We start from the raw sequence: 128,766 nt of genomic DNA, 5'->3' as shown, positions 1-128,766 counted from the left end.
CAATGCCTTCACTGTGGTTTTGTAACTGTGAGGCCCTCAATAGGAACACGTGGAATACAATGGACGCGTTGGATAGAAAATATAACCATTATGCTAATCACTAAGTCACTAAATACTAGACCAATAAACTGAATAAGAGCCAATGACGATAGATTCCTTACAACATTGTAGTTTCCCCAGCCACATTCAAGTGTACTACAAATATAACTTCAGTGTTGAATAATGATTCTCAATAGATTTCATTTTTGATATTGTGAGTAGCTAATAGAAGTTTTAGGACTCTGTATTTGGGTCAAAGTGTCTCAACACTTGATAAGAATGGTGGACTTTTACCTGGCTGATTACAGTGTTTGTGAGAACATTCAGAAGACCTGTGTGTGTGTGTGTGTGTGTGTCTGTGTGTGTGTGTGTGTGTGTGTGTGTGTCTCTGTGTGTGTGTGTCTGTGTGTGTGCGTTGCATGTATGCATATGCAGCTGAAAGAGGGCCATGGACATGCCCTTGAAACCCACATACACTATCTGGTGTGTGACATGTACCAACACATGTCAGTGTGATATGTTAACCAGAGTCTGGGGTAGTAGGACTTAGGTTATGTGGGGTGGTGTAAATAACTTTATTATTTATTATTATTTATTTTATTAATTAATTATTTTATTCATCGTCATCATCATATTGTAGCGTATGGCGGGAAGTGAACCTGATCGCTGGAGTGAAAGGCAAACACCCTAGCTTCATAGAGGATCAGTCTGTTTGAACTGTGAACACACTGGGTTCATTCATTCCTCTACTGCCTTGATCTTCACTGCAAATGCACTACATGTCCTCTTTGTCCCACCTCACCTCACCTCTCTCTGTAATGAGATGAAATATCTGTTGGATATGTAAGATAACCTTTCTCCCCTCACCCCAGGTTCCTGGGAGATAAGGAAACAGGTTAACCTTTCTCCCCTCACCCCAGGTTCCTGGGAGATAAGGAAACAGGTTAACCTTTCTCCCCTCACCCCAGGTTCCTGGGAGATAAGGAAACAGGTTAACCTTTCTCCCCTCACCCCAGGTTCCTGGTAGATAAGGAAACAGGTTAACCTTTCTCCTCTCATCCCAGGCTCCTAGGAGATAAGGAAACAGGTTAAACTTTCTCACCTCATCCCAGGTTCCTGTGAGATAGGGAAAAAGGTTAGAGTAGAGAGAACCTTTCTCCCTCATCCCAGGCTCTTAGGAGATAGGGAAACAGGTTTGAGTAGAGAGAACATGTAGGTCTTTAGTCTGTAGTACACTCTTTGAAAAAAAGGTGCTATCTAGAACCTAAAAGCGTTGTTTGGCTGTCCCCATAGGAGAACCCTTTAAATAGCCCTTTTTTTGTTCTAGGTAGAACCCTTTTGGTTCCAGGTAGAACCATGTTGAATTTCATGTAAAACCCTTTCCACACAGTTCCCCTATGGGGACAGCCGAAGAACCCTTTTGGAACCCTTTTTTCCAAGAGTGTACTCTTCAGAGGAAGGATATTAATTCATAGACTTTTAGCAGACGTTTTTTATTCTTCAAGCAACTTACAGTAGCGTGTGCATAAGCCTGTCACAAAGTCATCAGGATGTCAGTTTAGCCTGGATCAAACCAGCCATCAGCATTAAGAGGTAGAGTGATGCAACTGGGGTGTTACAATGACGAGGGCTTGTGACTCAGACACTTGTGACTTTACAGTTACAATAGATTGCATCGTAAAAGCTGGCAAGGCCAATGGTGATAAGATAACTAATTTAGTGAAACTCTTTCCATTGATGGTACTTAGCATTTCCACAAGAACACAGAGACATCTAACATAAACAACCAGAGAAGGTGATTTTAGGGATGATGACACAGCAGTCTCTATTATTGTGCCATAGAAAACACATTTCCCCTTCACCCTATGACCTTATAAATTATGAATAGTGCCTCATAGACAATTCACCGTGCAGTATGATGTTCAACTGTAATCTCTACAGACAGATCAGCAGTTGTTGAGATTAAAAATGTCATATGTATGTATGCATGAGTATGCATGCATTCCAAATGGAACCATATTCCCTATGTAGTGCACTACTCTTCACCAGGGTCCTTAGGGAATAGGGTGCCAGTAGTCTACTATGTAGGGAATAGAGTGCCAGTAGTGTACTATGTAGGGAATAGGGTGCCAGTAGTGCACTATGTAGGGAATAGCGTGCCAGTAGTGTACTATGTAGGGAATAGGGTGCCAGTAGTGTACTATGTAGGGAATAGGGTGCCAGTAGTGTACTATGTAGGGAATAGGGTGCCAGTAGTGAACTATTTAAAAATATATATTTATTTAACCTTTATTTAACTTGGCAAGTAAGCTAAGAACAAATTCCTATTTACAATGACGGCTTACCAAAAGGCCTTCTGCGGGGACGGGGGCTGCGATTTAAAATGTAAATTAAATAAATAAAAATATAGGACAAAAAACACACATCACGACAAGGGAGACAACACAACACTACATAAAGAGAGACCTAAAACAACAACATAGCATGGCAGCAACACATGACAACACAGCATGGTAGCAACACAACATGGCAGCAGCATAACATGGTAGCAGCCCAAAACAGGGTACAAACATTATTGGGCACAGACAACAGCACAAAGGGCAAGAAGGTAGAGACAACAATACATCACGCAAAGCAGATGAGTGTCCATGATTGAATCTTTGAATGAAGAGATTGAGATAAAACTGTCCAGTTTAAGTGTTTGTTGTAGCTAGTTCCAGTCGCCAGCTGCAGCGATCTGACCCTGATGTTTAATGGGGTTCAAATTTAAGAATCTCCTTTAGCACCTCAGAACCAGTGACCGCCTGCAAGGAGAAACTTTGTAGAGGGGCAGAGGAAAAGAGGGAGGAGCTGTGGGGTTAGTAGCATTAGAAGGGGTGGGAGATGAGGAAATGTTGGACGGGCAAGGAGGCATGGCTGAGTCAAATACGAATACTGACTGAATGAAGTGGTGATTAAAGAGCTCAGCCATGTGCTTCTTGTCAGTAACAACCACATCATCAACATTAAGAGACATGGGCAGCCGTGAGGAGGAGGGTTTATTCTCCAGGTCTTTAACCGTTTTCCAGAACTTCTTGTTAGACCCACAGAGAGAGAACTGCTCCTTAAAGTAACTAACTTTGGCCTTCCCGATAGCCTGAGTGCACTTATTTCTCATTTGCCTGAACGAGAGCCAGTCAGCCTGAATATGTGTGTGCCGAGCCTTTCACCAAATGCAATTCTTGAGGTGGAGTAACTCTGCAAGGTCACAGTCGAACCAGGAGCTGAACCTGTTTTTAGTTATTTATGGGGGTGTGTTGGTTAACAATATCACTGAATATATTAAAAGAGAAGGTCCAAGTGTTTTTGACAGAGGGGATCAAGCTGATTCTGTACCAGGTCATGAAGGAAGGCTTGCTCATTAAAGTTTTTTAGCAAGCGTCTATGAAAAATCAGGACAGGTCGTTTCACTGAGCAGCCATTACGAACACAGGCTGTAAAACAGTGATCACTAAGGTCATTACAGAAAACACCAGACTGATACCTATCAGGATTATTTGTGAGGATAACATTGAGGAGAGTAGCCTGTTCTAGGTGTTTGGAGTCATACCTTGTGGGATTGGTAATAATCTGAGAAAGATTTAGGGAGTCCCATAGCTTTAGGACTTGGTCAGGTGGTTTAAGCATGTCCCAGTTTAGGTCACCAAGGACAAATTCAAACTTAGTGTAAAGGGGCCAGGAGAGAGCTTAGGGCAGGTAGGGTACAGGCCGGTGCTGATGGAGGACGATAACACCCAGCAACAGTCAACGAAGAGCTAATTGAAAGTTTAATGTTTAAAACCAGCAAATCAAATTGTTTGGGGACAGACTTGTTGGTGACAACCGAGCACTGAAGGTGATCCTTGGTAAAGATTGCCACTCCCCCAACTTTGGAGGATCTGTCTTGCCGAAAAAGGTTATAACCAGAAAGGTTAACATCAGTATTCAAAACACTCTTCCTTAACCACGTCTTAGTAATGACCTATACATCTGGATTAGAACTGTGAACCCACACTTTCAGTTGATCCATTTGAGGTAATAAGCTTCTAGTGTTAACATGCAGAAAATCCAGGCTTCAGAAATCAGTGAATCAGATATCAGAGCACAAGTGAGAATTGGGGCTAGCAACAGTAGATGGGCCAGGGTGTACATGCAAATTTCCAGATATTATCAACAGTAATACAATCAAGGCACGGCAGAGGACAGGGAGAGCTCTGCAGTGTTGATTTATGACATTTGAATGTGCATTAGATGGCAACAATATCATATCATACAACAATTTCATCAGGTAACAAAAGCCAGCAAGAGGTGGTTAGAATAGGATGGGAGGCCAAAAGTCTGTGTAACCAATAGCGAGTCAGAGTCCCAAGTGTGGGAACAAACAGTCTGTCCCACGGTTGGGTAAACAAGAAAGTTCATAGTCAACAAAGCACGCAGGAGGCATGAGGCAAATAGCAAAATGCACAATAAAAAAAAAATATATATATTTCAAATATATATAACGACTTGGGGCTAGCCATTGTAAGTTCAGAGTCACTCGCCCCAACAGTGCCTGTGTGCCTGGAGGCGAGTGAAAGCTGGTGAGAGAGGGGGGGGCGTGTGGTGGAGGTACCTGTACCAGACAGGGAGACAACCAGGGCAGACGGTGAACAGATCGCCAGGTGGAATTTAAGTAAGCAGGCAACAGGAGTAGGTGTCATACCCACTTGGAAGAAACTTTTATTTCTGAAGGCAGAACTATGTAGGGAATAGGGTGCCAGTAGTGCACTGTGTAGGGAATACGGTGCCAGTAGTGTACTATGTAGGGAATAGGGTGCCAGTAGTGCATTATGTAGGGAATAGGGTGCCAGTAGTGCACTATGTAGGGAAAGGGTGCCAGTAGTGCACTATGTAGGAAATAGGGTGCCAGTAGTGCACTATGTAGGGAATAGTGTGCCAGTAGTGCACTATGTAGGGAATAGGGTGCCAGTAGTGCACTATGTAGAGAATAGGGTGCCAGTAGTGTACTATGTAGGGAATAGGGTGCCAGTAGTGCACTATGTAGGGAATAGGGTGCCAGTAGTGTACTATGTAGGGAATAGGGTGCCAGTAGTGCACTATGTAGGGAATAGGGTGCCAGTAGGTAAGCAAACAGATTATGCAATAGATTTGGCCAGATGTAGGTCACATCTAACTAGTGTTGTAAATGATGTACCAGGCAAAGCGTGGCCAAAACCATGTCCTTTTGTCAAAGATCAGGACGTGTGAATCATGTATTGAGGGAAGTCTGAAATAACCTTTTGATTTGCGCAATATAGCCTAATCATTTCACTATAACCGTCCTACTGATTTGTGAACAACTATGAGCAGGACATGACCTGTGTGTGCGGGTGTAAACCAAACTAAATATATGAGGTAAATAGGTTGTCAGTGGTGGTCTAGATGGCTATTACACACATACCTAGACCACAGGAGGCTGGTGAGGGGAGGACAGCTCCTAATAATGGCTGGAATGGAGTAAATGAAATGGTACCAAACACATGGAAACCATGTATTTGATGAGTTCGATACCGTTCCACTTATATCTTTCCAGCCATTATTATTAGCCTATCCTCGCCAATTAAGGTGCCACCAGCCTCCTGTGACCTGGACGGATCTGAATTTGACATTGATTTCTTGAATAAAGCTCTAGCTATGATTAAAAGGATAACGCTAGCTAGGCTAGAAGCCAATTCCCTATTTTCTTTTAGATTTATTCTCGTAAGTTACTGAATGGCTAACCTTGCTTGTTATTTTCAATCATGTACGACTGTAGTATCATTAAACCGTATCAAACTTTAAAGACAATGTTTATCTAGATAGGGGTATCGTGTGTCAAAGAACTAAAACACACACACACACACACCGCCTGCTGAAATGTATGTCTTGTTTAGTTGAGCATTGTCACCTCTTGTGTATCCTCTTTAACAGTGTGTTAACATGCAGAGGTCTGAGTAATTACATCACATTTGAGATTAGATTTTCAGTTATCAATAAGACCTATTGTGAGATTCCGGTTTTGTGCCCAAGCACTGGTGTGTCAGCATCGGATGCATCCCAAATGGAAACCTATTGTTCCTTATATAGTGCACTAAATGGGCCCTTGTCAAAAGTAGTGCACTAAATAGGCAATAGAGTGCTATTTGGGACACATTATCACATTTCTAGATCAAAAATGCCAGTCTAGTGACATTCTGCAGCAAGTAGGACTGATGACTCAGTATGGTCAGAACAGTCCACCAACAAAGGCCCTTTCGTTTTCACCCAACAGAATCAGATCAATATGTTGGTATGAAACAGAGTTAGAACACATGGTCAAAAAGAAAAGAAACTAAAATGGAATAATATCCAGGATTTTATGGCTGGTTTCCCAGACTTGAATTAGGCTAGATTAAGCATATATCTGGGGGGGGGGGGGGGGGGGGGGCATGCTCAATTTAGACTCTCCACTGAAATATAATGTATTTTTTCAAGACTAATCTGGGTCCGGGAAACTGTCCATAAGGGGGTTCAGCTACGCTGGACTGTGCTAGTCTAGGATGGGCTGGGCAGAGCTATACTGGACTATGCTAGTCTAGGATGGGCTGAGCAGAGCTATCCTATGCTGTGCTGGACTGTGCTAGTCTAGGATGGGCTGGGTAGATCTATGCTATGCTGGACTGTGCTAGTCTAGGATGGGCAGAGCTATGCTATGCTGTGCAGGACTGTGCTAGTCTAGGATGGGCTGGGCAGAGCTACGCTATGCTGTGCTGGACTGTGCTAGTCTTTGATGGGCTGGACAGAGCTTGCTGGACTGTGCTAGTCTAGGATTGGCAGAGCTATGCTTTGTTGTGCTGGACTGTGCTAGTCTAGGATGGGCAGAGCTATGCTATGCTATGCTGTGCTGGACTGTGCTAGTCTAGGATGGGCTGGACAGAGCTTGCTGGACTGTGCTAGTCTAGGATTGGCAGAGCTATGCTATGCTATGCTGTGCTGGACTGTGCTAGTCTAGGATGTGCACAGCTATGCTGTGTTTAGGGCCCTCCCTGTCCTGTTTCAATTAAAGGGACAGGACCCATGTAAATCACAGAGGATAGACTAAGATAATAGGCCCCGCTGAGCCATGGGGTGGGATTCTGTTTTCTTCTCATCGCTCAAACTGGAAAATGACTATTGATCTGGGAAAAATACTTGATATATTAACACTGGCTACAGCTGGGCACAGTTCTCTTTAGTGGTCAGCACGAATGAGCGGGACTGGCCGAAATACCAGTCCCCCTGAAGACAGAGGGACACTGAGGGGGACAGATGGAGGGGATTGGGGGGGGGGACAAACCAGGGACAGGGAGAGAGTGAATACAAGAGGACTGAACACAAGCCCCCCCCCTAAAACAAATATAACAACAACAACAAAAGAGAAAAAAAGAAAGGGGGCCCCTAAAGAATGAGAGGGTCATGCCATCTAAACTGAAGACGGGGGTCGAGAGTACAGTAGGATGTTTTGCTAAACTGAAGCTGTAACCTGAGAGTCAAAGGTCAAATTAGGTGAATTTATTTAACTAGGCAAGTCAGTTAAGAACTCATTATTATTTTCAATGATAGCCTACCGTGGCCAAACCCTCCCCTAACCCAGACGATGCTGAGCCAATTGTGCGCCGCCCTATGGGACTCCCGATCACGGCCGGTTGTGATACAGCCCTGTATCGAACCAGGGTCTGTAGCGACGCCTACTAGCACTAACATGCAGTGCCTTAGACGGCTGTGCCATTCGGGAGCCATAAATGTGAATTAGATAACGACTCATTAATAGCCATCAATTCTGATACTGAGCAATATAACATTACATTACACAAAACAATGGTAACCTATTTTAATCTGGGAGATTCACTACTGCAGCCCTCGAGGACAAGAGAGTATATTGGTTTTCACTACAGCCCTTAAATCCTTGAAAATAACATTTTTTTTTTCCATCTTTGATACACTCCATGTTATTCAGTAGATATGGATACAGACAGCCTTAACTAGTTTGTGACGGTGTTAATGATTATAATTTGGGGAGGAGTCGGTGGACACTTGGGCATTTGACCTAGATATTAGAAGAGACCTGTTAATGATTTTATTAACCTATCCTAACCTCACAGTCATGCGATGCTTTGAGGTGTTTTTCACTCTTCTGCACACACACACAAGTACACAAAACATGGTGACATGTATCACTGTGTTATAAACAAGTTGTAAATGTAAATACTATTGATAGAAGCCAATGGCTTCTCATCTCAAAATGTGACCATGTGACTTCCTTTAGACCTGCAGACACAACATGATGTTACCTAGTTCATGTTGTTGGAAGCAATTAGTGTCAAAGTCCAAACAAAAAGCCAATTCAAGTCAACAGAATTGTAATTGTGCTCCTCATCTTTCAGCACTGAATATATTATTACCACGTCTCTAAGCAGCATTGGGCATTGACAAGTGTGAGCAACACATTGGCCTACATTCGGTTTATGAAAACATACAGTATAGGTAGCATAAGCAGAAGACAGAGTGCAGTAATTATAAGATTGTGATCATCACTGTTGGACTCTCTTCACCGCTTTTACGATGTTTCCTTTTATGGCCCGTGCAAATGCGCACGGCAGTGGGACAAGTTATAATCGATCTTGGAACAGATACGTGACATCTTTGTAACTCGCTCTCTTATTACACTGGGAAGCAACTGCGAGTGATTCAGAATGAGGCGTTGTCCCGACGTGAAAGACGTGCGCAACGTGACTGCCTTCTGTGCAATACTATTATTGGGCGGGTCGCAAAGAAAGCGCGTGTTTGGTGTTTATTATCCTGTGGCGCAACTCGAGGCAGTCGAATAGTACTTGCCCAGGTAATGGGTTTGGTTAATGTGTAATGTGTAATGTGCAATGTGTTGTATCAAATGTAACTCCTACATTCATAAGAAATGGATTAAAGGCAACCATTGAGATCATACCTTCAGCAGCCAATTGATCATACTATATGGGCATCTTTCACAGGAACAGGAAGTTGAGAACTATTGTGTTATCACATCATGATAAAATGTTCATGCTTTCAAGAGTTTAATTATAATATTATTGAGTTGAATTAATCAATCAGATTTATTTTATTAGGACCTTTTTACACCTTGATTGATCTCAATAATAACAATTATAATATTATTATATAGGCTACCCAGTATGGTAATAAACCTAATCCAGAGCCATCCAGTGTTGTCCTATTACAGTGTCATCCCATCATTCCAGTGTCATTCCAAGCAGCAGTATTGTTCCATAGCCTACTTATGTAGCCTATGTGTTGCTTGGTTTGACCCAGTAGCCTCTCCATTTGATGTTAACAAACTGAACCACAACAGCTGTCTTCAGATAACCCAGAGTGGAACACAGACATGGGTCAGAGACACAAGCCAAAGCCATGGGTCTGGCCAGTCACAACCAGGTAATCAACTGACCAGTCATATAACAGATCACCATAGGCCCAGGCGTCAGGAACGTAACACAGCACAGAGCCATTCATCTCTCTCTCTCTCTCTCTCTCTCTCTCTCTCTCTCTCTCTCTCTCTGTCCTCGCTCTGTGAATCTGTCATTTTCTCTCACCCTCTCTCTCTCTCTCTCTCAGTTCTTGCTCTGTAAATCTGTCATTTTCTCTAACCCTCTCTCTCTCTCTCTCTCTCTCTCTCTCTCTCAGTCCTCGCTCTGTAAATCTGTCATTCTCTCTCACCCTCTCTCTTTCTCAGTCCTCGCTCTGTAAATCTGTCATTCTCTCTCACCCTCGGTCTCTCTCTGAGTTCAGTTTAGAGGCTGGCATTAACTGCTCAGTATAAAGTGCAGGCCAGGGAAACAGATTAATGGCTGAACCAGTTTACAGACAAACCTGTAACAGGCCCTATCATCCCTGAAGGAACAATAGGGGGAAGTGTTTCCATTTACTGTGATTGTTCAATTACAGTTAATACGTTGGAATAACCATGGCTATTTTCCAATTGAATTCATCTGGATTGCTAAAACAAAGAGCTCAGAGGGCGAGACCCATCTGGAGAGAAACAAATCTCATTAATACGGTACAATGTCCAGTATCACATCAGCAAGACCATGGAACCAGGGTCAAAAGTAGTGCACTATATGGGGAATAGGGTGCCAGATCAGAACATGAACGCATTATAAGGTGAGAGCACAAATGGTTTTAACCAGGCTTTTTGAATAGGTAGGGGATATACTGTAATAATAGCGTGTGAAAAATACAGACCCAATAAAAATGTTGTGAGAGAGTGACAAAAGGGGGAGGGGGGGTGTAAGCGGAGAGAGGAAAGTAACAGAGCGCTAGAGGGGGGGGGGCAGGAGGGAGGAAGGCAGAAGGGCAGGGTGAAGAAGTTGGCGGTGTCAATCTAGGTCTGCCATCAGTAATCTCATAGAATCTCATAGAATGGAAGTATACCGTGGGCACAGAGTGCTGACTGACCGCACCACTGCAGTACCGTGACTAGCTCCCTCCACAGTCACACATTCACATGAAGCAGCTAAAACTATCAATAGTCTAATGTTATGCCCACAGATCTCTGTTCATTATAGGGACTGGTGTGTGGGAAGTCTTTCTTTTTAACTCACCCTTTCCCAGTCCCCTCCCACTCACAAGGCAGGCAATACGCTGACCTCATCTTTACTAGAGTCTGTTCGCCTACTAGTCTCACTGTAAGCCCCCCTCCGGGTCTGTGATCACCAGGGGTTGGAACCCGTTCAGAGAACAGAACCGAAAACCAGAATATAACAAAAATGTTCTAGGAACAGGAACTGAACCGGGAACAAAAGTGACCCATACTGTCCCGGAAAATAACCAGTATTTTAAAAGCATGGAAACTGGTTAATAACGTTAGTCTACATTCCCGGAATTGTTTTTCTAGTCCAACAAAAAAATGCTACAAACCGCCTATGCAAAGCCCTCACTCAGAAACGTATTCCAGCATCTGCCTGAAGCTGAAAATCCTTGCCAGAGTGTGCTACTGTACTGACGTTACCATAGGCTACTGTACTGACGTTACAACATCCGTAGAGAATGACCATACTTGGCACTTGTCATCTCACGTCTGCACTACTGCAACTCGTTGTTGGCTGGGTGCCATCAAACTCCTACAACTTGTCCAACTTGTTCAACCTTCCCAAGTTCTCCCATGTCACCTCGCTCATCCTCACACTCCACTGGATTCCAGTCAAAGCTCGCATCCACTACAAGACCATGGTGCTTGCCTACGGAGCAGCAAGAGGAACTGCCCTGCCCTACCTTCAGGCTCTGCTCAAACCCTACACCCCAATCCGAGCACTCCGTTCTGCAGCTCCGGCTTAGCCCAGTCCAGCTCTTCTCTGTTCTGGCCCCCCGCACTTGACTCTTTTTCCCCTTACTAGCTCTGACTTTGTTGATAGATACTTTATTGAGGAAAAATGTACTTACTTTGACTGTGATGTGTGGTTATCCCACCTAGCTATTTAAAGATGAATGCACTAACTGTAAGATACTCTGGATAAGAGCGTCTGCTAAATGACTAAAATGTCAATGTAAAATGTAGTCTCTTATACCAGGCTGACATCAAGGCTAATGGTGTAACAAGAAAAACATCAACAGAGATGGGATAGGTGTCATAATATAACATCTCATTCAGTGTTCGATTGTTCGTGTTTGTGGGTTCAATTCCCGCTATAGCCACCGATATGAACAGTGTATGCACGCATGACTAAGTCGCTTTGGATCAAAGTGTCTGCTAAATGACATACATAGTTTGAATGTCATTGGCTGAATTTAGTTCTTTCTGACGATATTCAAACATTTCTCGGATATTGTTGCGGAACAAGATCTCCTACATGTACTGTAAGGCAGGATCGCTGCTCTTTCGTGAGATGTATCAATCAACACAACTTTATTTAGATAACACATTACTTACAGAAAACAAAGTGCTGAACAAATAAAATGGTAAAAGGTGAGACAGATAAAAACGAAAAGGTGTGATGCATCGTGAGCTGCAGCCAACTAAGCCCCACCTGTGGACTGAGGCGAACAGCCAATGTACCAGTTAGCACAGATGCTGTTGTAATGTACACAAGGTAGCAGATACGTCTGACGCTGCTAAAGGCTTTGTCCCGTATGGCACCCTATTCCCTATATAGTGCACTACTTTTGACCAGGGTCTATGGGGCAATATTGTAAGGTGTCGTTTGAGATGCAGCCAAAGTCTCAAATAAGGTCATAAATATCAACGACATCCTTGATTGTGACTTTATAGCAGGACATCGACGGACAGGGAAACTTTATGATACATCCCACCTGTCACCTGTGAGATTACAGCTTTATCTTCTGAACAGTGGATGAGTAGGTCTACTGTACGACTGTATTATCTGAACAGTGAGTGTCAGAACAACAAATACAGTAACTGTAGGTGTATTGGCATACACTAATGGAGAAAGGCATGTTTCTACATTTGCATTGCTCGCTGTTTAGGGTTTTAGGTTTGGTTTCTGTATAAGCACGTTGTGACATCTGCTGATGTAAAAAGGGCTTTATAAATACATTTGATTGATTGATTTTGGGTTGTTTTAGGCATACATTTTAGTTCTTGACCTTCGGCCCTTGCATCTTCTGGCTGAATTAACTCTTGCATTGACCCAGCAAAGTTTGGAGTCAATTCAGGAAGTGGTTGCATAACAGACTGCAGGCATAAAAGCACAGGTACAAAGGCACACTCACACACAAGCACAATGCCCTTCTACCCTCTCCAAACTCATCTGGCCTACAGTCCATATGAGGTCAGTGGGTGCAGTGCGGCAAGTTGCTGACCATGTACACACTGCACAGACAATTCTAGATAGAACCGCAAATACAGATTTCACTCACTCCATATTTGCTAACCTTGATGGTGGTCAGGTGGTCAGTCAACTTTGAATTATAACATCCTTCAACAGGATTGATAACTGGAGCCATAAAAATAACATTTCATCAAGTAGAATGTTCAGAAATTACGTCCTAATATTCCAGGAGGTTGCTAGTCTGGTACCAGTCTGTTTAGCTATCGTTCCACTAGTCTGGTAGCAGTCTGTTTAGCTATCATTCCACTAGTCTGGTACCAGTCTGTTTAGCTATCGTTCCACTAGTCTGGTAGCAGTCTGTTTAGCTATCTTTCCACTAGTCTGCTACCACTCTGTTCAGCTATCGTTCCACTAGTCTGGTAGCAGTCTGTTTAGCTATCGTTCCACTAGTCTGGTAGCAGTCTGTTTAGCTATCGTTCCACTAGTCTGGTAGCAGTCTGTTTAGCTATCGTTCCACTAATCTGGTACCAGTCTGTTTAGCTATCGTTCCACTAGTCTGGTAGCAGTCTGTTTAGCTATCATTCCACTAGTCTGGTACCAGTCTGTTTAGCTATCGTTCCACTAGTCTGGTAGCAGTCTGTTTAGCTATCGTTCCACTAGTCTGCTACCACTCTGTTCAGCTATCGTTCCACTAGTCTGGTAGCAGTCTGTTTAGCTATCGTTCCACTAGTCTGGTAGCAGTCTGTTTAGCTATCGTTCCACTAATCTGGTACCAGTCTGTTTAGCTATCGTTCCACTAGTCTGGTAGCAGTCTGTTTAGCTATCATTCCACTAGTCTGGTACCAGTCTGTTTAGCTATCGTTCCACTAGTCTGGTAGCAGTCTGTTTAGCTATCGTTCCACTAGTCTGCTACCACTCTGTTCAGCTATCGTTCCACTAGTCTGGTAGCAGTCTGTTTAGCTATCGTTCCACTAGTCTGGTAGCAGTCTGTTTAGCTATCGTTCCACTAATCTGGTACCAGTCTGTTTAGCTATCGTTCCACTAGCCTGGTACCAGTCTGTTTAGCTATCGTTCCACTAGTCTGGTACCAGTCTGTTTAGCTATCGTTCCACTAGTCTGGTAGCAGCCTGTTTAGCTATCATTCCACTAGTCTGGTACCAGTCTGTTTAGCTATCGTTCCACTAGTCTGGTACCAGTCTGTTCAGCTATCGTTCCACTAGTCTGGTAGCAGTCTGTTTAGCTATCGTTCCACTAGTCTGGTACCAGTCTGTTTAGCTATCGTTCCACTAGTCTGGTAGCAGTCTGTTTAGCTATCATTCCACTAGTCTGGTACCAGTCTGTTTAGCTATCGTTCCACTAGTCTAGTACCAGTCTGTTTAGCTATCGTTCCACTAGTCTGGTACCAGTCTGTTTAGCTATCGTTCCACTAGTCTGGTACCAGTCTGTTTAGCTATCGTTCCACTAGTCTGGTAGCAGTCTGTTTAGCTATCGTTCCACTAGTCTGGTACCAGTCTGTTTAGCTATCGTTCCACTAGTCTGGTACCAGTCTGTTTAGCTATCGTTCCACTAGTCTGGTACCAGTCTGTTTAGCTATCGTTCCACTAGTCTGGTACCAGTCTGTTTAGCTATCGTTCCACTAGTCTGGTACCAGTCTGTTTAGCTATTGTGGAACCGTCCAAATTCATATAGGCGTACATTGTTTATTGAAAATCATGGGAATAATAATATTAGCCGAACAAGCTACTTCATCGAGTAGCTTTCATATTTTGTATTTTGTATTTTTTTATTTCACCTTTATTTAACCATGTAGGCAAGCTGAAAACAAGTTCTCATTTACAATTGCGACCTGGCCAAGATAAAGCAAAGCAGTTTGACACATACAACGACACAGAGTTACACATGGAGTAAAACAAACATACAGTCAATAATACAGTATAAACAAGTCTATATACGATGTGAGCAAATGAGGTGAGATAAGGGAGGTAAAGGCAAAAAAAGGCCATGGTGGCAAAGTAAATACAATATAGCAGGTAAAACACTGGAATGGTAGATTTGCAGTGGAAGATTGTGCAAAGTAGAAATAAAAATATTGGGGTGCAAAGAAGGAAAATAAATAAATAAAATAAATACAGTAGGGAAAGAGGTAGTTGTTTGGGCTAAATTATAGGTGGGCTATGTACAGGTGCAGTAATCTGTGAGCTGCTCTGACAGCTGGTGCTTAAAGCTAGTGAGGGAGATAAGTGTTTCCAGTTTCAGAGATTTTTGTAGTTCGTTCCAGTCATTGGCAGCGGATTGCACTGTGACAGACTGCATCCAATTTGTTGAGTAGGGTATTGGAGGCTATTTTGTAAATGACATCGCCGAAGTCGAGGATTGGGAGGATGGTCAGTTTTACAAGGGTATGTTTGGCAGCATGAGTGAAGGATGCTTTGTTGCAAAATAGGAAGCCAATTCTAGATATAACTTTGGATTGGAGATGTTTGATGTGGGTCTGGAAGGAGAGTTTACAGTCTAACCAGACACCTAGGTATTTGTAGTTGTCCACGTATTCTAAGTCAGAGCTGTCCAGAGTAGTGATGTTGGACAGGCGGGCAGGTGCAGTCAGCGATCGGTTGAAGAGCATGCATTTAGTTTTACTTGTATTTAAGAGCAATTGGAGGTCACGGAAGGAGAGTTGTATGGCATTGAAGCTTGCCTGGAGGGTTGTTAACACAGTGTCCAAAGAAGGGCCAGAAGTATACAGAATGGTGTCGTCTGTGTAGAGGTGGATCAGAGACTCACCAGCAGCAAGAGCGACATCATTGATGTATACAGAGAAGAGAGTCGGTCCAAGAATTGAACCCTGTGGCACCCCCATAGAGACTGCCAGAGGTCCGGACAGCAGACCCTCCGATTTGACACACTGAACTCTATCAGAGAAGTAGTTGGTGAACCAGGTGAGGCAATCATTTGAGAAACCAAGGCTGTCGAGTCTGCCGATGAGGATGTGGTGATTGACAGAGTCGAAAGCCTTGGCCAGATCAATGAATACGGCTGCACAGTAATGTTTCTTATCGATGGCGGTTAAGATATCGTTTAGGACCTTGAGCGTGGCTGAGGTGCACCCATGACCAGCTCTGAAACCAGATTGCATAGCAGAGAAGGTATGGTGAGATTCGAAATGGTCGGTAATCTGTTTATTGACTTGGCTTTCGAAGACCTTAGAAAGGCAGGGTAGGATAGATATAGGTCTGTAGCAGTTTGGGTCAAGAGTGTCCCCCCCTTTGAAGAGGGGGATGACCGCAGCTGCTTTCCAATCTTTGGGAATCTCAGACGACACGAAAGAGAGGTTGAACAGGCTAGTAATAGGGGTGGCAACAATTTTGACAGATAATTTTAGAAAGAAAGGGTCCAGATTGTCTAGCCCGGCTGATTTGTAGAGGTCCAGATTTTGCAGCTCTTTCAGAACATCAGCTGACTGGAATTGGGAGAAGGAGAAATGTTGAAGGCTTGGGCGAATTGCTGTGGGGGGTGCAGTGCTGTTGACCGGGGTAGGAGTAGCCAGGTGGAAAGCATGGCCAGCCGTAGAAAAATGCTTATTGAAATTCTCAATTATAGTGGATTTATCAGTGGTGACAGTCTTTCCTATCTTCAGTGCAGCTGGGAGGAGGTGTCCTTATTCTCCATGGACTTTACAGTGTCCCAGAACTTTTTTGAGTTAGTGTTGCAGGAAGCAAATTTCTGCTTGAAAAAGCTAGCCTTGGCTTTTCTAACTGCCTATGTATAATGGTTTCTAGCTTCTCTGAACAGCTGAATATCACGGGGGCTGTTCGATGCTAATGCAGAACGCCATAGGATGTTTTTGTGTTGGTTAAGGGCAGTCAGGTCTGGGGAGAACCAAGGGCTATATCTGTTCCTGGTTCTAAATTTATTGAATGGGGCATGCTTATTTAAGATGGTTAGGAAGGCATTTAAAAAAAATACGGGATGAGATCGGGATGAGATCAATATCCTTCCAGGATACCCCGGCCAGGTCGATTAGAAAGGCCTGCTCGCTGAAGTGTTTCAGGGAGCGGTTGACAGTGATGAGTGGAGGTCGTTTGACCGCTGACCCATTACGGATGCAGGCAATGAGGCAGTGATCGCTGAGATCTTGGTTGAAGACAGCAGAGGTGTATTTAGAGGGCAAGTTGGTTAGGATGATATCTATGAGGGTGCCCGTGTTTAAGGCTTTGGGGAGGTACCTGGTAGGTTCATTGATAATTTGTGTGAGATTGAGGGCATCAAGCTTAGATTGTAGGATGGCTGGGGTGTTAAGCATGTTCCAGTTTAGGTCGCCTAGCAGCACGAGCTCTGAAGATAGATGGGGGACAATCAGTTCACATATGGTGTCCAGAGCACAGCTGGGGGCAGAGGGTGGTCTATAGCAGGCGGCAACAGTGAGAGACTTGTTTTTAGAGAGGTGGATTTTTTAAAGTAGAAGTTCAAATTGTTTGGGTACAGACCTGGATAGTAGGACAGAACTCTGCAGGCTATCTGCAACACCGCCCCCTTTGGCAGTTCTATCTTGTCTGAAAATGTTGTAGTTTGGGGTGAACATTTCAGAATTTTTGGTGGTCTTCCTAAGCCAGGATTCAGACACAGCTAGAACATCCGGGTTGGCAATGCTGTTCTTTTTTTAAGCCAAAGGAGTTGCTCTATGTTATGACTGAACCAACTTAAAAAATATATAGCATACTCTGCCAGGGCTTTGTTGAAGGTTGTGGTAAAGTGTTCAAATAGGCTTACTACTGCCATCTAGTGGTTAATTATGTTACATGCAGTTACAGTTTAGGTAAATAGGCCAGGCATATTACAGATGACAAGAGAATAGGCCTACTGAAATAGTATTCTCAACCATAGAACATGTTAGCATAGGGAATTGGTGTTGGCAAACTAACTTGAACTACATTGTATAGGCCCTGTGATTGAATCAAGACTTAATCTATGGGTTGATTTTAATTTGCTCCCCTCCCCTCCTTGTTTTTGGATGCAGTTTTACAAACCGGAACCAAATCTTTCACATACAACATGCTAACTACAACAAATATCATGTTAGAATAGAAGGACATATTCAAAATACTGTATTCTCTTTCTGAAATGAAGGGGAGAGAAAACACATGATCATTTTGATACGGATAAAAAGTATTGAAAAACTGGTCCCTGGTGATGACCAACAAACTAACTCATACACAGGGAGGAGTCCAACTTTAACCAAGGAAAATACTGTCGTTATTTGGTGTTGGACAAAATTGTATTAACCAATCAAAACACAGCTATAGCAGAACCTTATACAGTGGGGCAAAAAAGTATTTAGTCAGCCACCAATTGTGCAAGTTCTCCCACTTAAAAAGATGAGAGAGGCCTGTATTTTTCATTTCATTCATACCAGAAAATCACATTGTAGGATTTTTAATGAATTTATTTGCAAATTATGGTGGAAAATAAGTATTTGGTCACCTACAAACGGTCTCGTGTAGGTATGTACGGCCGGACCAAATCGGAAAGAAAGGTCGGAGCAAGCCCATGTAATGCTTAGTAGGTTAGCAGTAAAACCTTGAAATCAGCCCTTAACAGGAAGCCAGTGTAGAGAAGCTAGCACTGGAGTAATATGATAAAATTTTTTGGTTCTAGTCAAGATTCTAGCAGCCGTGTTTAGCACTAACTGAAGTTTATTTAGTGCTTTATTCGGGTAGCCGGAAAGTAGAGCATTGCAGTAGTCTAACCTAGAAGTGACAAAAGCATGGATTAATTTTTGTGCATCATTTTTGGACAGAAAGTTTCTGATTTTTGCAATGTTACGTAGATGGAAAAGAAGCTGTCCTTGAAACAGTCTTGAGATATTTGTCAAAAGAGAGATCAGGGTCCAGAGTAACGCCGAGGTCCTTCACAGATTTATTTGATACGACTGTACAACCATCAAGATTAATTGTCAGATTCAACAGAAGATCTCTTTGTTTCTTGGGACCTACAACAAGCATGTTAAAAGTAGAAAATGTGCAGCCATCCACTTCCTTATGTATGAAACACAGGCTTCCAGCGAGGGCAATTTTCAAGTTTCATCGAAATGTACAGCTGTGTGTCATCCGCATAGAAGTGAAAGTTAACATTCATTATGTTTCCGAATGACATCACCAAGAGGTAAAATATATAGTGAAAACAATAGTGGTCCTAAAACGGAACCTTGAGGAACACCGACATTTACAGTTTAATTGTCAGAGGACAAACCATCCACAGAGACAAACTGATATCTTTTCGACAGATAAGATCTAAACTAGGCCAGAACATGTCCGTGTAGACCAATTTGGGTTTCCAATCTCTCCAAAAGAATGTGGTGATCGATGGTATCAAAAGCAGCACTAAGGTCTAGGAGCACGAGGACAGAGCCTCGGTCTGACGCCATTTAAAAAGGCAATTTACCACCTTCACAAGTGCAGTCTCAGTGATATGATGGGGTCGAAAAACAGACTGAAGCGTTTTGTATACATTGTTTGTTTTCAGGAAGGCAGCTAATTCTCAAATGTTTGAGAGGAATGGGAGATTCGATATAGGCCGATAGTTCTTTATATTTTCTGGGTCAAGGTTTGGCTTTTTCAAGAGAGGCTTTATTACTGCCACTTTTAGTGAGTTTGGTACACATCTGGTGGATAGAGAGCCATTTATTATGTTCAACATAGGAGGGCCAAGCACAGGAAGCAGCTCTTTCAGTAGTTTAGTTGGAATAGGTTCCAGTATGCAGCTTGAAGGTTTAGAGGCCATGGTTATTTTCATCATTGTGTCAAGAGATATAGTACTAAAACACTTGAGTGTCTCCCTTGATCCTAGGTCCTGGCAGAGTTGTGCAGACTCAGGACAACTGAGCTTTGGAGGAATACACAGAGTCCGTAATTTGCTTTCTAATGATCATGATATTTTCCTCAAAGAAGTTCAAGCATTTATCACTGCTGAAGTGAAAGCCATCCTCTCTTGGGGAATGCTGCATTTTAGTTAGCTTTGCGACAGTATCAAAAATACATTTTGGATTGTTCTTATTTTCCTCAATTAAGTTGGAAAAATAGGATGATTGAGCAGCAGTGAGGTGTTGTGTCTTTGGCTGTGCCGGATTAAGTGATATAACATTGTAACGATGTTCATCTGCGGAAGAAGGAGTAGACCAAAGCGCAGCGTGGTACGTGTTCATATTTCCTTTAATTAACTGAATACTAAATACAAAAGAACAAGAGAATAAATGAAAACCGAAACAGTCCCGTATGGTGCAAACACTGAAACGGAAAACAACTACCCACAACCCATAGTGGGAAAACAGGCTGCCTAAGTATGGTTCTCAATCAGAGACAACGATTGACAGCTGCCTCTGATTGGGAACCATACCAGGCCAAACACCTAGAAATATAACACACGGAACAAATCATAGAATGCCCACCCCAACTCACACCCTGACCAAACTAAAATAGAGACATAAAAAAGGAACTAAGGTCAGGACGTGACAGACATGCTATTCTATACAATCCTTTCTCTGTAATTAATATTAACTGATTGAGCTAATCATGTAAATGTAATTAACTAGAGAGTCGGGGCACCACAAAATAATATTTATAGAACTGTTATCTTCCGAATAAACTCTTAAAGACCTAGTAATATTTTACATCAATAGCAGTCAATATTAATCGTCACCTTAATTCAGTCTCATCTGAAAGTTGTAAATTCTTGGTTATCTTCACGAACCCTGGCTAACAAGTTGAATCAGCAATGCAAAATTGGGTTTAATTATGTATTTACTAAATACCTAGCTAATCACACAGAATTACATATACACAGAATTAATCATACCTCGATTACAAATGACGTGATAAAGGAAAACGTCCCTAGCGGGCGGAACAGATATGACAGCTGGTGATATGACAGCTGGTTACACAAAAGAAAAGGGGCTGGTTTTGAGTGAAAGAGCGGGAAGGCTGAGGGACAAAGGGAGAAGCTGTGCTATCGTAAATACAGTATCTTATGCATTCTAAAAGAGACGCGATCTGTCTCCTTTTCGCACTTTGGTGCGAAAAGTGCAAATCAATCCCAGAACAACAGCAAAGGACCTTGTGAAGTTGCTGGAAGAAAACAGGTAAAAAAGTATCTATATCCACAGTATAACGAGTCCTATATCGTCATAACCTGAAAGGCCGCTCAGCAAGGAAGAAGCCACTGTCCAAAACTGCCATAAAATAGCCAGGCTACGGTTTCCAACTGCACATGGGGACAAAGATTGTACTTTTTGGAGAAATGTCCTCTGGTCTGATTAAACAAAAATAGAACTGTTTGGCCGTAATGACCATTGTTACGTTTGGAGGAAAAAGGGGGAGGCTTGCAAGCCGAAGAACACCATCCCAACCGTGAAGCACGGGGGTGGCAGCAACATGTTGTGGGGGTGCTTTGCTGCAGGAGGGACTGGTGCACTTCACAAAATATATGGCATCATGAGGCAGTAAAATGATGTGGATATATTGAAGCAACATCTCAAGACATCAGTCAGGAAGTTAAAGCTTGGTTGCAAATGGGTCTTCCAAATGGACAATAACCCCAAGCATTCTTCCAAAGTTGTGGCAAAATGGCTTAAGGACAACAAAGTCAAGGTATTGGAGTGGCCATCACAAAGCATTGACCTCAATCCTATAGAAAATGTATGGGCAGAACTGAAAAAGCGTGTGCGAGCAAGGAGGCCTACAAACCTGACTCAATTACACCAGCTCTGTCAGGAGGAATGGGCCAAAATTCACCCAACTTATTGTGGGAAGCTTGTGGAAGGCTACGTGAGATGCTTGACCCAAGGTAAACAATTTAGAGGCAATGCTACCAAATACTAATTGAGTGTATGTAAACTTCTGACCGACTGGGAATGTGATGAAAGAAAGAAATGCTGAAATAAATTATTCTGTCTACTATTATTATGACATTTCACATTCTTCAAATAAATTGGTGATCCTACCTGACCTAAGACAGGGAATTTTACTAGGATTACATGTCAGGAATGATGAAAAGCTGAGTTTAAATGTATTTGGCTAAGGTGTATGTAAACTTCCAACTTCAACTGTTGCCATGTTATTTTCTACTCCCCAATATATAGCCATGTTATTTTCACTATTTACATGTTTTATTACGTTATCTTATCCTAAACTCTGCCGTGTTGGAAAAGGACGCGTATGTAAGCATTTCTATCACGTTTCAGGTAAGACCCAGATGCAGACCATGTCTAATTAACAAAAGTGTATTACTAATACAGGGGCAGGCAAAACAACAGGTCAAGGGAAGGTAGAGGTCAGTAATCCAGATAGGGTTCAAAAAGTCCAGAATGGCAGGCAGCCTCAGGGTCATGGCAGGCAGAAAGGTCAAAACTAGAAAACACTAACTAGAACAGACAGGAGCAAGGGGGAAAACGCTGGTAGGTTTCATGAAACAAAATGAACTGGCAACAGACAAACAGAGAAACAGAGAACACAGGTATCAATACATTAGGGATAATGGGGAAGATTGGCGACACCTGGAGGGGAGTGGAGACAAGCACAAAGACAGGTGAAACAGATCAGGGTGTGACACATTTCATTGATAGTCTACTACTGTAAAATGTGATTTGATTTGAAGGAAGAAACCACATGGAAGAAGTGGTAAGCAATTTAGGTTAACAAAATCAAACAAAGTCAAATTAATTTATTGTGTTAGAGGTTTCATGATGCTTGTATCTAATCCAAAGTAGATCATTTTAAGATTGTCCTATAAATCAATTGGGGTCTCTATAAGCTTTAGTTTGAGGTCCTAAAGCTAGCATAATAGTGCCTTGTACTTATCTGTGTGGGCCATTGAGCCAATGGTTGAGCAAATTGAAGTGTTTTCTTTCCAGGCAAAATACAAGGCATTATCGCTGACATATGAGGTAAGACCAGGGCCTGGCCTGTGTTAAAAGTGCTTTAAAAAGTACAAGCTTCAAGTTTTATTAGTTGCATGTACAGGATACACATGGTAAGCATCGCCCAACGAAATGCTTACTTGCAGGTTCCTTGTCGACAATGCAACAACAATATGAACTAATAAAAAATAACAATACGAACATAAAGTAACTGGCTCAGTAGAATAGAATAAAAAAGTGTTTGTTAAGTGTTAAGCCTGTATTAAAATATGAGTGATTGTGTTGATTTGTTGATTTGGGAAATAAAGATAGACATTGTTTTAAAAAGGAAGTGGTAATATTTAATTCAGTACAGAAATTGGTAGGCATGGGGTAAACTGTGCCAAGAGACCACTTTTAAAAAAGCTACGTTTTCAAAACTTTAATGTTTACATTAATTCAGATTAATGGGGGGGGGGGGGGGGGGGGGGGGGGGTGTTCCTAATGGCTGGTATCCCCATTATATTTCTCCAGTTTGTGAATGTGTGATATGCGGTTGGGAGTCATTACAAAGTAAAACTTTTATAAACAATGGGAACACTGCCATGTTTCACTGAGCCTTGCTGTTGGAAAACCACATCAGTGTCCGACTTTAGGCTGTCAGATGCACCACACTTCACTCTTCAACTTTCTTCTGCAGTCGTTTGCTTCAACCCAATGTCATGACTTTTTCTGCTTTGCTGCAAGATGTATACTCTTGGTCAGGTCATTAATGTAGAAGAGAATGGCCGTGTACGAGAGCATTAAAACAACTGCAGGCGACTGCTGACTGACTGATCTACAAATCTTCTTGTATCATAAATAACATTTAATTATTATTTGTATTGGTCAGTCTCACAATTTACCCATGATACACTGCTGTTTGATCCTCTCGAACATGACCCATGTGTTCTCAATGACTTGTCTGCTTAAATAAAGGCAAATAAATCCAGAATTTATAGAGTTATGAGATGAAGTATGCTGATGTTTAATGTCCCCTTTTTGGCATTTAGGCCTAGAAATTGATCCCAAATTAGTGTTAGTAGTGTAAAATAGTATATTTATACCAATACAGCCTCCTCGAATCCCAGGGATGATGTGATTTGGGTAGGCTATTTTCCACAAACTAAGTTGTTTGTTAATCTAGCCTGAAGGCCCTACCCACATTCCAATGATTCTCACCCCATTTATCAGTTCCATTTTTCCAGGAGAAAAAAAACAGGCATTTTCCATCATCTTTGAAATGCAAGAGAAAGTCCATGATATCACTTAAGAGTCTAGGCGCAGTTTAGATTTTGGCCACTAAATAGCAACAGTGTGTTTGCAAAGTTTTAGACAGATCCAATGAACCATTGCATCACTGCTCAAAATGCTGTATCTAGTCTGACCAAATGTGCCAAATTGGTCAATTGATACATTTAAGTTTACACTCTCCCAGGAATGATGGATAATTAGCTTCCCTACAGAAAATACACTAACCTTCACACATCTAGATGGATTAGCCCTCAGGATGACAAATCAGAGCAAGATTACTGAATGTAAGACATTATTTACCTTCAGAGGTGAATTTATCAAACCAGTTGCTGTGATAAAAGTTTTTTGTTGTGCACTCTCCTCAAACATTAGCATGGTATTTTTCCATTGTAATAGCTACTGTAAATTGGACAGTGCAGTTAGATTAATACGAATTTAAGCTTTCTGCCCATATAAGACATGTCTATGTCCTGGGGAATATTCTTTACTTAAAACGTCATGCTAATTACATTAACGCAGGTTATCTCATGGAATGTTTGTAATTCACAGCTTGGCCAAAATCTAACCCAACCAGATTAATTACCGGTTTTTCTTTAGTATTTAGGGACAATTATCGAAATAAGACGTTTGATCATACTACAAAATAAATGTAGGCTATAATATCTTAACAGCCTAATTGAAGGACAAACAGGTCGTTACGCACTTGGGCCGGGTGTATAGGTCTTATTGTAATTTTGTTTTTTATTTTGCACATGATTATCACACACAGACATTCTGTATCACTGAGGTCAGTATCCTCATAAGAAATTTGAGTTCATGAATTCAATCAGACAAAATGTCCCTATTGCACTGGGAAATTTCTGTTGCAACTGTTGAAAATGGAAGAACCAACCAGGGGGTGGGTTTGGTTCGCCTCAGTTTGCTATGTGGCTTGACTCTTTGTACTAAACTACATGTTTACCCAAAACAGTGTGCTCCGTTTTTCAACATGCTTTGAGGTACCTTTCGTCTGATCAATATGGGTGTGACCATCTGAAATCGTAAAACTCGTGCAGCACACCATATGTTAATTTCTCTAATCACAAAATGTTTTCAACTGGTGGTTCAGTACAGTATCGTTTCCGTATTAGCAGTTAGTTTAGTAAAATAAACGTACATTTTGAGAGGACAAGTACTGATCACTGAACAACATGGAAACTCATTCCCACACGACGTGCCTAGTGAAAGCCATGACAGCTGTGAATCATTGTGAATAAGATTCTACCAACTTTGCACATCTCTTATAGGGATAAATGTCTCCATTGCTTTTGTCAAAATTGCTCAAGCTCAGTACATTTGGTTGGAAATCATTGATGGACAGCAATATTCAAATCATGTATCTGATTTTCAGTCAGGACTGAGAGTGGACTGCTCAAAAACACTCAAAACCTCTTGGAACACTTATCCATAACATGACGCTGCCAGCACAATAGTTGAAAATATAGTGTTTCACTCTGTGTTGTGTTGTATTGGATTTCAACCAAGCCTGTAGTTTTTAATTAAAAAGATATCAGTCTTCTGAATACCTAACCCTGGGATAGAGAACCCAGCAGGATAAGAACACAAATGTGAATACCAAAGACATACCAGAATGGCTTTCCAATAGGTGTTGAGTGATCCTGAATATATTTAAATTTAAATCTGCTTGAGAAAAGAAAAAGCCCTCCGATAGATCTCACATTCAACTTTTAAAAAATGTCACTTTTGCAGGCCTACCCAAATTAGACTAAATGTGGGGTGGGCAGACTATAAACGGCCCCATACTCTATATTTTCATATTTGAATATGTGAATTACACTATACATTCTAATATTATTCTTTTTTTTTGGGGGGGGGGGGATTTAATCTTTATAGCTGTGTGTCTATCACCAGAGTAAGAAAAAAAAGCATTGGGATACAAAATGTTTGATAGACTTTATATATCTTGGACAGGCTTAGGAAAAGTTCATACAAAATGTAAGAACCAAGTACTTAACCTCAATTTTCTCCTAAAATGACATACTCAAATCGAATTGCCTGTAGCTCAGGCCCTGAAGCAGGGATATGCATAATCTTGGTACCATTTGAAAGGAAACATTTTGAAGTTTATGGAAAAGTTTAGGGAATGTAGCAGAATATAACGCAATAGATCTGGTAAAATATAATACAAAGAAAAAAAAAACTGTTTTTTTGTATTTTTTTGTACCATCATCTTTGAAATGCAAGAGAAAGGCCATCATCTATTATTCCAGCCCATGTGCAATTTAGATTTTGGCTACTAGATGGCATCAGTGTCTGTGCAACGTTTTAGACTGATCCAATGAACCATTGCATTTCTGTTCAAAATGTTGTATCAAGACTGCCCAAATGTACCTAATTTGTTTATTAATAATTGTTCATGTTCAAAATTGTGCGCTCTCCTCAAACAATAGCATGGTATTCATTCACTGTAATAGCTACTGTAAATTGGACAGTGCAGTTAGATTAGCACGAATTTAAGCTTTCTGTCAATATCAGATATGTCTATGTCCTGGGAAATTTTCTTGTTTTCTTGTTACTTACAACCTCATACTTATCACATTAGCCTACGTTAGCCCAACCATCCCGTGGAAGGGACATCGATCCTGAGGAAGTCTACCAAAGCATATAATGGGAAACAAATCAACCATACTAAACGCATGAACTAGTTCTGGACAATAGCTATTAACATTATGAGTTTTGAGTTAACAGGCTTGTACGTTTGTCATATAATAATGTATTTATTTAATAATTAAAATTAGAGTATAAGACTGATTAACAAAAAATAAGAAGATTCTAAAGAGAAGGACAAACTGGACATGTACCCCTCAGGGCCCTGTCCTGTTGAACACCTTCTCCCTGGTGTTGTTCCAGCAGGACATATATTGAGAGGTTTGGGACTGCATCATTCTAGATCCACAGTTCCACTGAGGAAGGTTCTGATATCAGTGCTCCGTGTGTGACTTGGTGTGAGAAGAACTCAACGAACAAGATGGAGATCATGACACAGGACATCATGGGAACTCTCCTACCTTTCCAGGCTCCATCCAACAGTGTTCAGCAAAGGTAGAACCAACGTTAGGGCAAGAAGAAGCACACTACCTATCTGGGACTGATTGCTTATGTCATTCAGGACTCTCAAGACAAGATGCTGACATTTAGTCAGGTAAAACTAATATATTTTTGCAACCACTGTATAATTTCAGTGCTGATGTAAAAATGAATATTGGTGGGTATTGATGAGTGCTAATATGGAATGTTATCATTTGCAGTTGATGGACAAGTTGGGGACATTCCTTGTAGGAGACAGAAAAGACATCAAGAACCACATTTTTTATAATTTTATTTAACCTTTATTTAACCAGGTAGGCAAGTTGAGAACAAGTTCTCATTTACAATTGTGACCTGGCCAAGATAAAGCAAAGCAACACAGAGTTACACATGGAGTAAAACAAATATACAGTCAATAATACAGTAGAAAAATAAGTCTACATATATATATGAGGTGAGATAAGGGAGGTAAAGGCCATGGTGACGAAGTAAATACAATATAGCAAGTAAAACACTGGAATGGTAGATTTACAGTGGAAGAATGTGCAAAGTAGAAATGAAAATAATGGGGTGCAAAGGAACTAAATAAATAAATAAATACCGTAGGGGAAGAGGTAGTTGTTTGGGCTAAATTACAGATGGGCTATTTACAGGTGCAGTAATCTGTGAGCTACTCTGACAGCTGGTGCTTAAAGCTAGTGAGGGAGATAAGTGTTTCCAGTTTCAGAGATTTTTGTAGTTCGTTCCAGTCATTGGCAGCAGAAAACTGGAAGGAGAGGCGGCCAAAGGAAGAAATGGTTTTGGGGGTGACCAGAGAGATATACCTGCTGGAGCGCCTGCTACAGGTAGGTGCTGCTATGGTGACCAGCGAGCTGAGATAAGCAGGGTCTTGTAGATGACCTGGAGCCGGTGGGTTTGGCGACGAGTATGAAGCGAGGGCCAGCCAATGAGGGCGTACAGGTCGCAGTGGTGGGTAGTATATGGGGCTTTGGTGACAAAACGGATAGCACTGCAATTTAGTAAATGACATCGCCGAAATCGAGGATCGGTAGGATGGTCAGTTTTACGAGGGTATGTTTGGCAGTATGAGTGAAGGAGTCTTTGTTGCGAAATAGGAAGCCTAACAAGCCTAACTGTGGATTGGAGATGTTTGATGTGAGTCTGGAAGGAGAGTTTACAGTCTAACCAGACACCTAGGTATTTGTTGTTGTCCACATATTCTAAGTCAGAACTGTCCAGAGTAGTGATGCTGGACGGGCAGGCAGTTGCAGGCAGCGATCAGTTGAAGAGCATGTATTTAGTTTTACTTGTATTAAAGAGCAGTTGGAGGCCACGGAAGGAGAGTTGTATGGCATTGAAGCTCATCTGGAGGGTTGTTAACACAGTGTCCAAAGAAGGGCCAGAAGTATACAGAATGGTGTCGTCTGCATAGAGATGGATCAGAGACTCACCAGCAGCAAGAGCAACATCATTGACTAATACAGAGAAGAGAGTCAACCCAAGAATTGGACCCTGTGGCACCTCCATAGAGACTGCCAGAGGCCCGGACAACAGGCCCTCCGATTTGACACTCTGAACTCTGTCAGAGAAGTAGTTGGTGAACCAATCATTTGAGAAACCAAGGCTATCGAGTCTGTCGATGACGATGTGGTGATTGACAGAGTCGAATGCCTTGGCCAGGTCAATGAATACGCTGCACAGTATTGTTTCTTGTCGATGGCGGTTAAGATATCGTTTAGGACCTTGAGCCTGGCTGAGGTGCACCCATGACCAGCTCTGAAACCAGATTGCATAGCAGAGAAGGTGTGGTGGGATTCGAAAGGGTCGGTAATCTGTTTGTTAACTTTGTAGCAGTTTGAGTCTAGAGTGTCCCCCCTTTTGAAGAGGGGGATGACCGCAGATGCTTTCCAATCTTTGGGAAACTCAGACTGCAAGAGAGGTTAAACAGGCTAGTAATAGGGGTTGCAACAATTTCGGCAGATCATTTTAGAAAGGGTCCACATTGTCTAGCCCGGCTGATTTGTAGGGGTCCAGATTTTGCAGCTTTTTCAGAACATCAGCTGACTGGATTTGGGAGAAGGAGAAATGGGGAAGGCTTGGGCGAGTTGCTGTGCGGAGTACAGCGCAGTTGACCGGGTTAGGGGTAGCCAGATGGAAAGCATGGCCAGCCGTAGAAAAATGCTTATTGAAATGTTCAATTATAGTGGATGGTGGGCAGCTGAGAGGAGGTGTTCTTATTCTCCATGGACTTTACAGTGTCCCAGAACTTTTTTGAGTTTGTGTTGCAGGATGCAAATTTCTGCTTGAAAAAGCTTGCCTTGGCTTTTCTAACTGCCTGTGTATATTGCTTTCTAACTTCCCTGAAAAGTTGCATATCACGGGGGCTGTTCGATGCTAATGCAGAACACCATAGGATGTTTTTGTGTTGGTTAAGGGCAGTCAGGTCTGGAGAGGACCAAGGGCTATATCTGTTCCTGGTTCTAAATTTCTTGAATGGGGCATGCTTATTTAAGATGGTGAGGAAGGCATTTAAAAAAATAACCAGGCATCCTCTACTGATGGGGTGAGGTCAATATCCTTCCAGGATACCCGGGCCAGGTAGATTAGAAAGGCCTGCTCGCTGAAGTGTTTCAGGGAGCATTTGACAGTGATGAGTGGAGGTCGCTTGACCGCTGACCCATTACGGATGCAGGCAATGAGGCAGTGATCGCTGAGATCTTGGTTGAAAACAGCAGAGGTGTATTTAGAGGGCAAGTTGTTTAGGATGATATCTATGAGGGTGCCCGTGTTAACGGCTTTGGGGTGGTACCTGGTAGGTTCATTGATAATATGTGTGAGATTGAGGGCATCAAGCTTAGATTGTAGGATGGCTGGGGTGTTAAGCATGTTCTAGTTTAGGTCACCTAGCAGCACGAGCTCTGAAGATAGATGGGGGCAATCAGTTCACATATGGTGTCCAGAGCACAGCTGGAGGCAGAGGGTGGTCTATAGCAGGTGGCAACAGTGAGAGACTTGTTTTTAGAGAGTTGGATTCTTAGAATTAGAAGTTCAAATTGTTTGGGTATAGACCTGGATAGTTGGACAGAACTCTGCAGGCTCCTTCTGCAGTAGATTGCAACACCGCCCCTTTGGCCGTTCTATCTTGTCTGAAAATGTTGTAGTTAGGGATGGAGATTTCAGAGTTTTTGGTGGTCTTCCTAAGCCAGGACTCAGACAAGGCTAGAACATCCGGGTTGGCAGAGTGTGCTAAAGCAGTGAATAAAACAAACTTAGGGAGGAGGCTTCTAATGTTAACATGCATGAAACCAAGGCTATTACGGTTACAGAAGTAATCAAAAGAGAGCGCCTGGGGAATAGGAGTGGAGCTAGGCACTGCAGGGCCTGGATTCACCTCTACATCACCAGAGGAACAGAGGAGTAGTAGGATAAGGGTACGGCTAAAAGCTATGACAATTGGTTATCTAGGACGTCCGGAACAGAGAGTAAAAGGAGGTTTCTGGGGGCGATAAAATAGCTTCAAGGTATAATGTACAGACAAAGGTATGGTAGGATGTGAATACAGTGGAGGTAAACCTAGGTATTGAGTGATGATGACAGAGATATTGTCTCTAGAAACGTCATTGAAACCAGGTGATGTCATCGCATGTGAAACATCAGGGTTTGCTTATCATCCAACGACTGTTTTGTCAAGGTACTGTATGTCCACAACAATTATTAGGCCTATATCAGACATTATTTCTAGTCTCTTTCATTAAATCACCCTGAGGTCAACATACATTAGACATGTTTATCTATTTCAGGTTCTAGTCAGTCCATATATGCCACACTCAAAGAATAACTTCTGGAAAGTAGACGAGAGTCTAATTAAAGCAAAAAAATTGCGACGCCACTTAAAGGGCATTAATGGACCAGTTCCGCAAGTTGTCCACCATTCTCCATCGAATCCATCCTGAACAGAGACATTACTTCTCTTCTGTGTCCAAAACCAACCCCGTTGTCGTTTGTGTCTAGCGCGCCACCGGATCAACTGCCATTGCGTGCGGAGAGAGGCCTTGGAACCAAGAAGAGGATGAGCTGGGACTCTCCGCCGGGGGAGATACACATTTTTCCATGTAAAGGTGTCGGTTTCCCCAGCTACGCCACAGGGGGAGCCACAGTCCATGGTCTCATTGGTGATGATGGTGGAAGACCCATCATGAAGATACGAGTGTGTGCTGGGCCCTCCTACCTGATCTACTCCAGACCCAGCGTTGCTCCTCGTTTTGCCAACCCTTCAACTATCTGTTATGTGAAGAACCCTGTGCCTACCTACATATGCTTATGATGATCACCATTTTAGATTGTAAATTGTGCACTTTTAACTTGTTAATATGTTTTCAATAAGGTTTACATAAAAAAATCATGTAGCCTAGGCCTACTGTTTTATAAGAACACAAGACGTATTTATAAATCAAATCAATTATTATTCACATTCACATATTTGGCAGATGTTATTGCCAGTGTAGCGAAATACTTGAAATATGTATTCATCCTCTCAAATTGTGTTTATTTTCTTCCATTCTAGAAAAATAACTGGAAATGTTTATCAAATGGATGATTTAATTTGGTTTGTCTGCTAATTTCCACAAAGAAAAAAAAGAGAAAAAAAGAAGTGGTGCACATTCTAACAATTTTCACCTCACTCATCTCTGCCATTGTCCCAGGTTATTTGTTATTTAGCTACAACAAGGGCTTCTTTGGCATTTGCATCCACTAAATATGTATTAGGGATTCACAGGATTATAACATTGAAATGTTGTGAAGTGCTGCCTGGCTGGCTGGACACTCATTCATACTTGAATCCCATAGTAGAAGGTCTAAATACAATTACACCAATTACAGTTTTAAAAATGCTTGGCTTCTTGCCTGGATAGTTTAGACAATCCTGACCCATATAGTCTTCTCCATTCTGACTTTTCTATTGGGTGTGACACGAGATAGAAATGTAGGAAAGGACAGGAGATGAACTAATCAGCCAAAATGAACCTAAATTCTAGACCTATACTGAGATGTTTTATAGGCTGATTGAAAGGCCAACTCTGCAGTGATGTCCAGTCTATAACTCATTAACATTATTTATTGATTCATTTTTCAAGACTATGAACATTGTGTTTTGGAAAGCTCTAGGAAAAAATGTATTGAACCGGCTTGAACCCATCACATTACTCGGCTGTATTTACAGATACAGATACTGTAAATATCCATTGTCCGCTTCGAGTCTTATGTGGCCCACATAATAGTCCACTCCAACCAGCCATTCGAATTCCAGCTCAAGCGACTTCATGCTTTTCCCATTTTCAGACATTAGTGTCATGTTGCACTCTCTACAACTACTGTGATTATTATTTCACCCTGCTTTTCATCTATGAATGTTTAAACATCTTGAAGAACAATCTGGCCTTAATGTCCATGTACTCTTATAATCTCCACCCGGCACAGCCAGAAGACTGGGCCACCCCTCAAAGCCTGGTTCCTCTCTAAGGAGTTTTTCCTAGCCACTGTGCTTCTACATCTGCATTGCTTGCTGTTTGGGGTTCTAGTCTGGGTTTCTGTACAGCACTTTGTGACATCAGCTGATGTAAGAAGAGCTTTATAAATACATTTGATTTGATTGACAGGCCATTGCCTAGGGCCACCCCAAAAAATTTTTAGGAACTAAGTCAGGTCTCAACCAATGACATACATACATATATATATACACTAGATGAATGACAGGGGGCGCTGTTTTGAAGACACCCTGCCTGCATCTTGTAGGGCTGTGCGATTAACTGAAATGTTGGTTATTTTCTTGTTTTTAAACAAGTAGTTGACCAACAAAGGGAGTTATAGATTACAACTGGCCAATATTCTACATAGTTTAGCGCAAAAAACGTGATAATTAACTACAATGATCATAATCCATTGAGCATCCACTTGTCCTGCCTGTGCTTCTTTTACACCTGTTACAGGAGAGACAGAAGAATGCGCGATGATGAGGGTATATACAGTGCCTTCGGAAAATATTCAGATCCCTTGACTTTCCACATTTTGTTAGATTACAGCCTTGTTCTTAACTTGATTCAATTGTTTTATCCCTCATCAATCTACACACAACATCCCATAATGACAAAGAAAAAACAGATTGACATTTTTTCAAATTTAGTCAAAATAAAACTGAAATATTACATTTACATAAGTATTCAGACCCTTACTCAGTACTTTGTTGAAGCACCTTTGGCAGCGATTACAGCCTCAAGTCATCTTGGGTATGACGCTACTAGCTTGGCACACCTGTATTTGGGGAGTTTCTCCCATTTCTCTCTGCAGATCCCCTTAAGCTTTGTCAGGTTGAATGGGGATCATTGCTGCACAGCCATTTTCAGGTCTCTCCAGAGATGTTCGATCAGGTTCAAGTCCGGGCTCTGGCTGGGCAACTCAAGGACTTTGAGTCTTCTCCCGAAGCCATTCCTGCATTGTTTTGGCTGTGTGCTTAGGCTCATTGTCCTGTTAGAAGATGAACCTTGCCCCAGTCTGAGGTCCTGAGCGCTCTGGAGCAGGTTTTCATCAAGGATCTCTCTGTTCTTTGCTCTGTTTATTTTTGTCTCGATCCTGACTCGTCTCCCAGTCCCTACCGCTGAAAAACATCCCCACAGCATGATGCTGCCACCACCATGCTTCACCATAGGGATGGTGCCATGTTTCTTCCAGACTTGACGCTTGGCATTCAGGCGAAAGAGTTCAATCTTGGTTTCATCAGACCAGAGAATCTTGTTTCTCATGGTCTGAGAGTCTTTAGTTGCCTTTTGGCAAACTCCAAGCGGGCTGTCGTGTGCCTTTTACTGAGGAGTGGCTTCCGTTTGGTCACTCTACCATAAAGGCCTGATTGGTGGAATACTGCAGAGATGGTTGTCCTTCTGGAAGGTTCTCCCGTTTCCATAGAGGAACTGTAGAGTTCTGTCAGAGTGACCATCCGGTTCTTGGTTACCTCCCTGACCAAGGCCCTTCTCCCCCCATGGCTCAGTTTGGCCCGGGCAGCCAGCTCTAGGAAGAGTCTTGGTGGTTCCAAACTTCTTCCATTAAAGAATGGTGGAGGCCACTGTGTTTTTGGGTACCTTCAATGCTGCAGATATCTTTTGGTACCCTTCTCCAGATCTGTGTCTCGACACAATTCTGTATCAGGACCTCATGGCTTGGTTTTTGCTCTGACATGCACTGTCAACTGTGGGACCTTATATAGACAGGTGTGTGCCTTTCCAAATCATGTCCAATCAATTGAATTTACCACAGGTGGACTCCAATCAAGTTGTAGAAAGGGTTTGAATACCTATGTACCTATAAGGTATTTCTGTTTTTTAACATATTTGCTAACATAAAAAAAAAGGGTTTCACTTTGTCATTATGGGGTATTGTGGGTAGATTGCTGAGGATTTTTATTTATTTAATACATTTTAGAATAAGGCTGTAAGGTAACAAAATGTGGAAAATGTCAAGGGGTCTGAATACTTTCTGAAGAGCAGCTGTTGCTTTGTGAGGTATGTGTACCTGAAAATACATTATCTTAGTGATTGATAGATGGTATTCAGTAGTCATAAAAGTATGCCTTATTTACTTTGAAGAACTACAAAATAGTGAATTTGTCAGACAGCATGGGCAGCAGCTCTATAGAGATGAGTTGATGACTTGGGAATGACATTTTAAAAAGTCATCAAATAATAACCACATCTGGTCCATGACCCCCCAAAACTAGGGCCGGCCCTACCCATTTGTCCCGACATCACGCTCTCAGAGTCCTGCCTGATGCACGTAGCCGGTGGGAGGAACTTCAGTGCACATGAACCCACTACTCCGTCCGCCTTGGTATTGCTAACCAATGGACCTACCGGTAGTTTCAGCCCAGATTTGATCGGCAGGAAAACGACTGGTGAGTAGACTACTAATCATAAACCCACAGCAGTACGCTAATAACTTGTTTAGACACTACTGTGAATAAAGAGTCTAATGCAGGTCAAACTGGTGCATTTAGCTCGAAATATAACGGTATGATGACAATTTCCACCAGCCATGCACTAAAGACATCGCCATGCACAGGGTGTGTCTTCCTGCTGCTTGGCCAAGCAGGGTAGCCTGGCAACAGCTGTAGCCCAGTAAGTTATTGTTGGCAAGCAAGTCTGAAATGATACAGAGTAATTAGATGGCTACTTAATTTGAGATTGTATAGCCTACTCGCACGAGCTCCAAATCACGACTTTTCGAATGCGGCTGATGCCGGACAACACCGGCATTCTAGTTCTGTCATCCAGTTTGTCGAAGTAACTATAGCAGTAGTGCGATAATGTGACATTGGAAGGGTAGTGGAATGAATGTCGAGCTACTTTGTAACCATGTATAGTGTGTAAGTATTTGATTAGGCTATATATGACATTGTTACAATCATTGTCAGTCAAGGCAAAAGCAGGGCAGTTCTTGCAGGTTATTCAGCAACAAGACTAGTAGATTCTACCCAGTGGTGGCCCGCCCATTAAGGCGGGGGGGGGGGGGGAGCGAGGTGTGATTGTTTTTTACCCAACACTTATGATTGCTAAAATATATATATATATATAATATAGTTTAAAAAATGTATATGTACAGTGGGGGAAAAAGGATTTAGTCAGCCACCAATTGTGCAAGTTCTCCCACTTAAAAAGATGAGAGGCCTGTAATTTTCATCATAGGTACACTTCAACTATGACAGACAAAATGAGAAAAAAAATCCAGAAAATCACATTGTAGGATTTTTAATAAATTAATTTGCAAATTATGGTGGAAAATGAGTATTTGGTCAATAACAAAAGTTTATCTCAATACTTTGTTATATACCCTTTGTTGGCAATGACAGAGGTCAAACGTTTTCTGTAAGTCTTCACAAGGTTTTCACACACTGTTGCTGGTATTTTGGCCCATTCCTCCATGCAGATCTCCTCTAGAGCAGTGATGTTTTGGGGCTGTTGCTGGGCAACACGGACTTTCAACTCCCTCCAAAGATTTTCTATGGGGTTGAAATCTGGAGACTGGCTAGGCCACTCCAGGACCTTGAACTGCTTCTTACGAAGCCACTCCTTCGTTTCCCGGGCTGTGTGTTTGGGATCATTGTCATGCTGAATGACCCAGCCACGTTTCATCTTCAATGCCCTTGCTGATGGAAGGAGGTTTTCACTCAAAATCTCACGATACATGGCCCCATTCAGTCTTTCCTTTACATGGCTCAGTCGTCCTGGTCCCTTTGCAGAAAAACAGTCCCAAAGCATGATGTTTCCACCCCCATGCTTCACAGTAGGTATGGTCTTCTTTGGATGCAACTCAGCATTCTTTGTCCTCCAAACACGACGAGTTGAGTTTTTACCAACATTTCTATTTTGGTTTCATCTGACCATATGACATTCTCCCAATCTTCTTCTGGATCATCCAAATGCTCTCTAGCAAACTTCAGACAGGCCTGGACATATACTGGCTTAAGCAGGGGGACACGTCTGGCACTGCAGGATTTGAGTCCCTGGCGGCGTAGTGTGTTACTGATGGTAGGTTTTGTTACTTTGGTCCCAGCTCTCTGCAGGTCATTCACTAGGTCCCCCCGTGTGGTTCTGGGATTTTTGCTCACCATTCTTGTGATCATTTTGACCCCACGGGGTGAGATCTTGCGTGGAGCCCCAGATCGAGGGAGATTATCAGTGGTCTTGTATGTCTTCCATTTCCTAATAATTGCTCCCACAGTTGATTTCTTCAAACCAAGCTGCTTACCTATTGCAGATTCAGTCTTCCCAGTCTGGTGCAGGTCTACAATTTTGTTTCTGGTGTCCTTTGACAGCTCTTTGGTCTTGGCCATAGTGGAGTTTGGAGTGTGACTGTTTGAGGTTGTGGACAGGTGTCTTTTATACTGATAACAAGTTCAAATAGGTGCCATTAATACAGGTAACGAGTGGAGGACAGAGGAGCCTCTTAAAGAAGAAGTTACAGGTCTGTGAGAGCCAGAAATCTTGCTTGTTTGTAGGTGACCAAATACTTATTTTCCACCATAATTTGCAAATAAATTCATTAAAAATCCTACAATGTGATTTTCTGGATTTTCTTTTTCTCATTTTGTCTGTCATAGTTGAAGTGTACCTATGATGAAAATTACCGGCCTCTCTCATCTTTTTAAGTGGGAGAACTTGCACAATTGGTGGCTGACTAAATACTTTTTTGCCCCACTGTATGTGAGCCTTCCTGGGTAAGTCTTTATGAGCTTTACACACCTGGATTGTACAATATTTGCACATTACTCTTTTAAAATTCTTAGAGCTCTGTCAAGTTGGTTGTTGAATGATGCTAGACAGCCATTTAAGTCTTGCCATAGATTTTCAAGCCAGTTTAAGTCAAAACAGTAACTAGGCCACTCAGGAACATTCAATGTTGTCTTGGTAAACAACTCCAGTGTATATTTGGCCTTGTGTTTTAGGTTATTGTCCTGCTGAAAGGTGAATTTGTCTCCCAGTGTCTGTTGGAAATCAGACTGAACCAGATTTTGCTCTAGGATTTTGACTGTGCTTAGCTCCATTCCGTTTATTTTTATCCTTGCGGATGACACGCATTCCCATAACATGATGCAGCCACCACCATGCACTCAGTGATGTGTTGTTTTGGATTTGCCCCAAATATAACACTTTGTGTTCAGGACATAACATTAATTTCTTTGGCACATTATTTGCAGTTTTACTTTAGTGCCTTATTGCAAACAGGATGCATGTTTTGGAATATTTACTAGTCTGTACAGGCTTCCTTCTTTTCACTCTGTCATTTAGGTCAGTATTGTGGAGTAACTACAATGTTGTTGATCCTTCCTCAGTTTTCTCCTGTCACAGCCATTAAACTCTGTAACTGTTTTAAAGTCTCCATTGGCCTCGAAGTGAAATTCCTGAGCGGTTTCCTTCCTCTCCGTCAATTGAGTTAGGAAGGACGCCTGTATCTTAGTAGTGACTTGGTGTATTGATACACCATCCAAAGTGTAATTAATAACTTCACCATGCTCAAAGGGATATTAAATGTCTGCTTTTTTTACCCATCTACCTATAGGTGCCTTTCTTTGTGAGGCATTAGGCATTAGAAAACCTTTGTGAGGCATTAGAAAACCTCCCTGGTCTTTGTGGTTGAATATGTGTTTTGAAACTCAATGCTTGACTGCGGGACCTACAGGTAATTGTATGTGTGGGGTGCAGAGATGGGGTAGTCGTTTTAAAATCATGTCAAACACTATTATTGCACACAAATGAATCCAACTTTATTTAGGCTTGCCATATCAAATGGTTTGAATACTTATTGACTCAAGACATTTCAGCTATTCATTTGTAACGAATTTGTAAAAAGTTCTAAAAACACAATTCCACTTTGACATTATGGGGAATTGTGTGTAGCCACTACCAATAAAATCTGAATTTAGTTAATACATTTTAAATTCAGGCTCTAACACTTTCAAAATATGGAAAAAGTCAAGGGGTGTGAATACTTTCTGAAAGCACTGTATATCTTCTCTAAGAAACTAACGTTAGTTCGATAACTTGGCCTCATATTTCTGTCTTACTGCTTTGTTGACAACTCCAACCACCTAGCGCCCCAGGTATTCAGCCAATCAGCAACCCAGATAGCAAAACATTTCCTCTCGCTTGCTATTTGCCACTTTCCCTATGCCCAAAGCTATAACTTTCTACCGCCAGCGGGCAAATGGAGTTGCGATACAAGACGTGATTTCGAACTACAAAAATCTCTGAAACTGGAAACACTTATCTCCCTCACTAGCTTTAAGCACCAACTGTCAGAGCAGCTCACAGATTACTGCACCTGTACATAGCCCATCTATAATTCAGCCCAAACAACTACCTCTTTCCCAACTGTATTTAATTAATTAATTAATTTTGCTCCTTTGCACCCCATTATTTTTATTTCGACTTTGCACATTTCCATTGCAAAACTACCATTCCAGTGTTTTACTTGCTATATTGTATTTACTTTGCCACCATGGCCTTTTTTGCCTTTACCTCCCTTCTCACCTCATTTGCTCACATTGTATATAGACTTGTTTATACTGTATTATTGACTGTATGTTTGTTTTACTCCATCTGTAACTGTGTCGTTGTATCTGTCGAACTGCTTTACTTTATCTTGGCCAGGTCACAATTGTAAATGAGAACTTGTTCTCAACTTGCCTACCTGGTTAAATAAAGGTAAAATAAAATAATAAAATAAATTTGCATATTTGGCGTTTAGCCTCCACTCAGAGAACAGCTATAAGCCCTAGGCAAGCCATCTAGCCATGAGTTTATTTTAAAGATAATAGCATGGAATTTCCCTAATCTCAAAAATGGCTAACCACAGCCAGCCAGAGGATGCAAGCTGTTTTTGTTGTTTCTATAAATACCTTACATTTGTTGTGATTTTAATATGATTTATTTGCCAGTCTAAAAACACAATCCAACCACATATAGACATTATGCATTTACAATCATTGAGGATGACACAAAAAAAAGTGATACCCCATTTTTTTTTACTGTTTAAGTAGAATAATGATGTGTTGATTATGCCCCAAAATAGCCTGCATTTTTGCCATTGGTATAATCAAATCAAACCTTATTTGTCACGTGTGCCGAATACAACAAGTGTAGACCTTACTGTGAAATACTTACTTACAAGCCCTGAACCGACAGTGCAGTTCAAGAAGGGTTAAGAAAATATTTACCAAATAAACTAAAGTAAAAAGTAACACAATAAAATAGAAATAACGAGGCTATGTTAACTCAGTACCGAGTCAATGTGTGGGGGTACAGGTTAGTCGAGGTAATTTGTACATGTAGGTAGGGGTGAAGTGACTATGCATAGATAATAAGAGTAGCAGCAGTGTACATGTAGGTAGGGGTGAAGTGACTATGCATAGATAATAAGAGTAGCAGCAGTGTATGAAACAAATGGAGGGGGGTCAATGTAAATAGTCCAGTGGCCATTTAATTAATTGTTCAGGACTCTTATGACTTGGGGGTAGAAGCTGTTAAGGAGCCTTTTGGACCTAGACTTGGCGTTCCTGTACCGCTTGCCGTGTGGTAGCAGAAAAACAGTCTATGGACTGGAGTCTCTGACAATATTTTGACCTTTCATCTGACGCAACCTATTTTATAGGTCCTGGATGGCAGAAAGCTGGGCCCGTAATGCGTACTGGGCCTGTCAGGATGCTCTTGATGGTGCAGCTGTAGAACTTTTTGAGGATCTGGGGACCCATGCCAAATCTTTTCAGCCTGGGGAAAAGGTGTTGTCGTGCCCTCTTCATGACTGTCTTGGTGTGTCGCCAGCAAACTTAATGATGGTATTGGAGTCGCGTTTGGCCATGCAGTCATGGGTGAACAGGGAGTACAGCAGGGGACTGAGCACGCACCCCTGAGGGTCCCCAGTGTTGAGGATCAGCGTGGCAGACGTGTTGTTGCCTACCCTTACCACCTGGGGCGGCCCATCAGGAAGTACAGGATCCAGTTGCAGAGGGAAGTGTTTAGTCCCAGGGTCCTTAGCTTAGTGATGAGCGTCGTGGGCACTATGGTGTTGAACGCTGGTCTGTAGTCAATGAACAGCTTTCTCACATAGGTGTTCCTTTTGTCCAGGTGGGAAAGGGCAGTGTGGAGTGTGATTTGAGATTGCATCATCTGTGGATCTGTTGGGGCGGTATGCAAATTGGAGTGGGTCTAGGGTTTCCGGGAGGATGTTGATATGAGCCTTGACCAGCCTTTCCAAACACTTCATGGCTACCGACGTGAGTGCTATGGGGCGGTAATTATTTAGGTAGGTTACCTTCGCTTTCTTGGGCACAGGGACTATGGTGGACTGCTTGCAACATGTAGATATCACAGACTCAGTCAGGGAGAGGTTGAAAATGTCAGTGAAGACACTTGCCAGTTGGTCCGCGCATAATATAGGCTACTGTAAGTATATTTGAAGCAATACTAAAGCTTCCTTTCTAAATGCCACTGAAACGGAGTTGTTTCCGTCCCTTCCTCACCCCAACCTGGGCTCGAACTATCGCTCCACAAAGCGGCGGCCCTTGCAGAGCAAGAGAAACAACTACTTCAAGGTATCAGAGCGAGTGACATCACCAAATGAATTGCTACTAGCACACACTACTAACTAGCTAGCCATTTTACACTGGTTGCACCAGTCCCCCAAGTGTTGAGCGCTACCTACAGTAGGTGGTGGCACTGGTTAAACACCACAGAAGAAGCATCAACAGGAAGTTATCATTGCTCCCATCCTCCATCGTGTTTTCAAACCTGTCTTTGATGCTTGACAGCTAATTTATTTGGCTACAGATGACCATTTTCATAGCAATGTCACTGGATGAAGATGCTCTTCTGAATTTAGTAGTGTGTGGCAGAGTTCCCCCCCCTTGGTGCACATTTTGGTTTTTGCCATAGCACTGCACAGGTGATTCAAATGACCAACTCGTTATTGACATATTAGTAATTTTAGCAGACTCATTTTCATACTTGTTTATATTGGTCCTCGGAGGGAATTGAACCCGCATTCTAAGTGTCATGCTCTACCAACTGAGCCACATGCTTTGAGTATTTGAATCAGCTGTGTAGTGCTAGGCCAAAAAACAAAATGTGCAGGGGGGTGCCCCAGAACTGAGTTTGTGAAACCCTTGTGTATGGAATGATTGTTAATTCTGTTACAGTCTTAGAGCAATAATGTGATATTAAATTGTGAGCAACATATAGCTGTACACGTCTCTGAGGTGACAACGCTTCTAAAGGTTTCTACTGTAATGATCCAAAACGCATCAGTGCATCAGCTTATGGAAAAGGAGCAGTGCGATTTCTCAATACACATTCTGACGAATCAAGAGCCTGGCTGAATGCATATTTTGACATTCCAGTGAGAATAACTTGACTACTATAACATATTCTACACTTCCACCACGAGAGGGACCTCATGAGTCTCACAAGGAACTATACCAAGTGCTTTGGTCCTATCTGTAGAGCCAATGAGAATTCAGCTGCTTCTCGCCTTCTGCACCGCCACCCTATCCACCCCGCAGCCCCACATCGCTCTCCTCTGAAAGGGTCCCTAAATAAATACTTCCACATGACCCCCTGTCCCAATGCCAGAGGAAGGAGCGATGGTTTTCGATGGTTTTCTCCACTTGATGTGTGGGTGATGTTGTCGGAGATTCCTCCAGCCGTCTGCTGGCGGTTGTGTTCGAGGTCTTGGCTTGACCAGGTGCCTACTGCTGCAGTTGTAGTTTAAGCCTAGGGTCATATTCAGTTGGCACAAAACAGTATAGAATAGTGAGACACAATATGGAATAGTGAGACACAGTATAGAATAGTTAGACACCTTTCCAAAACACTGGTGTTCATTTTCCCTTATGCTCTGATGAACACAGCCCTGTATTTTAGCCTGGTTGTGGAGTTGCTGCTCTACATTCAGCTCCTTGAGGAAATATAGGGACTCCCAGTCCACACAAAACCAGGAGGCCGTATATAGAAGCCAAAGATGAAGATAGGCTCTCCTTCTGAATATCAAACTGTCAAATGAATCCACTGTTATTACAGCAGTCCTGGGTTCAATGGATTTTGGATTTAAACATAAAACAGCCCTAGAGTGGTTTGTTAGTTTGTGTTTTTCTATAGGGAAGGGCATTCTATAGGGAAGGGCATTCTATAGGGAAGGGCATTCTATAGGGAAGGGCATTCTATAGGGAAGGGCATTCTATAGGGAAGGGCATTCTATAGGGAAGGGCATTCTATAGAGAAGGGCATTCTATAGGGAAGGGCATTCTATAGAGAAGGGCATTCTATAGGGAAGGGCATTCTATAGGGAAGGGCATTCTATAGGGAAGGGCATTCTATAGGGAAGGGCATTCTATCGTATAGGACAGAGCCTTCAATTTAAATAAAAGGCTTGTGTGTAGGACAGACCACATTGTTTTATGTGCCATGCAGTCGCTCACATACTTTTATGGTCACACAAGGTGCCACCTGTGGAAAATGAGAATCATAACAACTATTTACATGGCCCCAGTTGCGTTTGCATCCAAATCATTTTTCTGTGTCAATTCAACATGAATGGTTGCACACATATGGGATGATGTTTGACGTAAGCAGTGAGCAAAATTAACCACAACATTTCAAATAGACGGGAAGTGGGATTTCCAAGAGAAAGCGAAGACCCATGGGAACTTTGGGGCAGAGATTTTCATGCTCCAGAGTTTATAATATTATCAGCATCCCCAGACCAAGAGAATGGGGGGGTTGTTGAGTTGAAGATTGTGTGGTGGTTGCTTCACTGTTGGTCATCAAAGATGAAATTGTATCAAATCAAATTAATAATTTCCGATTTCCGATAATATCAGACTTTTTAAATTGAAATTATACAACAGCTCATACTTCTCTCTGGAAATGCTGCTTACATGATCTAGATATGAATATGAATCATTATATGAATCATTCAAGGGTGTTCATTTCAAGGAGGCAGGCTACTGAATTAAAACAAAGGCGTTATTCTTCTTTTCTGTGCAGCTGTTGTCTTTTATCTAAAAGTGAGCCTAGCTGCTGCTGTGGAGATCAAGGTGAAGTGATACAGGCAGGACTCCCTTTCACACCAGTACTTTTGTTGTCCTGCCTCTAATTCATTATTATTTTATCCAAGAATAACTAATGCTACTGTTATGAACCAGTTTGCCCTCACTGCTTTGCTTTCTGACCAGAGTCTTCCACGGTAGCCTGGGCCCATCATCTGCTTGTGCTGCCTTGCCAACTCCTCCTATAGTCATTGTCACGCCAAACATCTGGGACCAGCTTATGCCACAGTGGACCCTGAAGGGGAGTCCGTTGTGCCCCTCTGTGCCCACAATGTCAGAAGTGGTGCCAGTGGTGCTGGCATTGGGTCAATACCCTTCTCTTTAGGAAAGACGTGGCATAACAAAATCAGATGTTGAATCTGTTTAGAAAGTCCCCCCTCTTTCTTCCTTGTGGACTCGATCCCTATCGGCCTCCACAGAAAGAGAAGTAAGTAAACATTTTTCCTCCACTGGCTTTGAACCGTCGGCCAGATCTGATTAGCATCCGAAAGCACTTGACCCCGGGAACGTTTGAGGTCACGTGATACGGTGTTGATAAGAGGTGATTAGCCACACGCAGAGCTGAGTGGAGAAGGAAGCCATTGGACTGGAGGACTAGTGATGGGGGTGGAAAGTCCATACAGTTACAAATTGCAATATTATTTTGGACGTTATTATATTGATACTTTGACTCCAAGTATCGATCTGTAAATGTTTTATTGTTGGTTATTATATTTATTTATTTTGCTAGGTAGCGTTAGCTAGCGCTAGTCGGCTGTACCTGCGCCAAAACTCAGGTATTTTTCATCCTATAACATCTTTTTAAATAGTGAACTAAGCATGTTGTTTTAGCACTTGTACTTCTATGACTGATTCCCCCCCCCCCCCCCCCCCAAAAGAAATCTCATGTTCTCTCTGTAGCAGACATATAGCAATACGTTTGGAACATCAAATCTCAATAAAATCGCAGTATCTAATCGTAATACATATAGAATCGTGAGAATCACAATACATATCATTTTGGCACCTAAGTATCATGATAATATATTATCGTGAGGTCCCTGGCAATTCCCAGCCCTATGGAGGACTTGAGGCAAAACTTTGCACCTTTTTGTGTTGTTAACTCCCTAGGGCAGCAGGTAGTCTAGTGGTTAAGATCGTTGGTCCAGTAATCAAAGGGTTACTGTTCCAAATCTCAGAGCTGACTAGATGGAACATCTGTCAATGTGCCAATGAGCAAGGTACTTAACCCTAGTTGCTCTAGATAAGATCATCTGCTAAAATGTAAAACAATTTTGTATTGGAGGTGAGCCCTGGGGTAGTACAAAACATATGCGACCCTAGAGTCGATCTTCCAACCTGGTTTTAATGTAGCCTATGTTACTGTTAGCCCTACAGGGACTCTTGACCAGGTTGGACAACACTCTTATGTCCCATGATTTCTCTGAGTTTCATCATGAGGTCTCTCTCTATGGTTTCCCGGGAAATGTGTCCCTCGGGACTTGTTGCCGTCCAACCAAGAACGATTTCGGTCAGACCTCCGTTCCCTGAAACTGTAATTGACTTGCCCCTCCACCAAGCAGGAAAGAGTTGATGATAACAAATAAACAGGTTGAGAGATCAAATCCAAACATGACCTTTGACACTAAGTTTAAGTGTTAGGTGAATTTCAAAAAGGGGAGGGTACTCGAAGATTTTGGTTATCATAAAGGCAAAGCTTTCAAAAAGGTGAATTTTCAAATGTGTCAAAAGAAAACACATTAATTAGCCCAACTTCTTCAGATTTCATTCAGAGCATTGGTGTCCAAGTAATGTTTGTTGTCCCCAGCGTAGTTAATGGTACCCTCTGTGTTGTCCCCAGCGGAGTTAATGGTACCCTCTGTGTTGTCCCCAGCGGAGTTAATGGTACCCTCCGTGTTGTCCCCAGCGTAGTTAATGGTATCCTCTGTGCTGTCCCCAGCGTAGTTAATGGTACCCTCTGTGTTGTCCCCAGCGGAGTTAATGGTACCCTCTGTGTTGTCCCCAGCGGAGTTAATGGTACCCTCTGTGTTGTCCCCAGCGGAGTTAATGGTACCCTCCGTGTTGTCCCCAGCGTAGTTAATGGTATCCTCTGTGCTGTCCCCAGCGTAGTTAATGGTACCCTCTGTGTTGTCCCCAGCGGAGTTAATGGTACCCTCTGTGTTGTCCCCAGCGGAGTTAATGGTACCCTCCGTGTTGTCCCCAGCGTAGTTAATGGTATCCTCCGTGCTGTCCCCAGCGTAGTTAATGGTACCCTCCGTGCTGTCCCCAGCGTAGTTAATGGTACCCTCCGTGTTGTCCCCAGCGGAGTTAATGGTACCCTCCGTGTTGTCCCCAGCGTAGTTAATGGTACCCTCCGTGCTGTCCCCAGCGTAGTTAATGGTACCCTCCGTGTTGTCCCCAGCGTAGTTAATGGTACCCTCCGTGTTGTCCCCAGCGGAGTTAATGGTACCCTCCGTGTTGTCCCCAGCGGAGTTAATGGTACCCTCCGTGCTGTCCCCAGCGGAGTTAATGGTACCCTCCGTGCTGTCCCCAGCGGAGTTAATGGTACCCTCCGTGCTGTCCCCAGCGGAGTTAATGGTACCGTCCGTGTTGTCCCCAGCGGAGTTAATGGTACCGTCCGTGCTGTCCCCAGCGTAGTTAATGGTACCGTCCGTGCTGTCCCCAGCGGAGTTAATGGTACCCTCCGTGCTGTCCCCAGCGGAGTTAATGGTACCCTCCGTGTTGTCCCCAACGGAGTTAATGGTACCCTCAATGTTGTCCCCAGCGTAGTTAATGGTATCCTCCGTGCTGTCCCCAGCGGAGTTAATGGTACCCTCCGTGTTGTCCCCAGCGTAGTTAATGGTACCCTCCGTGCTGTCCCCAGCGGAGTTAATGGTACCCTCCGTGCTGTCCCCAGCGGAGTTAATGGTACCCTCCGTGCTGTCCCCAGCGGAGTTAATGGTACCGTCCGTGTTGTCCCCAGCGGAGTTAATGGTACCGTCCGTGCTGTCCCCAGCGTAGTTAATGGTACCGTCCGTGCTGTCCCCAGCGGAGTTAATGGTACCCTCCGTGCTGTCCCCAGCGGAGTTAATGGTACCCTCCGTGTTGTCCCCAGCGGAGTTAATGGTACCCTCAATGTTGTCCCCAGCGTAGTTAATGGTATCCTCCGTGCTGTCCCCAGCGGAGTTAATGGTACCCTCCGTGTTGTCCCCAGCGGAGTTAATGGTACCCTCCGTGCATAACAAGGCCTAACAGGACACTAGGGAGGACGTCCTCTGGGGCTGCTTGGTGCTGGTGTGTGTATACGGCAGGCTGTTAGGGTGGTGATGATGAAGCAATGTCTTAACTAGGCTCTTATTAAGTGGCCTGATTTATAAAACTACATTCTGCGTGTGATCATTTAGTAAAATATTAGTTTATGTAACGTCTACACCCATTCAAATAGTTGTATTGGTCACAAATAAACATGTTTAATTTATAAATTACATATTCAATGCTAAATCTATGTAAATAACATATTTTCATGTCATGTTCAAGATGTATTTCGTCGTACGAAAGTTTTCTAAACAAAGTCCCTGGTGCATCTTGCTCCTTACCATCAACGGCTGAGGATGAGTGGCTGGTATCACTATTGAACCACCGTTGGGTTGGCTGCATGTTTATTGGACTCAGCCTACAGTGACAAGAAAAAGTATGTGAACCCTTTGGAAATACCTGGATTTATACATTTTCATGTCTTTATTGAAAACACCATGTAAACATTCACAGTGCAGGGTGGGAAATGTATGTGGACCCTTGGATTTAATAACTGGTTGACCCTCCTTTGGCAGCAATAACCTCAACCAAACATTTCTGTCGTTTACGGATCAGATCTGCACAAGGGTCAGCGGGAATTTTGGACCATTCCTCTTTACAAAACTGTTTCAATTCAGAAATATTCTTGGGATGTCTGGTGTGAACTGCTCTCTTGAGGTCATGCCACAGCATCTCAATCAGGTTGAGGTCAGGACTCTGACTGGGCCACTCCAGAAGGCCTATTTTCTTCTGTTGAAGCCATTCTGTTGTTGATTTACTTCTGTGTTTTGAGTTGTTGTCCTGTTGCATCACCCAACTTCTGTTGGCCTTCCGTAGACTCGTCAACAGAGATGTTAGCATGTTCCAGAGATTTCTGTAAGTTTTTAGCTGACACTCTATGATTCTTCTTAACTGCGCCATCTTTGTAGGACGGAGACTCCTAGGGAGAGTAGACTGATGAACATCAAGGCTTTTAGAGATACTTGTGTAACCCTTTCCAGCTTTATGCAAGTCAACAATTCTTAATCTTAGGTCTTCTGAGATTTATTTTGTTCGAGGCAATGCTTCTTGTGAATAGCAACCTCAAATTTGGAGTGTTTTTTTATAGGGCAAGGCAGCTCTAACCAACATTTCCAATCTCGTCTCATTGATTGGACTCATTGATTGGTTAGCGGACTCCTGACTCCAATGAGCTTTTGGAGAACTCATTAGCCTAGGGGGGTTCACATACCTTTTCCATCTTACACTGTGAATGTTTAAATTATGTATTCAATATAGACAATAACATTTAAATTTGTGTGTTATTAGTTTAAGCACACTGTGTTTGTCTATTGTTGTGACTTAGATGATGATCAGCTCAAATTTGGTGGCCAATTTATGCATAAATCCAGGTAATTCCAAAGAGTTCACATACTTTTTATTTTTCAATTATCTCTCCTACCCCCCATTTCACTTCCATTCGCTTATTTGAAAAGAAAAGACTGGTAGAAACAATATGGTAGGAACTACCCCTAGACTATCCCGTGCCTCCACCAAGACAATGCTTTAGATTTGTGAAAATAAGTGAATAAGTCAGTGCAACACAGGCGGAAGAAGATATTATTGGGAGATAACTTAATGCTCGGAGGAAAGGATGTGGAAGTTGAAAAGTCTGGCTGTAGATTACAAGCAGTTACCATAGTGGAACGTTCCATGGTGAGCTCAGCCTTTCCTTCTGTCTTCTCTCCAGAATTCAGTCAGTTTGGCCAGATGGCTGTCATCCCTTGTATCTGATTCAGACCTGGGTTCAAAGTCTTAATTCTATGTGAAATCTTTTTAAATACTTGAAATACATTAAACCTCTGTCTAAAATCCTCCTTTGTACCAGAATTGTATCAAAATCCAAATGGGTTTTCTAGTATTGTACTAAGAGAGGCCCATCGTATGTTTAAGAATGGCTCTTTGCCTTTTTTGAAGATTAAAACCAGACATTTACGGTGGATTGACAATAGATCACTGTTTACAGTGTCCTCCGTTTTACAGAATTGGCTACAATTTAAATTTCATCTTCCAGAAAAGGCAGATCTAATATTACAGCAAATAATATGTACTGACAGAGAAAAAATACATATTGGAAAAAATACATATTGGAAAAAATACATATTGGAAAAAATACATATTGGAAAAAATACATATTGGAAAAATGTACAAGAATGGTAAAATATTTATGAAGGACATTTTAAACAAAGATGGTAAAATGATGTCACACAAGCAACTAACAACAGTGTATGGAGGTGTATGCTCAATACAAAATTGTAACGAACTCATCACGGCCCTGCCACAGAATTAAAGAAGACATTAAATAATTAGTCTGTCTGCCACCCATACAAAATCATAAAAGGCTTAAAATGATTAGTATAAATCAAAACATTTCTCAATTTCACTTAAAGTCAAAAGGTTTGTCAGCGATGCCATATATAATTTAAGTCCGTATGGAACAGGTCTTTAATGTCCCAATACTTTGGCATCAGGTCTATAAACTGACATATTAAACAACAATTGACACATCAATCCATTTGTTTCAATTTATGCTATTATATAAAATACTTGCAACAAAAAGAATGCTCTATATATGGGGCATTGAAAAGTCAGCCTTGTGCAGACTCTGCCACGAGGAAACAGAACTAATAAATCGTATTTTCTGGTACTGTCCATCGGTGTCTCGCTTTTAGAGTCTGGTCCAGGAATTGTTGTTATGCCAAACTATCAGGGTTCAGATGAACCTGCAAACTGTATTGTAAGGGGATATGAAAAACCAAACCAGTCAATGGGAAATATCATTGGATAAACTCTACTCTTGGATAAAGTATTTATTTTTAGGGCAATATCAGTTGAAATGTTACAAATAAGGAGGTTCAGGATCCCCGTAAGACATCATAGAAAAATGTATTGCAAAAGGAAATGGCAAAATGGCATTATACTAGGAAAGATGGGTTCATCTGTGTACATCAGACGGTTGGAGTTCAGATCAGAATGAATGGTGGATTGGCCACTGTGGGGGAAAATCCAGCACTTGCACAAAGAGGAAATATTTGTGTAATTATGTAACTACAGGTACCGTACATGTGAGCGAAAATAGCTGAAAGTAGCAGTAGAAGTATTGTTGTCTGTTAGTTCATTCCAATCAGAGGAGGGGTGGTAGGGTTTGAAACACACACTCTCTGGCTCGTGCCAGACAGCCCTATGTTTTAGCCCAGTGTTTTTAACCATCACCAAAGTTCTGTTACAGTTAGATGTCAGATTTTTGGGGTTAAAAGTTCTGTAGTGAAACGTGGGGGTTTGTGTGGCACAGAGGATGTGTTGCGCTAGAGTGAGATCTCAGACTGGAGATTTAAACAGCTCTGGTAGGATTCCCCGAGGAGTTGGCCTCTCCCCTTCTCCCTCGCCCTCCAAGCATTGTAGGTCACCAGTTCAACTCTCAGACTTTGGGGCACAATGAAGTAGACTGCACACACATGTATAGACACATACATACACTCAAGATCATTTCCAGGAAAGTGAATACAGTCCTAAACTCACTTTGAGGAATGAGACTTGGCCTTAATCCTTAAAGCCAATTTTGAGGAAGCCGAATAAATGCAGATTTGAGGTGACCCTCCCCTCCAAGGCAGTACTGGGGTGAGGCTGTGGGGAGAGAGACTGGAGAGTATGTCTATGTTTCTCTGAAGTTCAAACAGACAGGGGGCTGAGGAGGGGGGTATTTTCCCCACTGCCTGGTCCTGGTCTTTTCCCCTCTCTCATGATGTGTATCCCAAATGGCAGTCATGGTGTTTTCTCTGCAGATTGGGGCTCCAGTGGCTCCAGCTGTGACTCTCTGAGACAGGAAGCTCTGTGACATTAGCCTAGCTTTGTGTGTGTCATTTGAAATCTTCCAGCTGCAGATGCAGGGAATGGGAATATCCCCTTGAAAACACAGCAGGAATGTGAGCCGCTTCCTTCGGTTTCTGAAGCAAAGCTATAGTGTAGCCCAAAGCCGGTGCAAGTGGGAAGTATTGGTGAGGTTGAGTTATCCTCATGTCCACTGAGAGGAATAGGACTATTTTAATTCTCAGTAATGCTGTTTGGTAATTGTAAACATTCAAAGTAATGTAAATATTTATGGTTATTCATACCAAATTAAAGCATTTTAACTTCTATTCATGTTAATTTTCAAATAAACATGAATTCCCATCTGATGGCCTTTCTGTGATGGTGCGTGACAAGGCTACCCCTCTGTGATGTGTGTGACAAGGCTACCCCTCTGTGATGTGTGTGACAAGGCTACCCCTCTATGATGTTGCGTGACAAGGCTGCCCCTCTGTGATGGTGCGTGACAAGGCTATCCCTCTGTGACGGTGCGTGACAAGGCTACCCCTCTGTGATGGTGCGTGACAAGGCTACACCTCTGTGATGGTGCATGACAAGGCTACCCCTCTGTGATGGTGCGTGACAAGGCTACCCCTCTGTGATGGTGCATGACAAGTCTACTCCTCTGTGATGGTGCGTGACAAGGCTATCCCCTGGTACAATTCCAGGGAAGCCTGAGGGAGAGAATACTTTACAAGGAAATTCTCAAAGCTGCTAATGAGAACCTTGACGACCTTGTACCTAGCCAGTGGGGATTCCAGTGGGGTGCCCCCACCCAGGCAGTGGCAGTGCTGGCAACACTAGCTGCAGTAACCCATGGGGAGGGGGTCACACTCGGACATTCAGAGAGGGGGTACATTATTGTGACCCTAGTGGCACAGAATCAAAGTCTGACTGCATGGAGATGCTTGGGAATATGGTCAATACGGGTGACTGTATTGTGGGTGTTTCAGGGAAAAGGTGTACATTTGACCTCCATCATCTAGGATGTGACAATGGTAAATAAAATCTCTTAATTTTTGCCTCATTTTTTGTGCGGTCTTGCAGGCCTTCTCGTGCAGCTGCAACTGCAAGTACATTTGTAATTCAAGACCTGTCTTGAGTTGGGCTCTGGGGTGGTGCAATTGTTGAGTAAGTGAGCTTATGGTTGTCTAGGGGTATGGGTTGAGTGTGTGTAGGTGTATGTGTGTATCCCACAACTGCTGCGAAGAAGTAAAAGATGTTAGGGACAATAGAGGATGATCCACAGCTATATATGATACAAATCGAGGTGCGGGCGATGGAAATGCATTTGGCAGTTAATCTACTTCAATTCGGGAAATGGCACTGTGTGCTCTTTCCAAAGGATGGATCCCAGTCGGTTATGGGTTATGGGATACATGGGGTCGAGGGTGGTCTGCCGGGCATTGGGATGACAAACCAACTCAGGATGAGGAGGGCTTTTAGCGGGTGGAATAGTAGGGACCAATTGGAGGTTTACTTAGTAGAAAGGCAAAGATCATGGTACAGCTATATAGACACTCAATCATCATGTTACTTTTTAATGGTACGTTTACAAACATATATTTTGATGAATAGAATTGAAAGTTGTGTCTCATTATGGTAAGTGGTGAAATAAGTATAGCCAGTTACAATTGTAATGGCCTAGCAGATAATAAGAAAAGACAATAAGTATTTACCTGGCTAAAAGAGAAGGAATATAATATTTATTGTTTACAGGAATCCCATTCAACAGTTTTAGATGAAGTTTTGATCCAAATGTGCAAATTGTCCAAACAGATCCTCAAGGTAGATGGATTATTTTAAATATGTTATTGGACAATAAACAGATATGGCTTATTAACCTATATGATCTGAATAATGATGATCCAAGGTTCTTTGAAAATATATAGAAGAATTGATCAACTCTACAAGCAACACTACACTCTATTATTATGGTGGGAGATTTTAATACGGTCTTAAATACCTCTATGGACCGGAAAGGAAATCACACTACAAACTATCACCCTCAGGCACTTAAGGAAATTAATGTCATGGATATATTGGAATTAGTGGATATATGGAGGCTTAAATACCCTGACCTAGTGAGATATACATGGCGGAGGCTTAATCAAGCTAGTCACCTTAACTACTTTCTTATACCATTCTCTCTGGCACCAAAAGTTTAAAAAGTGTTGATAGGGTTCGGATCATCACATAATTGGCATATATATTTCTCTTACCTTAATTTCCACGTGGGCGAGGATATTGGAAATTTAATCAAAGCCCACTAAAAATCACCCTTATTAACTCCTTAGTTATATCACAGTTTAGCTATTTGCTTATGGTTTTGCCTACACCTAGTGACCTGCTTTTTAAATTATATGAACAAAAAATATTACATTTGATTTGGAATGGCAAACCAGATCAAATTAAAAGGGCCTATTTATATAACAAATATGAATTTGGAGGCCAGAAATGATTAAATATTAAAGCACCAAAGGCATCAGTCATACAAAAGTTACACTTAAATCCAAACTGGTTCTCTAGTCAATTGGTACGAATGTCTCATCCTATATTCAGGAAGGGCCTTTTCCCCTTTATTCAGATCACACCTGCTCACTTTCGGTTGTTTGAAAAGGAAATCATCTCCAAAATATCTTTATTTTTTAAACAAGCCTTAGAAAGTTGGTTGCAATTTCAGTTTAATCCACCTGAATGGACGGAACAAATAGTACAACAAATATTGTGGTTAAATTCAAATATACTAATTGATTCAAAAAAACTGTATTTATCGAAGAAATGTTTTAAAAAAGTGTAATTGTAGTGAATGATATCATAAATAGGACCGGTGGAGTTGTCACACATGCAGCTAACACAGACATATGGAAATGTCTGCTCTACCCAAAATTACAACCAATTAATTGCAGCATAAACACAAAAATGGAAGAGGCAAGTAGAAGGGGAAAAAGTAAGGAACTTGTATGTCGGCCCTGTATTAAAGAACATAAATAGTTAACGAAAAGTGTGATAAATAAAAACATATGCCAATTTAATTTAAGGACCAAAAAACTGACAGCTGTGCCATATAAATTGCAAAATAGTTGTGAAGAGATTTTCGATGTACCCATTCCATGGCACATGGTTTATGAATTGATACGCAAAACAACGCCAGATTCAAAACTTAAAATTTTTCAATATAAATTACTATACAAAATTCTTGCAACCAATAGAATGTTATATATATGGGGGATACAATCTTCCCAGCTCTGCAGATTCTGCTGTGAGGAGGCAGAGTCATTAGATAATTTATTTTGGTATTGTCCATATGTAGCTCATTTTTGGTCACAGGTCCAGGAATGGCTGAAGAATTGCAACATTTGCCTAGAACTAACGCTAGAGATAGCAATACTGGGTGATTTGAAAAGCCATAGTCAATCAATCAATAATATAATTATTATTTTAGCAAAAAAAAATATTTTTAATTTACAATCTGTAGAAGCTATGAGAATAGAAAGGTTCAATTCGTTTGTGAAGCATCACAACACAGTTGAAAAATATATGGTAAGTAGAAATCTGAAAGGGATGATGTTGAGAGACAGATGGGAAGGGGTTGAGTGGGGCTGAAGGGTGGGACTAATAACAAGATAAACAATGTAGGGCATAAGGGATCTGTAGAATGTATAAAGGTTGGGAGCTTTTGTGAAATAGCACAGTTACCAATAGAAATCAAACTGGATGGACATCAGAAATAGAGGAAGGACTAAGAACAAACAAGAGACAACTATTGTAAAGTAGACTGTGTCTGTAAACTGTGTATAAGATGTATGGATTGAAGGTAGAAGTAGAAGTGTTTATTAGTTTACTCCAATTGGGGGATCGGCGGAAGGGTTTGTGGGTAATAATAATAAAGGTATATTATTTTTGAAAGTATGCATGTCTATATAGGTATGTGTATATATATGTATGCGTGTATGGATATATATATTTACCCCAAAAATATGGGGGATTGGAAATGATGCAGACAATTACATTGGAAGCAACATTTTTTCCGCAATATTAAGCTGATCCACACTCAGAAAAAGAAAAGAAAGCCTGAGCAGCTCTGTGTAGGGAGACTTAGGCCTAGTAGTCCTGTTGTGAGTTCAGCTCCTCCTATCGACCAGTACTTTCTGGAGCTCTCTGGGGATGCTGGCCATGATGACTCGGGACGCACTGTTGACCCCTTACTGACAGCACGAGGGGGGCGAGGGAAGGGTCTGAAAGGGGACTGAGCGGGGACTCAGGGGGGTCTCTCTGCGGTGTGTCCATGAGTGTTGCTGATGTTTCCCCTAGGACAGGCAGAGGGGCTTCCTGTGGTGTGGTTATCCTTCCCTAGACCTCCCTAACCCCTCCACCCACCAAAACCACGATGGGACAATCATGACCTACTGATTACTGTGGGAATTCCGAATCCGAGAGCAACAAGGAAAAACATTCATTAAATAGAAAAAAAAGTTTTGATTTTATAATACAGATTGATAAAAATCTCTCATTGTCAAATCCCCGGCCCTTTCCTTCTAGCCTACATAACTCCTCTCCATCTCTCTTTCACTTTCTTTCCTCTCCCATCACTCTCTCTCTCGACCCCCTCTTTCTCCCCCTTCCTGTATTTCTATTCTCCTTCCTCCATACCTTCACCCTTTGCCCCATACCCGCCCCATACCCCTTCCTCTCGCTTGCTCTCTCGCTCTCTCTTTCTCTCTCTAGGGGAAGCGGTGCTCTGCTGTTGTCTGGTATATAGTGTGTATGCCTGCCAGTAACTCTGGACCTGTTCTTCTGCACCAATAGCCTTGACTTTGACACAGTTCACAGTCAAGTGAGCACGGGGTTAAAAACAATTTTGATTCAAAACAATGACTGGAATCGGCATCAGATTTGGCTGTCAAAAACGAACAAAAAAAGGACGTGCTAGGTAGGCTTAGGCAGTATATCTTATATACCTGGTATTTGGAAAAAGCCACAAATGTTTTTCAGTACTGTCAATACAAAAAAATATAAATATTTGAAGTTTTCAAATACATTTGAATATTTGTAGATACTTTCTAAGTTAGTACCTGCAGTCAACTTGTGTACTGCGTTAGGAGATAAAGCAGATTGCGTTCTTCATTTCACCTGTCACATTATTTTACATTATGAAGCTTACCGTAGTTCCCCAGAACAGTTAAGCCAGTCACTTGTTTGTTTGTAAATAGCATGTTGTCTGTATAACTGACATTTTCCCCCTCTGCTTCACACTAGTGTTTTTGTTCTTCTCCCCTCTGCTCCGCGTACACATGCTGCTCTTCCTTCAGAAAAGCATGCATCACAACGTTGTTCATTTGCACACACAAAAAAAGGTTCACTTTCGCTTGTAGATGTCCACACTCACTGAAAATGACATTAGCTACTAGCTATGCTTATATATATACACATATATACATACACAAAGACAGGCTGTCTTTGCAATTTAGTTTGTTTGTTTTCACTTGTTAGCATTTAGCTAACAGCGTGTGATTTCCCTATTAGTTTATGCATTTTTCTTTTAGCGTTCCACCAACCATCTTCTAATTTTAGTGTGATTTGATTTCCCCTGGTACCTCTGCTGCTGCGAGCGTTGTCGTGTCAGAGATCTGTTTGCCGTTCTGCTCGCACATGGAGAGCCAGTTCCGTAATAGCTGACTGAATTGACATTCATAGAGAGAGAGAGAGAGAGGGAGAGAGGGAGGGAGAGAGAGGGAGGGAGGGAGGGAGGGAAGGAAAGGATAGAGGGTGAGAGAGAGAGGTGGGGAGGGAAGGATAGAGGGTGAGAGAGAGGTGGGGAGGGAAGGATAGAGGGTGAGAGAGAGGTGGGGAGGGAAGGATAGAGGGTGAGAGAGAGAGAGAGTGGTGGGAGTGGGGAGGGAAGGATAGAGGGTGAGAGAGAGAGAGTGGTGGGAGTGGGGAGGGAAGGATAGAGGGTGAGAGAGAGTGGTGGGGAGGGGAGGATAGAGGATGAGAGAGAGTGGTGGGGTGGGGAGGATAGAGGATGAGAGAGAGTGGTGGGAGTGGGGAGGGGAGGATAGAGGGTGAGAGAGAGTGGTGGGAGTGGGGAGGGGAGGATAGAGGGTGAGAGAGAGTGTGGTGGGAGTGGGGAGCGGAGGATAGAGGGTGAGAGAGAGTGGTGGGAGTGGGGAGGGAAGGATAGAGGGTGAGAGAGAGTGGTGGGAGTGGGGAGGGAAGGATAGAGGGTGAGAGAGAGTGGTGGGAGTGGGGAGCGGAGGATAGAGGGTGAGAGAGAGTGGTGGGAGTGGGGAGGGGAGGATAGAGGGTGGGAGAGAGCTGTCTGTCAGTGAATCATGTTTTTTGTGTTCAGTCACGACTCAGCCTGACTGACCTGTTTTTCCTCAGACTACGTAACGTAGTCACACACAGAGAATGAAACACACACACACACACACACACACACACACACACACACACACACTGAATAAGTCAATGCCACTTAGATGCACAAAGCCCCCCTGTTTAACACACACCCAGTCATTGTGAGGTGTTTTGTCTGAAAACGCCCTCCTGGCCTGGGGACGAAGGCCAACTTGCCAAGTAGAGGTTTTAATATGGTCCTGTGGCGTGTCTGAGGCACTTGGCTATAAACAGAAATTAGCCACTAGGCTATAGCTGTTAAGCCAGTGTTTTTAGCCTCATAAAAATATGAGGGCTTAGCCTGGTGTAATGTCAGGCACATCCTAACAGGGTCTAGTTAATCACCTTAGGATGTTTTGGGTGGAAGGAGTATATTAACCGTGATTGTGTTATAAGATTGAATTGTCACCTTATCTGCTAGGTTGCAGTGTCAGGAGTGAACATTTTAATTTTTAAGGAGAAATGACATTTTAAGTGGATCCCTGCTGTAAATGAGTGGTTTCTAAAAACTCACTCCTGTCTGCAGAAGCTACTAACACCTCACAGCAGTGGTGTGTTCCGAATATCTCTCCTTTCTCTTCTAAGTGTGCACTTGTTCACTTCCGTTAATGGATTTGAAAGGAAACTCCCGCTAGCCCCATGTAAACACCAATCCAATTAGTTATAGTGTGGGGATTAGTGAATGAGTGCAGACTTCAGGAGGTAGGAGAGATGATTTGGATGCATCCACTGTCTGCCTCACAACAGGTTACAGACAATCTCCATTATGGGTCTATGAAGGCAACCCTATTCAGATCAGTACTTATGGCCTCCCTATCCCCATCATTACTCTGGTAATTTAATCAGCAACGATGACTAATGTGTTTCACTGTGGGTTGCTTGCCAACTTGGCCTACTCAGTTTACTATGGAGGACATGTTGTGTTCATCTGTTTAGGACATGGACATACCATGGCTGGTCTTTTGCGCCAGTTCTGTATGTTGTTGATCGATTGCAGGTGTCTTTTTTGTTGCCCTCGTGATGACAGTCAGTTGAGGACTGCCTCAGTTGGGAAAGGTCACATTCAAAGGTCAAGGGTCAAGTTATGTAAATGTCAGATGAGGGAATTTGGGAGCCATGTTGAGGGGATGAAAGCCAAAACCATTTTCGCCTGAACCCCGAGCCCCGACTGGTAAAAAGGACTAAAAATACTAACCCCAACCATGTGACAGGTTACATAAGGCATTTAGGTGGCCTAGTTCAGGGCCATGTTCAGCAGGGCACACCATAGTGAAACATTTTGCAATAGAAGGCCAGAATCTGTGTGGATTCATAATGGATAAATTCAGTTAGTCCTAGTCGAAGTCCATTTTCAAAATGTCCTCTCCCCTCTGCACACGACCCAGCCATATTGTATATTTCAGATCTTCTGTCATTGCTCGAGACCGGTGCAACTTAGAAATCTAGTGTCACTTTGAATGAAACTCACCTGTTTCGTATCAATAAGAGAGGATAGGAAACAAGACAATATGGTGGCGTTCACATTGTTGGTTTACCTCATGGAGTAGAAATGTATTACATTTAATAACAGCATTTTGTACATTCTTACGTTCCACCTGCAATTGTCACTTCCTAGTTGAGAGGAAGTGACGTTATCGTCATGTTCATTTTAGTCGAACAATTCCTTCCGAGGTGTTACTCATAAGTGAGCATCACCTATCCCGTTACAATTCCTTCCGAGGTGTTACTCATAAGGGAGCATCACCTATCCCGTTACAATTCCTTCCGAGGTGTTACTCATAAGGGAGCATCACCTATCCCGTTACAATTCCTTCCGAGGTGTTACTCATAAGGGAGCATCACCTATCCCGTTACAATTCTGTAGCTAGTCCTGAACATGTTAGGTATTTGATGAAAATTAGGATTTGACACTGCTAATTTAACCCTCCATTTGCGTCTCCATTTCCATGCCAATAATATTCATTTTCTAATATCCCAGTTTAGCCTATGCCATCTTAATTTTCACTTTTTCAAAAGGCAGTGGTCAGTGGATTGCTCAAACTTCATGGAGCGCATCTTTGATTTCAAAACAAGTGCACACACACACACACGCACTCCCCTCCCCACTCTCCCATGCTATCTCATACTGTGCAGCCCTCAGCTTTCTGTACCCGCAGGCCTAAATACATCAGAAAGCAGCTGCCAGGTTTATTTTTAGTTCAGTTTCAGTCGAGAGAGCATCAGGTCCCCGTTCTTCAAAATAGCCTCACTGAAGTGCCGGGTGTCAAAACAACCCTGTTGAACATGGAGGTTACACACTGTAACACACACACTAGAGGTCGACCGATTACGATTTTTCAACGCCGATACCGATTATTGGAGGACCAAAAAAGCAGAGATTTGTATTTATTTATTTGTAATAATGACAATTACAACAATACTGAATGAACACTTATTTGAACTTAATATAATATATCAATAAAATCAATTTAGCCTCAAGTAAATAATGGAACATGTTCAATTTGGTTTAAATAATGCAAAAACAAAGTGTTGGGGAAGAAAGTAAAAGTGCAATATGTGCTATGTAAGAAAGCTAACGTTTCAGTTCCTTGCTCAGAACATGAGAACATATGAAAGCTGGTGGTTCCTTTTAACATGAGTCTTCAATATTCCCAGGTCAGAAGTTTTAGGTTGTAGTTATTATAGGAATTATAGGACTATTTCCCTCTATACCATTTGTATTTCATTAACCTTTGACTATTAGATGTTCTTAAAGGCACTTTAGTATTACCAGTGTAACAGTATAGCTTCCGTCCCTCTCCTCGCTCCTACCTGGGCTCGAACCAGTAACACAACGACAACAGCCACCATCGAAGCAGCGTTACCCATGCAGAGCAAGGGGAACAATGACTAGAAGGCTCAGAGCTGGTGACGTTTGAAACGCTATTAGCGCGCGCTAACTAGCTAGCCATTTCACTTCTGTTACAAGAGCCTCGTCTTGGGAGTTGATAGGTTTGAAGTCATAAACAGCGCAATGCTTGATGCACAATGAAGAGCTGCAGGCAAAACGCACAAAAGTGCTGTTTGAATGAATGTTTACCCGCCTGCTTCTGCCTACCACCGCTCAGTCAGATACTTAGAAACTTATATGCTTGTATGCTCAGTCAGATTATATGCAATGCAGAACACGCTAGATAATATCTAGTAATATCATCAGCCATGTGTAGTTAACTAGTGATTATGATTGATTGTTTTTTACAAGATACGTTTAATGCTAGCTAGCAACTTACCTTGGCTTACTGCATTCGAGAGAGAGGCAGGTCGTTATTGCGTTGGACTAGTTAACTGTAAGGTAGCAAGATTGGATCCCCCGAGCTGACAAGGTGAAAATCTTTAGTTCTGCCCCTGAACAAGGCAGTTAACCCACCGTTCCTAGGCAGTTATTGAAAATAAGAATGTGTTCTTAACTGACTTGCCTAGTTAAATAAAGGTATAAAAAAATATATAAAAAATATAAAAAATCGGCAAATCGATTGTTATGAAAACTTGAAATCGGCCCTATTTAATCAGCCATTCTGATTAATCGGTCGACCTCTAACACACACACACACACACACACACACACACACACACACAGGCACCCAAACCACTTACAATCAGTACAACTGTCACCCTACTGCATGATGCTACACTCACTTGTCCTTACACCTCTCATATCGTGTGTCTCCACAGCGATTAAACCATCACACTTTGAAGAGGTCACTCTCATAATAAGAAACGGCAGCATTTTAAGGAGGACACCATCTCGGCACAGTCATATGACTTGGCATTTCAAAATAGCAAATCGACCTATCGGACCAACCACACGCCAAGTCTGAGTGTCCTCCAAATTTAGAAAACAGATTCTGAGCTGAGACCTCCAGGCAGGCCTCTCTGTGACCATCACCACCGTCAAGGTGCAGAAATGTATATCTCCAGATTCCATAGGAACACGTTGCAGCAATGTGACATGGGTGCACGAGCACTAGGGATGCATCTGTTCCTCCACCTCCTCTTCCTCTTTCTCATCCTCCTCTTTCTCCTCATCCTCCTTCTCATCCTCCACCAATCCCCTATCTCTTTCACGTTGTTGAGGTTTATTTAAGGTTCATTTAAAGTTTATTTGAGGTTTACACGTTCACGTTGAAGTTTATTTAAGTGCTGTCATACCCGGGTCCCTGATACCAACAGCTGCTCTTAAAATGGTCACTGTAAATATTTATTCATGTTACCCTTGTGGGAAACAGCTGGGTAATTGTCCTGAGGGAGGAATAGACTGCCAGTCCGTTTTATTAAGGGCGTAGGAGCCCAGTGGAGGATAATGCATGTGTGAGTGGGTGTCTCTACAATAGTAATAGAATGAAAAATAACTCATTCTAGTTATGTGGGTTTAACACCCCTAGATACTTAAAGCTGGAATCCTTAGTAGTGAAACTGCCCCCTCCCTCGGACATCCTTGCACATGCGATAGAACAGCAGAATATATACTGCAATTTGTTTACCATGTTGGATGAAGCTCCTCACATCTGCTTCGTCAACATAAACAGTAACAACAGCCTTGGGGTGGACAGTGGCACTATTTCCTCTACCGCAGATTCCATCTATTCATTTAGCCAGTCAGTCCACCTGTTGTGTGTGTGCACCCATCACCCTTGTACCTTCTAAGGATGTTTACTGATCTCGGTCTCTCTCTCGCTCTCTCTCTCTCTCTCCTGTTGATTGCATGTGACCCTTGAGTCTAACTGGTACAAACACACATCACAGCAACACACAATTAAGCTCCACCATAGTTCCCGCTGTACTGCACTGACTTCTGGGAACTGGGCCCTACTCTGGGACCTCAGCCTGTAATTGTGTTCTTGTGTTTGTTTAATTTAGCCTGTTCTGCTCATCTACCCACCTAGAATCCCAGTTTGTCACTTCACTTTAAGATTATAGGGCTGGGACTTCATTGTTTGCTCAAGCATCAAGCATGATTGTCAGGGTGGTATAGACTCGTTTTTCTATTTACTTGTGGTTCAGCTGCCTGGGCATGCAAGACGGGTAGAGGCCAGGCCTTAGAACTGTATGGCTGATGTTTAGACAGGGAGCTAAGGGGAAAAAGAGAGAGCTGCTGGACAGACGAGGCATCGAAAATCACAGATGGGAAAGTTAGATCACTTTACTCTCATTGTTTATTTGGAGTGCAAATGACCAGCCAAACATGTAATGGATTTTTTTGGTGGAGGACCTGACCCCTTAATTGACTGTTTTACTGCTCACTCCCAGTGCTCTTTTTAAGGGCAGGGTGTTTTCCCCTGAGCCCTCATGAAATGTCGGGTCAGCATCTTTCTTCAAGCAACCCAATTCCTTATTTAGCTTAATCTAGCATGAGCTGTCATATCTCCCTTCTTCAAATGTACTTTACTGGATATTTATTCATTTATTGGGTCCAAAGAGGCACTTGTAATGTTTAAACCTCTTTCAATAATATCTCATTCACAAAATGTCTGGAATTGATGTGACATTGCCACAGATATTAACCATGCTTGGGAATGTAGAGTCATTCTCCATTCAGAACTTCACTCTCTCATAGTTGCAAAGGGTCGTAAACTTTCTGGTAAATTTCTGGAATTTTGGAATTTTCCATGGGAAGTTAAGCCCTGGAATTTGGGGAATTTTGCTTAAATTCATCAAAAAAGTTAGCTTATAACAGTGAACCTTTTTTGTTGGATACACATAAGGCAATTCTCGGTCTTGTGGCATATTCTGGTTAAACTATCCCCAATTCAATGGAATTGCAACCCTCTGCATGCACAGTGCATTCTTCCATCACATGTAGAGCTGATTCTCAAGATGTTGCACACTAATGAGATGCTGTTGAGCCCAAAGTATTACACTGTCTGAGCCAAGGACTACATGTTTCCTGGTACGTTTTGATTACAATACCGGGTGGGGTGAATATATGTTATATGACATACATGATTTTTTGTTAACTAGTAAATAGTAGCTTACGGCAAAGTGTGCTTAAATAATTTCTTACATGTTAACAATTTCTGCTAGTTAGTTTTTGCTACCATGTGGGTTTTAGATTGCTTGAGCCTGCTAACTGAGGAGTGTTAATTCCCCTGTTTCCAACTTTCCAAGTTTCATTTTAAAACATTTATCTTACAAAGGAGTTGTTTAATCTAACTGCTTAACAATTTATCTGTACATGGAATTGTATTTGTAATTATTTGCCTACCTCCTCATGCCTTTTGCACACATTGTATATAGACTCCCCCTTTGTTTTCTACTGTGTTATTGACTTGTTAATTGTTTACTCCATGTGTAACTCTTTGTTGTCTGCTCACACTGCTATGCTTTATCTTGGCCAGGTCGCAGTTGCAAATGAGAACTTGTTCTCAACTAGCCTACCTGGTTAAATAAAGGTGAAATAAATTAAAAATTAAAAAAAATTGGGGCTTTTTTCCCCATTTTTTTCCCCTAATCTTTACAGGAAAATGCCAAGGGTGATGTGTGGAGACATTTCACTGCAGCTAATGTAGAAGGAAACACTGTGTACATTTACAAATTCTGTGCCAAATCATATGTGAAGAATGCAACAAAGATGCAGAATCATCTGGCCAATTGCATAATGTTCCCTCAGCGCTAACAACAAGCAACCTCTGACAAAAGTCCCTCTACTTCTATTTGAGGTGAAAATTATGAATTAGACACCTTATCGATAGCAACAGCCCATGGTCCTCCTGTTTTTTTTGACTGAATGGAGGAACGTCATCAGAGAAATGCTGATGAATGTCTTGCTCGAGCTGTGTATTGGAAGAGATTTCTGAATGCTATTCGCCCAGCATATACACGCCTCCAACCAGACATGCTTTATCTACTCATTTGCTGGATGCAGAGTTCAAGTGAAGGTCAAGCAAATCATAGAGAAAGCAGACTGTATTGCAATCATCTCTGATGGATGGTCTAATGTTTGGGCAAGGAATAATTAACTACTTCATCTCCACCCCTCAACCAGTATTCTACAAGAGCACAGACACAAGGGACAACAGACACACCGGTCTCTACATTGCAGATGAGCTGAAGGCAGTCATCAATGACCTTGGACCACAGAAGGTATTTACATTGGTGACAGACAATGCTGCGAACATAAAGGCTGCTTGATCTAAAGTGGAAGAGTCCTACCCTTACATCACACCCATTGGCTGTGCTGCTCTTGCATTGAATCTGCTCCTCAAGGACATCATGGCACTGAAAACAATGGATACACTCTACAAGAGAGCCAAGGAAATGGTTAGGGATGTGAAGGTTCATCAAATTATAGCAGCAATCTACCTCACCAAGCTAAGTGAGAAGAATAAGCACCACATTGAAGCTGCCCAACAACACCCGTCGGGGTTGTGTTGTCATCATGTTTGACAGTCTCCTGGAGTGGCAGGAGTCTCCAAGAAATGGCCATCACAGTCTGCCGATATGGACAACCTCATCAAGAGGATCCTCCTGGATTATGTCTTTTGGGAGAGAGTGGTAAGCAGCCTAAAACTCCTGAAACCTATAGCAGTAGCCATTGCATGAATTGAGGGAGACAATTTTTACACTTTAGAACCAGAACCCCCATCAGCAGCTAGCCAACTAACTAGCTAGTAGTCAGTTAGCCACTGCTAGCGGTCATCCCCATTAACTCGGACATCAACCAGCTTCAGCCCGGTCAATTCCTACCAGTCTGCACAGCGCGATATCAACCCAGAGCATATCGGACTGCTTTGTCTCTACCACATCTCCGAATTCCTACCGCAAGCCCTGAACCTTTACACCGGATCATCGCAGCTAGCTAGCTGCTATCAGAGTGGCTACTCTTGGCTAACGTCTCTGTCCCAAAGCAAACACCTGTTAGCCTGGAGCTAGCCTCGAGCTAGGCCCATCTCCTGGCTAGCGGAAGTGGTCCATCAGCCAATTCTTGGGTTACAAAACCTATTTGGCCAGTTGGCCTGGACCCCTTTACTGCTGACACAGAGCCCCACCGATCCATCACGACTGGTCTGCCGACGTAACCGTCCGAGGGGGTTTCAACAGACTCTTCCATTCCGACATCCCCCGGGGGCCCATCTGCTAGCCTGCTAGCCCCAGCCCGCTAGCTGTCTGAATCGCCATGTCTCCAGCTCGCCTAGCTACTCACAGGACTCTATGATCACTCGGCTACACATGCCTCTCCCTAATGTCAATATGCCTTGTCTATTGCTGTTTTGGTTAGTGATTGTCTTATTTCACTGTAGAGCCTCCAGCCTTGCTCAATATGCCTTTGCTAGCTCTTTTGTTCCACCCCCCACACATGCGGTGACCTCACCTGGCTTAAAACTTCTTAGGGCTGCAATCTCATTAATGGGATTGATATGACAACAGCCAGTGAAAGTGCAGAGCATCAAATTCAAACAACAGAAATCTCATAATTAAAATTCCTCAACCATACATGTATCTTATACCATTTTAATGGTAATCATGTTGTTAATCCCACCAAAGTGTCCGATTTCAAATAGGCTTTACAGCGAAAGCACAGAAAAATTCTGCAATTTTTTCAGCCAAAGAGAGGAGTCACAAAAAGCAAAAATATAGATAAAATTAATCACTAACCTTTGATGATCTTCATCAGATGACACTCATAGGACTTCATGTTACACAATACATATATGTTTTATTCGATAAAGTGCATATTTATATTTAAAAAAATCTCAGTATACATTGGCACGTTATGTTCACTAGTTCCAAAAACATGCAGTGATATTGCAGAGAGCCACATCATTTTACAGAAATACTCATTATAAATGTCGTTGAAAATACAATTGTTAGACATGGAAATATAGATACACTTCTCCTTAATGCAACCGCTGTGTCAGATTTCAAAAAGCAAAACATACAATAATCTGAGTACAGCTTTCAGACAACAAATACAGCCAAAAAGATATCCGCCATATTGGGTAGTCAACATTAGTCATAAATAGCATTATAAATATTCACTTACCTTTGATGATCTTCATCAGAATGCACTCCCAGGAATCCCAGTTCCACATTAAATGTTTCATTTAGTTCGATAATGTCCATCATTTATGTCCAAAGAGAGAGTTTTGTTAGCACGTTTGGTAAACAAATCCAAAGTCATGAAGCGCGTTCCCTAGTTGCAGTCGAAATGTCAAAAAGTTCCGTTACTGTCCGTAGAAACATGTCAAACGATGTATGGAATCAATCTTTAGGATGTTTTTAACATAAAACTTCAATAAATTCCAACCGGAGAATTCCTATGTCTGTAGAAAAGCAATGGAACGAGAGCTAACTCTCTCGTGACCGCGCCTCAGAGCCTGTGGCACACTGCCAGACACCTGGCTCAAACAGCCCTTATGAGCCCCCACTTCACAGTAGAATCCTCAAACAAGTTTCTAAAGACGGTTGACATCTAGTCGAAGCCTTAGGAAGTGCAACATAACCAATATCCCACTGTGTATTCAATAGGGGCTGGGTTGAAAATTGACCAACCTCAGATTTCCCACTTCCTGTTTGGATTTCTTCTCAGGTTTATGCCTGCCATATGAGTTCTGTTATACTCACAGACATCATTCAAACAGTTTTAGAAACGTCACTGTGTTTTCTATCCAATACTAATAATAATATACAAATATTAGCTACTGGGACTGAGAAGCAGGCCGTTTACTCTGGGCACCTTTCATCCAAGCTACTCAATACTGCCCCTGCAGCCATAAGAAGTTAAATGGTGCCTCTAGAGACAAAACCTCTCATCGTCACTCAATGCCTAGGTTTACCTCCACTGTACTCACATCCATCCATACCATTGTCTGTACATTATGCCTTGAATCTATACTTCAGGGCCCAGAAATCTGCTACTTTACTCTTTGTTCCGAACGCACTAGCCTTTAGCCGTACCCTTATCCTACTCCTGCTCTGTTCCTCTGCTGATGTAGAGGTTGACCCAGGCCCTGCATCCCCCAGCACCACTCCCATTCCCAAGGCGCTCTCATTTGTTGACTTGTGTAAGCGTAAAAGCCTTGGTTTCATGCATGTTAACATTAGAAGCCCCCTCCCTAAGTTTGGTTTATTCACTGCTTTAGCACACTCCGCCAACCCAGATGTACTAGCCGTGTCTGAATCCTGGCTTAGGAAGGCCACCAATAATCCTAAAATTTCCATCCCTAACTATAACATTTTCTGACAAGATAGAACTGCCAGAGGGGGTGGAGTTAGCCTGCAGAGTTCTGTCATGCTATCCAAGTCTGTGCCCAAACAATTCGAGCTTCTTCTTATAAAAATCCACCTTTCCAGAAACAAGTCTCTCACCGTTGTTACTTGTTATAGACCCCCTTCAGCCCCCAGCTGTGCCCTGGACACCATATGTGAATTGATTGCCCCCCCCCCATCTATCTTCAGAGTTCGTACTGTTAGATGACCTAAACTGGGACATGCTTAACACCCCGGCCGTCCTACAATCTAACATAGATGCCTTCAATCTCACACAAATTATCAATGAACCTACTAGGTACAACCCTAAATCTGTAACCATGGGCATCCTTTTAAATATCATCCTGACCAACTTTCCCTCTAAATGCACATCTGCTGTCTTCAACGAGGATCTCAGCGATCACTGCCTCATTGCCTGTGTGCGTAATGGGTCCGCGGTCAAACGACCACCCTCATCATTGTCAACCACTCCCTGAAACGCTTTCCTAATCGACCTGGCTTGGGTATCCCGGAAGGATATTGACTTCATCCAGTCAGTAGAGGATGCCTGGCTGCTGTTTGAAAGTGCTTTCCTCACCATTTTCAAAAAGCATGCCCCATTCAAAAAATTTAAAACTAAGAAGAGATATAGCCCTTGGTTCACCCCAGTCTTGACTGCCCTTGAACAGCACAAACACATCCTGTGGCGTTCTGCATTATTTTAATTGTATTTTTATTTCACCTTTATTTAACCAGGTAAGCTAGTTGAGAACAAGTTCTCATTTACAACTGCAACCTGGCCAAGATAAAGCAAAGCAGTGTGACACAAACAAGGGCACAGAGTTACACATGGAATAAACAAGCGTACAGTCAATAACACAATAGAAAAAAAAATAGGTCTATATACAGTGTGTGCAAATGGCTTGAGGAGGTAAGGCAATAAATAGGCCATAGTAGCTAAATAATTTCAATTTAGCAGATTAACACTGGAGTGATAGATGAGCAGATGATGTGCAAGTAGTGAAACTGGTGTGCAAAAGAGCAGAAAAGTACAATATGGGGATGAGGTAGGTAGATTGGGTAGGCTATTTACAGATTGACTATGTACAGCTGCAGTGATCGGTTAGCTGCTGAGATAGCTGATGTTTAAAGTTAGTGAGGGAAATGTAAGTCTCCATTAGCATCGAATAGCCCCCGCCATATGCAACTTTTCAGGGAAGTCAGGAACCAATATACTCAGTTAGTTAGGAAAGCTAAGGCTAGCTTTTTCGAACAGAAATTTGCATCCCGTAGCACTAATTCCAAAAGGGTTTGGGACACCATAAAGTCCATGGAGATTAAGAGCACCTCCTCACAGCTGCCCACTGCACTGACGATAGGAAACACTGTCACCACCGATAAATCTACGATAATCGATCATTTCAAGAGGCATTTTTCTATGGCTGGCCATGCTTTCCACCTGGCTACCCCTACCCCGGCCAACTCCTTAGCACCCCCTGCAGCAACTTGCCCAAGCCCCCCCCCCTTCCCGCTTCTCCTTCACCCAAATCCAGACAGCGGATGTTCTGAAAGAGTTGCAAAATCTGGATCCCTACAAATCAGCTGGGCTAGGCTAGTCACTCTGGACCGTCTCTTTCTAAAATGATCTGCCGAAATTGTTCCAATTGCTAGCCTATTCAACCTCTCTTTCATATCGTCTGAGATCCCCAAAGATTGGAAAGCTGCTGCGGTCAACCCCCTCTTCAAAGGGGGAGACACTCGAGACCTAAACTGTTATAGAATTATATCCATCCTGCCCTGCCTTTCCAAAATCTTTGAAAGCCAAGTTAACAAACAAACTACCAACCATTTCAAATCCCACCGTACCTTCTCCACTATGCAATCTGATTTCCGAGCTGGTCATGGGTGCACCTCAGCCACGCTCAAGGTCCTAAACGATATCATAACCGCCATCGATAAAAGACAATACTGTGCAGCCGTCTTCATCAATCTGGCCAAGGCTTTCGACTCTGTCAATCACCACATTCTTATCGCCAGACTCAATACCCACATACCAAAGCCGTACAACACTCCTTCTGCCTCCAGCTGCTTTTAAATGCTAGTAAAACTAAGTACATGCTCTTCAATCGATTGTTGCTCGCACCCTCCCACCCGACTAGCATCACTACTCTGGACGGTTCTGACTTAGAATATGTGGACAACTACAAATACCTAGGTGACTGGTTAGACTGTAAACTCTCCTTCCAGACTCATATTAAGCATCTCCAATCAAAAATTAAATCTAGAATCGGCTTCCTATTTCGCAACAAAGCCTCCTTCACTCATGCTGCCAAACATACCCTCGTAAAGCTGAATATCCTACCGATCCTTGACTTCTGCAATGTCATTTACAAAATAGCCTCCAACACTCTACTCAGCAAACTGGATGTAGTCGATCACAGTGCCATCCGTTTTTTCACCAAAGCCCCATATACTACCCACCACTGCGACCTGTATGCTCTCGTTGGCTGGCCCTCAGTACATATTCGTCGTCAAACCCACTGGCTCCAGGTCATCTATAAGTCTATGCTAGTTAAAGCCCAGCCTTAGCTCAGCTCAATGATCACCATAGCAACTGGAACGAATTGCAAAAATGTCTGAAGCTGGAGTCTTATATCTCCCTCTCTAACTTTAAGCATCAGCTGTCCGAGCAGCTTACCGATCACTATACCTGTACACAGCCAATCTGTAAATAGCACACCCAGCTACCTCATCCCCATGTTGTTAGTTATCCTCTTGCTCTTTTGCACCCCAGTATCTCTACTTGCACATCATCATCTGCACATCTATCACTCCAGTTTTAATGCTGAATTGTAATTATTTCGCCTCTATGGCCTATTTATTGCCTTACCTCCCTACTCTTCTACATTTACACACACTGTACATATATTGTTCTATTGTGTTATTGACTGTACGTTTGTTTATGTGTAACTCTGTGTTGTTGTTTTTTTCGCACTGCTTTGCTTTATCTTGACCGGGTCGCAGTTGTAAATGAGAACTTGTTCTAAACTGGCCTACATGATTCAATAAAAGTGAAATAAAAATGAAATACAAGCCCATACACGCTGCAGCGTACATGTTGGACCCCAAGTATGCTGGCAAGAGCATCCTGGTGGGTGCAGAGTTCAACAAGGCCTATGGTTTCATCTCTACCGTGTCTCGCCACCTTGGCCTGGATGAGGGCAAGGTTCTTGGCAGTCTGGCAAAGTACACTTCCAAGCAAGGGCTTTGGGATGGAGATGCCGTCATGCCAACGTATCTCATCAGCCACCGGGTGGAAGGGACTTTGTGAATTTGAGGCTCTTTCCCCTGTTGCCTCCATCATCCTCCAAATCTCACCAACATCAGCCACCTCAGAGCGCAACTGGTCCTTGTTTGGGAACACACACACAACAAAGCATGCAATAGGCTGACCAATTCAAGGGTTGAAAAATTGGCGGCCATCCAAGCAAATTTGAGGCTTTTTGAGCCTGACAACAAGCCATCCTCAACAAGGTTGAAAAGTGACAGTGAAGATGAGGCCTCAGAGTCTGATGTTCAAGAGGTGGACATTGACGAGGTCCAAGGAGAAGACATGGAAGCCTGAGATTAACACAACCAAAGCTCTAGTTTCTAGACTATCATTTTACAAACAGTTGAAAAGGTTTTTGGGAGATGCCATGGATCATTCAATATTCTCTTTCTTTTGTTGTTCAGTGAAATCATCCCATGGGAAGACTCAACTCATTTAATTAATGTTCAATTCATAACTACATTTTTTTTCTTCAAGTGGAAGGATGTTATCATTTGCAGTTATGTATACTTATAAGGTAAAAGGTTTATGTTTCTGTCTCCATATGATATGGTAAATATATCCAATGCAAAAAAAATCATTTAAATTGTATTAATATTAATTTGCATATATTTCCGTTAATTCCCATATATTCCCACGGAGAGTTTCCACCTCTGAATATTCCCCAAAATGTGCCACCCTACTCTCTCATAACCTCAACGAACTCAGGCGACATGAATGCGTCAAGTAGAATAATAAATACAAGATTTTATTAGTGACAGAAAGTTTAAGACATTCCTCACAATGTTGATTTCGTGCTGCAAGTGAGCAACTTTTTGGCGGTTTTGCATTGGATATATTTACCAATACTGAGATGAGAACTGAATCATGAAAATGGGATGGAGTATATAGTTGGGGGTGGCTCTCCCTCCCTCTCGTATGGGTAGAGGAGGCTGTGTCTGCTTTGCTGTGATAGGAGTTGCAGACCGATGGAGTGTAGCGGAGTAGGCGACAGTGTACTACGTGCCATAAATCAAGTCTGAACCGTCTCAACAGAGTCTGAGAAAAAAAGGCATTTTGGTGTCGGCTGTTTACCTCCTCTTATTCTCTTGGGAACAACAGGATTCCGATCAGGGAGCTGCGTAAGGTAAGCGGCACGGGGAGGGGATAGAGCAACGAGAGAGAGGTAGAGACGGGCGCATAAACTCGTTTGGCCACATAGGTCTCTTCTCATTTATAATCAGCGTGCGCTTGTTCTTCGAGGGTTATGTAGGGTTTATTATCGACCCTGTACACACTGAAAGCTGTTTGGTCTGTCTGTGTCCTATCCATTATTCGAGGAGCAGTTGGAAGATTTTGTGGATGTGGACCAGAGCCAAATTGTTCTAAATATATGGCTATGATGTGGACTAGTATTATGTTTTGTTCACACCGGGAGTTTTAACTCGCCGGAGTGAACAAAGGTGCGCCTTTTTTGGGGGGGGGGGTTGTCGTCTTGTTTTACACAGATTGAATTATATTTTGAGGATATAAAGTTAATCTGTATAAGTGTGTGTGTGTCATCAATGCAATGTCACACAATGCATAGCTGTAGGCTAGTAAATGTTATTATTGAATCAGGATGGATGTGGGCAATTGTAAATCATGTTTTTCAAATGTTTGTTTTTTTGCACACGAAAAAATATTGTAGTTGGTAGAGCAGATGATAAAGTCAGTTTTATGTGATAAAAAAAAATGGCATGCTTGTTATTATGTTGATTTCCAGCATATCTAATGTATCAAATTAGTTAGGGAAATAAAAACAGTGACTGGAGGTGAAATGAATGCCCTTGTTGCTCATTGAAACATTAGACCATTATTTGATGTTGCACATCATCAATCAGTTTATTTACATAGTGCTAGTTGGGGGAGTGAGAGAAAGCAGGGAAACACCATTGTCCTTCACCGGGAGGCAGCCAATGTCTCAGATTTATCAGCGATAACTCTCCTCTGTCTTCCTTTGCCCCTTCCCCTTTCACACAGTTTTACATCCTTGGCGCTGTGCTTTTGATGGCGTTCTTGCAGAAGACTGGAGACTACTGCCACGCGCAACATCCCAGAGCATAGACTGATCCAGGGGAAGATGCCCACTGCTTTGCCTTCTCAGCCTACTACCCTGCACTGAAGGGCTCCCTGCCTCCCAGGACTCTCCACCCCCTTAGATCTCTCACCGTAAGACCCTCTCTCAGGAACTCTAATGGGGTGATTGGACTAACTATTCCACTACTCTTCAGTGAAAGCCCCAAGCCCATGGCTACGCTCTTCCTCATCTAAACCAACCACAGTGACCCCAGAGGATCGACCAACCCGAGGGCGGATCTTTTCAAAGGAGGGAAAGGACTGAGAAGAGGATTGAAGAGGAGTTTTCGGAGGAGTTCAGCCCACCAGTTACCGTGGCGTCCGTGGTCCACCAGTTTGTGTCCCCTGTGCGTCCCTGTCCGTGTTGCATTCGCACCCCCAGCTGGGTAACGGTTGTCAACATGGCCCGTATGAACCGTCCGGCGCCTGCCGAGGTGTGCTACAAGAACATGCGGCTACTCATCACGCACAACCCCACCAACTCCACCCTGAACAGCTTCATCGAGGTGAGGACTGCTCTATCCAACCCTCTCTTTCTCCCTTGTTCTTTTCTCTCCTTTATCTCTCATCTTCCCTCTTTGTTCTCTCTCTCTCCCTGTTCTCTCTCTCTCTCTCCCTGTTCTCTCTCTCTCTCCCTGTTCTCTCTCTCTCTCCCTGTTCTCGATCTCGCTCCCTGTTCTCGATCTCGCTCCCTGTTCTCGATCTCGCTCCCTGTTCTCGATCTCGCTCCCTGTTCTCGCTCCCTGCTCTCGCTCCCTGTTCTCGCTCTCGCTCCCTGTTCTCTCTCTCGCTCCCTGTTCTCTCTCTCGCTCCCTGTTCTCGCTCCCTGTTCTCGATCTCGCTCCCTGCTCTCGCTCCCTGTTCTCGCTCCCTGTTCTCGCTCCCTGTTCTCGCTCCCTGTTCTCGCTCCCTGTTCTCTCTCTCTCTCGCTCCCTGTTCTCTCTCTCTCTCGCTCTCTCTCTCTCTCCCTGTTCTCGATCTCGCTCCCTGTTCTCGGTCTCGCTCCCTGTTCTCGGTCTCGCTCCCTGTTCTCGGTCTCGCTCCCTGCTCTCGCTCCCTGCTCTCGCTCCCTGCTCTCGCTCCCTGCTCTCGCTCCCTGCTCTCGCTCCCTGTTCTCGCTCCCTGTTCTCGCTCCCTGTTCTCGCTCCCTGTTCTCACTCCCTGTTCTCTCTCTCTCTCTCTCTCTCTCTCTCGCTCTCTCTCTCGCTCCCTGTTCTCGCTCCCTGTTCTCGCTCCCTCTCTCTCTCTCTCCCTGTTCTCTCTCTCGTTTTCGCTCTCTCTCGTTTTCGCTCTCTCTCGTTTTCGCTCTCTCTCGTTTTCGCTCTCTCGTTTTTGCTCTCTCTCGTTTTCGTTTTTGCTCTCTCTCTCTCATTTTCTCTCTCTCTCTCTCGTTTTCTCTCTCGTTTTCTCTTGTTTTCTCTCTCTCTTTCTCTCTCTCTCGTTCTCTCTGCGCACGCGCGCTTTGGCTGCTCTATTACATTATGTCGATACAGCTCCAAGCCCCTCCTCCCCACACTGCTTCTACACTGATAAAACAGTACAGAGGGATGATAACAACCGTGCGCTCGCGGCTCCTGATTTCACAAAGCCTCCGTTTCTATGGCGATGTGTCCTGGTGCATCCTTCGGACACCTTGCGGTGAGAGGAGCGTGCCGCACGGTCAGACAATAGCAGAACTACAGCTACACTTCTCAGAACAACATGTGGGCCACAGGTGCGCTCTCAAAGTGTACCGCGGACAGACACAGACAGGCGGACAGACACAGACAGGCGGACAGACACAGACAGGCGGACAGACACAGACAGGCGGACAGACACAGACAGGCGGACAGACACAGACAGGCGGACAGACACAGACAGGCGGACAGACACAGACAGGCGGACAGACACAGACAGAACCCTTAAAAATAACTCAGACTCCTGTTTGTTTGTTTACTCCTGTTCTACCATATGAACATGTGCATGCAGACATATAGGCTCTATTTGTATACATACGCGTACCTCCTCCCCTCACACACACACACACAGTGTGAGTTACTTTTAACCTAACTTGTCCCCTCCCTCCTCACACACACACACACACACACACACACACACACACACACACACACACACACACACACACACACACACACACACACACACACAGTGTGAGTTACTTTTAACCTAACTTGTCCCTTCCCTCCTCACACACACAGTGTGAGTTACTTTTAACCTAACTTGTCCCCTCCCTCCTCACACACACAGTGCGAGTTACTTTTAACCTAACTTGTCCCCTCCCCACACACACACACAGTGTGAGTTACTTTTAATCTAACTTGTCCCCTCCCCACACACACACACAGTGTGAGTTACTTTTAATCTAACTTGTCCCCTCCCTCCTCACACACACACAGTGTGAGTTACTTTTAACCTAACTTGTCCCCTCCTCACACACACACAGTGTGAGTTACTTTTAACCTAACTTGTCCCCTCCTTACACACACACACAGTGTGAGTTACTTTTAATCTAACTTGTCCCCTCCCCACAGACACACACACACACACACACACACACAGTGTGAGTTACTTTTAACCTAACTTGTCCCTTCCCTCCTCACACACACAGTGTGAGTTACTTTCAACCTAACTTGCCCCCACCCCTCCCCCCTTAGGACCTTAAGAAGTACGGAGCCACGACGGTGGTGAGAGTGTGTGAGGTCACCTATGACAAGGCTCCGCTGGAGAAGGACGGTATCACCGTGGTGGTGAGTACAGCCCACAGTGTCACATGTCCCTCACATTTCCCTGTGAAGAGTAGAGGGGAGTGTCTCAGACAGGACTTCCCTTACTGATTCCCCCGAAAGACACGACGAGGGAGGGAAGGAGGGGGCAGAGTGTTATCAAACAAACTGCTCTGTGTTCAGTGGGGGCTGAGGTAGATGGGCGGGGGGGCAAATTCCTGGAGCACACCCGGTCCTTATATGCACGTAAACACAGGCACACATGCATGCATAAGCACTGATATACACCCAACATCCTGATAACAGCCAATACCCCTTCGAAGACTCATCTGGGTCACCCCTAAACACACAACTCGGACCAGTATCTGTATCTGAACGCGAAGACACTGTTTCTGATTACCCATACGTCAACGTTCCATCGTTGCCATGGCAGCTGCAGAGCCTGGTTACTCCACACGGCCTCCACATCTCCATTTTTTTCTCTCTCTCCAGTTACGTAAGCACTAATCTTGTTGCCAGACACTTCCACCCAAATGGGAGAAGAGTCTGGTGGTCCAATGTGTCAAACTGGGCCTTTGTTAGCCCGATAAAGCCAATATCTTTCTGTATCTCCCACAACACACAATGATGACAAATACTTTACTCAGTAGGTCACTCCCATTGAATTCTATGGTCACTCCCACTAAGGCCAACTTTTAATCGTTGATATCCCAGTCTTATATGCGCCATGCGCAATAGCCTGGGGACGAGGTTAAGTAAACACAAGACCCTGGATTTTTGTTTACGTGAAGGACATACTTAGCTTTCTGCCAGAGCCCTGGAAAACATTGAGGATCATGGCAATTGGCAATAGCTCTCCAGCATCCAGAAAAACAGAAGTGAATGCCTGGGAGGGGGTAGCCTTTGTCTTGGGGGCGTCATGCACCCCAAAAATCTGAGGGGGCACAAAGTACGTGAGGACGGCTGGGGGGATGGTCTGGAGGGGGGCTAGGCCCCCTGTCCTGAAGTTGGAGAATTTCACATTTTTCGAACACCTGAAACCAGTTTTTCCCTGCACCTCTGCAGAGTGGTCACTAGCTGGCACAGCCACAAAGTCATACAATCTGATTCTAACCTTAACAACACTGCTAACCCTAATGCCTAACCCTAACCACACTGCTAACCCTAATGCCTAACCCTAACTTTAAATTAAGATTTTTTAAAAAGCACAATTTTGTTGTCATTAATTTTTATGAGAGAGCCAATATTGACTTTGCAGTTGGCCCATCTAACGCCCAGTTCTGCCTCCAGGGTAAGATTCAAATCAAATTGTATTTGTCACATGTGCCGAATACAACAGTGAAATGCTTACTTACAATCCCTTAACCAACAATGCTTTAAGAAGTTAAGAAAAAAAATACAAATAAGTGTAGTAGCAGCAGCGTAAAATAGGGTTCTGCCAAATCTTTACAATCTCCTGAGGCGGAATAGGCTTTGTCGTGCCCTCTTCACAACTGTCTTAGTGTGTTTGGACCATGGTAGTTTGTTGGGGATGTGGACACCAAGGAGCTTGAAGCTCTCAACCTGTTCCACTACAGCCTTGTTGATGAGAATGGGGGTGTGCTCGGACCTCCTTTTCCTGTAGTCCACAATCATCTCCTTTGTCTTGATTACGTTGAGGGAGAGGTTGTTGTCCTGCCACCACACGACCAGGTCTCTGAACTCCTCCCTATAGGCTGTCTCATCGGTGATCAGGCCTACCAATGTTGTGTCATCGGCAAACTTGTTGTTGGTGTTGGTGAGTCGTGCCTGGCCATGCAGTCATGAGTGAACAGGGAGTACAGGAGGGGACTGAGCACGCACCCCTGAGCGGCCCCCGTGTTGAGGATCAGCGTTGCGGATGTGTTGTTCCCTAGAAAAACAGTCCTGTAGTCTAGCATCTGCTTCATCTGGCCACTTTCTTATTGATCTAGTCACTGGTGCTTCCTGATTTAGATTTGTCTTGTAAGCAGGAATCAGGAGGATACAATTATGTTCAGATTTACCAAATGGAGGGCGAGGGAGATCTTTGTATACGTCTGTGTGGAGGGAAGGTGGTCTAGAGTTTATTTATTTAATATCCCCCCCTATGGTTGCACATTTAACATGCTGATAGAAATTAGGTAAAACTGATTTGAGTTTCCCTGCATTAAAGTCCCTGGCCACTAGGAGCGCCGCCTCTGGATGAGCGTTCTCCTGTTTGCTTATGGCCACATACAGCTCATTGAGTGCGGTCTTAGTGCCAGCAACAGCTTTGCTGCTCCTGCTGTCTCTAGAGTTGAAAACAGCAGATCTGGTGAACAGGTCAGGGTTCCAAAGCCGCAGGCAGAACAGTTGAAACTGGAGCAGCAGCACGGGGACAGCAAGGAGTCATCAGGCCAGGTGCATGGTCCTAGGGCTGAGAGAGAGAGAGAGAAAAAACTAAACAAACACACACTGTAGCCCCATCCGACGATACCCCGGACAGGGCCAAACAGGCAGGATATAACCCCACCCACTTTGCCAAAGCACAGCCCCCACACCACTAGAGGGATATCTTCAACCACCAACTTACCATCCTGAGACAAGGCCAGGTATAGCCCACAAAGATCTCAATCATAGGACCTACTGAAGAGATGAGTCTTCAATAAAGACTTCAAGGTTGAGACCGAGTCTGCGTCTCTCACATGGGTAGGCAGACCATTCCATAAAAATGTAGCTCTATAGGAGAAAGCCCTGCCACCAGCTGTTTGTTTAGAAATTCTAGGGACAGTTAGGAGGCCTGCGTCTTGTGACCGTAGCTTACGTGTAGGTATGTACGGCCGGACCAAATCAGAGAGATGGGTAGGAGCAAGCCTATGTAATGCTTTGCAGGTTAGCAGTAAAACCTTGAAATCAGCCCTTGCCTTGACAGGAAGCCAGTGTAGGGAGGCTAGCACTGGAGTAATATGATCAAATTGTTTGGTTCTAGTCAGGATTCTAGCAGCCGTATTTAGCACTAACTGAAGTTTATTTGGTGCTTTATCTGGGTAGCCGGAAAGTAGAGCATTGCAGTAGTCTAACCTAGAAGTGACAAAAGCATGGATTAATTTTTCAGCATAATTTTTGGACAAAGTTTCTGATTTGTGCAATGTTACGTAGATGGGAAAAAAGCTGTCCTTGAAACAATCTTGATATGTTCGTCAAAAGAGAGATCAGGGTCCAACGCCGAGATCCTTCAGTTTTATTTGAGACGACTGTACAACCATCAAGATTCATTATCAGATTCAACAGAAGATCTCTTTGTTTCTTGGGACCTACAACAAGTATCTCTGTTTTGTCCAAGTTTAAAAGAAGAACATTTGAATCTATCCACTTCCTTATGTCTGAAACACAGGCTTCCAGCGAGGGCAATTTTGGGGCTTCACCATGTTTCATTGAAATGTACAACTGTGTCATCCGCATAGCAGTGAAAGTTAACATTATGTTTCCAAATGACATCACCAAGAGGTAAAATATATAGTGAAAACAATAGTGGTCCTAAAATGGAACCTTGAGGAACACTGAAATTTACAGTTGATTTGTCAAGAGGACAAACCATTCACAGAGACAAACTGATATCTTTCCAACAGATAAGATCTAAACCAGGCCAGAACTTTTCCGTGTAGACCAATTTGGGTTTCCAATCCCTCCAAAATAATGTGGTGATCGATGGTATCAAAAGCAGCACTAGGTTCTAGGAGCACGAGGACAGATGCAGAGCACAAGGACAGATGCAGAGCCTCTGTCTGATGCCATTTAAAGGTAATTTGCCATCTTCACAATGCAGTCTCAGTGCTTTGATGCGGTCTAAAACCAGTCTGAAGCGCTTCGTGTACATTGTTTATCTTCTGGAAGGCCGTGAGTTGCTGCGCAACAGCTTTTTCAACTTTTTTTGAGAAGGATGGGAGAATCGATATAGGCCGATTTTTAGTTTTATAATATTTTCTGGGTCAAGGTTTGGCTTTTTCAAGAGAGGCTTTATTACTGCCACTTTTAGTGAGTTTAGTACACATCCGGTGGATAGAGAGATGTTTATTATGTTCAACATAGGAGGGCCAAGCACAGGAAGCAGCTCTTTCAGTAGTTTAGTTGGAATAGGGTCCAGTATGCAGCTTGACGGTTTGGAGGCCATGATTATTTTCATCATTGTGTCAAGAGATATAGTACCAAAACACTAGCCTGTGTTTTAGTAGCCTGAAATGGCTTCTTGGTAGCTAGTTGGCTGGGCTAGCTTAAGCCAACTTCATACAATTGCTAGGTGGCTAGTAGTATTACAGATACATTTATTTTAAACAGGACAGATCTGAGGGAGCACGTGCCCCCTATGGGAATGACACCTCTGCTACCTCCCACCCTCTCCTTTATCTCTATAGGGATATTGGGGAAATCTGGAGAGATCTTGTCAAAGGGCTCGTACTCTATTAAGCAATCAGCTGTCCAGTGCCCCAAAATATTGGCAACAACAATGAAGCTAGGGCCATACAGATGGATAGAGCTGTACTCTGTTATCATAGCTCTATCTGTCTGGCCTGCAGGGTGTTTTGCCTAGAACTCCGCTCACATGGACGGAGACCTGGGAGGATGGCTGTTCTTCTTAAAGGCTGCTTCAACTGTTGAATAACTTGTAATAGGGAAGAAACAGGTGCTGTGACGTTTTTCAGTTGAAGTGGAAACTCATTTGGGATATCGCTGTTAACTAGGAATTGATTATAGTGACTTGTTATAGTGATTTGTATGTTTATTCAATATCTCCACTGCGATTTGATGCTCTGGAGGCAATGAGTTGCCTTGGCTACAGGATTTCACAGCTATGGTCTCATAATTGGATAGTTAATGTGAACAGTGTGTTCTGTGTGTTGAGAGCATGGTATTGGAGCAGGTCATCTTGTATCTATGACATTCTAAAAAGCATTCCGAGGTCACGTTGACCGGAACGGAAGCCTGGGTGTGTGTGTGTGTGTGTGTGTGTGCCAGCATGCGAGGTGAGTGCGCGTGTGATCATACCTTGTTTCAGGAGTAGGCCAGTGCTGCTGTTGTTGAGCCCATATTACCTCAGCCAACATCATGCAGCAGCTTACAACATGTACTACGCTGCAAATATTTAGCCTTCAGGAGCTGATGCTAGAAAGCCTAGGAAAACAGTAAGACACGGCCCAAGGCAAATAAATAGCCTAACCCCCAAATGAGAGATGGTCTGTTTTGGTGGTGGCTGCCGCCTAAGCTGCCTGGTAGGGATTGTGTGTGTGTGTGTGTGTGTGTGTGTTGTTTGGGGGTAAGAGGCTCTTGGTCTCTGCTTCCTCATGAAAGGCCAACTCCCTCCTCTGTTAGGTGTTACTATGGTAATTCCACACTGTTTACTATAAATGACACACCTACAGTACCAGTCAAAAGTTTGGACACACCTACTCATTCCAGGGTTTTTCTTAATTTTTTACTATTTTCTACATTGTAGAATAATAGTGAAGATAAAATAATTATGACATAACACATGGAATCGTGTCGTAACCAAAACAGTTTTTAAACAAATCTAAATAGATTTTATATTTGAGATTCTTCAAAGTAGCCACCCTTTGCCTTGATGACAGCTCTGCACACTCTTGGCATTCTCTCAACCAGCTTCATGAGGTATTCACCTGGAATGCATTTCAATTAACAGGTGTGCCTTAAGTTAATTTGTGAAATGTCATTCCTTAATGTGTTTGAGCCAATCAGTTGTGTTGTGACAAGGGGTGGTTTACAGAAGATAGCCCTATTTGGTAAAAGACCAAGTCCATATTATGGCAACACCATAATACGAAACGACAGTCCATCATTACTTTAAGACATGAAGATCAGTCAATCCGGAAAATTTCAAGAACTTTGAACGTTTCTTCAAGTGCAGTCGCAAAAACCATCAAGCGCTATGATGAAACTGGCTCTCATGAGGACCGCCACAGGAAAGTAAGACCCAGAGTTAGCTCTGCTGCAGATGATAAGTTCATTAGAGTTACCAGCCTCAGACATTGCAGCCCAAATAAATGCTTCACAGAGTTCAAGTGTCAGACACATCTCAACATCAACTGTTCATAGGAGACTGTAAATCAGGCCTTCATGGTCGAATTGCTGCAAAGAAACCAGTACTAAAGGACACCACTAAGAAGAATATACTTACTTGGGCCAAGAAACACGAGCAATGACATTAGACCGGTGGAAATCTGTCCTTTTTGTCTTATCCAAAATTTTATATTTTTGGTTCCAACCGTCGTGTCTTTGTGAGACACAGAGTAGGTGAACAGATGATCTCCGCATGTGTACATTTGTACCGTGAGGCATGGAGGAGGAGGTGTGATGGTGTGGGGGAGCTTTGCTGGTGACACTGTCAGTGGTTTATTTATAATTCAATGCACACTTAACCAGCATGGCTACCACAGCGTTCTGCAGCGATATGCCATCCCATCTGGTTTGCGCTTAGTGGGACTATCATTTGTTTTTCAACAGGACAAAGACCCAAAACACCTCCAGGCTGTGTAAGGGCTATTTGACCAAGAAGGAGAGTGATGGAGTGCTGCATCAGATGACCTGGCCTCCACAATCACCTGACCTCAACCCAATTGAGATGGTTTGGGATGAGTCGGATCGCAGAGTGAGGGAAAAGCAGCCAACAAGTGTTCAGCGTATGTGGGAACTCCTTCAAGACGGTTGGAAAAGCATTCCAGGTAAAGCTGGTTGAGAGAATGCCAAGAGTGTGCAATGCTGTCAAGGCAAAGGGTGGTTACTTTGAAGAATGTGAAATCTAAAATATATTTTGATTTGTTTAACACTTACTTCAGGTTACTACATGATTCCATGTGTTTTTTCATAGTTTTGATGTCTTCACTATTATTCTACAACGTAGATCATAGTAAACACAAAGAAAAACCCTGGAATGAGTAGGTGTGTCCAAACATTTGACTAGAACTGTATTTGGGACTATTGTTGAGAGGTATGAGTAAGTGATATATTTTAAATGCTCCCCAGACAGCCAGCCCTCCCTGGAGATAAACAGGCCCTGGGTCCAGACTACTGTGGCTGATACTGTGACTAGATCAACAGGCCCTGGGTCCAGACTACTGTGACTGTAGATCAACAGGCCCTGGGTCCAGACTACTGTGACTGTAGATCAATAGGCCCTGGGTCCAGACTACTGTGACTGTAGATCAATAGGTCCTGAGTCCAGACTACTGTGACTGTAGATCAGTAGGCCCTGGTTCCAGACTACTGTGACTGTAGATCAATAGGCCCTGGGTCCAGACCACTGTGGCTATACCACTGTGGCTGATACTGTGACTGTAGATCAACAGGCCCTGGGTCCAGACTACTGTGGCTGATACTTTGACTAGATCAATAGGCCCTGGGTCCAGACTACTGTGACTGTAGATCAATAGGTCCTGAGTCCAGACTACTGTGACTGTAGATCAGTAGGCCCTGGGTCCAGACTACTGTGACTGTAGATCAATAGGCCCTGGGTCCAGACCACTGTGGCTATACCACTGTGGCTGATACTGTGACTGTAGATCAACAGGCCCTGGGTCCAGACTACTGTGACTGTAGATCAATAGGCCCTGGGTCCAGACTACTGTGACTGTAGATCAATAGGCCCTGGGTCCAGACTACTGTGACTGTAGATCAATAGGTCCTGGGTCCAGACTACTGTGACTGTAGATCAGTAGGCCCTGGGTCCAGACTACTGTGACTGTAGATCAATAGGCCCTGGGTCCAGACCACTGTGGCTATACCACTGTGGCTGATACTGTGACTGTAGATCAACAGGCCCTGGGTCCAGACTACTGTGGCTGATACTTTGACTAGATCAACAGGCCCTGGGTCCAGACTACTGTGACTGTAGATCAACAGGCCCTGGGTCCAGACTACTATGACTGTAGATCAATAGGCCCTGGGTCCAGACTACTGTGACTGTAGATCAATAGGCCCTGGGTCCAGACCACTCTGGCTATACCACTGTGGCTGATACTGTGACTGTAGATCAACAGGCCCTGGGTCCAGACCACTGTGGCTGATACTCATTCCAAAATCATGGTCATTAATATGGAGTTGGGCCCCCCACATGGAGTTGGGGACCTTTACACCACTCCAGCCAACACTTGGCATTGCGCATGGTGATCTTAGGCTTGTGTGCAGCTGTTCGGCCGTGGAAACCAATTTCATGAAGCTCCTGACAAAGTTATTGTGCTGCCGTTGCTTCCAGAGGCAGTTTGGGGAACTGAGGACTGATGATTTTTACACGCTTCAGCACTTGGCGGTCCCGTTCTGTGAGCTGGTATGGCCACTTCGCGGCTGAGCTGTTCCACTTCAAAGTACAAGCACTTACAGTTGTCCGGTTCAGCTCTAGCCGGGCAGAAATTTGACAAACTGAAAGGTGGCATCCTATGACTGTGCCATATCAAAAGTCACTGAGCTCTTCAGTAAGGCCATTCTACTGCCAACGTTTGTCTATTGAGATTTCATTGCTGTGTGCTTGCTTTTATACACCTGTCAGCAACGGGCTTGACTGAAATAGCCAAATCCACTAATTTGAAGGGGTGTCCACATACTTTTATTCAGTGCCTTTGGAAAGTATTCAGACCCCTTGACATTTTGCACATTTTGTTACGTTACAGCCTTATTCTAAAATGGATTAAATACTTTTTTCCCCCTCATCAATCTCCACAAAATACCCTAAAAGGACAAAACAAAAACAGGTTTTTAGACATTTTTGCGAATTTTATGTATATATTTTTTTCAACATACAGTTGAAGTTTACATACACCTTAGCCAAATACATATAAACTCAGTTTTTCACCATTTCTGACATTTCATCCTAGTCAAAATTCCCTGTCTTAGGTCAGTTTGGATCACCACTTTATTTTAAGAATGTGAAATGTCAGAATAATAGTAGCGAGAATGATTTACTTCAGCTTTTATTTTCTTTCATCACATTCCCAGTGGGTCAGAAGTTTACATACACTCAATTAGTATTTGGTAGCATTGCCTTTAAATTGTTTAACTTGGGTCAAACGTTTCGGGTAGCCTTCCACAAGCATCCCACAATAAGTTGGGTGAATTTTTGCCCATTCCTCCTGACAGAGCTGGTGTAACTGAGTCAGATTTGTAGGCCTCCTTGCTCGCACACGCTTTTTCAGTTCAGCCCACAAATTGTCTATAGGATTGAGGTGAGGGCTTTGTGATGGCAATTCCAATACCTTGACTTTGTTGTCCTTAAGCCATTTTGCCACAACTTTGGAAGTATGCTTGGGGTCACTGTCCATTTGGAACCAAGCTTTAACTTCCTGACTGATATCTTGATGTTGCTTCAATATATCCACATCATTTTACTGCCTCATGATGCCATCTATTTTGTGAAGTGCACCAGTCCCTCCTGCAGCAAAGCACCCCCACAACATGATGCTGCCACCCCGTGCTTCACGGTTGGGATGGTGTTCTTTGGCTTGCAAGCCTCCCCCTTTTTCCTCCAAACATAATGATGGTCATTATGGCCAAACAGTTCTATTTTTGTTTCATCAGACCAGAGGACATTTATCCAAAAAGTACGATCTTTGTCCCCATGTACAGTTGCAAACCGTAGTCTCACTTTTTTAAGGCGGTTTTGGAGCAGTGGCTTCTTCGTTACTGAGTGGCCTTTCAAGTTATGTCGATAAAGGACTTGTTTTACTGTGGATATAGATACCTTTGTACCTGTTTCCTTCAGCATCTTCACAAGGTCCTTTGCTGTTATTCTGGGATTGATTTGCACTTTTCGCAGCAAAGTACATTCATCTCTAGGAGACAGAACGCATCTCCTTCCTGAGTGTTATGACGGCTGCGTGGTTCCATGGTGTTTATACTTGCATACTATTGTTTGTACAGATTAACGTGGTACCTTCAGGCGTTTGGAAATTGCTCCCAAGGATGAACCAGACTTGTGGAGGTCTACAAAGTTTTTTTTTTACTTGTGGAGGTCTTGGCTGATTTCTATAGATTTTTTTCCTATGATGTCAAGCAAAGAGGCACTGAGTTTGAAGGTAGGCCTTGAAATACATTCACAGGTACACCTCCAATTGACTCAAATGATGTAAGTTAGCCTATCAGAAGCTTCTAAAGCCATGACATCATTTTCTGGAATTTTCCAAGCTATTTAAAAGCACAGTCAACTTAGTGTATGTAAACTTCTGACCCACTGGAATTGTGATACAGTGAAATAATCTGTAAACAATTGTTGGAAAAATACTTGTCATACACAAGGTAGATGTCCTAACCGACTTGCCAAAGCTATAGTTTGTTAACAAGAAATTTGTGGAGTGGTTGAAAACAAATTTTAATGACTCCAACCTAAGTGTATGTAAACTTCCAACTTCAACTGTACCTTATTTACATAAGTATTCAGACCTTCTTTTGCTATGAGATTCGAAATTGAGTTGTGCATCCTGTTTAAATTGATCATCCTTGATGTTTCTACTACTTGATTGGAGTCCACCTGTGATAAATTAAATTGATTGAACATGATTTGGAAAGGCAAACAACTGTCTACATAAGGTCCCACAGTTGACAGTGCATGTCAGGGCATCCCAAATACCCTGGTATACTGTATATACGGTATACCGCCCAATCCTAGTGTGCTTGGCATTGCAGTGGCATGTAAACCAATGTTTCCCCCACTGTGGTCACCTGAACTTTCATTTTAAACAACTTTGTGAAGCTTAGAAAATGACAACAGAGAACACTTCCAGTACAGTCAACACAACATTCCAAAGTGCTATGCATGAGATTCCAAACCATACTATTTCCCAGGAGCATCGTGTCATTAATGCTCGAACACATCGCAGCGAAAGTAGATCTAGTGTTAATCTGCCGATCGTTTTCACAAGATTCTACATGTAAAATCTGCTCGATAATTATGTTTAGAGGTACTCTCAGCCAGCAAATGCTATTGGTGAGTCTGAGCCCACAGTCTATCTCTCTCTCTCCCCAGGACTGGCAGTTTGACGACGGCGCGCCCCCTCCCTCTAAGGTGGTGGAGGACTGGCTGAGTCTGCTAAGGTCCCGTTTCCTAGATGATCCAGGCTGCTGCGTAGCTGTGCACTGTGTGGCTGGACTGGGCAGGTGAGGGGATCAGCTCAGTTGGTAGAGCATAACACCAGGATAGTGGGTTTGTTTCCCGGGACCACCTATATTTAAAATGTATGCACACATGACTGTAAGTCACTTTGGGTATATGCATCTGCTAAATGGCTATTATTATTATTGATACTCTGTATTAGGGGACCAGTAGGATGCTCTGTAGTGAATGGACAACAGTGTTTGAGTATTCATGCCTATAATCAGATCAAGGGGACATTTTTGATTTAAGGTTAACAAGGTATCACAGGGAACTGGATCCAAAGAGGTTGTGTTGACTGTCACTGAGCTTTGCACAGTGCTTACCAAGTTTATCTGCCAGTCAGTTGGTTAAACCTGGGTCAAGGGAGGCTCATTTTCACTGTACCCACACCTCTCCAGGTTCAAGGATAGGCACCTCTGGTTGCGTCCTAAGTGGCAGCACTATATATGATGCCGTTTGGGACACACCCATTGTTAATCTCTAGGGGAAAGAAAAGCGGCCTTCTGAGTAAAACAGATAATAGCGGCGAGTATCATTCTAGCTCAGCGCTTCAGCGTGAGTTTTCCCAGTACCCACTCTTCCTCTACACAGCCACAATGAGGTAGCCTGGTCCCAGATCTGTGTGTGCTGGTGTGACAATAACCAAAGCAGTTGGCAAGAAATCACAAAAAGATATGGGACCAGGCTAATGCGTAGCTGCCCACCCCATCAAACTGAACAACCTCTTCTAGACCGGTGTCTAGACCCCTCCCTGTCTCCCCTTCTCTCTGAGGGCTGGCTAGCTAGCTGGCCTAGCACTGGGCCAAAGTCAACACAAACAGACCCCTTGGTGCCCCCGTGCTGCAGCAATTCCGTAATCCCACAGTATTATTAGAGGCACCGGGGGGTGAAGTCTGAAGACGAAACAGGAAGGAGGCATTTGTTTTTGCGGTCCCCTCTTCACTGTACGTACGCTGGGCTCCTTCCATGACCTTTTAGCTGGGGTCAGGCCCGACCCCAGTCGGAGCAGAGCGGGGGCCAATACCCTATAATTGAATCTGCTGTTCCATCCCATTCCATCTAGTGTTTATATCAGGCCCCAGCCCAGCAGCCCAGTAACTAGAGATGACCCTGGATCCACCCCTCTGTCTGCAGCAGGGATAGGCTAACTTTCCCTCCTGTCGTTTTGAAGCTGTGAAAGGAGAAAGTGAGCCATTCTAGCTAGCAACCGCCCCACTGGGACATGTTTTTGAACAATAGGACAGTATTATACTGATCAGACTTTGTGTAAACACACAGTGTGGCTGCTGCTCTTCTTCTTATTACACACAGTCCAACAGAATGTAGTAGGGGTAGAGTCATAAACCGAGTGACATGGGGGGAGGGGGCCCCCGTCCCTGGCAGTCTGGTTTGGGGGCAGTATAACCCTGGCAGTCTGGGTTTGGAGGCAGTATAACCCTGGCAGTCTGGGTTTGGAGGCAGTATAACCCTGGCAGTCTGGGTTTGGAGGCAGTATAACCCTGGCAGTCTGGGTTTGGAGGCAGTATAACCCTGGCAGTCTGGGTTTGGGGTCAGTATAACCCTGGCAGTCTGGGTTTGGGGTCAGTATAACCCTGGCAGTCTGGGTTTGGAGGCAGTATAACCCTGGCAGTCTGGGTTTGGAGGCAGTATAACCCTGGCAGTCTGGTTTGGGGGCAGTATATCCCTGGCAGTCTGGGTTTGGGGGCAGTATAACCCTGGCAGTCTGGGTTTGGGGGCAGTATAACCCTGGCAGTCTGGGTTTGGGGGCAGTATAACCTTGGCAGTCTGGTTTGGAGGCAGTATAACCCTGGCAGTCTGGTTTGGGGGCAGTATAACCCTGGCAGTCTGGTTTGGGGGCAGTATAACCCTGGCAGTCTGGTTTGGGGGCAGTATAACCCCATCTCTGACGCACGTCTCCCTTCCCCAAGGAGCTAGCCTCAGCTTTTGAAATGGTGCCAATGTTTTCTTGGCCCAACTTATTTATTTTCATATGTTTCAAATGGGAAAGACTGTTTCAGCACCCTTTTTCTCTGAGCGAAGGCTCACTAAGAGGGGGTTAACAGGCTTACGTTTAGGTTGTGTTTTGGATGTGTGTGTCTAACAGTAAAAACCTTAATGGCCCATGATTTGATTTGTTTTTAAACGTTCACAGAATATTGTGTCCCTGGTTTATTCTGAGACTGACACATTTTTATCCCCGCTCCTCATTAAAAAGACCCAAAACTCTGAGGTTATGGCGGAACGAGCCCCCTTAACCCTATTAGTAAGCAGTGTTGAGCTAAAGCTTTTGTGGATTCAACAGGTTAGTGGAAGTTAGTCTGGCTGAAAGCACATAGCTCTGTCTGTGCCTTGTAAGGGGATGCTCTGTTTGAGAAGGTTGTGTAAGGGAGCACACACACACACACAGCCATTGTCTCACACTTTGCCTTTCTATGTCCCACACACTCTGGGGGGAAGTTTTCATCTGGGTACAGATCTAGGATCAGCTTCTCCTTCCCCAATCCTAAACATAACCATTAGTGGTGGAAATGCTAAACTGATCCCAGATCAGCATCTAGGAGCAACTTCACCCTCCACGTCACAAGCTTTCACTGTTTCAGTAAAGGGCACCACTCACCAGCCGTACTCTGGCCCTCGTATTCAGGAGTCACCACTGTCCTATCCAGCCACACGTTATTCTGTTCTGTACAGTAAGGTATAGCAGTTTGTCCCCTACCATTTGTAGTTGGCCTTAGCCCCCCTATCTATCCCCTCTATTGTTCCCTGCCTAAAATCATTTGTTTCAATAGATAATTTTGGTGCCGGGGGGCCTGAATGAAGCTTTGGGACCCTTTGCATCCCATCTGGAAAGGAATCTAAGAAAGAAAGTCAACTTTCTATATCAGTTAGTGATGTGATTGTTTCTGACTGGCCTGCTGTGGATGTTCTGTCTTGGCAGAGCCCCGGTGCTGGTGGCGTTGGCACTGATCGAGAGTGGTATGAAATATGAGGACGCCATCCAGTTTATCAGACAGTGAGTATCCCTCACTCTCTTTCCGTCTCACTGTTCTTCTCTTCTGTATTCTGCCAAACTCTCTTGATCTACTGCGGTCATGTTATGAAACTTGTTGCTCTTGCGTTCATTGTCATGGCTGTCAGACACACCTTTTTTGACTGATTTAAATGCTTATGTATCTGTCTGTTTTGAACAAGTGGCCCTGTTATTAGAGGATAAGAACCTCTACAGATGAGGTCTGTTGAGCTCAGTTTTCTTACTGTAGTTCGTTCTTGAATATCCATGTTTTTTTGTTTTCCAGGAAGCGCCGAGGGGCGATCAACAGCAAGCAGCTGACCTACCTGGAGAAGTACCGACCCAAACAGAGACTGCGCTACAAAGACCCACACATCTTCAAGAACAAGTGCTGCATCATGTGACCCCCCCCCCCCCCCCCCCCCCCCCCCCCCCGTTCAGCCAATCATCTGCCTGCCACCGACTGATCTGACCCGAATGGATACCGACGACGACGGACGAGTCCACAGCCAATGCACTTTGTGACTGAACTTTTGAGAACTATTGGATTTATAAATCATGAACTGAGCTGAGCAGCTCCACCAAAGGAAAGGTGTGATGTCTCTCTGGTGCCTAATGACAGCGCTTACTGAGGGGATCGATGGATCCAGCCAAGACCTCCTTGCATCTGACTTTTTATCCAAGAGCCAGGCGAAGGTAGCTTGGAATGGATGGTGGCAATAGGACGTTGACTCTCGCCACATTGAACTCCATCATAACCATTGGGTGGTGCCTCGCCGCAAATGACTTGACTTGGTAATTGTACCTCCAACACCCCTTGCTACCAAACGGTGGTAGCGCCTCAAATCATGGTCTGAAAGACAGCCAGCTTTAGCTGTATGAATATAAAACCAATGTGAATCATGGGAATTATTATGTTTTTTGTGCCTGGTTGCCCTTTTTTGCCCTGCCCAGAGTAGGTTTTGGGCTGTTCTGTTCACTCCTTGTTCCAATGACCTGATGATTACTGTAATATATTTTTGTCATGACCCTTTCTAGCTTGAATATTCAGTGGGCTTGCAGATGAGAACAGAGGGGTTTGGGATGGTTATAGGGTGGGGTGCACTTGGATGATGACCAACAGGTTTATTTGTACTGTACCTCAATTTTTGTAACTGATGTTAGGCTAGGTAGGACGGTTATTCACTTACACTGGCTCACGGGTGTATGGGAGGAAGCAGAGTTAAATTTCCCCTAGACTCTGATCTTGGGTCAGTTTTGCAGTTTCCCCACTAATGTTAAGGTTAGGATTTGGGGAGGGGAAGCTGATCCTAGATCTGTACCTAAGGGACAAAAAGCTACAAAGTGCTCTACGGTCATATCCTGTACTGAATACGTGTCCCTCTCTCTCTCTACCATACTCTTTGTTACACGGCAGCTGTACATTGAGTCTACTCGCAGGGAGTTAAATGCTGTTGCTGAATTCAAGGGTCATGTCGAAACACTTTGGTTTACCCCACCCCACCCCCATTGGCATAGTTGGTTAGGCCAACCAGAATGAATGCACGTTCTGCGTTTGTTATCTAGCCCAGTTTCTCTATCAGGTCAACTCTTGTACAGGTGTAGTCAGTTTACACCTCACCAGACACAGCCTTGTCTCTGTTTGCCGCATTGAAGTCTGCCTTTTGAAGAAACCACCTTCAGCTATATAGAAATAAAGTGTTTGTCATGGAACTGCTCGTTCCTGGTGCGATGAGCTGAGTGGGAGTAGTGTGAGACATTGGATTATGTAAGAGGAGCGTGAAAATATGACACAGCAGTAGCAGTCATCCACTTTGTTTTGATTGACTCACTACTTTAATTACTCCCCACGAAATGCTTCCACCTGCTGGAGGTAATGAGTAGCTACAGGGTGTGGATTTAACTTCGATCCAAAATATGGTATAATTAGCTGTATTAATAATAAACCATTTTGTTATCAGAGTATGACAGTATTTCAAATCTCTGAACAGTACAAATACCTGTTTTGCCAGGTAGATGGTGCCTTTGAGTTATGGGTTGACCTCAAGACTTACAAAAGGGGGATTGACCTGAGGGAAAGGACTTTCAAGAGCCCGGTTTAAACATGTCCCCTGATCTTGGCCAGATGTTTAGGTGTAGACGAGTAAAATAATTGATTGTGGTCAGATACTCACCACCTTCAGAGGTAGACTGGACAAATTGATTGGATGAAAGAATTTCTCAAATGTGGTAGTCTCTACTGTGTGTAGGGGCCCACGCTCATATTCCATTCTTCCACTTCAGCAGGACCAGGGCCCTGTGATTCCTGGGCCATGTTTCCCTTCCTAACCTTGCCCAGATGGGAGAGACTCTGGGCTAGCCTGGGAATCCAAACTGTTCGGTTTCGATTCCCAGCCTGTATCCCAAATGGCACCCTGTCAAAAGTAGGATACTATATAGGGAATAGGGTGCTATTTAGAACTGATTCAGTAAAGGAGATCTGTATCAAATGAACCAGAAGACTTTAAACAATATCCTCCTTGTGACTCCCATCCCTGCTGCTGTTGAATGCCCCCAACTGTAACGCCAGGTCAAGACTTGACAGTTCATGCAGCTTTTGTATTCTGATCATGGAAATCCGAACAAGTCATGCATCCACACCTATATTTAAATGCATCCAGTGTCTAGATGCCCTTTTCCCACGCTATATTCAAATGCAGTATGTAAATGGAATAGGCAAAATCTGACAACACAACAACTTGATGGCAGTAGCCAGCTAACCGCTAGCCTTTATGAAGCCACATTCCTCAAAAGCTAGGCATGAAAAAAGGTCCTTCTTGCTCCAACAACACACCTTTGTGGGCGGAGTGTTGTTGCCACTGTATGTGGTTTCAGTAGCCTGATCGCATCAGCAATGTGTCCCTGACCACCACCTGAAGTTTTCCGCCAGATGTCTTTTCAATGTGATATTCGCATTCACGTGTGGGCCAGGGCTTTTCCACTTAAACCTGCAATATGCCACTTTTTGGGCTACCTGATCATATCAGTATGTATGGTAAAATGTGAGTTATAGATCTGTTTCTATGCTTCCTGTTAAGTGACTTTTGCTTTGTACACTAGGTTCAAAACAGCTGAAAATATTTCACAGCGGTTGAGATGGAACAATTACTCTACACCATACTTGTTTTATCGCAAACTGAAAATAAGCAGACTATTAGAATTTTTGCAACCAGTTCATGGCTGAGCGATTTCTGCATAGTGTATAACCAAATCTACTGGGCCTTCTGGGTAATGATTCAGTAGGGTACACCAAAGCAAAGGGTTTTGCTATAAAAAAAAAACACTTATTGGATAAGTTCAGGTTGTAGCTCCCAGTAAAAAAATATATCCCTTCTGAACAACCCTTAAATTCCCCACCCAACAGATACTGAACCCTAGTCGTAATTTAGCAGATACTTATCCAGAGAGACTTGAGTGCAAACTCTTCTTCACCCACTGTTTGAGCTGCAGCCTCACAATAGCTCTTATGAATCCATTTAATCTCAGAATTGGAACTCATGATAACCCTTTAGCTACAGAGTGAAGGATTCCATTCCTGGGCTCATTGATATATACTTACATGGTTGTTTAATTATTCAAATTGTACAAAAAAAAAGATTCAATAATTAATCTTGGTGCTTTTCCGGAAGGTAAGAAACTAGCAGACTTAGGTTTCTCTAAGTGTATGATCATTTATCCAACTGGACTTTCTCCATCTCAGCTTCAAACAAGTCAACTCCTCATTTAGTAAAACTGGGACAGTGAGGTCTCTTAAACTAAAGTAAAACAATGAGCCAGTGAAGTGTCAACTAGCCAGTAAACTACACTGGATAGTAAAAAACAACAACATGGGCTTATTGAACACATTTTATAAACACAATGTCATATGTCACCTTAACTCTTGTACAAAATGGTTGTTCAATGAGCCTTGAATAGCCACAACTAAATAACAAGCATAATCATTGTGAAAATGCCTCGTGATAAGAACATTACGGATAACATTGAAAATAACTACCGGGGGGTGCCGTTCTATAGACAGAAATTCAATGTTGAAACTATATGACCAACAAATGTATTTAACAAAAAGTGTTACATGCAGCCCATGAGTCATTTCATGTGACCACTAACGGTTGATTAGAAAACAAAAACACTAGAAAATTATAACAACAACCTCTGGCCCATAGAAAACCACCTCAAACAAAAGTACTTTAGGGACATATAAAATACATTTTATTATCCATTTTGCTTCATTTCTACATTGTAGTTGCATTTCTAGACACTCATTATGAAAGAACGCAGCTACTGTTTTTATCCGGACACAGACGCAAGTAATGTTTGTTTTATCTTCTTTTTTCTGTCTCTCGTTGTGCGCCCGGATCTCAATATATAATTATTGTATGGTAAAAGAAAAAAGGGGAACCTAATATCTTTTTTTTCTCTCTCTCTTTGTTATACTCAACATAAAAATGATTGTTGCCTGGACCTGCTGAGGGCTTGGTAGGCCGGGCCAGATGGGCAGTGGGTCCGTCCCGGGCCCCAGGCTGAGAGCACCTTTCAGGGCTGGGCCCCGGCGGCTGGGACCTGCGTGGCCAGAGCACTGGGGGAAGAGATCACAGGAGAGCCCGCCACGTTAGCCAGGGGCTGCGACGAAGACATGGAAGTGATGCCTGGAGAAGAGGAGGAAAACAGGGTCAGAGGAAGAGTCTGGGGTCTTCCCTAAGAAGAAAATATTCACATAAGAACTGATACTCTTTTCTATAATTATTAACAGTCCTCCTTGGCCAGCTGTAGAATCATCTCTTCAGAACAGCAACATACTGTTATGACCCCTGCAGACACCTCATATCATCAGACCCCGTGTTTGTTACCTGTCATCATACTGGAGGAGCTGACTGGGGTAGAACCAGTCGACAGCCCTGATATAGAGCCCATCCTCGCCTGGTCTTTCACAATGGGGTCTGACAGACAGAGAATGACAGAGAAGCCCATGAATGATAAGCAAAACAAGCTAAGGCCACAGAGATGCAGCAGATATTTCAGACAAACGCAGCTATGCATCACAACCGTGACCTCAGAGTTCAATACATTCCTGTGAACAATGGGAAGAAGTGTATATATAGTACGGTAGGAATGACTCGCAGCTCACAGAAGTAGGAGGAATCAATGGCCTCCACTCTGACCATGCATGTTAAGTATGTATGCTATTTAAGAGGTGGAGCTCACAGAAGTAGGGGTGTTCCATGGCCTCCCGGGCGGTGAGGCGGGCGTGGTGGTCGTAACGCAGCAGCTTGTCCAAGAAGTCCAGTGCCTCAGTGCTGACCAGGTGCTGGTTCTCACTGTGGACAAACCTCTCCCACCGCTTACGAGAATGCCTGGGAAACAGACTAAACGGTCATAGACAGAACACAACATGGACAGAGCCTCTCCTCACAGTCAGACAGAATGCGCAGAATCGCTGATCTACAAATCACACTGCATCCAAAATAACTAGTCATTGTGATTCTACGCCTTGTCTCATTGCTCAAACGGACTGACAGACGCAACACTAACAACGTCTGCGATTTGAGACCAACCTACCTGCCCAGGATGTCATTGAACCTTGGGTCTAGCTCGATGTTGTATTTGTCGATGTAGTCATACAGGTCTTCTGTGCCCAGGACTTTTGCGATTCGTACAAGCTGCAAAACAAACGGGACATGACATGCATTAAACAATGGAGGGCTGCCCCGGCTGTCTGAACATCACTAGAACCACTACTACTAGTTGTCTATCAGAGGGGATAAATCAGCAGGAATGCCATTGGACAATAAAGTAATGTTATAATCAAATAAAATTTTGTGAGCCGAATACAACAGGTGTACCTTACCGTGAAATACTTACAAGCCCTTAACAACAACGCAGAGTTAAGAAAATATTTACTAAATAAACTAAAGTATCTATAAACAAATACAATTGATTGATGTATAGTTTGGTTGATTTGATAGGATGGCTGAGCTCTCACCTGGTCGTAGTTGTCGTGTCCGTGGAAGAAAGGCTCCTTCCTGAAGATCATACTGGCAAGCATGCAGCCCAAGCTCCACATGTCTAAACTGTAGTCGTACATCTATACAGGGACAGTCAACAGGGAATGGTGTCAAAACATCAGACCACAGAATAAGTCAAGGAAAAGGCGACAGTAGAATTAAATTAGATGTAGGTTATTGAGGTTAATTTTGAATAAAAACAAAAAAAATTATCCCTTTTACATTTTGAGTGGGGGGTTTTCGGGACGGTGTTCTGGGCAGATGTGAAACGACATCTGCTCTGACTGCATGATTTATTTCCTGGATAAAATGTGGCATAAACCTACATTGTACAGAACAGATGCATCTAATTCAATCTTCTGAGGACGAAAGTAAACCAAGAACCATAGCTATACGACTCGCGTCGATTGTCAGGCGTCAGGCGTCGATTGTTCCCCAGATCATGCAGTAGGAATACAGTATATCGTCTTTAGAAGAACGCTGACAAAACAGGGCCGTGTTCAATGGGGCACGACGCCTGACTGACCTGGTAGTCGACCAGCAGCTCTGGACCCTTGAAGTATCGGGAAGCCACTCGTACGTTGTACTCCTGAGCAGGGTGGTAGAACTCTGCCAAACCCCAGTCTATAAGGCGAAGCTAGGAGACAGAATGAAATCCAGTTAGTTTGAAAACATTATTAGAATCCAACGGCCAGGACTAATATTCATGTGGATTAAATCAACACACTCAGGACTTTGTAAAAAAATGTGTGTGTGTGTGTGTGGGGAGTGCATGAATTGTCATTTGTATATACAGAATCAGATAAATTATAAATTCATATCTGTTTAATAGTCACAATGGGGGACCGAACCTTAGTAAATAAATATGATTAATGTTTTATATCATATTAGAAAAATAAACCAAAGACTATCTCTGAAATTTGTCTTACCTCAAGAGGCAACATGAATTATCCTACCAAGTGAATGAAAAGGTCCCATTAGACCCCTCAGAGGGGTTGTGCTGAGTAGTTCTCTATTGGGGAAAGATTCATGTTGAGCTTTCTACTGTGGTGGTTAAACACTCACAAGCTAGTCAACGATTGGCTAAATTTCTTGTATGCCACAATTGGACCAATCACAGATGAGTGCTTTGTGAACCAACTAAACCCAACAGCAGCAAACTGTCAGGCAATACTCCGCCCATAAGTTGGTCTCTGTGACCACACGTACATTAGCCAATCAGAGTAGAGAAGGGAGGGAGGGAAGAGATAGGCCAGTACCTTTCTGTGTTCGTGGTCGATCATGACGTTGTGTGGCTTGACGTCTCTGTGCATGATTCCCATACTGTGACAGTAGTCCAGAGCCTGAGGGTGTGAACAGAGAGGAGAAACAGCTGACAACTGGCTCACGTTCACTACGGCACACCGTGGGAAAACGTTTTGCAACGAAAAACAAAAAAAGCCAGCCTTTCTCATCGGCCAAGTTCAGATAGTACCTCCCAGTTTGAGCGTTTTGTGCATACTGAACATAGCCGCGGTGCTCACAGGTAGATAACAGGTCTCTCTAACATATTCCAGCCAATTGTGGAGAAAGACCTTGCGAGTCATCTTTATGGCTGCATTAAGTCCTAGTGTCCAAAACATAATGGAAAACACTTGGCTAACACACCTATTGGGTATTATCATCAGTGGTGTAATGATTGATTTGCTTTCCCACCGGCAGCATGTGACCCTACACACACTATACATCACTAAAATAGACTTTTATTAATAAAGTATTATAGTTTTACATACAATAATCCTACTGAAAAGCAGATGAAACGTGAACATTATAGGCCAGTGATTCTCATCAACCCTGCTCCTGGAGATCTGCAGCTTTCTGTCCCATGATTGGCAGTAGGAATCAACAAGGCTGCTACCACTGAGACAGAGCTGTTGTAGAGCAGCAAACCTAAGTGAAGCCTGTCCATAGTACTGCCATTTTTAGAGCCTTGTTTTTTTTAAACATCAGGTGTCTTCACAAGAAAGATGCTGAGGACAAACAAAAGTCATGTATATTCCCATTGTCCTCAGAGATCAAGTCAACGGGTAAATGCTTAAAAATAATTGAAATAATGAAATAATTATAAAACCTGCAGATCTTTATCCATCCATACAGGCTACAGTGTAAACTGAATAATAATAAACTCATGAAGTCTCAGGCATAGTGGTTTTCCTGTAGCCAGTTGAAAAGCAGCCACGTGAGGAGCAGCTGTGGTATAAATACTCCTGGCTGAGCTGGGGCTGGAGATGGGTTGTGCTGAGCTGGAGATGGGTTGTGCTGAGCTGGAGATGGGTTGTGCTGAGCTGGGGCTGGAGATGGGTTGTGCTGAGCTGGGGCTGGAGATGGGTTGTGCTGAGCTGGGGCTGGAGATGGGTTGTGCTGAGCTGGGGCTGGAGATGGGTTGTGCTGAGCTGGGGCTGGAGATGGGTTGTGCTGAGCTGTGGCTGGAGATGGGTTGTGCTGAGCTGGGGCTGGGGCTGGAGATGGGTTGTGCTGAGCTGGGGCTGGAGATGGGTTGTGCTGAGCTGGGGCTGGAGATGGGTTGTGCCGAGCTGGGGCTGGAGATGGGTTGTGCCGAGCTGGGGCTGGAGATGGGTTGTGCTGAGCTGGGGCTGGAGATGGGTTGTGCTGAGCTGGGGCTGGAGATGGGTTGTGCTGAGCTGGGGTTGTGGCTGGCAGCACAGAGAGAGGCGCGACGTATCAGGCCTGTCCACTCAGATAAATCCTCGTCTTTAAATGTCTCCTCCATATGAGGCGCCACTCTCTCGCCTGTCCTGATCACCACGGTGAAGAGTGAGAGGCCCTCAGCAACAGCAGGAGTGGGGCGGGATTAGGCTTTAGCCAAAATTCAGCTTTTAAAATAATTAGACACCAGAGTGACCTCTATAAAATAAAAAATCTTAGCTCTGTTTACATCGTTCTCTTGCATTCTGTAATTGGCTGTCACATCACGATGACGTCACCATCGACAATTGCCGTCAATCATTTTCGGTATCCGATACTATCCTAATAAAATCACCCAACTCTATAGTGCTGAAGTCCTGAACAACATAACGCTTTTAATCAGGGGGGATTGGAGAAGCTCCAGTCTCAATCACCCAGACGGTGTCCCTAATTGCACCATATTCCATTATAGCTCACTATATAGAAAACAGGGTGCCATTTGGGAGGCACAACCAGTTATAGGTTACAATAATGGGGTCTTACCTTCAAGATCTCATACATGTAGAACCGTATGTCGTAGTCGGATAGCGTTTGATACAATTGCTGCAAAAAGAGAAGAAAAACTGAAGACATTTCAGCAGAATGCTACCATGAGGGAAGTAATAGAGGCATGTGGTCAAAGCTTCGGCTTCCATTTTGACTGGATAAAAATTTACTGTGATTCTTCTTACCTTGAAGTCTGTGTTGTTGACGTGTTCAAAGACCAGAGCTGGAGTCCGAGACTGCAATAAAAAATACAATAAAAACTATACAATTTCATCTGAAAAACAGACCAAATATGAGCAGTATAAACTACCATTTAATAGCAGATTCATACCAGATTCAGCTGGATTTTCAGCGAGAGTGGTAGCCAAAATGTCATATGATATGTACCGAGCAGCATGACGGCATGTATTATTGGTAGGTTGATGAAACTGACCACTGGATCCTTGACGATGTCTAGAAGTGAGATGATGTTGGGGCCGCCTCGCAGGTTTTCTAGAATCTTGATTTCTCGCTTGATTTTCTTCTTTTTTACTGGCTGTTGAGCACGAGAGAAGAACAGACCGAGAGATTGGGCAAAGAGAATGTTTGACAGAGCTTCTGTCAATTTACAATTAAAATAGGCCGCCTATTGGGGAACCCTGCTATATGGCCCATACATAATCATCAGTCATTGGCCAAATAACAGGCAAAAGACTAGCTGCCAATCTCTTAGTGAAGCCCATCCACAGCTTCAATAACTTTGGGTCTGAGTTGCAGAGCCTGTGGTCTAGAGGTAGTATGTATGTATGTCTCTCCCCCGCAGAGACACGCTCCACCCCTGACTCCAGCCTTCCCACTGTTACTCCCACAAGCCCGTCTCCCCCTCTGTCTTTAACTTCTCTAGGGTAGGGGGCAGCATTGGGAATTTTGGATGAAAAGCGTGCCCATATTAAACTATGAATATGCATATACTTAGAATATACATATAATTAGTAGATTTGGATAGAAAACACTCTGAAGTTTCTAAAACTGTTTGAATGATGTCTGTGAGTATAACAGAACTCATATGGCAGGCGAAAACCTGAGAAAAAATCTAACCAGGAAGTGGGAAATCTGAGGTTTGTAGTTTTTGAAGATTCAGTGGGATATTGGTCCTGTTGCACTTCCTAAGGCTTCCACTAGATGTCAATCGTCTTTAGAAGCTTGTTTAAGGCTTCTACTGTAAAGGAGAGGCTTCTAAGTGCTCTTCGAGTCAGTGATCTGCCACAGGCTCATGACACTCGTTCACGTGAGAGGTAGCTCTCGTTCCACTGCTTTTCTGAAGACATAGGAATTCTCCGGTTGGAATATTATTGAAGATCTATGTTAAAAACATCCTAAACATTGATTCTATACATCGTTTGACATGTTTCTACGGACTGTAACGGAACTTTGTCTGAACTTTTGCCTGGACCTGCCTGCGCGTCGTGAGTTTAGATTGTGTACTGAACGTGTGAACCAAAAGGAGTTATTTGGACATAAATGGACTTTATGGAACAAATCCAAAATGTATTGTGGAACTGGGATTCCTGGGAGTGCATTCTGATGAAGATCATCAAAGGTAAGTGAATATTTATAATGCTATTTCTGACTAATGTTGACTGCAACATTGCGGATATCAATTTGGCTTGATTTTTTCGTCTGAGCGCCGTACTCAGATTGTTGCATGGTTTGCTTCTTCCGAACAGTTAAAAAATCTGACACGGCGGTTGCATTAAGGAGAAGTATATCTTTAATTCTGTGAATAACACTTGTATCGCTTATCAATGTTTATTATGACTATTTCTGTGAATTAATGTGGCTCTCTGCAAAATCACCGGATGTTTTGGAACTATTGAACATAATGCGCCAATGTAAACTCAGATACATGTATTGTGTACCATTAAGTCCTATGAGTGTCATCTGATGAAGATCATCAAAGGTTAGTGATTCATTTGATCTATATTTCTGATTTTTGTGACTCCTCTCTTTGGCTAGAAAAATGGCTGTGTTTTTCTGTGACTTGGCTCTGACCTAACATAATCGTTTGGTTTGCTTTCGTCGTAAATCCTTTTTGAAATCGGACACTGTGGCTGAATTTACAACAAGTGTATCTTTAAAATGGTGTAAAATACATGTATGTTTGAGGAATTTTAACTATGGGATTTCTGTTGTTTCTAATTTGGCACCCTGCAGTTTCACTGGCTGTTGACAGGTGGGAAGCTACCGTCCCACGTACCCTAGAGAGGTTAATAAAGGGTCAAAAAAACATTCAAAACATATATTTGAAAGAAACACACTGGGTCTCAATAGGGTGAAGTCCTGTGCCAGTACCTTGAGTATTTTGACGACTACTTTCTCGTTGTTTGTGATGTTGATAGCTTCAAACACTTCGCTGTATTTGCCCCGGCCGAGCTTTCGCACCAGCTGGTAGTCATCTTGATTCCTGAGGGACAGACAGACAAATATAACAATGAGTAATATTCACAACAATGTTAATAACACAGATGAGCCCTGATTCCCCCAACTGATAGTTAACACTGATACCTGATGATAAAGCTGGCACATTCCACATTTTAGATTAGACCTGCAATGCACCAGGGCCATGTTCAGTAGGCAAACGTTGTGGAATGTTGCAGATAGAAATGTCACGAATAAAGCCCATATGACACCTTGTTCTACATTTCAGAGATTGTTTGTTCTACGTCATATATTTCTATCTGAACATTCCAATTCCACACAGTTCAGCCCCGCTCTGCTGAACTTGACCCTGATAAGTCTCTGTTGTAGTGATTCCTCACAAATGATGGTCAATTATGCTTTTATATACACATGACAAATATATGTCAACAACCCTTCCTCCAAAGGACCATTCTATGCATTACATTTTGTGGAACCCCCCCACCCCCCCAAAAAATCAAGGTATTTTTTTGGTCCTGCTGCTGTGTCCAACACCGAATGGGGTAAGGGTGTGGGGTGCTGCCGCCACCAACCAATCAGATGGCTTGACGACTAGCTCAGCTCACCCCCACTCCACAACGTGTGACTCGTAGTCCCAGTACTCCCGGGGTCTCTGTGTGTTCACATCGGGGTAAACCCGGGATCGGCTGGTGACCGGGCCAGACATCTTCAGGTGGAAGCAAAGGCTCTCTCCTCAGGACCTGCGGACAGTGAGAGAGAAGCACACACACACACACACACACACTTTAACATGGATGGACCAGTGTGGCGAAGCCGCCAAACTCCCACGATGCACTTCACTGGCTGCATTGACATGGCTAAAGGCATAATGACTCCTATGACCTACTTTGAGTCCAGACTCCAGATAATATCAACTATAGGTTGAGCGATATGAAACCAGGGTGTTTTTGTCATCACATCCTGTCCTAGAGCCTCAGCCTCTCATTCCAAATGGTCACCATGTGGGCGGTTACTCTGGAAACATTTTTATTTTGCAGGACATTTGACTGGGCCTTCTCTGAGCCAATTGGATTTCAGCTCCTGAATCAATAAACCGGGAAAAACATGGCCTCCAGCCAATATATAGGTGAAATAAAAAACATACAAGTTTTGTTAACGCAACATTTAACCTAGCAACAGAATGAATGCATTGTGTTCCCCAGGCAACTAGACACAATAGCTGTTTACACTATGGTAACTGGGAGGCTACCAATGTCATTTTAAAAAGGTGGGAGTAGGGGAGTAGCACGGTCTTGAGCTTAGCTTCCCAGTCAAACATTTTTGTGAAATGGATTTTCATTTTGGACTATGGCAGATTTTTTCCTGCTGTTCATACACACCAAAATAATTGAAGAAGAAGTTCGGCAGCCGAAGTCTACACCCCTTCGTCTGTGATTGTACTACTCCCAGGAGTGGGAACTATGGACGGAATTCTTCAATTAAGTGTTTGTTGCCATTCAATGAGAGACGACTAGATTTCATGCAATTTTTTTCACTTCAATAATACTGCACCGAACATCTTAGATGTAAAATTGCACGACTAAGCTCTCATTGGCAAAATATATATATTATTATATATATATATATATTTTTACAGATTTCTTGATTAATTCTGCCCATTTTGAGGAAGTGTTACTGGGTATGTTGTTGCTACGGTGGCTCAAAAGTGACAAACTGAGCTTTTTTCTAAATTTGCAAGCTAAGGTCTTTAAGGAGTAGGCTATGCGAGCACATACATTTGTTTCGTCTAGCTGAGTTCTGCTAGAAGCAAACCGAACTGATGTATGCTGCAGGGTCTCCGTTAGGAAAGTGTGGTGCCGGACAACGTGACCGTGAAGATTTTAATTTACCGGCCATTTGAGACATTTACTGGACCCATATGTAATGGGTGCAGAATCCATGAGGTCGTCCACCCACGGTATGCTCCAAAATCACATTTACATTATGGTAATGCATCTTAACAGAAATGAATGAAGCAGCCAATAAAAATGCAATTCATGGGAAAACACCATTCTAAAACAGAACACCTGGGAAAACGCCATTCTAAAACAGAACACATGGGAAAACGCCATTCTAAAACAGAACACCTGGGAAAATTCCATTCTAAAACAGAACACCTGGGAAAATTCCATTCTAAAACAGTGTACCTTATAGCAGTTCCATGTGTGACAGATGAAAATCTCTGTTAGAAACTTAGAAAGAGAGGGAACCTAAAGATGAATGGGTTGCTAACAAGACTAGGATTGTGACTTTGGCTTCGGGACAACGAAAGAAAGTTGATATGAAAACCAATAGAACAGGAGAGAAATGGCATAGCGGTGTGTCCAATAGGAATATTATATAGTTACTCCTGACTAAAATATGTGAAGATAATGTCTCAAGTATAATTTAAAATGTTGAGACAAGGGGAGGGGTGTGTTGAAGATCTCTCCAGAATGTCTGAGCTGTCTCCCGCCAATTCTTGAACATTCATCGTATCATTGTGTGAATTATTTTTGCCCTTTGATTCTTAAATTATTATTTTTTAAATCCTAATTTCATGCCACCAATACTACATGTAACGTTAATCCCTGTCATTTGGTTAAATTCATTTCTGTTAATTCATGTATTAGTCATTTACCGTTCTCCATCTCGGAGGGGAAACGGTTGTTTGCAGAGTTCACAACCACTTGTGAGAAAGAAGTCTTGGTTTATTTCATAGACACAATTTAGGAGATTTGTCTATTTCTTCCATTGTCTTTTGTTTGGAGTGCTTCATGTGAGCATGTGTCTGGTTTCTCTGTCCTGATGTCGAGGGAGCGCGCATAGAAGTACCTGGACTGCTGCGCGGTAATGTAGAATTTTGTATGTTTTTTTTTAATCATGCAATTGCGAATTATAATATCTTAAAGATCATCAACTAGATTCAGCCGCAGCCTGATTTCTTCTTGAGCAGATTGGTCGGGGCGCCGGAACATAATTACAAATCATTTGACGACTGCAAATTGACCGCAAGAAACCCAAACAGATATATTTGACAAAAAACATTATTTCAAACCTTGCTTACATTTGTCCATTATGCGTGGAAATACTTGGGAAAAGATTTTCCAAATAAAAATCACTTGGAGCTAAACAATGTTTTTGTTTTTTTTTTGCTCAGAAAACTGGGGGGGGGGGTCAAATAAAACTACCCACAGACCAAATTCAACATGGAAAGATTTTCAAATGGCTCACTAACAATCTCCCCCTCGATAAGCACCAATCCTCGGTGTGAAAGAGCAATGGAAGTTATAGGCCACCTGCTGCATTTGCCTGCATATAGACTATGAGTTCCATACGCTCATTTCTTTAGCCACCAATGGATCACAGTGTATCAATGTGTCCATATGGCAGAAGCTGGTGAACTCGCATTAGTTGACTTTGATTTTTCATTTTAATTCAGCTTTTTATGATTAACCATGTGACAATGATTTTGAGAAACAAAATCGGTATTGAAATTAAACTGTTCCACGGAAACGCGCATATGAAAATCACTGGCACGCAGAACGGTAGAAACGGTCAGATAAATTGTAAGCTTCCCCAAACTTGAAACGCAAGTGGTCGGATTTTACCTATAGGCTACATTGAAGCAAGGCAAGGCCTCCTAATATGAAATAAAACATTCAGGTTTCAAACCATTAAGCATGTTTTCAAAATGCATTCGGCATTCAGCTCACATTGTAAAGTAGTGGGTGACTTGCTGACAGCCTGTTGCCTGCACCGGAATGGTGAATGGGAGGTGCGCTTCAATTACCAGTTAAGAAATAAAAATAGTAGCTCTTTTTAAGCGGGCACCAATTTTCTAACCCTCGATTGCATTAAGAATTGTTGTGCAATGAAAGCACATGTATTACTCCAGCAGCAACCAGCTGAGGAGCTGCAGGAGAAATCCCACTCAAAATAGGCTCTGTATGCTGTGCGCGTGTGATAGTCGTGTTGGACAAATAAGATACATGACGACCAATGTTCCCTCAACGACAACAAAATAAACCACCACTGGGCAAATTTCAGGTCTGCTGAGCACAAACTTGAATGCTATGAAAATTCTGTGCAACTTCAGGAGAGCTTTAAATTACAGTTTAAACAGTGGCCAAGTAGGCTACAGTGGCTATTTGATCATAATGTAGGCCTACCAGAGTGGCCTACCATCAAAACAATGGAGAAAAACACATCCCATAACCAGGGATGCAAACTGGCGAGGGCCCAAATTGGTGACTTTTATAATAGAATGCTTGTGACCACACACACACACATCTAAATATCGCACTTGAGAAAACATCTTAAAAAATAGAAATAGAATGAAACAAACAGGCATTGTATTTTTGCCCTATTATAGTGGCCCACTATAGTAGACATCGATCAAGTGCACAAGGCTACATGTGTGCAAAAATAACATTCACTGAGTAAAAAATGTAATAATTCCCCCTCACTCACACACGTGTTACTGTCAAGTTCAACACAACAAAAGCCATATATTTTGGCTACACTGCACGTTATTACATTGTGGACAACTGTTCTACAATGTGCCAGCAGAACATGAGACTCTTTGTTGGTATAATTGATCTCTTTCAGGCAGAGAGTAACACCTGGCACACCCCTTTTATCCACTGTATTGAAAGAGGGAAAGTGTGTTGTGTTTCTTTCACCTCTATAGTGGCATCCAGCTTAAGCCAGGCCTGGCTCCAGCTACACTTGATCCCTGAATCCACTTGTTTAACAAGCAACACCTCATTTTCACCTAATTCTCTCATTCTGAAAATTAACCACATAATGTAGAGTGAAAACAGTTCACAGATAGTCGTTCTTTCGTTAGCTAGTTAACATTTCACACAGATCGCCAGGGTCCAGTAAGCAACTAACACGTTATAACTTGAGGAACGGCAAGGAGTCGTATACCAATTAATACTATAGCGAATTGGTTAGGTTACTAACGTTGGCTCATCTGATGTTGTCTGACTTTATTAGCCAGCTAGTTTTGACACCATAAACTCAATTATTTGATAAGTTAAGTTGGCTAATGTTTCTCAACATTTCTCTGGCTAGCTAACAGAGAATACGATCCAGATAGTAAGATACTTAACAATGCTAACAATACTTGTTCCACCATCCTTTCTCCCTCACCTCAAACTTTCCAAATGACAATTTTTCAGTTACACCTCATGAAGTACACTTCATCACCTTCTCACCCCCATCTCCGTGGTCAGGCTTCTCACCTACCTCTTCGTTATCGTTCAGGGGACGATCTGCTATAACTGGAAAACTGCTTTTCCACTCCCTGCTGTCTTTCCAGAGCACACGCTGATGCTGTAACTAGCAAATTGGTTGTCTCTTCTCTCTTCAGTCGCTTGCTGCATTCTGATGTTATATGAACGATTGGCTGAGCCTTGGATACAGACAGTATTGCTCCAAACGTGCATCACTTGTTCGCTCACAGCCAGTAGTGACCTAAAGTGACCTCTCCGCCTACACTTTTCTCATCGGATCTACACAAATCACGTAGGTCACCTATTTTGGATACAAAATGGCAAATTTCGACGAAAGGTGACTAGTTTGCATCCCCGCATAACATTTTAACATGGAAATAGAAGTTCTATCATTCAGCCTACAGTAGCAGCCAATGTGTGGTGATCAATGCCTACATTCCATGAGACTTTTGAAGAGAAAAAAACATGCAGGGCTTGACATTACCCTGTTTACCCACTTGTCCTTCAGACAATGAGGTGACTGAAAATGTTGTGTTTGATACAAGAAACCACTTTACAAAATAAAATGTATTATTTTTCCCATACCAAGACAGTCTCAAAATACAACACTGCCCCTTTAATAAATCCTCTTAAGCCTACGGGGGCGCTATTTCATTTTTGGATAAAAAGACGTTCCCGTTTTAAGCGCAATATATCGTCACAAAAAGATGCTCGACTATGCATGGAATTGGTAGCTTTGGAAAGAAGACACTGACGTTTCCAGAACTGCAAAGATTTTCACTGTGAGTGCCCCAGAACTCATGCTACAGGCGAAACCAAGATGTTTCTGCAACCAGGAAATGAACAGGATTTCTGAGGCACCGATTTGCATCATCTCCTTATATGGCTGTGAATGGGACAGGAATGAGCCTACCCTTTCTATCGTTTCCCCAAGGGGTCTGGAGCATTGTGACGTATTTGCAGGCATATCATTGGAAGATTGACCATAAGAGACTACATTTTCCAAGTGTCCCGCACGGTGTCCTGTGTGGAAATTGATGCGCAAAACTCAGGTGCTGGTATTTTTCCATGGGATTCAGAGAAAAACCATGCTTCCACGAACGGCATATCAATGAAGAGATATGTGAAAAAACACCTTGAGGATTGATTCAAACAACGTTTGCCATGTTTCGGTCGATATTATGGAGTTAATTCGGAAAAAAGTTCGACGTTTTGGTGACTGAATTTTCGGTTCGTTTCGGTAGCCAAATGTGTAGTAACAAAACGGAGCGATTTGTCCTACACAAAGAATCTTTCAGGAAAAACTGGACATCTGCTATGTAACTGAGAGTCTCCTCATTGAAACATCTGAAGTTCTTCAAAGGTAAATTATTTTATTTGATTACTTTGCTGGTTTTTGTGAAAATGTTATGTGCTAAATGCTACGCTAAATGCTAAGGTAGCCATCAACACTCTTACACAAATGATTGATTTTCTATGGTTCAAAAGCATATTTTGAAAATCTGAGATGACAGTGTTGTTAAGAAAAGGCTAAGCTTGAGAGCAGACATATTTATTTCATTTGCGATTTTGAGAAATCGTTAACGTTGCGTTATGGTAATGAGCCTGAGGGTGTAGTTACGCTACCGGATCCGGTAGCAGTAGGATCAAGAAGTTAATACCTCTTCTTGGCTCAGGGGCGGTATTTTCACATCCGGATGAAAAGCGTGACCAAAGTAAACTGCCTGCTACTCAGGCCCAGAAGCTAGGATATGCATATAATTGGTAGATTTGGATAGAAAACACTAAAATGTTTTAAAATTATGTCTGAGTATAACAGAACTTATTTGGCAGGCGAAACCCCGAGGACAAACCATCCAGGAATTTTTGTTGTTGTTGATGTGATTGTTTTCAATTGGTTTTCTATGTGAAATTGAATTGAAGTAAAATATTTCGAATACGGTTTTTTTTTTCGCGCTCTGCAATTTCACCGGGTATTGTCGAAACGTTCCGCCAGCGGAACCCCTAGCCACAACAGGTTTTAAGGCATAAAACAACTCTTTACCCGACTCACTTTTCAAAGATGGCTTGAAATGTATTTTGTGCTCTAGTAGGAAGCAACTGCTCCCCCCATTGTTGACTAGAAATTAGCTATAACTGGGCCAATAACTCATTCAGTAATGAACTATATGAACAAATGTGCACAGGTGAACAAATGTGCCTCACAATATGAACAAATGTGCCTCACTTTGATCTCAAAACAAGCCCACCTACTCGCGGCCACTTGTACTGTAGCCTAAACACAGTTCCAAGTGAAAGGCACAGATCCATATACGGCGATTACTATTTGCATATACAGTTTAAGTCGGGAATTTTAATACGCTTAAGTTGAAGTCATTAAATCTTGTTTTTCAACCACTCCACAAATTTCTTGTTCAATCGGTGAGTAAAACTTGTATCTTTTATCAATGTTTATTATGATTATTTCTGTAAATATATGTGGCTCTGTGCAAATTCACAGGATGTTTTGGAGGCAAAGCCAAATCTAAACTGAGGTTTTTGGATATAAATATGAACTTGACCGAACAAACATACATGTATTGTGTAACCGTGAGTGTCATCTGATGAAGATCAAAGGTTGCTGATTAATTTTATCTCCTTTTCTGCTTTTTGTGACTCCTCTCTTTGGTTGGAAAATCACTGTATGCTTTCTGTGACTAGTTGCTGACCTAACATAATGATATGGTCTGCCTTCCCTCAAAAATATTTTTGGAAATCGGACACTGTGGTTGGATTAAGGAGAATTTTTTTATTTAAATGGTGTCTAATACTTGTATGTTTGAGAAATTTGAATTATGAGATTTCTGTTGATTGAATTTGGCACCCTACAACTTCATTGGCTGTTGGCTAGGGGTTCTGCTAGTCCTAGACAGGTTGACAAACTATAGTTTTGGCAAGTCAGTTAGGACATCTACTTTGTGTATGACAAGGAATTTTTCCAACTATTGTTTACAGACAAATTATTTCACTGTATCACAATTCCAGTGGGTCAGAAGTTTACATACACTAAGTTGACTGTGCCTTTAAACAGCTTGGAAAATTACAGAAAATTATGTCATGGCTTTAGAAGCTTCTGATAGGCTAATTGACATAATTTCAGTCAATTGGAGGTGTACCTGTGGATTTGAGGTTGACCGATTATGATTTTGCAACGCCGATACAGATTATTGGAGGACAAAAAAGCCGATACCGATTAATCGGACGATTTTTTAAAATGTATTTGTAATAATGACAATTACAACAATACTGAATGAACACTTATTTTAACTTAATATAATACACCAATAAGATCAATTTAGCTTCAAATAAATAATGAAAGTAAAAGTACAATATGTGCCGTGTAAGAAAAATTATGTTTAAGTTCCTTGCTCAGGACATGAGAACATATGAAAGCTGGTGGTTCCTTTTAACATGAGTCTTCAATATTCCCAGGACAGAAGTTTTAGGTTGTAGTTATTATAGGAATTATAGGACTATTTCTCTCTATACCATTTGTATTTCATATACCTTTGACGATTGGATGTTCTTATAGGCACTTTAGTATTGCCAATGTAACAGTATAGCTTCCGTCCCTCTCCTCGCTCCTACCTGGGCTCGAACCAGGAACACAACAGCCACCATCGAAGCAGCGTTACCCATGCAGAGCAAGGGGAACAACTACTCCAAGTCTTAGAGCGAGTGACGTTTGAAACGCTATTAGCATGCACCCCGCTAACTAGCTAGCCATTTCACATCGGTTAAACCAGCCTAATCTCGGGAGTTGATGGGCTTGAAGTAATAAACAGCGCTGTGCTTGCGAAGAGCTGCTGGCAAAACGCACGAAAGTGCTGTTGGAATGAATGCTTACGAGCCTGCTGCTGCCTACCATCGCTCAGTCAGACTGCTCTATCAAATCATAGACTTAGTTATAACATAATAACACACAGAAATACGAGCCTTAGGTCATTAATATGGTCGAATCTGGAAACTATCATCTCGAAAACAAGACCTTTATTCTTTCAGTGAAATGCGGAACCGTTCCGTATTTTATCTAACGGGTGGCATCCATAAGTCTAAATATTCCTGTAACATTGCACAACCTTCAATGTTATGTCATAATTACGTAAAATTCTGGCAAATTAGGCGGCCCAAACTGTTGCATATACCCTGACTCTGCGCGCAATGAACGCAAGAGAAGTGACACAATATCACCTGGTTAATATTGCCTGCTAACGTGGATTTCTTTTAGCTAAATATGCAGGTTTAGAAATATATACTTCTGTGTATTGACCTTAAGAAAGGCATTGATGTTTATGGTTAGGTACACATTGGAGCAACGATACACACCGCATCGATTATATGCAACGCAGGACACGCTAGATAAACTAGTAATATCCCCAACCATGTGTAGTTAACTAGTGATTATGATTGATTGATTGTTTTTTACAAGATAAGTTTAATGTAGTAGGCTTCTACTGTATTTGCGTAACAGGCAGGCTCCTCGTGGAGTGCAATGTAATCGGTGGTTAGAGCGTTGGACTAGTTAACTGTAAGGTTGCAAGATTGAATCCCCGAGCTGACAAGGAAAAAATATGTCGTTCTGCCCCTGAACGAGGCAGTTAACCCACCGTTTCTAGGCCGTCATTGAAAATAAGAATGTGTTCTTAACTGACTTGCCTAGTTAAAACCTCTTAAAGATCGGGTCTTTTTTTTCAACGTTTTGTTAAAAATCGCGCAAAATTTCAATGTCCTGCTACTCATGCCAGGAATATAGTACATGCATATGATTAGTATGTGTGGATAGAAAACACTCTGAAGTTTCTAAAACTTGTTAAATCATGTCTGTGACTATAACAGAACGTGTGGAGCAGGCAAAAGCCCAAGGAAAACTGTTCACCAAAAAAATACAAAATATCCTTCCGCCAGTTGCCTGTATTGTCTATGGCAAGGGAAAATAGATGGCGACCAGTTTACAATGCCTACAGCTTCCACACGATGTCGCCAGTACTGTCAATTGGTTTGAAGTTAATCCTTGGTGAGATGAGAAATAGGCACTTCCTGTTATCGAGTACACAGCAGGAAGTTTTGAGAGAGAGAAAATGGACCATCATTTCAAGAATTGCTGCTATTGAATACAGATCGCCCCGTGATCAATTTGATCGATTATTAACGTTTACTAATACCTAAAGTTGGTTTACAAAAGTAGTTTGAAGTGTTTTGTCAAAGTTTATCGGCAACTTTTTTAATTTAAAAAAATGACGTTGCGTTTTGTAAAGCTGCTTTTTCCTGGATCAGACGGGCTTCATAAATGGACATTTTGGGTATACATGGACGGATTTAATCGAAAAAAAGACCCAATTGTGATGTTTATGGGACATATAGGAGTGCCAACAAAGAAGCTTGTCAAAGGTAATGAATGTTTTATATTTTATTTCTGCGTTTTGTGTAGCGCCGGCTACGCTAATTCTTTTGTTTACGTTCCCTACAGGTATTTCGGGGGGTTGCATGCTATCAGATAATAGTTTCTCATGCTTTCGCCGAAAAGCATTTAAAAAATCTGAAATGTTGGCTAGATTCACAACGAGTGTAGCTTTAATTGAGTACCCTGCATGTGTGTTTTAATGAAAGTTTGAGTTTTAGCGAGTACTATTAGCATTTGGCGTTGCGCATTTCCATTTCCATTTCCTGTTCCTTGCCCTAAGAGGTTTTAAATAAAGATTAAATAAAGGTTAAAAAAAAAGGCCAAATCGGTGTCCAAAAATACCGATTTCCGATTGTTATGAAAACTTGAAATCAGCCCTAATTAAATCGGACATTCCGATTAATCGGTTGACCTCTAATAAAGTCATATTCATATAGTCATAGTCATATTCATATCAAATGTAGAGAAAAGACAACATTTTAAAGTAATTAGACACCGGAGTGTCCGCTATAAAAAATAAAATAGGCTTTAGCTATACGGCCTAGAACATCCGACATTGAGAGAAAAAATACAAATAAATGACTGGACATTTTGCGCCACTTTAGTGAAAATCTTAGCTCCGCTTACATTCTTTTGCATTCTGTTAATTGTTTCTACCATATTTTTTTATGCGGGCTATAGCAAAGGAATAGGCCACTTGGCATGGCCCCGCTGTGGGCTGCCCAGTCATCGCTTTACTGCATGGTGCCAGTCATGTTGAAATTGGCTAAACATCGTTCGTCACATCACGATGATGTAACCATCAACAATGGCCATCAATCATCTTCGATATCCGAAACTATCCTAATAAACATCGCCCAACCCTAACGGGCATTCAACCTGTCGTTACTGCAACAAAGGGAAACACTAACACAACCCCATATTGCCTCACAATATGACAATGGCACACAATCTCACAATGGCTTCAAATCCAAAACTTGAAACAAGTAGACACATTCCACTCAAACCAAAACACCAAAGCCGCCTCAAAATATAAAAATTTAACAGAGACTTGTGCATTGTAACTGCTCAGCCTCTGACCGCAAGGCACTATAGAGGTAGTGCGTGCAGCCCAGTACATCACTGGGGCCAAGCTTCCTGCCATCCAGGACCTCCATACCAGGCGGTGTCAGGGAAAGGCCCTAAAAATTGTCAAAGACCCCAGCCAACCTAGTCTGCTACCGCATGGCAAGCGGTAACAGAGCGCCAAATCTAGGTCCAAGAGACTTCTAAACAGCTTCTACCCCCAAGCCATAAGACTATTGAACCTCTCATGTACCCTAACCAGAAACCATGGATAAATGGCAGCATTTGTGAAAAACTGAAACTGCGATCCACCGCATTTAACCATGGAAAGAGGTCTGGCGATATGGCTGAACATAAACAGTGTAGTTATTCCCGCTGCAAGGCAATCAAACAAGCAAAATGCCAGTACAGGGACAAACTGGAGTCGCAATTCAATGGCTCAGACACGAGACGTATGTGGCAGGGTCTAAAGGAAATCATGGACTACAAAAAAGCCACGTCACGCTTCCAGACAAACTAAACACCTTCTTTGCCTGCTTTGAAGATAATACAGTGCCACCGTCGCGGCTCGCTAACAAAGTCTGACCCCCCACCTCCTTCTCAGTGGCTGACGTGAGTAAAACATTTAAACATGTTAACCATCGCAACGCTGCTGGCCCAGATGGCATCCCTAGCCTCAGAGCATGCGGAAGACTGCCTCAACAGGTCCACAGACGATGCAATCGCCATCACACTGCCCTATCCCATTTGGACAAAAAGAATAGCTTAGTAAGAATGCTGTTCATTGACTACAGCTCAGCATTCAACACCATAGTACCCTCCAAGCTCATCATTAACCTGGAGGCCCCTGGGTCTAAACCTCTCCCCAACTGGGTCCTGGACTTTTTTGACGGGCCGCCCCCAGGAGGTGAAGGTAGGAAACAAAATCTCCACTTAGCTGACCCTCAACACTAGGGCCCACAAGGGTGTGTGCTCAGCCCTCTCCTAGACTCCCTGTTCACCCATAATATCTGCGTGGCCATGCACACCTCCAACTCAAATCACCAAATTTGCAGACGACACAACAGTAGTAGGCTTGATCACCAACAACGACGAGACAGCCTACAGGGAGGAGGTGAGGGCACTCAGAGCGTGGCGTCAGGAAAACAACCTCTCACTCAACGTCAATGAAACAAATGAGATGATCGTGGACTTCAGTAAACAGCAGAGGGCGCACCTCCCTATCCACATCGAAGGGTCAGCAGTGGAGAAGGTGGAAAGTTAAGTTCCTGGGCGTACACATCACAAACAAACTGAAACTGTCCACCCACACAGACAGTGTGGTGAAGGCGCAACAGCCCTTCTTCAACCTCAGGGGGCTGAAGAAATGTGGCTTGTCACCCAAAACCATGACAAACTTTTACAGATGCACAATGGAGAGCATCCTGTCGGACTGTATCACCGCCTGGTACGGCAACTGCACCACCCACAACCACAAGGCTCTCCAGAGGGTGGTGCGGTCTGTGCAACGCATCACCGGAGGCAAACTACCTGCCCTCCAGGACACCTACAGCACTCGATGTCACAGGAAGGCCAAAAAGATCATCAAGGACAAGAACCACTGCCTGTTCACACCGCTATCATCCAGAAGGCGAGGTCAGTACAGGTGCATCAAAGCTGGGACCGAGAGATTGACAAACAGCTTCTATCTCAAGGCCATCACACTGCTAAACAGCAATCACTAACTCAGAGGCTGCTGCCCACATTGAGACACAATCACTGGACACATTAATAAATGGATCACTAGCCACTTTAAACAATGGCACTTCAATAGTGTTTACATTCTTACATTACTCATATCACATGTATATACTGTATTTTATACCATCTACTGCACCTTGCCAATGCAGCTCAGCCATCACTCATCCATATATTTATGTACGTATTCTCATTGACCCTTTTAGATTTGTGTGTATTAGGTAGTTGTTGGGGAATTGTTAGATTACTTGTTCAATGTGTGTGTATTGGGTAGTTGATGGGAATTGTTTGATTATTTCTTAGATATTACTGCACTGTTGGAACAAGAAGCACAAGCATTTCACTACACTTGCATTAGCATCTGCTAACCATGTGTATGTGGCCAATAAAATGTAATTTGATCAAATGGCTACCCAGACTATTTGCATCGCCCCCTCCCTCTTCTACACTGCTACTATCTAAGCATAGTCACTTTAGTAACTCTACCTACATGTACATATTACCTCAATTACCTCGACTAACCGGTGCCCCTGCATATTGGCTTTATACCGGTACCCCCTGTATATTGCCTCACTATTGTTATTTTACTGCTGCTCTTTAATTATGTTACTTTTATTTCTTACTTTTTTTGTATTTTCTTGCATTGTTGGTTAATAAGGGCTTGTAAGTAAGCATTTCACTGTAAGGTCTACTACACCTGTTGTATTCAGCATTTCACTGTAAGGTCTACTACACCTGTTGTATTCAGCATTTCACTGTAAGGTCTACTACACCTGTTGTATTTGGCGCATGTGACATAAAATTTGATTTGTACGAGGTGAACCAGAAACAACAGCTACTGTGTTTTGCAGCATAACTTTTTGGAATGAATACCATTCCAGAGATTCCAAAACCCCCCTTCCAACAATCACCCATGTTTCCACACTACCTTAAAGTCAGCAGTCTTGCTCAACAGTAAGTACCATGGTTAAACTAACTTCAGGTCACATGCCTCTATCAAAATGAGAGCCAGTCACAAGACATGTGCCAGCCCCTCAATGGCAGATCTTTGTTGACCTCGTAGATTAAAAAGGGAAAATATAAAGCTAGGGAGTCAAATCTAAAATACCCAAGAAATTCAAAGGAAAAACCAATGCAAAGGAATCTGGATCTCAGTATTTTAGACTGTACTGTATGAGACCTAGGCAAGATCAAAACATAGGCTACATTCAATTTTCTTTCAAAGTTTGAAACCAACCGTCTCAATTAAATATCAAATTATTGAATAGGCATGGTCCGAGATAGCATGGCAAAAAAACTGGGTTTCATCAATAGAAAGACAGAGGGGCATTAGCCTAATGATCATGGCAGACATGATCCGTGAGAGTACGCCTAGCCTACATAGCAGCTGACAAATATTGCCGTCCAGGTAACATGGTTTCACCTTGAATGGTAGTTAGAGGAGCTACTCAGGGCGAGAAAGGTATATTGGCAGGAGAGGTTTAGTATCAAAATCAAATGCCAGTTGAAGGTTGAACAGTAAGGGCCATCTGGATTCATAGAAGCTGGTTTTGGTGGGGGCAATACAGAAAATGTAGGCTAGTCCTAGCTACCATTACAGCTACCATTGCAAACCAAGAAGTGAAGCCCAAAAATGTGATTGAGTCTGGAACATAGCCAAAATTCAAGAAGGTCTACATGAGTAATAACTAACATATTGGCTACATTTGTGGACCTTGGTTCCATTTCCTTAATTTTCCTATCAGAAGTTACTCTGTCTGTATGAACACAGAAAGAGAGCAATTGAAAAAGATGGGGCGGCAGGTAGCCCAGCGGTTAAGAGCGTTGGGCAAGTAACAAAAAGGTGCAGGGTGCTGGTTCGAATCCCAGAACCGACTAGGTGAAAACTCTGTTGATGTGCGCTTGAGCAAGGCACTTAACCCTAATTGCTCCTGTAATTCGCTCTGTGTAAAAGCGTCTGATAAACGACAAAAAATACATGTTAAAATGCGATATCTAACTTTAGCTAGTTACCTTGCTATAATTCCCATGTAATACAATTAGCTACAAGATGTAGCCAGAGCTTGCGCCAAGCTTGTGGTCATTCAATAAATTAATGAGTTATTACTCATATGATTTAATGGCTTCTAGAAGCAAACATTTGTATTATTGTAATTGAACAGTAGTAAGTAGTAAGACAAGAGACATTGCATAAATTAGCTAGCTACAGTAGCTATCGAACAAAATGTCCTCTTTACTTTAGCTTCAGACTGACTCAACATTTATCAGAATGTCAGCTGTGAATATGTAAACCCAACTAGCTAGCTAGATATGGCCATTCACCTGTACAAGGCACTAAATTATTACAACAATACACAATAAAGTTAATCAATAGATCCCTAAATATATATTTATATTCAATATTAGTTGGTACTAGTAGCTAGCTACCTACTTGATAGCAGCATCAACTAGTTAGCCGGTTAGCTAGACATTCACCAATGCTTTGTTAGTTCTGGGTAGTAGCTATAGCTTAGAAATTGTAACATCTTTAAAAGGCAATCATTGCCCATCACAGTGGTATTCTTGTTACCGTTACCAAAAAGCACCTTTCATTGATTGATAACCGCACGGTCACAAGGCCGCACAGGCCTCAGGTTTTCCTGGCTCAAGTCTGGGTCTGGGATTAGTCGATGAGCCTAGCACAGCCAGCGAACTGGTGCTTCCCTACAGTAAAATGTCAACATTTAGTGATTTTAAAGCTAGTGTGTGTTATATTCTAGCTACGTGAGTAGGATATGTCATAGTCATTTCTATCCTGATGCCTTAGTTTACGCCTTGCCACAACGATAAGAAATAGCTTGCTAACTGGCTAAAGTTAGCCGCTCACTAGCAAGCCGTGGCCGGGGAAAAACTCACTTCACAGTAAGTTAGCTAGCAAGCTATCACATCCATTCCTCGAGACGATAATGACTCTAACCATTCATATGTATTCTATTTGAAATGGGACAATTAAACGCTGGTAAAATCGATTAAAATATACAGTATATTACCTCTCAGAGCTTCGGGATGACAATATGGCGACACTGGACTCCAGCAACCAGTTTTCGATAAAGGAGGGCAGTTACTCAAGACCTCCACTCCTCGGGGTGGCGCATGTCAGCACTCATTTGATGGGTACTACATAGACAAGAAGGCTAGTAGCAGCGAAGCAGATCAGAGCCAAGGGCAATGCAACAACATGAAAAGATGTTAGTAAACCCCACTCTGAAATGTAACTATATTACCACAAGACTGTGTTAGCTCGCCAAGCTAAAGCATTCACTCACAGAGCTAATGCAAATCTTCAGATATCATGCAAGGACATACTGTATTACATCATTCAAGCATGGTTCACTGAACCACCTGCAACTTCACCCTCTGACCCCCTCTTCTTCGCTTAGGACAATCCAAGTCAAGGTACCAACCAGCGGGGAATCGAACCTGCATCCTCTGCGCCACAAGACCAAACCAAACACCACCATTACATATAGTTGTTTATAAGATTAAATCCTGAAATGAATGAAGTTTTTGCCTATGTAGGCCTACATTCAACTGTTAGAAGTGTTCAGTCTGTCCATTGGTCAGGACAATGGAGGACTCTATCTGATGAGACAGTTGACAGACTGTAGTAGTCTGGAACGTGGTTGCATTGCACAATGTTCTTGTTACACTGATCTTGATATATATAAAAAGTTTAATCCAGTGCTGTTGTACAACACAATTTCCCCCAAAACAAAGTGGTCTCTGTCTGTACCATAAAGGCAACATGAGTACTTTTAAGATAATCTATAGGCCTATTGATATAAAATCTTGACTTGTCTGCATATATCATACGTTATAGGTGTTCCCTTCATAAACGGTGTTGAACATGTCACTCAGCACAACCCAAAAGATAGGTAGGCCTACGTATCTATACTGTCCATTACAGTTGGTGAGTCCATAAATGATACAGTCCATAGATATTCCTCTGCACAATAAAGATGATACATCATGATTCAGGTTCATTCTAGGCCTATGTGGGACACTATATATTAAAAAGACATTCAATACCCTCCCCACTTGAATAAATCCTGTCTGGTATGTGCTAGTCATAGGGTCTGATTCTTCATGGTGATGGAGAGTTCTAGAAATGGCAGCTGATAGGCATTTTACAATGTGGGCACCAAACGATCATATTCAATAGTATCTGAGAGGACACTGGAGACCTGAGAGTGTTTGCTCTTATGTCATCACATCGTATTCAAAACAGATTATTACAGTGAAAGTCGAGATGTATCAGGTCGAGATGTATCAAGTCGAGATGAATCACTATGTCTTGTTTTGAAAAATAAAACTGTGATTTTTTAATTATAACTCAAGGATCTGTATGTTGTTTAATAAACAGTAAATAAAAAATAGTGATGTTAATGAGTTCGTTATAATGTGTTTACAGTCTCATGGACTTTCCCCAAGAGGGTTCATTGCCCCCGTCGTTGATATACAGTGCGGTAATCTTCCTATATTTTCTTTGCTGTACAATGTTCCCTACTGTACAGTGAAGTGAGGACACAGTCCTTTCAGTCCTTGGGTTGGAACCCTAGTAGTCCAGTGCACCCAATGGGCTTCCTCCCTATGCACATGTAAATCAGACATTACCAGCTTTCAAAGGCTTTTCAGGCCAATGTTTGCCTTGAAACGATCTCTCCAAACGGCCTGATCAGCCGCTCCATAATGAAAGAGAGAGAGAAACGTCTAATTATCTTTTAACATTTAAAGAGAGAAATCCTTTTAGTGAGAGCAGACAGAGGACTCCTTTGATACCTGGGCCGGAGAAGGCTTAAATAACAAAGCAAGAGGACGTGTGAGATGTAACTGTACTACAGGGGGACTACGTTCTCCCTTTATCAGCACTCTAACCTCTGTTCTGCTCTGGAGAGGAGCCTTCCTTTTTGCGTCGGCTCCCCATAGAAAGCCAGGAAAGGTAAAACCCAGATGGTTAGACTTCGTGTCTTGTCTAAGGAAGGCCAATTCATTTCCATTAGCATTTGTTCCTTCTGATAAAAAAGCAAAATAACCCGGCAGATCGGATGACGACGGTGGACGAGATGAGAATGGGAGGGGGGATTTGCAAGGGCATTAGTCTTAGCGGCATGAGCTTGTGAAATCGACGCTGTCTGGTAGTGGGGTGTTCTTTCTCCTCTTTTCCAGGTTATTTTGGATGCACATGAGACAAACTTTATCGCAGTCTGGGGCTCAAAGTTGCCTTTATTCTCCAGAGAGTAATGCCCGTGTTGCTGTTGTATTCAGACTGGGGCAATGAGTTCACATAGCTACTATTACTCTATACTTGACTTATTCACTGAAATTGCTATCTGTATTTTGCTGGAGAAGGTTTTCATTCATTGAAAGCTGGTTTTGTTGAAAAAGTGCTATCTCATTTTCACACATCAGACATGCAATTGGATTTGTTACTAAGTTATAATTCTTAACTGTACTTTACGATTGTATCTGCTGCTGAAAATGGAACCTGTTATTTTATTTTGTGTGTAATGTATTTTGTTTGTGACTCTCTTTATAATTCTTTTTTTTTTTTTACAAAAAAAAAAAGACTTCCAATTGGATTTGGCATCTGTGAATCAAAAGCCTGCATATACTATCCTTAGGTCAGTAAGGGCCTGGGGCCCTTTTCCATAACTCTCGTGACTATATAAGCTACCCTGAGGCTACAAAGTCTGCATTGCAAGGCGATATCCTACTTCCACGTTCACTGCACTTAAAAACTAGTATAAGCTATGTAGAGAGTTTGAAGAGGAATACCAAATGATGAATAAAATCTGCCTGTGCCAAGCTAAGCCTGTTGTTAAGTTTGATAGAATCATGGTTCAGCCTATCAAGCCCATCTACAGATACTAGCTCCTTAGGATTATGTTAGAATGAAACAGTCCCTTGTAACCTTATTTCACCAACTGTTTGGACCAAAATCAGACCATTTATCTTGACCTTCCCCTAGTCTGGGTTTGCCTTACTTGTTAAATTGGTTTAACATTCCAGTCCAGGATGCCTATTTGGGACCAGGGAATTCCCCCTACCAAGATGCTGCTGTCCACTAGCCTCAAGTGCAGGAAAGTACACACATTTCTCAGGAGAAGTAGTGAGTGTAATCCTGGCCAGGTGGTCTGATCTGGACAGAGACTGTTCAAAGCTTCCCATCATCAGGGAACCAAATGGTACTCTATTCCTTATTTAGTTCACTACTTCACTGGCTCTGGTCAAAAGTAGCACACTAAATAGGGAATAGAGTACTATTTGGGATGCAGGTCTAGCAATCATTCCACTATGCTTTCCACTATGACCTCACTACTTGGCACAGGTTCCCAACACCCCCTCAGAGAGTAACTGTAGCGTAGAACCTGAACTTTAAAGGGACTGTAGTGTAATGTCTCCTACAGATAAAAAAAAAAACACACATAGAAAAGAGAGGGGAAAAGGAAGTTCGAGACACTCCCATGTAACAATAGGGTTTCTGTGATATTTATGTGTGCCTTTTGGGGGAATGAGAGAATCCTTTGAGAGAATGTATGTAGGTAGGAGACATACAAATTCTTACATTAAACCACACAATGAAATCCAATAGGTATGTCACCGTTTTTTCCTCTTTCACAGGTTGTCCACAATAAGCAGGCCACTCCTCCTTCCATCCCCAATGGGTGTTGGGATAGGTATAAAAACACCACCACCCCCTTCTGCATCAGGACCAGTTGAAGTGCAATATTGACACCTTTACAGTACAATTCAGGATCCAGACTCTAACCTCAAGGCATGTTGACCAGGTAAGTCAATTATCATTACTATGAGCATGTTTGAGGGTTATTAAATGTATGATGCAGAATGTGCCATGTCTTAATGGACGCTACGTGATTTTAATGGGGTTTACATCTTTAATTTGAATGTTATTTTACGCATTTTACTGCTTTTTGATGCCACTATACCTTTGCAATGAAACATAAAATAAAAAATGTAGGTGGGGGTGGCGCCAAGAGTGGGCAAAGTTGTCATCAAGGCAAAGGGCGGCTATTTGAAGAATCTCAAATATAAAATAGATTTAGATTTGTTTAACATTTTTTGGGTTACAATATGATTCCATATGTGTTATTTCATAGTTCTGATGTCTTCACTATTATTCTACAATGTAGAAAATAGTAAAAAATAAAGACAAATCCTTGAATGAGTAGGTGTTGTAAAACTTTTGACCGGTAGTGTAGGGTTTTTCAATTGAACGTTGATTTAAAATGCACCATTAAGATGCTACATTGATTAAAGATCCAGGTACGCTCTCAGGTCAATGTGAAAAGGTTGTGGACAATTTCAGAAGTCCTTCGGCTGGCACTTCAACTGAAATATTCATCAAACAGACAGTTGATTAGAAGGATTTGGTGTCTGATTGGAAATTGGAATTCAGAATAACAGATTATCTTAAAATAACAGGCATGCAGTACCAAAGTGAAAGAGTCTGAAATAGAGAAGCTCTCAAGGCCAGTGATCAGCACTTAGCACCCTAATCTGCTCCAGGGCCGCAGTACTAATATGGCTGACCCTGTAAAACAACACATTTCACTGCACCTATCAGGTGTATGTAATAATACAAAATATAAATAAATACTATCTAGTCTGCAATTTGCAGAGCAAAATTGGTTTTAAATTCCTCTTTTGAAATTCTGTTTCCAGGAATTTTCTCATCCTCTGCTCTCTGGCAGCTGTGCTAGTACAAGCTGACCTCGATACTAATAGCAGTAAGTGTTGGCATAATGACTGAATACAGTAACACAGCTGCTGAATCAAACAGTATGTACAGTAACATTAGCAGACAGTATTTCATTGTTAATAATTAGTCATTTACACTATCTTGTGTGTCTCGTGTGATACTTTCAGATCATGCTGCCCAAGCCATGTCCACAGGTAATCACAGACGTCTGAGCGACGTTCTTCTTTTGCTGAACTTCTATGCTGACCTTTGTGCAACTTTAAAATCATTCCAATTAATAGCCCATGTAAAGAAAGACCCATTGCTGTCTTATTCTGAACCATACTGCCTTTTCTTACAAACAGATAAGGACTCAACCTCGGATGAAGCACCAACTGGTAAGAGCATCATCACCTCATTGGCTGACTCTTTACAACCAATGCTCAGTAAGCCTAGTCTTATCTATAATCCGTGGTCAAGATACCCATTCATAACGGTAAATCTCTGCCTCTTCCACAGAGATCATGAACTCCATCTCCTCGTACCAGTCTAACCGTGAGCACAGTATAGAGGGGAGGGGTGTGTTGTCTGACCTATGGGACAGGGGGAGCTCTGGCCTGGTTCTGACTCTGGCAGGGAGTGTGCAATTGCACACATTGGGAAGAGAGTGGATGATTGGAATGCAACCTATCGTCCTCAGTAAATATGGGTGGGTCTTGTAGTCTTGACTAGCCCATGTCAGATGGTTGTTTGTCAGCTGAGTCACATACCAGATAAGCATTTCACTGTTGTATTCGGCTCATGTGACAAATAATATTTGATTTGATTTGAGTCACAGACCCCACCCCTTGTGACACGAGACTGGGTACACTTGCTTGTAAACTCAGGCAGGTTGAGACTGGTTACTCGAAAGTCAAATAAATCAATTTTCTCAAGAGAGTGGAAGTACAACAGTGGTGTAACTATGGCGACTGTGTGTAAGGGATAAACAGGTAAACCATGCACTCTGAAAGTTACATTTTTATTATTTGTTGCTGTTAGAATGAGCTGAATTAACATGTTTTATCTACACATTTATGCCAAAGAAGTGATGTTAAATGACTAGTTCTAGAACATGCTGCCTGTCACCTTTGTGATAGCCTGCTCTTGGGATAACGTGAGGTTTTGTTTTGTGCATGGATGTTCCGGAGTGTTCCTGAGAAGACCAGAGAGATATCACTGCCTCTCAGTGTAGATTGGAGTCAAAATCACAGACACAAATATAAGTGACCTATGGGAAGGGCTATACAAACCGACTAGCCCAAATCAAAAACTCCTCCTTAACCCCTAACCAACCCCTTAACCCTGTCCCTAACCCTAAACCAATTGTAACAAATTCTCAAATTACATATCGGTTTTCATGTCAGAAAAGTCTGTGTATCCCTTTCAATGACCAAAACAGAGAAATGCTGGAACTCTTTGTCCTACACCTCCATCTAGTGGTAATTATTATATCTTGCAACATTTCCTCAGTATAGGGAAGCTTGCTGGCAGACAGTAACATTTGTTTTATAAATGTTGAAGCAAGGCAATATGGTGATGTTGTTTCTTAATTTTGATTATGCCATTTTTGTGCAATTTGTTAATAGATAAGCCACAGTATTACAATGGAGTGACTGCTGGTAGGGACTTTTTAATTCTCTGGTGTAGTATAATAGCAGATTAGCAAATACCACAACATTAAACACAATGAAATGTGATGTCTTTGAAATGAACTAAACATTATTTAGACAAAAAATGTATGCCTCGCTCTGTAACATGTCAACATGTCTCATCTTAGATGTAAGCCGCACAAGTGTAGAAGTTGGACAAGATGGTGAGTTTACGTCGTTCTGTATTCACAATAAAACTACTGAATGAATATTGGTAAACAGAAATGAAGAATGAAGGAATAAACCTAATTGTGTGGATATCTAAAGTATCAGTTTCTAATTTGTTTCCCGACAGCTTCTAAACCTAACGGGGTGACTGGACCTGGTAGGTGTCTTTTTGATATGTGTTAGGATATAACACGTATATCAGATTCATTTAGTAAACATGTACGGCTATGAGAAGAAACAAATAATTCCTTGACGTGATTGCTTCTTTTTCCAATAGGTGGCACGACAAACAGTGTTGAGGACCGTGATGGTAAAAGACTCAAATCAAAAACACACACATGCACACACCTTGTCAATACAAAGCACAAATATCTCATTTGTATCATTCTAGATATTAAAAGTGGATTTTAAAAAAAACGGTGCATGACAAACCAGTCAAATGTGTGTAAAGTTACACAATGAAGTTTCACATGACCTATTTTTCAGAGGATGAAAGCTCTGATGAAGGTGTGAGAATCGTTCCTCCACCTCCTCCTCCTGCTGCTCCACAACAGAAGTCACGGAAGTTAGTTGGGCCAGCAGATGGAACCCGAAGAAAGGCAGCAGCACCCAAACAGAAGAGGAGATCCCGGCCCTCTCGTCGTCAACCCTGAAACGCCACAAAGACACACAAAGGCAAACATTTAATTTGAGTGATTACGTAGACAAAAAACATGTTGTATCTTATTACTGTGTATGCCATAACATGGACATGTACAGAACCGTACACACATGATGAAGCTGTTTTCTGTATCTTGGGCTGTAAAACAAAGTCAGCATGACATGGCATATTGTTTACTTTAACACCTGTGGAACAACTCAGTGGTAGGTTCAACACAAACTTATGGGGCCTTTCTCTGTGAATAAAATGTACCATTGCATTTACCATTTAATGTGATGACATGACAACAGGCCCAAAAACACCAGTCTGAGACCAGTTCACGCATCCATTGAAATCCAGGACGAGGCATGCTTTTTGCAGCATCATGACTTGACACTGACCTTGAGAGCCAATGAAACTGCTCTAAATTCACCAACCTGTTTCAAAATAGAAAGTACCTCCCTCACATGAAAATAAACTCAGCAACAAAAAAACGTCCTCTCACTGTCAACTGCGTTTATTTTCAGCAAACTTAACATGTGTAAATATGTGTATGAACATAACAAGATTCAACAACTGAGACATAAACTGAACAAGTTCCACAGACATGTGACTAACATAAATGGAATAATGTGTCCCTGAACAAAGGGGGGGTCAAAATCAAAAGTAACAGTCAGTATCTGGTGTGGACACCAGCTGCATTTAGTACTGCAGTGCATCTCCTCCTCATGGACTGCACCAGATTTGTCAGTTCTTGCTGTGAGATGTTCCCCCACTCTTCCACCAAGGCACCTGCAAGTTCCCAGACATTTCTGGGGGGAAGGGCCCTAGCCCTCACCCTCTGATCCAACAGGTCCCAGACCTGCTCAATGGGATTGAGATCTTGGCTCTTCGCTGGCCATGGCAGAACACTGACATTCCTGTCTTGCAGGAAATCACACACAGAACGAGCAGTATGGCTGGTGGCATTGTCATGCTGGAGGGACATGTCAGGATGAGCCTGCAGGAAGGGTATCACATGAGGGAGGAGGATGTCTTCCCTGTAACACACAGTGTGGAGATTGCCTACAATGACAACAATCTCAGTCCGATGATGCTTTGACACACTACCCCAGACCATGATGGACCCTCCACCTCCAAATCGCAGGCTTGGTGTAACGCTCATTCCTTCGACGATAAACGCGAACCCGACCATCACCCCTGGTGAGACAAAACCGCGACTCGTCAGTGAAGAGCACTTTTTGCCAGTCCTGTCTGGTCCAGCGACGGTGGGTTTGTGCCCATGGGTGACGTTGTTGACGGTGATGTCTGGTCAGGACCTGACTTATAACAGGACTACAAGCCCTCAGTCCAGCCTCTCGCAACCTATTGCGGACAGTCAGCACTGATGGAGGGATTGTGCGTTCCTGGTGTAACTCAGGTAGAATCGGTTTGCACTCGGTTAGCAAATTACGGCTGGTGGTCAGAGGTGCTAAGTGCTCTCGGCGGTCAAACGCTACCGGTCTGTCTATACTAGACTCTTGCTATTTTGATTATTAGCCAGTTGGTGGAAATACGGAGTTAGGAACTAAGACAAATAACTGTCCTTAGCTAAGGTGAAAAGACTAGATATACTTTATCAACTCTATTTTTCATCATCCTTTACAGAAAATTGTTAAAGAAATCACAGAATCTCTCTGAGTTGAGGACAATACAGTACATTTGACTGATGCCGCCTACCAGAAGGCTGTTAAACTGTACTCAGTCTTGGCATAGATTTAGTGGATAGCCTAAAAATAACCCTGCTCTCCAACACAAAACCAGTGTTTCAATCCAAAGTGTTAGTTTTTTCTAATCCACACTTGTCACGCCTTGGTCATAGGGTTTTATGTTTTCGTTATATATTTTGGTCAGGCCAGGGTGTGACATGGGTTTATGTGTTTGGTTTCGTATTGGGGTTTTATAGGATTGGGATTGCTATGTTTAGGGGTGTGTCTAGTTAGGTTTGGCTGCCTGAGGCGGTTCTCAATCTGGAGTCAGGTGATTCTCGTTGCCTCTGATTGGGAACCGTATTTAGGTAGCCTGAGTTTCACTTTGTATTTCGTGGGTGATTGTTCCTGTCTCTGTGTAGTTTTCACCAGATAGGCTGTAATAAGTTTCACGTTCCGTTTGTTGTTTTTGTATTCATAAGCTATTTCATGTATCGTCACTTTTTTCATTAAAATCATGAGTAACCACTACGCTGCATTTCGGTCCGACTCTCTTTCAACAAACGAAGAACGCCGTTACAACACTTTTATACACACAGTATTTGACACATTATGTATTAAACATGTTTGATGAATATACATATCAAAACATGTTTAAGTGTAAACCTCTGTCGCTTACATCTCTAAATAAACTTCTTTGAGTAAAGTGATATTTCTACTTGACTGATTTCCATTCTTGAACCATGTCTGATTGTTAAAAATGAATCAAATTGAGATTGTATTCCTACAAAACAAACAGGATTAAAAAATGGTGCTTTATTTACAGTAAATGTCCTTGATTAGCTGGCATTTCAGAATGCTCTTCTTATTCTGGTTAACATGTAACATCTTGATAGAACATCCCCATGTTCTACTTTAAACTATTTCTAACTGTTTCAAGGCAGGGTATCTGGAAATGGAAATTAGACATGCAAATATGAGGATGAAAGTAGACCCAAGTACAATGCTAATGATATTTTTAAAAAATTATTACCATTTTCCATCTTATTATATACTGTAAGTGGTCTTTTTGGTACAGTTCATACAATTAAGTGCAACCATATTTTGTTTACAATGGGGGTGTGCACACTGCTCTCTGTTTCTGACCTGAAGCTTCCTGTGTTCTGAATACCAATCCTGCAGTCACTGCTCTGTTTCTGACCTGAAGCTTCCTGTGTTCTGAATACCAATCCTGGAGTCACTGCTCTGTTTCTGACCTGAAGCTTCCTGTGTTCTGAATACCAATCCTGCAGTCACTGCTCTGTTTCTGACCTGAAGCTTCCTGTGTTCTGAATACCAATCCTGCAGTCACTGCTCTGTTTCTGACCTGAAGCTTCCTGTGTTCTGAATACAAAATCCTGCAGTCACTGCTCTCTGTTTCTGACCTGAAGCTTCCTGTGTTCTGAATACCAATCCTGCAGTCACTGCTCTGTTTCTGACCTGAAGCTTCCTGTGTTCTGAATACCAATCCTGGAGTCACTGCTCTGTTTCTGACCTGAAGCTTCCTGTGTTCTGAATACCAATCCTGGAGTCACTGCTCTGTTTCTGACCTGAAGCTTCCTGTGTTCTGAATACCAATCCTGCAGTCCCTGCTCTGTTTCTGACCTGAAGCTTCCTGTGTTCTGAATACCAATCCTGGAGTCACTGCTCTGTTTCTGACCTGAAGCTTCCTGTGTTCTGAATACCAATCCTGGAGTCACTGCTCTGTTTCTGACCTGAAGCTTCCTGTGTTCTGAATACCAATCCTGGAGTC

The 128,766-nt window shown here is 42.7% G+C and overlaps 2 protein-coding genes across 5 annotated transcripts; one reads left to right on the top strand and one right to left on the bottom strand.

The window, feature by feature from the left end:
• The first annotated feature begins 34,949 nt into the window (after window positions 1–34,949).
• LOC109908440 (protein tyrosine phosphatase type IVA 3) lies at window positions 34,950–91,819 on the top strand. 3 transcript variants are annotated; one of them, XM_020507076.2, is made up of 6 exons: window positions 34,950–35,074; window positions 72,897–73,498; window positions 75,647–75,739; window positions 86,718–86,848; window positions 89,785–89,859; window positions 90,143–91,819. In XM_020507076.2, the coding sequence occupies exons 2-6, from the start codon at window positions 73,394–73,396 to the stop codon at window positions 90,258–90,260; spliced, it is 522 nt and encodes a 173-aa protein (XP_020362665.2). In that variant the 5' UTR covers window positions 34,950–35,074; window positions 72,897–73,393; the 3' UTR covers window positions 90,261–91,819. The 3 variants fall into 3 exon arrangements, with proteins under 3 accessions (XP_020362665.2, XP_031650993.1, XP_031650994.1); XM_031795133.1 differs by lacking the exon at window positions 34,950–35,074 and adding an exon at window positions 71,808–72,021; XM_031795134.1 differs by lacking the exon at window positions 34,950–35,074 and adding an exon at window positions 72,116–72,337.
• A 1,626-nt stretch (window positions 91,820–93,445) lies between these two features.
• On the bottom strand, window positions 93,446–118,454 carry LOC109907184 (casein kinase II subunit alpha). Of its 2 annotated transcripts, none has more exons than XM_020505002.2 (13): window positions 118,079–118,454; window positions 102,152–102,286; window positions 101,460–101,571; window positions 99,562–99,663; window positions 99,314–99,364; window positions 99,126–99,185; window positions 97,157–97,240; window positions 96,424–96,534; window positions 95,876–95,977; window positions 95,452–95,552; window positions 95,098–95,246; window positions 94,743–94,832; window positions 93,446–94,541 (listed from the first exon to the last, which is right to left on the bottom strand). In XM_020505002.2, exons 2-13 carry the CDS (start codon window positions 102,250–102,252, stop codon window positions 94,429–94,431), a joined length of 1,176 nt encoding a protein of 391 aa, XP_020360591.1. In that variant the 5' UTR covers window positions 102,253–102,286; window positions 118,079–118,454; the 3' UTR covers window positions 93,446–94,428. The 2 variants fall into 2 exon arrangements, with proteins under 2 accessions (XP_020360591.1, XP_031650992.1); XM_031795132.1 differs by lacking the exon at window positions 118,079–118,454 and adding an exon at window positions 117,635–117,747 and having other exon boundaries at window positions 93,727–94,541.
• Between the last annotated feature and the right edge of the window lie 10,312 nt (window positions 118,455–128,766).

This window comes from Oncorhynchus kisutch, linkage group LG17, assembly GCF_002021735.2.
Source record: "Oncorhynchus kisutch isolate 150728-3 linkage group LG17, Okis_V2, whole genome shotgun sequence".
Lineage (NCBI taxonomy): Eukaryota > Metazoa > Chordata > Actinopteri > Salmoniformes > Salmonidae > Oncorhynchus > Oncorhynchus kisutch.
The sequence above is the reverse complement of the archived record's forward strand: the minus strand, read 5'-3'. Positions and strand labels throughout refer to the sequence as shown.

Excerpts from the sequence above, each read along its gene's own strand:
- LOC109907184 (XM_020505002.2), bottom strand. The coding sequence starts at position 102,252 with ATGTCTGGCCCGGTCACCAGCCGATCCCGGGTTTACCCCGATGTGAAC. Across the intron at positions 101,572-102,151 it reads TCACACGTTGTGGAGTGGGG|GAATCAAGATGACTACCAGC; the intron begins GTGAGCTGAGCT and ends TCTGTCCCTCAG. Across the intron at positions 95,247-95,451 it reads TTCAATGACATCCTGGGCAG|GCATTCTCGTAAGCGGTGGG; the intron begins GTAGGTTGGTCT and ends TCTGTTTCCCAG.
- LOC109908440 (XM_020507076.2), top strand. The coding sequence starts at position 73,394 with ATGGCCCGTATGAACCGTCCGGCGCCTGCCGAGGTGTGCTACAAGAAC. Across the intron at positions 86,849-89,784 it reads TGTGTGGCTGGACTGGGCAG|AGCCCCGGTGCTGGTGGCGT; the intron begins GTGAGGGGATCA and ends CTGTCTTGGCAG. Across the intron at positions 89,860-90,142 it reads GCCATCCAGTTTATCAGACA|GAAGCGCCGAGGGGCGATCA; the intron begins GTGAGTATCCCT and ends TTTGTTTTCCAG.